Consider the following 124,092-nt stretch of genomic DNA (forward strand, 5'->3'; position numbering starts at 1 on the left):
CGCAGAATACAAAACCTCAGATGTTCTTCAAAAAAGTCTGGACAACGGTTTTAAATTTTTTATTTGAAACATGGATTCTTTTTACCTGTTCGTCTGAAAAAGAATGGGTACAGCTGTTCGCATACCTTTCATCATGCAGCCTAGCTATTAGGCGTGCCTTATCGCCCCATGCATTAGAAGCACATTAAATTTGGAATCACAGCACTCTTCAGGTTAAAATAATGAGCATTTAATTATTGACAGGGGATGAATATTTAACAAAGACACTGGTGGTTCACTTGGATGGCCTCATACGGAGTAGTATTAAGGAGGACATGTGGTCCCCATGACCCAGAAACCCGCCCCCATTCTCAGTGAATTTCCGCCATAGCATGGCAGGGTACTGGTGTAGGTCAATCTGAGCAGAAGTACTGCTGGACGAATGCTCTTGGTGTGCAATGTAATCCTAAAGACCATTATTCAAAACATTATGATAAAATAAATCTTCAGCTCTTCATTAGCTTGCATTTGTTAATCAATGTAAACACTCTTACACAAAATGTCACAATAAAATGGAGGCAGCCCACCAGGCTGGCTACACAGGAAAGGTACTACATCAGTTTATGTAAGATTGCCCAATGGAACTTTTCAATTTATGAGAATTTAAAGTTAATTTAAGGTTTCCATCTTACTGCATATTCACTTTGGTTGAGCTTGCATTGGAGCTGCACTTTACTAACAGTGCAGCCTTCACCTGTACCAGTTCAAATAAGTAAAACTTTTGTCACAAGTCAATCAGTTAAAGTAAAGTCCTGATTGATTTAACAACAGCTGTAGTTACTGGTAGTAACAGCAAATATGGTTTAATACCACAGGCTGTATAAAATAATGGACAGAGCTACTGTGACATCATCAATTTGTTTGTGGACTCCCATTCCTCTAGTTTGGCCATTGCCACCTTGGATTTTGGCCATATTTGGATGAGAGGGTGTCACTTAAAGCAGCCCAGCCCTTAATCATGCGTAACTGTGGGCAGTGATCGAATATATTAAAAAAAAAAAAAAATCCATACCCCCTTTCAATTGTAATGAACAGGCAACAAGCTATAGAGGCCAAAACTACACTTTGTACCAGGCTGTAAATATGTTTATTTCTGCTATGCGGTTGGGCATTTTAACATTGGGGTCTATAGGGATTTACTCTGTTTGGCAGCCAGCCTCTTGTTTCCATTACAGGAAATGCAGTTTTTGGTACCTCGTGTGGCTTTATTTTTTAGCCCCAGATGTTGTTACGCAAGCAGAAAAAACTAATTATTGTCATATCTAATGAAGATGTCAGGAAATAATAAGGCTTTTTTCATCAGTCTGTGCACAACCATGACTTGATTTTACGATAGACACGGCATTAGTCTGTGGACCACAAGGCAAAGTGAAAGTTGCTTCGCTAAGTTGGTGTGCAGCCTGTCACCTGCAGGTCTAACAGCTTATCGTGGATGATGCTGACTGGTAAATTACTCCTTAAAATAGATTTGCAACTAACCCATCCCTAAAAAATGTGAAAAAGACTATTGTCTTGCAGACACATTTTTGAAAAATGATAATGTAAAGTGCTAAGCTCACTGACAAACACACTGCAATTCTTGTGACTGCTTCATAATAAAAGTCAACTAACTGGCTAGAGACAGTTAAATGTTTTTAATTGTAAGCTGCAGTAGTAGGAAATGTTTGATTTGAATTAGCACCATCTTAATACAGCATTTTTTTCTGTGAATGTTACCCTGAACAACCTGATCATAATACTTCAATACTTTAATCATTGGGTCGTAGATTTAATCACCATTGTGTCACCTCATTCAGCAATGGTGACTTAACAGATGTTTAAATGAAAATCATCAAGAATATTTCATTAAACATAATAAACTGTTCAATTTTTAGTGGTTTCAAGGAACTTGCTTTAGGTTCCATACTCAAAAAGTAACCCAGTGTATGATGACAGTTGCAAACATATGCTTACAAACTAGAAAAGTGAATATTTTACTTCATGAAATACTTTGGAGGTATTTAAGAACTACTTGCAAGTCTGTTATGATCTTAAGTACTCAGCAAATATTTGAGTTATGTTTAATATCAGAGGATGTTACTTCCTTTTAAAACTGAAGGAAACATGCTGTTGCTCTATAAGAATGTCCCTCACCATCAGAACAAATTCCACCTAAATCAATGTGGTTTGAAGTTTGATGTTAGTCTGTTTTCCTTGGCTACCACGAGATCTAATGGATGAGTCTTGTGAACTCTGCCTTTTAACTGAAATCCTGCCTGTCAGAGGGAACTGTGGCGGGCCGCTTTTTGCAGGACATTGTGGGATCAGATCCTCTGTACAATCAAAAAGCAGACAGACCAAAACACAGACAGATAGAGAGGAGTGGCGGGAAATGGAAATAACAAGATCTACATCCACCCTCCAGGGAATGAACAATTTAACTGTGTCAGTCACCCTTCCTTTTCTCAGCCCACATCCCATCTCCTTATCCTCCACTCTCCGCAGATGAGTGGTCCTTCAGATCTTATCTGTTGTGAAATACAAAGTGAAACATAAGTCTCAGAAAACAGGGTGATGACATGAGAAACGCCAGACAATTTCTATTTTTATTTTACCAGATTTTATCTTTGTCTTCCTTTATCATTAGCTCATTTTACTTAGAGACACTGTAGACTTAGGTCATATTACAATAATCATTTTTTAATTATTTTAGTGTCAGCAAATTTAGATTCATTTACTTTACTAACTTTGAGATGTACATATCTCTTAATATACTCATCTATTCAGCTTTTTTTTGTCTTTTTTTTTTTACAACAGATAATATGAATACCAACTATAAACCCCGGATATATTGGAAAAAATGATGCTATATGCACAGAATATAAAGTTAATTAATTGAGACATTAGCTACTGCAAATAATAAATCATTGGACTGTCTAAATGAATGTGATATATTCTATTTTTGGGAACAAATAGATTATCTGTTGCATGTCCTCCATTGTATTATACTCATCCTATATTGCCCAGACATCCTTACACATGTGCAAGACATACTGCACTCTAGGGCTGAGCAATTATACCTAAAATCAGTATCACGATTAATTGAACATCTTACATCAATTACGATATATGAATGATTATTTTGCTTTTTGTTGGAGTGTAATAAACATATGATGTATTATTATTTATCAAACTATCGAGTACTACATAAAAATTAAAAGCTCCATCTTAAACAAACTTCAGGTAAATTTAAGTACATTGTGCTGATAATAGGCCAAACTCTCCTGACTGCAGGACTCTGACTTGAACCTCTGCTGTGTGCTATTAATCATTTTACTTTGGACAACTCTCACTGCCACCAGCCTGCCAACATTCTCAGAAAGGTTGAAAATAAGGCAATGTGTCTGTGGCCCTAGGCCCCCAAATCACCACAACTGCCTCTGGTAATAATAATAATGAGAGCTCAGCACGAGCGGCTGGATGATGAGGAGCGATGCATCCTGGTGTTTCTAAATAATTTCATCCAAAGTCTGACTAAACTTGAAACTAAAACAAAGTAATCTATAGAAGTCTAAAGAAGTCACTTTCCATCGCTGAATATTTGTCTGTTGGTTCATTCAGACACTTTGGTGCTGTGAGGAGAAGCTCCACTCTGTTTGTCTCTCTCACTACGCTGCTGTAGGATAATCAGCGGTCTGATCCGCGATAATGAAATGCAGTGGAAGCACATACGACTTGGTTGTCTCAACTGAATTCTAGAGTCTAAGTCATTAACTGCATTACATGATGGTTCAACGCTTCTGCTGTCGCATTGTTTTTGCCGTGAGATTTCCTCTGTGTCATGAGAGCCTGATTCAGAGCCTGAGACAGAGCCTGAGACAGAGCCTGACAGACCCTGACAGACCCTGACAGAGCGTGAGACACACGGCAGATGCGTGGGAGTTGGCAACTCCGGTGGGGAAAGGATTAACTGAATTTAAAAAATAACCAAAATAATCGACATGGGCACGATAACGTCGGTTAGAGGTTTGAAATGTTGGTTTCGGTTACTTTTCGATTAATTGCCCAGCCCTACTGCACACATCAAGTGTCTTGTTGGCACTTGAATAGCACTTAAATCATTACACTGTATTGCTGCTCAGCCACTAATAACCAGGTGATGAGTGGTGACTTAGGGATTTTTGCCGCTCCTTCAGCCCAACATAGCTGCTTACTGTGTGAAAATCAACTGGTATTTAAAATGCCATTGCTTTAACATCAAGGCTATGCGTGTAAATCAGAGCCTGGGACATCTCTCTTCTCTGTGCATGTCCTCACAGATCCAGCTGGGCTCTTTGTAGTGTTACTGTATATCTTCCACTCCAGATTCTGCACTGCAGCTGACCTACGCATACTGACATCTTAATTAAATCTTTAGGATCCCGTTAAAGCCTTTTATTGGAGCAGAGACATATGGGTTTGCTCTGCAGTCAGGAAGGTCATATATGCCCTGTTGTTATAAGCAGCCGAAAGCAAAACTGTATACATTTTTAGCAATCTTTGCTAACTGTGCTTTTGTATAAACATTCAGCTTCAGTCCCTGAATTCTCAACTCTGAGCTTTTTCTCCACCCCTCCTTTATGGTAATGCTGTCTCTATGATGGTATAATGGTTAATTCATCCCAAAGCTCACAAGCAAGCCCCCTGCAATGCTTCTGACAGCTGAGAAATGTCATTACAGGCCATAATGAAGAATGAAATCAGTTATACCATCGCCACACGCCCAAAATTTAATTAGTACCTCTGAAGGTCAACTCAAATGGTTTCCCTCATGATGTTTTCATGTGAGCACAATATTTGGTTGTAAATTTATTTCCACTTTGATTTTGCATGGGGAATATAGCACAACAAAAGACAAGTTGCCCCTGTGAAGAAACATATTGAAAAAAGGAATGTAATTAGTAACTGTGTATCATATGAATGCCCATCAACAAGCAGTGACTTAACAAAGGCGACTGATAAGACATTGAGATTGAAATGAGGTGTGGAGAAAAGCCTTTTTAAAAATAAATGCCATACCTTCACACAATGTACAATTAGAGCTCATACTCTGGAGTGAGACACAGCCCTAAGTGTTGCATCAATTTGCAGATCATTTAGTCTTTTTACATGCATTCGGCCTCTGAGAAAACAGCAGGAATCAAAGCAAGATAAAGATGAAAATAGAGCCTGACAGGAAAAAAGTCATGCAAATGACTTTTGTTATTGCACTGTGATTTTTATTTGAATTGTAAGTGATCATTCTGCCTTTTAGTTACAGCTGTCAGCCCTCATTAATGTGCATTATAAATTGCATCAAAGTGCATAAGGCTGTGTGTGATTAATTTATACAGCTCTTTACGTAGGAGGAAACTGTGCAGGTGGTAAGGAGCCTAATGACTTGGTTTGGGTGGCACAGCTACACAGAGTCGTCGCTGTAAATGCAGTCTGTTGTGTGTCAGCTCTGGCATGTGTCTGTCACTGCTTCATAGGACCTAAGGGTAAAGATTACATGCTCATACCCATCAACTAACACAGTGTCCAAAACAACTCAAATTCCATAATGACAATCAGTTCTGCCCTAATTGAATTCAATGAGTTATTTTAACCTCATGTCATCTCCAATCAACATACTGTATGTATCCACAATATAGAGGATGTATAAAGCTGGAAAATGGTATTTTATTTTGCCATAATTGCACATTTACATTGGCGCTCTTTCACAGCTTTCCAATTAGTCCATTTCCAACCAGTATGTAAATAATGGCATCTGAACAAGGTAAAGAAAATTTATATTTGCCACTGAAGGTTTGTTATGGGTATGGGTTAAAGGTATTTAATTACATTTAAGTTTATCTTACAGTATAGCTGTAATCTGATTACTGATAAAAATGTATTGGGATTAGGGGTTGATCATTGTCTATATTTCTATGATGTCTTTTGACTTAACGCAGAAATTGTGATGTACAGCGTATAATGTAATCTTCGACAACAGCAACAACAATATCACTTAATGAAAAGTCCATATTACAAACCCTTGACACTTTTTAGAATTTTCTACTTTCGAATTTCAATGGATTTGAAACATTGGAGCGAAGCACAGGTGTTACCAATAACATTAACAATGGCTCTGTTCTATTTAATAGCTGAAGTTAGAGTGACAGCAAGCTAGCATACATGATACCAGGACCATTAAATCAGTGCAGCTAAACAGACTCCAGTCATCATTAATTTCATTATTTATAATTGTGTGTTTACTACTTTGACAAGTCAAAACATTTTAGGGAAATGGGCCTATTGGAGCATTGCAACAATATTTTGCACATTACTTCAGTGAAGACCCACTCTCTCGTATTGGCTCATTGAGCTAATAGTGGTCAAAAACTCCAAAGGTTACCTTTAGTCTACAGTTTAAGAGCAAAACAAATGCACCAGCCAATGCAGAGAATTCACAGAGGAAAATTCCTCAAGACCTTCTTGCAATATTGCGCTCACGAATATGAGATGGATGGAAGGTCACAGTGACCTTGACCTCTGACCACCAAAATCGAATCAGTCCAAATGATCATCTGTCAACCAACCAATGGACCAACAGAGAAAAAAAAACAAAAACTTGTTGTCAGCATTGGACTCAAAAGTCCGGTATCAGTTGGGGTATGATAGATACTACTATATATACAACATTTTAAAATGTAAATAGGGATGGGAAATGTCAAGACATGCAATTATCAATTCTACTTTGATTCTTTAGAGATTCTCTCATTATTTGATGAGTCATTTTCTGTGTCAAAAAAAAGCAGACCTTCACAGGTTTTCAGCGTCAGTACATCTGATTTATTATCGCTGAGTCTGAAAAATTGGGGATGCAAGAGACTGTATTTTTACAAATAATTTGGCCGATAAGTGATATCCATAAATATACACTTTTTTTCCCCACCTATGTTTAGTGATCAAGTCTCCTCTGTAGTAAAACTGACAGCATATTATGCATACTCTTATGGTGATGACACACCACAACAGACATGTAATATATAATATTCATACACTGTGAAAAATAAGTTACTAATGATGTGCTGATTCTGATTCTGATTCATTTTAAAGCCAATATCGGCCTATACCAATGATGTGCTGATATTACTGTGCATCCCAAGAACTAAGTGTAGAAACAGAGTAGAAAAAAGGCATGCCTGTGACTCAGGTGTGCAAAAGCTTCACTGGAGTCATTTTTCCCTCCCTGTGCGGCAAGCGTAAAAAGCGTAACTGATGGGTGAGTCAAGCTCTTGCCTGAAAGCTAGCTGTAGCCACAGTCACACCAAGCCATTATTCTACCATTAACATCCCGAATAGACTCTCTTTAAGTTTTAAGTGTTAAATGTTTTCTTGTAGAACATCAAGATGCTAATGACACATACAGTACATCAGACATAGAACAAAATCAATGGGGAAGATTAATTAAAGGGCTTTTAAACACCCTCTGCCATACTCTCCCCTTTCATTCTCTCCTGCCAGCCGCGCCAAATGAGTGCCACTGTATTTAATACAGAGTTTTTGACATTTAGATGTGAAAGACAGGGAGGAGAGCTGGTCCAAACAAAGAGACAATTTGAAACAGGTCTTTGTCTTTTTCAGATGAGAAAAAACGGATTAACTCTGAGATGCTACTTTGAAGCCCTGGAAATGTGTAATGAAAAATTTAAGCTACAAGGGAGCAGGATGGGAAGGATTTTAGGGGGGTTAAGCGCAATGATTCATTTAACTCCACATATATTAGGGTCTGTATTTCAAGGGTTGTGCTGTGTGTTTTTCTAATTTTGGCTTTAATAAATATTTTCCTTTGATAAACTGATTGTCCTGTAGCAGAGCTGCATGGTGGAAGAAGGGCGGGCTAAAAAGAACAAGCAGTCTCCTGGCTCTAATGAGAAGGTCATTGCTCTCTAATTATCATAGGCAGCTCAGCAGCATCCTTCAAAAGACCCAATGAAAGCTCCAGTTTCAGACAATACTCTGAAAAAACTATCTTCAGTCACACATGTAAGCAAACATGGACATGGATAACCATGAATTATACTGTATACAGCTCTGTTCTCACATACAGATACACAAAAATCTCAACACACACACACACACACACACACACACACACACACACACACACACACACAAAAGGGTCACCTCACATCAACAATTCGAAACAAGTCAGGCCTGCATTTTCAATAATGAACTGGTGCATGATCAGACATACACAAAAATGTAAAATGCTGATATCTTATCTGTAAGATAAATTATATATATAAATTGTGCTAAAATGTGTAGCATACAAAGACACAGGCACTGTGCCTTCAGAAATTATCACGATAGATCAAAAAATTACATATTATCAAAAAGTTGCATATCATATTATCAAAAAGTTACAATTTTTTTTCTTTTTCTTCTAACTAAGCAGCAAAACTTTTTAATTAACTTGGTCTTTGGCCTGGATTAAAAAAAAAACTATTTAATCATCTTCAAGTTAACAATTTAAGTATGATTTATGCAAGTCATTTTAGTGACTCTCTCATTGGCTTAATACTACAGTAGCTAGTGTAACTATTAAAGTAGTGCTTTGGTCATGTAAACAAATCGGCATATCTTTTTGTCTTTTATGTGTTTTGATGTGAAGGACTTTGTGCATTTTATTAATAATAATATAATAATAAGAATAATAATAATAAGAATAATAATAATATTATATCTGATCTTCATTGAAGTAGCATTTAATGAAGCTGGAGGACTGGATGAAAAAATAAGCTTCTTTTTTTGTCTAAAGAACTAATACTTTCACTCACATACTTTCCCAAAGAACAAAATCAGTAACATCAAATAATTCTAATTATTTTCAATTGGTTACTCTCACTGCTATAACAAATCTAAACAATGGGCAGAAACATACTCATCTCACTCTTCAGTTAAGCCATAACTTCTTTAAATAAAACTGGACAAAGGCCTTCTGTGGACACTAAATATTACTGTAAAAAAAACTATAATGCAAATCTTGGGGCACAAAGCAACAGAAAACTATCTGTATACAAACTGAATAAGAAGCTGAGGGGACTTATTCAGCGTTTCATGGTCATACTTGTTTTTCAGGTTTCTACTTTAATTTGTTTTACATGCTTTAATCTTCAAAAAACACTTTGTTTTCCTCATACTGTCTGTGCTAGAACAGCTGTATTCACCCTCTGTCTGAAAAGTTCCGTCTTAGCACCTGTCTCTTTAAGCCACCCCCACCCCATCTGCGCTGTCAGTGTCTCTACACCATTAATGCAGCCTGAGGAGCAGCACTTTATATTGTGAAAGGCACCAACAAAAGCTTCTTAACTAAAATCCAAACCAAATAATGTTCCAGCGAGAAAATGATCCAAAATCTGGAAAAAATGAACATTGCTAATCAAGATTACATGTTTTCCTGAGGTTAGCATGTATGTAGGCCTTAAAGAAATCCATCATACACTGATGTTGGCTTGTTGTAAAAGTAGTAAAAAAACATTGGTAATAGAGTATTCAGAATGGTCTAAAGTTGGAGGTTTTTGCTTATACCTTTACCTCATTAATTGAAACTTTGTTTAATAAGAACATCTGACACTGTCACATTATATGACAGGAAATAAGAAAAAGCATAATAGGTCCCCTTTCAATGGAGGCAATATGCTGCATTATGTATATTATGTCTTACTACCATTTTATGTAATTAGAAGTAAATACAACAACTAAACTTTATGAATACCTGTTACATCTTTTTTAAAAATATGAGGCATTGTGCCGGCTTGTCCATTTTTGTGATAGTGAAAGATACTAATTATAATTATAATATAATATCATATAATTCATATATGAAGGAAAACAGGTGTGAAAAATAGAATTCAGGATTGATTAATAACAACATGTTTGACACTTTAAACAAAAAAATATACACTTCATGTGCGCCGGACCTGAAAAGAAAAGAGAAAATGATGCTGCTGTTGTGACTGATTTGACAGAAAGATGTTTTTTCTAACAGTCCCTCATGCAAAAGTATAATAAATGAAAGAAAGAGCAGAAAATAAATAGCATATGGATGGGTTCTCAACTATCCAGTGGCTCCCCACTAAATTGCCTGTGAATTAATCTAATTAAGAAACCCACAGAATGAATCAGTGTGCTGTCACTGAAGCTAACGCATCCTCCACAGTTTGTAGCAGTGTCAAGTCTTGAGAAATAAGATCTGTAAGAAGTTTTGAAATTTTGGAAGACATAGGCGATGAATTGAAAAAGAATGGAAAAAGAGTAAACAAGTTAAATGATGAACAGATTATCAGTAAATTAAGGAAAAACTGCGTATGAGAACAGTATTGCATTATTAAGTGTTAGTTGAAATTAATTTCATTGGTGGGTTTGAAAAGTTATATCACGCTATGACCATTATTGAGGACACTTCACCAAATACAACCTTATTTCACGTATCTTTGTGGACAAGAGAGCTCAAATTTGACATGTTTTGGATCACATAAGAGACTATTTTCAATTTTCCTAACATTTCAGAATAAAAACTTACATGGCTCAAGAGTACAACAATAATGTAAGACATCTCCATCAATTTTCCACTCTACTTCAGTTTGCTTTAACAAGTCCTTAAGGAGAGTACAGTGCAGTCGGGAGATAAAAAGCTTCTTTTCTTCCCCTGCTTCTGCCTCACTTCTCTTCCTGCCTTATCAATCGACCGCCCATCCTGTGTGCTTGCGACCTCTAATGGATTTCACATGACAACAGGGCCTGGTCCAGACAAGAGCACAGGCCCTCGCTAACTTGACAACCATTAGCTTGTGAGGAGGATGAGGAGGGGGGGGGTCGGTCTCTCAGTGTCCTATAACTGATGTGTCGTGCTCTGAGCCATCTCCCCCGGGTCAGGTGGGGATGTATCCACTCTGACAAGCGTCTCGCTCCTTTCTCTGTGTCCCGACGAGCCTATTATCATGAGGTCCTGTGAATGTTGTGCATTCTGGGAAGTGGCACATAAAAGAATGATCAGGCAAAGCTTTCAGACAGAAGTCATTCGCGCAGGCAGGCTCTTTGTTGAACAAAATGGAAACGCAGCAACGAGAGGTGCACCTGTTGAGCGTCCTTGTGGAGACACAAGCACTCACACTTGGCATTATGTGCCTTATTATTTATATGCGGTTGTCAGCTAATAATGCATGGGTCTCTCACTGGAGCACTTTCTGCCATCTTTGAAAGTCATGGCAAGAGGCACCCATGGTTTCGGAGACATCAGGGGTCCTCTCACCAGGGTGTTGTCTGAAAAAGTCATTCCCACTTACACTGATAAAATGCATCTGTGCTGCCGTGTCTCCTTTACCCCCATTCACTGATTTACTTTATCTCTGTCTTCTCCTCTATTCTGCTAAGTGCATCAGCCTGTATGTCACTGTTGAGCTGATGATTATAGGATCTGGGGAATGTTATAAGTATTGCTCTCGCAGCTCACTTCAACATTTTAGATCAGGCATTCTCTAATAAGCACTGGTAAGCAACCACATCGCATACAACAACAACACAAGCTCATCTTGCCCTAACTTTGCAAAAATACAGAAAAACGTCCGTGTGAACCAGTGTTTCAGTATTCCCTTTGCCAATAGCTGTAAGCACTGAGATCACCCTGAAAGGGTTAAGGGCATTGTTCACTTATCATGTGATAGGGACATTTTTTATGCAAGAGCGAGCCCTGATTAGAGGGTGAGTTTTAATGACAACTAATTAGCCAACCTCTTTAGCCTTGGCGTAATGATCAAACGAGCTGTCTTTGGGTACCTGATACAATGATCCTCTCACTCTTGATATGATATTTTATTCCTCTGCAATTATGCAGCCCCCACCGCACCACATGTGTTTATTGCCTCAAGCACACATGTCAAATTAAAGAGCAGCTTATGCACCTGATATTCAATTATTGCCTGCTGCACCACCATGCACAATGGGAAAATGTCAAAGCCAGCAATCTACAGTACTTCAAGCCGCAATCGCTATGCCGCGATCACCGAGCACTCATGCATATACACAGACACACGGGCAGGAATTTGAATATTGAATATGAATGGGAACATTTTCCAGCTTGTCTGTGCTCATTTGGCTTTTTATACTACCCTTTGTCACTGTAAAGAGAATTTGGCGACAGTACTGCTTGCCAGGAGGAAAAAGCTCAAAGCTCAAATGCTTTTTTATATTTAAAAAATAAAATAAAATTACAACAAAACATCTTAAAATAATTAATTATTATGAGATTTTGTGAATGCATTTATTTCAGACAGCTGCTACATTTTCACTGACTTTTAGACTGCTTTCAGAATATTTTTTCAACAAGCATTAATGACAGGTTCATAAAGCAACAAGAATCTAATTTTCCATATCAGAGAAATTAGATGCTGTAGACATTCTTGAAGGACTCTGCTTAAAATGATCTAACAGCCAGAGGTTCTTGATATATCTGTGCTAAAGTAGCTGAAACGTGCAGGAGCTTTCAATTTATCTATGTAAGTTGAGAGCAGAGACATGAACACATTTTGAAAAGAATGCCTGAGCACAGCTCCATGTGTTTATAATGAATGCCGTTGTGGTAAAAATCCAGCTATGAAGACTGCATTTCTACGGATAATTCAATTATTTCACAAACCAAGAAAGTTTAATTATTCTTGAACTAGTCTTTGAGATAATTTCCAGGTCTTTGTCTTCTATGCAATCCCCTGACAAATTTATAGCTGTGCAAAATGTGATTCTGATTATTCTTCTGCAGCTAACCCAGTGTTTACCCCATCTTTTACGAACTGAAATAGCTCCTTTTTAATTGACTTATTCTTCCCATTTATTCAAACGCGATGCTGTGGTCATGCTCTAAGTGTTTAATTCTTTCCGTTTCCTTCCTCTAAAGAGCTGAGTGATGTTCTATTGATGTTAAAATGTGTTGGTCTCCTAATTACACACTTCTTGAAAACAGATTGTCATCTTGGCAGTGTTTCACTTCATACTTTTTGGCTGATTTCATTTTTTGTCTGTGCTTTGTGCTCATCCGGAATCATCTTGTGTGTCTGAGAACCTACAGTGAATGATCAAGCCGCACTGTTAGAAAACAAGAGGGAAATGTTAAGGAACCTCTGGAAATGGATAGGCAGTATACACAATTATTCTAAAAGGCTTTAACTTTAAAATCATTTACAGTTTCCCCTATTTTAAATTTGCTTGCTTAGCAATTAAAATGCTTTATAATGGGAACGCTATAGTTTTATTTAGCTTCGCAAAGACTGTCACTGACATATGTAGAAAGCAAAGCAGGAGTTGACTGTTTCATGGGGGCTGTTGTATGAATTCAGTTGATTAAAATATTAATTGCCAAAGCTCTGATGAATTAGGGGGGTGACATTGCTGGAATGATTGACTTTAACGCCCCCTCATGTGTTCATGTCATATGTAATAAATCAGACACTAACACTGAAAAATGAAATAGGTCCATGTTCAGGTCCAGCCTTGTAAAGTTTGTGATTTACTGCATCAGCCACCAAAACTTCCTTTGTATACACTTGGCTACAGTTGAGTGAGGGTGAGGACGAGGAGAACAGCAGAGAGAAGCCTTTGATTTGGTGAGAAAATCAAAGTGTGTTTTTCTAAACACCTACAGCATTGAGCCAGTCTGGAATAGATAGCCAGGTTCTGTGACAGTTGCCATTCTGCTGCACTATAATGACATGTACATTGAGGGTCTGAGTGGTTGTATGACAGACCAGCACAGCCCTGTAGTGGGAGACATCACTTAGCACAGGAGCACACACCACCCTGACTGGGAGCCCGCTGGCTGCTCTCGCTGGTCCCCTGTGGATGGCGTGTTAACTTACCACCTGCTCTGCTGTATGGTTTGTGACAAATGTTGATAGATGTTACAAGTTTAAAGAGATAATTGATTGTTTAGGCTAGGGAATCCCCATATGTGGGATCATTTACAAACGGCCTGTTATTCATTTGCCAATTTGCTATCATTTATTGTGGCCTTGAGTGGTGTGTGTGTGTGTGTGTGGGTGTGTGTGTGTGTGTGTGTGTGTGTGCGTGTGTACTCTTGGAAGTGTGCACTTGTTTAGGTTTGAGCAATATGGAGAAAATCAGAGACAATAGTTTTTTCCAAAAACCTCTATATCAATACCGCAACAATACTGTAGGGTCGACTAATGGTGCTTTCACAATATATTTACACAAAGAGATTTTTAATAAATAATCATCAATAACAATATAATGATATTCTTGGATGGCTCTGTAGTTTGTAGTGTCTCTTTGTGGGTGTGTTATGATAATGATATGATATGATGATATAATGACTAAGTGGTTAAAGGCAAAACAGTCTGGCAAATTAGAAAATTTCAACACTTCACTGTAATGCAACATTACCTGTTTCAACAAGGATATCTACAATCGGTTAAATGGGGAGATCAGGCCTAGTTTTTGAACTGTTATGCATGTCTGTCTATAGATTAACTTATCTACTACTCTATTGCTCTTCAATTTACTGCAATGCACACCACCCAGGTCTGGTGAGAGCTAGACAGCGGCTCCACTCATTTGGCGATTACCACTAATAATCTTGTCCCGACCCGACAGCGTTGTTGTGGAAACACTATGCGCACACTCTGGTCTCCCCCCAAGGTCGCCCCTTTAGCATGGTTAATGATGTTATCACCGTTATCTCTGTTAGCATTGTTAACAGTGTCAGCTTTGCAAGTGGTGCTACCATGCGTTAATAATGCTGAAAAGGTGGGGTGCCTAGTAGCTTACCTGGTAGAGTGGGCATCCCACCTTTTCAGCAATGTTAACTATTTCAGCACCACTAACCACACAAAGGCCTTATTTTGCCTTTTTCTTTTCAAACCTGCAGCCATTGTGACAAGTACAGAGTACATGGGGCACCAGCTCTACCAGGTAAGCTACTGGGCACCCCTTGCACAAAAGGCTATGTCCTTACCGCTGCGGCTACAGGTTCAATACCAACTTGTGGCCCTTTGCTGCATGTCATCCCTTCTCTCTTTCCCATTCACACTGAAACTGCCCTATCTAATAAAGGCAAAAGCCAAAACATTTACCTTTAAAAAAAAAGTGTGAAAAGGGGTTTAAAGCTCATAATGTAGCTACTTACTCACAGGGGATACCTGGGGGGAACTGGAGGGTGGCTAGCATGTTTCCATGTGAATAAGCTGATAGCTAGCTCCCCGTGCACAGGGCAAAGCAGCCAAGGCTAATGTTAGCTAACCAGTGGAGACTGGACGGTGGGCATATTATTTCTGCGTGTTAACAAAGCTAATCTTCTGTCGACAAAGCCAGCATAAAATGAAATAAAAGGCAAAACATTTATACCACAAAACTTCAATAATGTACCATCTTTGAAAGGACTGCACTTTGAAAAGTGGTGCTAAGGCTAACAATGGAGCATAGGACTATGAGGAAAAGCCTCATTTTGCTTTTCTTTTTTTCCTTTAAAATTAACCCATTAGTTACTAGTTAAAAGAGGCGGGGCTATTGAAAGCAAAAATAACCAGAATGGACATCTGTACTCTAAACAAATCCAATCTGTGTAAAGCAAATGACAGGACCTACTGTCATAAGCATTAGAAGAAAGTGTTATGTTGTATACATACTTTACATACACACATACTAAAGATAAACTGCTCTATTTGGCATTTTAAGAAATAGCCTGAGGTTTTGTTCCTCCAGAGTAAAAGTGTGAGCTGTTATCGTTTCACTGAAAACCTAAGACCATAAAGCGATGACTGTGCTGTTTGTGGCATTCTCTTACACTCTGCAAGTCAGTAATTACTCTTTTACAAACAAGCCCTGTGTATATAAAAGCTTTAACAGAGAGGTACCATGTGGCCGGCCCATAGCCCCTCTGTAGGGAAGCAGTGTTGCAGTGAGCACCTGTTCAGTAGATGCAGGGAAGGAATGTAGACTGGGGGAGTTTCTTTCAGGGTGCCCCAGTTGCCAGTATAACACAGATGTTGTAGTGTTGCTCCAAAACCACAATCACAACATATGGTAATTGCTGCAGAATAATTTTCTGGCCAGGTCTCTAACCAGGGGCTGATAAAATGGAGAAGTCAGCTACCGATGCTCTGCGGAATGAACACCTGCCAAATCTAACTACATGAGATGTCAGTCCTGCGAATGAGGGGCCACCAGGTAAAGCCATTAGGGCTCGTGATGGCCACAGCAATCTGAGAGGCCATGGGTGAATGAATCCACAGATGTTTGTCTCTACATTCTTCACAAAGTTGATTGTTTGTGATCCTTCGTGTGCTTGACCTGAATTTCCACCTGGGCCATTCAGTGCAGTGGGAATTTTTAATACACTGATACAGGAGATAGCACAAATTTACCTGCGAGACAGGGTTATTTTGTCAAAAATAATCTCACAGAATGCAGTTGGACAGTTTTTCTGGATGTCTTGCAGTGGGGAAAAGACTATGATTGACTGACAAATGATACAGCTAGTCAGGTTTGGGTTTTAATTCTATATGGTTTTGCAAGTTAAATAATTTGTACTGTTTGAGATCTTTAATTATACAAAATATAAATATATTTTTGCCAATATCCAATATGCTGATGTATAACAACTCATTTAGACAATAACCAATACTATTATCTATATATCCTCTTTTTCTCCCCACCTAATTTTGGTGATCACCAAGTCTGCAGTGGAATTATCATCATATTATGCTCTTATCATGATGACCCACCAGCAGATGAAGATATTAAATCCAATGCTTTTCAGTGTATGTAATATTCACTTATTGTGCAAAATTAAAAAAAAAAAAAAAACAACTTCAACTTACGGTGATGTTTTGTACATGTTTACTCTGTCAATAAAAATAAATAAATAAATAAAAATATAGTTTTGTAATATCGACAGAAATCAGCACGTTGTACCAATATTTCATTTTAAAGCCAATATCTGCCAACACCGATGACGTGCCAATATTATTGTGCATCCCTACAAAAATATTACTGCAATTCCAATTCATCTCCACACAATTTTCCCTTTGACTCACAATAACAGTATAGGCCCTGCAGATATGATGCTCTTGTTGCAGCCATTTAAATTGCATCCTCGACGTCTCCAACAGTTTTCATTTATTACTTGTTCTTATTTGTAGTTTTGCCAACACAGCTGACTAATTATATGTTTACATAAAAATCCACACACTGCTGTTCTTTTCCCTATATTGCAGGGTAGAGGAAGCTTATTTAAAGGTAAGATTTACTCAGGGATATTTCCCTCTTGACCTCTAAGTGAAAATTTTCAGGTGGGAGACTTAATGTAAAATATATGTCTATTTTATCCCTAGTGGAAGGAGGGTGAGTTTAAGAGGTTTTGCTCCCTCAGCACCTCAATATCTCAACATTTCTTGTGCCTGCCTTGTAGACGACCAAACTGCTCTACACTTAATATGAGCAGAATCTGGAAAATTTTGTAAAACCTTGCTGAGATCCACTTAAATGAGAATAAGCTACAAAATGATGAAGAAGCATGAGCATATACCTTAACTGATTATTGTTCAGATGCTGCCAAGAGCTGACACATAATTAAGTATAATTATTTTTGTAAGATTATAGGAATATACATTTTAAAACATTAAATGTAAAGAATACACAGCATGTCATACATTTCGTCATCTATATAATGGTGCCAATAAATCTGTGATCCCACTCATCAGTCAGTTACCTTCCAGGAATTCGTCTCTGCAATAGTGGCTGAATTTTTAAACCAAGTGTTGCCATCATAGAAATTTTCTTTCTAGACATGCCAATGCCTATACTCCCTAAACTCACTCATTGCAAACAAAATGTTGCTACCCTGTCAAATTGACTCATTTCCCAGTGTTGTTGAGGCACATCTAAAACATAGTTAGGGTTTTGTGAAGCATTCAGCAATATCCAGGAGCAGCGTTTTATCTCACTCCAAGGCGTGACTTACCAGTCACCCGGATATTCAATCACTGAGCTTTCTTAATTGTAAATGTTCAAATGTGGTTGTTTTGCTCTGGCTATTAGCTTTGCAGAGTGTGTGGAATGTGTTTCTGTTTCAGCACAGTTGAATTCAGCCATTATTCATCCATAGCCCCAGAACCAGCCGATGGGGGTGGTTAGAAAATGAGCCCTGTTCTCTGTTTCTCAAGTGAGTGTTTTTAGTCCAGGGTAAACACACATGCACACATGCTTTTAAACACACGTGCACTCACACACACCTACACACACTCACAGACACACACCCACAAAGAGACACTACAAACTACAGAGCCATCCAAGAAACTTGAGGATCGGAACAAATTAGAAATCAGACTTTTTCTCCTCTGAGTTTTTGGCTCCACCATCTGGTCTGCACTGTCACAGTCTCAGTCCAACACTTAGACTAATCATAAAAACATCACAGCTTATACATTAAATACAACTCAAGCAAATTACATTTTGAATATACCACTCCATGTCTTTTGTTCTGATTATATAAACTAAATATGTAACTAATTCGGCTTTCATTTCAATGATTTATAAACTGTTAAATTAAAATCTGGCCTTGTAAAAATGCAAAACAAGATCCTTCTTTTGAGGCCTTAGATGTAATAACCTGAATGACTATTGATCAGAAAATGCCATGAAAATGTTAATTGCGAAATTCAACTTTGCAGCTTAATCAGGAATATTTTGGAATATTGTTTAGACCAGCGTCTAATGAGTCTGGCATAAATAAGAGCCTGATATTATTTATTATTTTGTTTATAATTTCCAATGAGGAGAAGAAAAGGAGCAGAGCCGTGGCTTTGCACGGTTGTCTTCAGAAGACTACGTTTATTGATTGGCGGAAATGAGATTGGTGAAGAGAGGTTTTTTGCTCCACAGGGGGTAGACTGGTAAAGGAAGGAGGGTGTCTCACTTAAAAAGATCTCATGTTATGGCAGCCTTTATTAAGACTCTTCATTTGCTTTTGAAGACAGGCTGGGGGGATCGGTCCTGGCAGGTTACAAACGTGTGGTGTTTCCATTGCTTATTCTCCTACTGACAACATCCTTTGAAAAAGAATCTGCGTTTCTAGCTTTGTGTGTGTGTGTGTGTGTGTGTGTGTGTGTGTGTGTGTGTGTGTGTGTGTGTGTGTGTGTGTTTGATAAACAGGGAGGTGTCTGTGTGATTTTGTCAGTGAAACTACCTCCCATAAAGTCGATTTTTATTAATTAATGCTATAAAGGTTTTAGTTCATAACAGTTACAATTCCTTTGATACCACAGACTTATTTGAACAACAAGTAGGTGCAATATTTTGGTAAATCCTGAGAGAGAATATATTTTTCACACAAAGCAGGGTGAAAATTTTACTTAACAGTTGGCCCTATGTGAAATTTAAATCTCCACATTATATGAATTGTATAAATGTTATTCTCAAAAGAAATTCAACAATTTTCAGTGGTTTATTCAAAGAGTTTAGTCCACTGACTTTTTTCACAAAACATAAAATTAAAAAGTTGGTTTGATGGCTCAAGATCAGGGGTTCAAATTCTGGTAACTCTGCACTGACATCATGTCTGCGGTGTTGCCCTGTTTTTCCTCTGGTACAACACTGGGTTGGAGGCCATCCCTCCATGCCTCTCAGTGGCAGTAGGTGGGTCTAGAAAATATGTCTTCATTTGTCACTTAGCTAAAGGATTTAAACTCCTCTGTAAGGCCATGTCCACACTAACGTGGATACAATGTTTTGTTTCCAATACAACTAACTTCAGGGTGTGCTATAGCTAACTAATTCTTGTCTCATGTATGGTGTGGTAAACAGAAAATTCATCAAATTGATAGCCCCATATCACTATTTTCCAAGTTACTAGTCATATTTTTCAAGACCCATGTGAGTGTGGTTTCTGTGTGAATGGAAGCAATTTAATCTAAAGCAGGTTAGACAATTATAGACACAGACAGGTCTAATGTCAACGTGTCTGTGAGAAAGAGGAGGAAAGAGAGAGAGAGAGAAAGAGGCATAGCTTCTAAAACAGAAAATCATCATGTGTTGGGCAGTTTTGATACTGTGGTGGGCCGCCACAAATAAATTAGTGTACGGAAAATCCATTGAAAACACCCTTTTCCCCACACTGTGGCCTTCTATACAAACAAGGACAACATTTTAACATTTTAGACCTCAATGTTACTTGAAATGCAGTAAAGCATTGTAGTGTGTAGTGTGGACAAAGCCCTGAGGAGAAGCACTGGGCAAAGGCGAATTCTGGAGTAGTGGCCATAGTTTGAACTGCAGATCAATTTACGCATACATAATAACTGTAAAGGAAATGTCTCTGAAAGAACTTTATATAATTTTGGGTGCAACATGCTGTTGTGACTCAAGCCAAAGTCAAATAAAACAAGCCTGTAAAAGCCATATTACTATATCAATATTAAAAGGTAATTTCTCAGGAATTTCCTCAGAAATTCCACATGAATGAATGGATGTTAAATTCACAAAAATGTATGACTAGGAAACTAAAAGTAAGTCCAAAAAAAGCTCCATTAATCTCCATTATTTTTTGTTCTGGCTGATTATGATAATATGGATATAGTCATCATAGACAGCATGACCTTATTGACCTTGTTTAATGTCACACCCGACTGTGATATTTCTGTCTCCATATATATTTCATAAAATTCACATACTTGTGCTGAAGAGGTGCTGAAGAAAATAGTCGGCAGATATTTATTACTCTTTGATTTCAGTCTAAATGAGTCAAAACTGGTTTTACTAAATTTTGTCATTCACAATATCCTATGATAATTTTAGTCCACTGCTGGGTGGAGCTGGACACCGTGTGGATCTGTGCATTAGACATGTCTGACAAATTGGTAAAATACACACTGACTTAACAGTGGATTTATCCCATAGTCCTCCTCCCCCCTTGTACCCTCCACTAATGATGGTATGGCGACCAAGTATTTGCAAAGCTTAAAGTTAGGCTTGTGTGTTTTGAGGAGCATTCAAGCACTTCCCACACAACATATTCTTCCTCTTCCCACACCATGCTGCTGTTACTGCTGCTGAGAACTGGCAGAGTGGGTTGCCTTCCATTAGAGCAGCATTGGGGAACTAACCATGCAGAAAGCAGCAGGCTTAAGGAAAACTTGTTTCTCTTTTAAATGGATAGGCAGTAAACACTCTCCCTGGTGATTGCTTCTTCCTGACAAAAAAATGATATTTGATGCTTATACCAACTGACTAAGCCGAGATGAAGCTCTCAATGCCGGGGTCTCTGCCAAATAAAGCGGTGAGTTTGTTCTTTTGGCAAAGATGAGTGAATGCACAGAATTTTTTTTCACATGAAAACTAACAGTTCAACTGCCCTCAACCCCTTCAAAAAAAAGAAAGAATCCTTTCATATACAATGACTTATTTGATGTAGCTCATTTTGAATTAGCTGGAAATTATTTAAATTGTATTTGCACCTCACCATCGCAGGAGTTTTATTTTTTTGGGCATCATCCTTGAACCTTCTTTATCTGACTGGTACTCTATAAAAGCCACAGAATTTTTCAGAGACAGTTCAGACAGATAGCTAGAGCAGATTTTTCTTGAGCATGTTGAGGGGAGCAGGACAGTTTCCTTCGGTATTCCCTTTCGGGTGGATGAGTTTACATATTTTTGCCTGCCATGCACAAGCTCACCATCCTAGTGCATGGTGTCCGATGCACAATATAAGGTGGAAGGAGACTGCAAATGCATTCTAGCTATTCAAAGAAAATTTGTCTACATGCAAAACAAACTTTGAAACTGTAAGATACTTAATCCATGTATTAGGTACACACCTTATGTACTGAAATAGGTATTTTGAGTTTTTTATCATTAAAATTGTCATAACATAGTTTGGTTTTTCTGACACTATTCAGGATGCTAGAGTGGCAGAGGCTTTTGACCTTATATGCAAATTATAGAAAAAGGTCACTTAATACAAACAAGTAAAAGACATGACACAAAAACACAATGTAGACCTTGATTGCTGAACGCTTACTGAGATGTGCTTAAACAAAAACAGAAAAATAATTTCAGAAGAGATTTTAAAATGTTTTAAGGAGCAAGGGATGCCAAAGGCTGCAGCCTTCAGATTCTTTATCTGAGGCATTAATATCTCATATAATATCTTCTTTTCTGTTAAGAGTTATAGTGTGACATTGATGAAGTACAGCAAATTTTAATTAATATCACATTAGAAACTTAAATCACTAAAAATGTGTTTGAGCATGCTTTTCCATTAATTTCAAATTTCTTTCTCAATGACATCCCCTGCACCAACTGTAGAAGCTTAAACATAAAAGTAATTGGCAATTTGTTAAGCACTTTATATATCATTCTCCTTATTAACTGCACAGTTAAAAGGCTCCTTGGTCTAATTACACTGAAACAAGAGGATTATAATCAGTGCTAAGCTTTGTTGTTGATCTCAGTGATGGTAATGCCACGCCTTTGTGGGATACCAGTGCCTTCACTTAGATGTAAATCCAGGGATGATAATAACAATGTCTTGCAAAATTGCAATACAACAGGGAGTCACACATTCGAAATTGAACCATAGTCATGTGAAAAAAAATGCAAGTTTATCTGCCTTAAAACATTTATAATTCACAGTATCCCAAGAGATTCTCCCCCAAATGAGTAAATAAATACCATTGTAATGCAGCACAGCCCTGCCCCCGATTTGAGGCAAATCCCCTATTAGGAGTATAAATCTGCAAGGCTTTGTGGGTAATTAGCGAACATGCTCGGGAATGTTAGCAGGGCTTGGCAGGTGCGTTTGATCAGTGGCAAGAGGCAAAATCACTGTTGACAGAGAGAGATGGCAGGAGGATGGAGATAGGAGGGCAAGTGGGTGGGGGAGAGAGAAGTGTGAGGGCTGGGGGGCAGGTTTTACTTAACAACGTTTTTTTTTTTTTTTTTTTTAATTTTACCATAGACACACTCTACAAAGACGGGGTGGTACCATTATGAGATTATTTACTAAACGCCTGATAGAAATGAAGGGTTTTTTTGTGTTGAGTCAGATTTCAATGTCATATACTGTAATGATAAACTAACGAGGTGATGACAAAGCCCCATATAATTTAATGATATAAAACATAGGGCTTGGGTAAAATGAGTCTGGCCTAAAATGAACTGGGTTTTACAACACAAAGCAGTAGTCTTTTTCATAATGAGATGTTCTTGAAAGCCCTGGGAAAGCCATTAAAATACCCCCTTTTTAATATTCATGATCACCTCATCATTTGATTTTGTTCTGACCTAAGATTATAGTTTTACTTGACTGTAAAGGCGATGTGTATTAGATTAATACAATGCAAATAAAATACACTCTAACGACTACTCTTAAATACATTTTATGCTGCTGAATTATTAATATTATTGTGTGCGGGTTACCATGGTTTCAATGAGGCCTAATTAGAGGAGATACACTAAAGCTAATTTGCAGATGCCAGAAGCATAGTTTATATATAAGAGCTAATATTTGAAAGTCAAATTTAAGTTGAAAAGGCTTGTAATAACTGTTAATTAACTCTAGTTTTGTTTTTTCTTTTGACAAACTTGAATTGAGTACAATATTCACAGAGCTAGTGCTTCACACTCCTGACCACAAAGATACATTTCAAAGTTTTTAATTATTCGTTTGATGTGAGTATTCTCTGTAGATTAGATATTATTTTAAGATCTCTTTGTTCAAAAATTCATTTTTATTATCGCTGCATGAAATGCATGGCAATTCCCCACATAACTAACCATTGGTGCAATTTACATCTTCGATCGAGTTCATATTCCTGATAATTTATACAGACTATGCACCTCCCCTGTGATCGCTTGCAGGGTTTGACTCTTCCGCAGCTCCCTTGCATTTACAGAATCAGTTTCATACTGATGAAAATGGAAAGTGAAACTTTAATGAACAGGACTTTTAATGAACAGGACTTGACTGTCACAATAATAAAGACTTTGAAACAACACCGAGGCCAGTTCAACAAGCAAGCCGACAGCAGCACCAGTGTAGTGACATCAAACCAATTAAGACTGACGATAAATATTAACAGGAGTGGGTATTAACTGAACATGACTGGGAAGCCAAGCTGTAAACAAGTGCTGGATGGCTGATCATTAAAACTGTGTCACACAAGGCTGCACAGCAATGCAGAGATTAAGGCTAAAATTGATCTTTCTTTAGAGCTGAATGAAGCATTGAGTATAATATCTTAAACTGAGTATAAACTGATCCATACTGTAGGTCACATACATCTATTAAGTTGTGACACAATTTCACAAAACAGGTGCGCATTCACTTGTCTAAATAAATCAGTTTTGAGGGATTTTCACATCTTGGAGAAAGTATTAGTATTTGCATAAATGTCCACAAGAAAACAAAGTCAAAGGTGAACTGTTACAATAAACACGGTTTTAAAATGAATGATAAGGATCTGTCCCAATTATCATGAAATTGTGGCAACATCCCAAAAAACATCAAATAAATATCTGTATATTAAGCTTACAAATGTAGCACATTCTTTATGAACTGTATACACGCACACACGCACACACGCACACACACATACACAAACACACACACATACACCAGATCATGTGATTTCTCAGGCTACTTTAACTGCTGAGCTTGAATGTAGTGCCACTCTACAACTTTACACCACATACAAAAAGGGCTCCTTCACGAACTCATTGTGCGAAGTTACAAAACTGTAAAAATTGTCTAGAAAGGGAAGGCCTAACAGAAGACATTTTTAAGGAACATTATAGAAGATAGGATACACTGAATTTGAACCATACCAGAAAATAATTCACTTATTCCAACAAAATTAACTAACCATACAGGGTTTCTTAAATGTGGGAAATCCCGCTTTAAATAGTTGATACACTCTCTCTTTTGCGTAAATGGGTCTGCATAGCTTCAGTATGCCCTTCTATTTTGTTTTGGGTTTTTTCCTTTCTCTGGTTTTTCACAGTAAATGTCACAGGTGCACCAGAAAACGGGGTAGTAAATAGTAAAAAGCAGCATGGAGGCAAGTGAAAATGTGGTTACTTCTATTTTGTATCTGATACTTATTCAGTCTCTCTTTCAAACTCTGTGCTGAACAATTTTGAACTTTGAACAATGTTCAAACGCTACTTGGATAAAGATAGATGCCATCTTGTGGAGGCATATAATTCCATTGTGCCGCAAAAGGGGCAAAAATTAGCGTATCCGGAGCTGATTAGAGCTGGAGCTGATAAATACCTGTGAGTACTACAGAGTCATTTGTCCCACGAGTGAATGCCTATTGTAACCTTTCCTATTAAATACAAAAGCCAGACAATGGAAGAGGAGCTGGATCAAATTTTAGTTCTTTCTTTTTTGCTGCCATTTTGCTACTATTGCTGCCTATATACCAGATAAGAGTCACAATAACAGAATATGCCTGCATCTGAACCAAAGTTAAGCCTACTACCTTCAACTATACAAAGGCTGAAAATGGGAAACTTTGAGTACTGCTGGATGTCACAGTTGCTAATAAATAGGCAGGATTAACGCATACCTTTTAATATTCGCGCTGCTTAATGGGCTGACAGTGTTGAATTATCTATAGGTCTCAGTGATTCAAAAAGGACCATCAAACCCAAACTTGAGAGCAGTGTCTTGTAATTGAATAATACATTACATGTGGCAATTATTTCTGTTAGAAGCAGACTGAGAAATCAATAACCAAGGGATCAAATCAAGGACTGTGAAGCTCTTGTTTCTATTCCCCTTGTGACCAATTACATCACCACAGTTTAAACACCTGCAGTGTCACTGCTCACTGTGACACTTTCTTGCACACTCTCACACTCTCTGTCTCTCTCTCACTCACACACACACATAAATTGTGTTAGACAGATGCTGAAGACTTTGATAAGAGAAAGGTGCTTATATTAAGATCACATTTAAATATGTACTGATAGACTAATAACCGATTTTAAGAGTCTTGCGTGTTAAAATCTCATCTAGAGGATTATTGCCCTATTGTGTGCTAAATGAGCTGCACATCAAGACATAATTGTAAATATGGCGTGATGGGAGAGTAATGCATCTTTGTTGAGATAATATGCACTCATTGCACAGCCTGACCTGGAGTTATAAATTATGCACCAGTTTTTAGCTCCAGGCAGTATCCTCCCATGACATATGTGGTGCTGATTAAGAGAGAGTGAAATGGGCCTGTTTTAATGAACATATCCCATTACACAAAAGGCATAGTTCCAGTATATCACTTAGAACACACAGGTGACAATGAACCTCTGACCACCTCGTGGTCTGTTGGTATTGGTGAATACAATTTGCCTTTATCTGAAATATTCACAGCTCCTAAAAAGGCTGATATCAGGTCTCATTAAATGTTGATGCTCTGGGTGAGTAAAGAGAATACTGGCTACATCAAAGGCCTTGTTATGTCCAGTGAATACTAACTAATCCTGAGCTTCTCTTCAGGAGCATCTAAAGCCTGTAAGACCAGCAGTGTCTCCTTCGCTGCTGGGATCCTGCCTGGTCCTTACACTTCCATAGGGAGGCTTTTAAAAATCACAAGGAAAACAAGGGAAAAAACGTAGATTGAAAGAAGATTTTTTTTGTAATTATCAGTTCTTGCATGCGCAGCCTTGTGTTTCATCTGCCCTTTGTGATGCTCAGTGTGCTGACATGCTTCCTCTCATCTGAGAATGGATCATCAAAACTGAAACAGTCAATACTGCACAATACACATAGGCTCACCCGAGCAATAATAGCCTGGAGTCAAAGGATACGTGTTCCACAGTTGATTGATTATTAGCCCCATTTGTATTATTTTGTTTGTTTGAGATTGTCTGCATGCAAAAAAATGCTGCCTACAAAGCAAGACATTTTTTAAATTGCCATACCTTTTTCCTACTTTACATAGCTCATCCAAAATTGTCTTTATTATCAAAAAAGGCAGTAAACTTTGCCCAAGGCACACCAGTCAACATAACACAACTGAGACCATCAAAACAATGTGTGGGAAAACAGAACCTGCAAAAACACCCGAGATATTAATAGCTGAATAGCGCTCATTACAGAAAGTTGGTGTCCACAGTCATAACAGAATAGTGAAACGTTATGGTGGGCACTCATAAACCTTGGCAAAGAGAAACACAGCGTTCATGAAATAAAAATCACGGGCAGAACTGCAGATCCACGTTGGTGTGGAGAGGGAGAGTGCAGTGCTGGAGCAAGTTTTACAGAAGGTTAAAACATCCACAGGCTAGTTGAATGAAGACATGCACAACCAAAGGACTTAACATCAAAAGAACCTGTGTTTTCAGCTATTCTCTGTGGTGGGCTTGCTTTGCATATTTCATGGCAGTGGATTGCATATCTATGCCCACCTTTCTATTGATATGTGCAAAGCCCTTTTCTGTCTTTCAATTAAAATTTCTTCTCTTGTTAAATGTAATCGGTTGTTTTGATTTGGAGTTCAGTTTCAATTGTTGTTCTTTGCTGTGGCAGGGAGCCATGCTAACAAGTGGAAGCCTTCACCCCTGTGCAGTTCTTCCCCTAAAGTGAAGAGCAAGAATAAGAACACAACGTTTGTTTTTCAGCACATAAAAGCCTCCAGATGACCTATGGTTCCAGTCAGACCTTTAAAGAAATGGAGGACAATCAAAAGGACAAATGCGACGGGCCTCCTGTGTGAGGTACAAGATGAATGCGAAACAGCGCGTCGGTTCTGTGATGTCTTTGACCTGATAGTTCAAAGCTGCTCCTGGACTCTGGACCCCCGTTCAGTATGTGAGCACCTCAGACAAAGGCTTTGTTCATAATAAAGTAAATCCACCACATTGTTCCTTTGAGCTGAACACAACCAGTTCAACAGGGAGGACACTTCCCAGAGAAAAACATCGATGTGCCTACAAACACATCACACACAGACATAACTCTATAATCTTGAAGAAATTCTCACTTTCATAAATTTCTGTACTATTGTGCCTTATGTTCCCCTTTAGAGTGATACAATTAAACTCTTACAATTCTATTTTTCTGACACACAAACGTATCTTATTTTATATATTCTTCTTAATGATTACACGTGGCAATATTCTACTTAAGAAATCCATTCAAAGCTAAACTGTTGAAGCACACCTTGGTACACAGGTTGCCTATGCTTTTCATACACTGCTCTCAACAAGCGTAGCCTTGTAACATGGCGCATAATGCACCTCTGTTTCACAGGGACAGGTTATGTGGTGGCGAGGCACAAGGCAGTGTGCTGTGGAGCTACAGGACACAACTCCCCCCTCCACCACCCCTGCTCTGGTATCAGGAGGCATGGGGAGGTGCTCCAGCCTGCAGTCATAGTTAACCATGGCAAAGCAGCGAAGACTGGCTGCTGTGGTGCCTCCATTCCTCCTGAGACACAAGGGTGAGCAGGGCTTTGAAGTTAAAAGTGTGGCTGGGAGACAATATGAGCAGCGTGTGAGCATCTATCTGTGGTGTGTGCTGTGTGATAGAAGGGCAAAGGTGGGATGTGTGATGGTGTCCAAACTATACAATAGTTGCAAAAGAAAGAATTCTTCTTTCTATGTAAGATGACCATCAGGTTACAGTTTACAGTGAATTATGAATGCAAGGTTGTTTTTTTTAGTAGTTTAAAAAGGACCACTTATACCTCATTCCCACCATAGTTAATGGGTGCCACAGGTTTTTTAAAAATGAGCAAACCCTTTGAATATCTGTATTCCCACTGCCACTGAACTTATCGCTAGAGAGCAAGTCGCCCCTCTGTCAGCTCACGTATGTGTGTACGTGTATTGTCTTGTTGGTGTTTCTGTGCAATGTCACGGACAGGCAGGTGAACAGGTTAACAGCAGATAGCAGCAGATCTTTGAACACTTTCCAGTGATTTCTTCTCTTTATTTATGTCGTACTTATTAGGTCCCCCTTTCAAACTCTGTGTAGATGTAGATTCCAATCAGGAGACGGACTAGTGACGGACTAGTGACGGACTAGTGACAGCGTGTCATTGCATCTCGCTTGTTAAGAAGCTGAAATTACCGCTTTCACCCAGGTGTTGCACTCCAATCAATGCCGATCGGAGCCGGAGGCGATAAAAACCCGTGTCTACGGCAGAGTCATTTGACCCGGGTGTGAATGCCAATTGTACACATTCCCACTGCATTAAAATGCCAGATGTTAGCGTTTTTTTGGTACAGTGGGAATGAGGCTTTTGAAGAACAAGCCAGTGATTGCAAAAATTTAAATTTAAATTGTTGCAAAATTATTCATCTTTATTTCCTGTTTTTCCCATAGTTTTTTGTGTGTGAGTAAAACATATTAATGGGAGGTCTGTAAGTGTTAAATTGTTCAGGTATCACGATGATAATAGTGTTATTTTAGCAGAAACTTTTTCAAAAAAAAACAGGATGATGAATGAGTTTAAATGCATACTTAATGTGTCCATCACTACCATAGCTTTTTTTTTTAACAAAGTTTGATAAAAAATAAAAAAATAAATATACAAAATGTATGACTGCATGTAATTAATTGCTGGCTTGTTTTATGAATTAAACTGTGAACAGCACGCTACTTACATGTCTGTAAATGATTTTAAATAACACTTTTTTTCTGTTTCCTCAGTCTTAATTCTTCCAAATGTTTGGCAGCCAGTGAAATTCTCCACCTAATTTGATGTATAAAAAGAGTCAATACATTAATACCAGTTTTGAGCAACACCTAGTTGTGCTTAAGATTATGACTGGGGTATCTATATATGCATGTATGATCAGAAGACGCATAAGACAAGATGAATGCCATAGCATAACAGCTTTTCATTATCTCACAAGGTCCCATGAGGCTGCCTTAATGAGAAGTCCAACAATTAGCACTGCATGTTGTATGTGTCTCCTTTAAAGAATATCAGATAGGCATCTTTATCAAACATAGTATTGTATAAATCCCTCTGTCATTTACAATTAAACAGATCAGCAGCAGCAGCAGCAGCATGCATGCATGCATATCTGAATAGAAGGCCTGCTTTACATTTCAGAGTACACACAGGGCATTCCTATGCCTACAAAGAGGGCCTTCAGAGAGAAAGAGAGAGAGAGACGGGGTCTGCAAGGAGCTGAATCTTTGACAGAGCACAACGCAGGCCGTGAAAAGCCTGTTTAATGTTGACTAGAAATATCTACTTCACACAGTAAAAAAAGGGCCAGTGATGACTGAAGTTTTGAAAGTGACCAAAAGGGCTGTGTTGGCTTGTGTGTGGTGTCAAAAAAGCTGCAGTTAAGCAAAGAGCGAAGGCATCTACTCTCAAGTATGATAAGCATGACAGCACTCATGACGATTTTCTTAAACTTAATCAATAGCAGAGCCACAATGCATTAAGTCAATATTAAAAAGGACAGTGAATTGACTTCTTGACATTACTCTGATTTTGCTGTCAAAATTGTAAAAGTAATTAGTGTAATAAAACTAAGGTAGAGTGGTTAACACTATTGACAACCTGACTGCAAATAAGCATCAGTGCATTGCACATGAAGATATTGACATATTCACAGACGTAGACCAGCTCTAGAGTTGTAGGAAAACCTGATCCTTTTGGATGACACAACATACTGCCATTTAGTGTTCAATATGTTCAGCGTAGAGACTGAGATATCATCAAATTATCCTCATCTCATACACAAATTAATTTAGTTATTACCACACTTTTAACCATTCCGTGAATTTTCTCTTGCTGGAATAATTTGTTTGATTAGACAGTTTTACAACTGGAAAGGAGAGGCCTCTGCATTAATTATGTACTGTATAAATCTGGCACAGAAGAAAAGAAAACGGCAAAATAGTTTTTTGAAATAGAAGATAAATAGAAGATTGATTAATTGAAAAGTAGAGTTGTGTGGTTCTTTGCTGCCATCTTGAGGATCTGAAAAGACATTACACCTTTTTTTATTTTTTATTTTTTTTTGAGGTGGGGGGGGGGGGGCCCCTTAATTAGACAGGACAGCTTTCAGATTGAAAGGGGGAGAGAGAGGGGATGCAGCAAAGGGCCACCAGTTGGAATAGCCTTCGTACATGGGGTGCCTGATCTACCACGTGAACATCTGGGTACCCCAAGACATTACACTTCTAAAATAAATGGTTTAGCTGCTTGAAGGAGTTGAAGGAGTCTTGGCATTTAAACCTTTGAAAGGTTGTTGGCTTTTGATTTGCACCTAGGCTGATGGTCAGTAGAATGTATGAAAAGCAGTTACGTTAGAGTATCATTTATATTAGACACTAGTAAGGCTACGAAAATAATAGCACAAGACTATCATAAATCTTGGACATACTCTTGTCACCCTCATTGAAATCCTATTTTTTTAATTTGCAAATTAAAAAAAATCATAAGTCAAAATCTCCCAGCTAAACTTTGATTCATATATCAATCAACTGAGCAACTCAACTTTTAGTTCTGAAATACAATCTCCAGCATTTCTAACATGTAGGTTTTGGAAGAAATGTTGTGTAATAGTCAGTACTATCATTTCCATGCATTTAACCTATTTAATCAACATTAGATATCTTTGTCTGCTATGTTACCAATTGAGTATCTTTAGCACAAAAGCTTCTTTAAGAATGAAATGTTTCACCAATTATTGTAAATACAATTTGTTTACATGAATTATGCTGCCATTTAATATTTTTCTATCCCCCAACCTGCAGATTATTATAGGAATTCATAATTTTAGTAACATATGAATATTAAACATTAAAATGCATAAGTTCACTAAAAGCTTTGAACGACTTTAGATTAAATAAACAAATTTGATACTGGATTCAATTTAATAAAACCCTACAACCCCAACCCCAATATTAAAGCCTAAAAAGAATGAGTAGATGCCATGCTGTCAAAAAAGGCATAAATTCAAGAAGCACAATGCACCCCCCTCCTTTGTTAGCTATCATATATATCTTAGCATGTTTCAAAATTCTTAAGCGATCTCCTTTGCCCTTGTGTCTTGTGCATACTGTATGGTTAATGTTAAATATTTCTTTAAATAATAACTATGCCCTTTTATTTTATAAAAATGTTGGATGCTTCTCAAAATAAATGTGAGCATAGAGCCCTGGTGGTGAGGTTTTTGTCTTTGAATTTAATGCTATGCACAAAGTCCATCTTGAAATCTTAGAGACTTTGTGAAAATCCAAATGGAGGGTATCTAGATCAAATACAAAAGTTTCATTACCACTGGCATATAGGAAGCCAAATTAGGCCCTGAAATTACATTAAATTAAGCCCAGCAGACTTGGTTGCAGTGTTCACCGTAGCGCATTATGAATATAATATGAAAGCGTTGTATTATTGAAAAGGCTTTTCAAGATGGTAGAATGTGTTTGGGGGAGCTGAGAAACCTTATTGGTGTTGAGAGTACATTAGCATAGACAGCCTAACTGAAGGAACACTTTAAATCAGCACGACAGGTCATTAATTACTGTATTGACAGTTAAAAAAAAAGGAAAATATGTGAAAAGGTTCAGAGAACAAGGCTGAAAACAAATTGGTATTAAAGTGGCCTTGATGCAGGTGAAAAAAGCAATAAAGCAGAAATTAACGTGGCAAAAAAAGAATATTGCTATTAGTGTGACTGATATTGTGATTGCAGCACGAGTTACAATTTTTGTGGACTTTTTGTCACTTATGTCACAGTGAAGAGAACATTACGCCCTCAGTCACTGGGCATCATGCCCATCAGTATGTCGGTAACTGTTGTTGTAAATACTGAAACTTTACTTAACATTTTTTTCTTCCTACCTCTGTCATTTGCCACCAGCGGCACATTTTGTGTTTGAATCCAGTTATCTTGACATTTAGGCAATGTCACTGACAACACCATTTATTTTTCTCACCTGGCCTACTCAAATGATCTCCACTCTCTGACCACTATGCGTTCCTCATCCACGTGCAGCACAGCACTTGTTTGCATGCTACCACATGTGTAGCCACAGGATGGCATTGCAGCACAAAAAGAAACAGAAAGTGGGTTTGCATAACTTGCATCTTATTTCAGAACGTGTATGCATGTGGCCACACATTGCCCCTGGGTTTAAATTCAATTCAGTTACAAATGCAGAGACTCTAAATAGATATATTACAAGAAATTACATGAAAATAGTTAAATCGCCGACGTTAGCCATTTCAAAATGTTTAGTAATTAAAAGTGGTAAATGCATTTTGATAGCCTAAGAGGTGCTCTTGAAGAAGGCTCTTAATACCTAACTCCTTCAGTGCTTGGCGAAAACCAGATAAGACTGTTTTACAGTGGGTAGCTAGCCTTCAGGAATAAAATTGGTAATATCATGTGAAACAGAAGATCTTCATATGAATTGTCCATATGGGAGAGGAGGTACGTTACTGAGATGGGTTGTTTGGACATTTTGTAGAAAGTTTAGGATCTGATATCAACATGAAATAGAAGGTTGCTTTTCAACACTTAGAGCCAAGTCTCATGCCATAGGACATGTGATGCCTTTTCTTCAAGTGATGAAAGCTAGAAGTATCATCCAATATGTATAGAAAAGTTTTGTTCCTGAACAACCAGCTGGTACTAACAAAAAGTCCTTGTTCCTGTGGTAAACAAGAAAAGTAAGACATTGCCACTCTAACCGACTCACAGTTTGTCATCCAGATGGTGATGAGGCAAAAGTGACAGATGCTCATCCCCAGACACCCGAGAGAAGTTGCATCTCAAACAGCTCCTCTGAGGCTCTGAACTAACTCTAACACCAGCCAGCCCTCATCTCCTTCATTAGCTCTGTTTGGGAGTTTGCACATGGCTACTCACATCCAAGAGTCACCCCATTCTCATCTGTCTAATCAACTGAGATACGTGTTGTCGGTCAATACTCAGGGGAAAGAGCTGCAAATTTTCAACACGCACTTCTTTTGAACACATTTCAACCAACACAGTTTGTTTTTCAACATTTACATATTAAAAACTGCATGCAAAAAGTATAAAATGTGAAACATTTGGATTATGTGCTCATTTGCTATTGTGCATCACAAATCAATATGTGAATGTGGATAGATGATTTGCTAATTCACTGTTCTGAAGTCAATTTCTTTTATAAACTTCTATTTTGTATAGTACAGCAGACAACTGCAAGGACATTAATCACTGCTAAAAGCTTAGTGTTTACTGAGAGAGTTCGAAATGGCAACCTCAAAAAGAATGGCTGCAAAAATGGCATCAACTGAGCTACCCATCAATACTCAGTAGCTGCCTGACACAGGTCTGCAGTTACATGATACTGACTGGCTAGTTCTGGTTTCATTTGATCACATCAACGCTACTCTGTCATTTTTACTAAATACTCTGCACCATTGTATTGTCTAGCTTTGTGGTTTCCAACCTGTTGGTCCTCTCCCCCTCCAGGGGTCGCCAGAGCTTTACAGGGGGTCGCTAGGCCTCTTGATTTTAAGCACTGTAAGAAAACTTTTTTTTAAAATACAATATGCTTATATCTTAACATTTTATTCATTTCTGTGAAGAAAACTAAATGATTTCAATGTTTTTAAAATTTAGATTACTCAAGATATTTTATATTAAATTTCACAGGATAAGGGCACAGTGAAGACCTAAACACAAGATATATTCACAAAGCCTTCCCTCTCTGCTTCACAGCCTCACCCCACATCAGAATACAACACAGTTGAAACAGCCAAAGAGCTGATAGAGAACAATGGCCAAGAAAAAGAGAGAAGAAAATAAAATTCTAAAAAAAAGAAGTCTTTTAAGAAGCCTTTTAAGTATGTATGAATGTTAAAAATAAAATAAAATAAAATTGAGAGAATCCTATAAAAAGTTCCAACAAATATGCAATATTTACAAGAAATAATCTGCTCAATATTCATTGTAATCACTCATTTTACACACACTGCCTGCAGTTAAGCATTCGAGTTAATTGTGCAGTGTATCAGTTGTTCTGTAATGTTATTGTTATTGAATATAACATGAAATATCCATAAAATATGTCACTTAATAAGTGATAGAAAAGGAGTCCCTAAAGAAAAAAGGTCAGTAAATACTGGTCTTTCTGACACATTTGTAAAGCAGCTACCAGATATCTAAATCCCCAAACTATACGAACACATTAGTAAACATAATGTCCAACACAAAAATGACTACAAATGCGACAATAAAAATGACCCAACTTTAAAGTTTGTTATGAAAAATCCAAATTGGTCCATACCGATTCAACTGCCAACCATACTACTGACACTTTCTGCACCACTCCTAACAAGTCACAGTTTTACTTGTGTGTCCCATCACCTCAATAAGCCATCGTATCATTTCTCCACAGTTTGGTCAGGACCAATCAGAGACTGAGTTTGTACATTGTTACAATAAATAAAACACAGTGTATTTGTGTCATGTTGTAATAATCCCTTGTTGCCGATATTCAAAGTTGTTAAAAAAGCATATTCTCCCTAAAGAGACATTAGAATGGAGGAGTCAAACAACTGCTATAACAAGCATGTCAATTAGGGAGGACTAGCAGCCATGACGCTCATGGTCTGTTACACAGGAACTCTTGAGAAATAGTGACAACACTCAAGGGGGCTGTTAGGCCTATAACACATCGTTTCTGGGGACATCCTTTACTCTGCAGGAAAAGGTCAGAGTAACTGTTGGTATAACAGAACATTTGCAGAAGTGGAGGACCTGATATCAGTCAAATGAGAGAGAGTAAAACTCTCAAGACATTCAGTTTGTTGGTTGTTGATTATATTAACAAGAAATTGAATCAAAGTATTTATACCACACAGTGACCAAATATTCACGTTAAACCAGCTAATCATTTTTTTAATGGTTTCTCAAAAGAAATGTATTTCAGTAACAACTGTGACAAAGTAAGTTGATATTATTGTTTTTAAAAAGTTGAGCTTAGCGCTGCTCTGTATAATGACACTAAAAACAAAAGTTACAGCCACTTGCAGTGTCTCTATATTTGTAAGCTATACAGCAGGGATACTCAACTTTTTTGGGGGGGGGGGCTTCTGCAAAATGACAGGGAGCAGTTAATAAAACAATAATAATATTTGAGAGTATAAAACAATAATTGCCTGTTTTTGACATTCAAATTGTGATGGTCTCACTTCTAATTGTCAAGAGGCAAATTCTGTTGCAGCAGCCCTGCACAGGTCAGGAGCACTCAAGGGTATTTAGGATTTGAGGACATTCAGGGCTTAGCCTGGACTGTTGTCAGGGGTCCAGGCCATCCTCCCCAGCCACTTTTTTAAATAATGTATGTTGAATACAAAGAGATTAATGAGTGGCAAATATGTTGATGGACAAGTCATCTAGCAAAATCTAATACCACTCCATGGAGAACTATCTAATTGGTTCAGGTAATGTGACAATGCAAGATTTCACTTATTAAACATAATTTACTTACTGTCTTATTACCTTAACTAACATCTCTGCATGCTGTGGTGTATCAAGTAATAATACTTTGTTACAGTGCTTAAGTGTTTTTGGAGGTACCTGCACTTCACTTGAGTTTTTAATATTTCTATCAGCTTTCACTTTTACTCTATAACATTTCAAAAATAAAATGTATACTTTCACTCCACTACATTTCCCCTAAAGATTTTAGATACTTACAACAAAATAGTGATGGGAGGGAGGAAGACCAAAGAGAACAGAAGAAAAAATAAAGGAATGGGAGGGAGGGAAAAACTGGATTTTGTTCTTTAGATCCTTTAAGTTGTATAAAAGACCGTGTTTTTATTCAAGTGCAGGTCTGGAAATTAGCACAGGCAAGATACTTAAAGACTTTTACTCAAGTTACATTCTATGTTTACATTCTGTAAACATATTTTCACTTTTACTCAAGTATGACTTTACCTTATCCACCACTGTTTGTATGGAAATGATCAATTACGACAGCAGGGCACAATGTGAACATGTATCAAGTGAAACTGTTAGAATTGCAACATTAGAGAAAGTACTGTGGACGCCAGTTGAAGGAGGAAAGCAGTGCTTTCAAAATCTGGGAGGCCCAGGTAAACAAGATGCTCTGATGACACTGCACAGTCAGCCACAGGCCTCCTGAGCCAGACACCATGAACCACACCTATAATGTCTAGCCTATCTATCAATATCAATAAACCATGCCAAGATGTTTACAAATACCACAAACAGCGCCGAGCAAACACACCAGCGAGAACAAAACAACAATTCTAAGCACTGCAACGTGTAAAAAAAACAAATAAATACACACATAAATAAAAAGAGTTATATTACTTACAGAAAGTTGAAACACCACTCCCTCGGGTCAGGTGAAGTCTTGAGCTCTGGTGCACCTTTCCTGGCGTCTTTTCGGTATCCTCTCCACACCGCGATCTTTAACAGTCCACTATAAAGCACATTATAACTACAAGGTTAGGTAACCTTTTTGTCCACAACTGCCAGGTTTGGAAATCCAGCAGGGCTCTTTTTTTCTTGTCCAAGAAAATCCTGTTTCTCTGCTGCCAAAATTGCCAATTTCGCTAGCCGTTAGCTTAATGATGGTAGCTAGCTTATCTGTCGGTCGATAGCAGCATGCTAACGTCCTCGCCGGCTGTCGGCGTCAGGTGGCGGATGTAGCGATGTTTGTTCGTTATCCACGTCGATTTGTTGAGCATTTCAACAACATTTCTAAGCCGGGCAATTTTTAACATACCACTAAAGTTAAAGACGTTTGGGCGAGGCCACGTATTCACCGATAACGCTGTTTTCCTGGCACTAACTCTACCTGAGCGTAACGCTAACATCGGTAATTGGGGCAACAGCGAGCTGACGTCATGCCCTCCATCCAATCAGGGCTCGGTCACTGTTAAAGGAGAGCTCCGCTGTTTTTACACATCCACACCTGTTAACAGGTAATGTTATCGGGTATTCGGTTATATTGCATGGTCTATGTGTGGAGAAAAAGGTGTCATAAAGCTTTTTGTAACTTCAGAGCACAGATTAGATGGATAACATTACGGTTCCCCCACAGCAGGGCTGGGCAATATAAAGATCTGGTCTTGGATATTGGATATTATTATATCATGATATGGAATAAATTTTGTTTTTTTCCCCGATTTTAAAGGTTGTATTACAGTAAAGTGATGTAATTTTCTGAAGTTATCAGACCATTCTATTTGTTTTAATACTTGCCTTTACACACGTAGTCATTGTATCTGTATTACTGATGATTATTGATCAAAAATGGTATTGTGTTAATATTTTTAAGTACCAATAGTCATTTCTGAAATATTGTCACACCACAGATGGAATTTGTTAAAAATAAAGTGAAAGAAAAATAATGTTTAATTCTTTCTCCTTGTTCTGATATTATTTGTGAAATAATACCCAGCCTTTTTACCAGTATGTGAGTGTGAAGCTCTAGAGAAAACACTGAAGCCTTTTTTTAACAACATGAAAACATTTAGTGATGTGAAGAGAAACTAAACTTACACCCTATTTATTAAGTCACTTGTTCTTGGCCGAGGCTCTGCATCCAATGGAAATGCAGTTACTTATTGTAACCACTGGAGGGCAAACTGAGCCAGGTACAGAGGGCTAAAACATAAATGTTCAAATGTCTGTGATACGCTTATATCATAGTTTCTTACAACAAAAGAATATTAAATAACTAAATAAAAAAGCTGAAATATTCTTTAAGGAAGTTTGTAGGTCTAATTATTTATGTTGTGAAGTCAATGTTTCCTCTCCATTCACGTAAAAATAGATGTGAATGTCATGTTTAACATGGTTTGATTTTATATCTTGTTGTTTAAACCATGTGAATATCATCCACTCATACCTCAAATCAAGCTGAAGCACAATAAGACATGAAAGCCTAATGTAGCTAAAATACAATTTATTCCTGCTTTGAATTCACAATTATCACAGTATTTATAACCATAAGTACATTTTACATTTTTCACACTTGCATTGTGCACTACAATGAAATCTAAGACATGTTTTACATCAAAGCACAAGACAGCCACAGTTGTAGAAGGTTTTGTCGGTAGTGCAGACGTTCAGTTAGACTTCCAGTTCAACACACTGTACACTGGTGATACAGGTCAGAAGACCAGTTGAGCCACATACAAAGAAAGTGAAAAAATACTTTCTCAACCCTCTTAGTAAAAGAAAATCTCTTCCTTTTTGTGATAACGATGACACCAATGCTAGATAAATCTCTGGTTTAAGCACAGACTAACAATGAATACTGACAACTTTCTGACAGCAAGAGATCAGTCCATGTTTGTGAAGAATACTGTATGCTCTTGTTTCCAGGTGTTTGCAGGTAGATGATGATGTTGTTTTGTCACTCAAATGAGGCACTTAGTCCTAAAGAGACAACGAGAGGACAGAAAACAACAATACTGCTCAACTGGCTTTATTTCATAGATTGAAGGTAAAGAGCAACAAAAAATCTGAGTAGTAAGAGATATAAGATCAAAATTCCTTATTTAGATGATATGGGCCAGTGGGATGGCTTGTAATAAATACTGTTTTGTAGAACTCAGTAACAGTGAGGCTGCCTAACAAAAACTCAAGAAAGAGTCAGTTACAAAAAGTTACTGAATCTTTCTTGAGTTTTTTAAGTTAATTTTGTTACTATATAAATGACCACATTAAAGGAATGTTGATGTGTATAGTGTTGTAGTGTATCTTTTATGTTTGTCTATTATGTATTCTGCAGCTGCACTCAGCACTTTTCCCCAAGACAAATTTCCCTAAGAACAAAAGGGAATTTCCTACCATTTGCAAATCAGTTAGTCATGCCGTGTTACCTTGAATTTATAAAGTTATATACATGCCTATACAGAAAAAGGCTTACATATTAATTTATTAATTGATTAGGGGGCATATTTTATCACAGTAAAACTTTATCAAAACATCCATTTACAAACTCTCACACATTGTGAGATGTACATTATCCGCAGTATAAGCTTTAATGAGTGCTAACATACCATGTATCTGCTCTTGTGCTCACACAGGGCCACGCCGCTTCCGTCTGCCAAACGCCTGGGCACCCACGTTGGTGGGAACGAAGTTGCTGTGTCCTAGTCCTCCTGACCGGCTGAGGAAGTCAGCCAAGCGGTGGGTTACACAAGTTGCTGTGTTGCATGCCCGCTTCTGTGCTGTTGTGTTACTTGTAAGAATAGAAATAGTGAGCACAGTTTATAATTATACTCAAGATTAGATCAGACATTTACATTACACATGTTTATCAATATTACTTAGCTTCATCAACAACATATTAAACACAATGGAAATACATAGAGGAAAATATTCCAACATTTGTGTGTGTATCACCGTGCTTACCCGTTTTCCCCCCATTTTTTAATATGTTGAGTAATAGATTTTAAAATCTTGAGTGAATTAAGCCAAACCCTAGTTACTATAAAGAGAAAATAACATCAGAGAGGTTTTGGTTTTGTCTGTATTTTTATTTTATTGTACAGAACTGTCTAAATCACAACATTTTGTAGCTAATTCTAAGTTTTCAAGTCTCTGGTAAAATCTAATGTCTGCCAAGGGGGAAATTAAAGCGGGGACATTTCTGTGACATTAGTCACACAGATAGGATCCACATGCATCAGCAGTCCTGTGAGTGGAGTTGGATGAATAAGAGAAATTAACTCTGACAGACAGAGGATAGATTATACAGGGAGAGTTTCAATTGTATGAGTTGCCGTAGTTTTTATATTGCTCAGATAGACTTCGCTTCTTGCCAGGTGTCCCTGCTCCCACGTCGGTGCGGGGATAGGTCTGTAGTTTGTGAATATCTTGGGAGAGTTTTCCCAGCACACATGTGCTTAAGCCGGTGCAACGCTTAGACACAGGTCTATCCAAGCTGTTAGAGATGGAGACAGACATGCAGAAACAGACTTACAGTAACTGTGGCATGCAGATAAATGTTAACAATCACATGCAGAGGTGTTTTTCTAATATGTCATGCTTTATATTAATGTTTTAGTTGCATGCTAACAGATCCAACAGGCATATGAAGATATCGTTGTTGAGTTGTCATGCTATTGTTAAGTGTCATTTTTTGTAAAAATGCAATCATGCATGTTCTCTCATTTTCATGATATCATGTGCTCTTCAGTTTTCTGACAAAAGATGCTGTCTTGCAGGCATATGATTTAATATTAAATAAATGAGTGGATAAATGAATTTAATAACTGCAGTCCATGCATAAAGAGAGTATGACAGAGAGCAGATTTTACATGAATTTCACTAAATACCTTGATAATTAATAAACACCAACAAGTCAGAGCTGATGGGCTCATAAAAAAGTGTGTTATATTTTGCTGAACAGGTGGTAGTTTAGAAACAGTAGATAGATTATTTATTTATTATAATCAGGATTAACTATACTATGATGACACCCAAAAAAAATTAAAAGCCATACCTGTTTCCATCATCTGTTTGGTGGTCTTGCTCATCTGCAGTTATCTGCATGAACTCCTTGATAGCTCTGAGTAACGTATGGGCGTCATCATTGGAAAGTGTGACTCCATCTAACAGAGACTCCTTACTAGTTCTGAAAAAACACATTTGATTAGACTGATGTTTTTGGCTCTGGTTCTGCAACAGCATTGGTTTAAAAACAGTGTTACTTTTTCATAAAAAGGCATACAATGCAGACTTTATGTAATCTGATTCAATTGTTCTTTTTAAAACAGGAAGTTGAATTGTATTTTCTAATCTTTAAGCATGTAAACTGCTCTTTAAGAGCTTAAGGAGATATAAGTTTATAGATTGAAAATCTATTTAATTAGTAATGGTTGACAAGGAAGATGTTGAAGAAATAATCTTAAACATGTCAAAAATGTCTGACACAAAATAACAATGTTTTTATAAGGTAAATATATTTTGTGCTCTACAAATAATGCCACAATTCTCACCTGGAAGGAGCTGCCTGTGACATGTACATCTGACAAATGATCAGTGAATAGGCAAGGAGGAGAGTCCAGAGTTTCAGCATTATCATGATGCTCTGTGGAAAATACACACAATACCAAACAATGAAAATTGTTGTAAGGAAAAGTTTTTGAAAGGATTTTGTGCGTCCACAATATTTTATGCCATTAAACATTTTGAGGAGACTTTCTCATCTACTGCATGCATTCATAGCAATATGAATGCTCTCTGTCTCTCTCTTACACCCCCTCACTGTTAGAGCAGCTGCAGAGCCAGATAGACGAGTTATTGGTGATATACTGACACTGGAAGCTTTGCCAGCAGCTCTTTCCATTAGTGGAATTAGTTGCAGTCTACCACAGATAGTATAATGTCATGAAACCAACACAGCTGCATCTCCCTTCTAATAGCAACCAGTATCTACTAGTATAAGTGGGTATCCAGTCCACTCAGTCCTCAACTTCTCCAAAAAAACATATTATCACATTAAATGTTTAACATCAACAGCATAATTTTCTAAATCAATTTAATAAATCGGTTAAAAAAAAAATTTATACTCACCGAATGATAATAGTTCTTCTGATGATGAAGAATTGAATGATAGGCTCACTTGTGTATCTGCTGAGCACTCCCCACACTGCAGGGTTTTTATATATGTTCCCCGTAGGTTTCTGTATTAAGTGAGTGAGTACTTGATCATAGTCTATTGGCTAGTCAAGTATTTTACCTCAAACTGTGAGCCAATCAGAAGTCTGACATCACTTACAGTGAGCCAATAAAAGAGCTTCTACGCAAATGACATCAATATATGGTCATCAGTGTGTTTAATTCACAAAAAGCTGCCAGGTATTTGAATCAGTCAGAAGCATCATTCTTTAAAGAGAATGAATGAGAAAGAAAAATCTCACTGTCATTATCCGTATTTCATATTACTGAGAACTATACACGCATGTGGACCCGCCGACTATAAATCCCCTGATTAAAAAGCGTGTATAATTATTATGGTCAGGGCATTTAAACATAGTTCACCAGTGCCTCTGTTGCTAAAATATTTCATTAAGTTTTCTAATGTGGCACCATATTATCTGTTGGTGCTTAGATGTGCAGTACCTACCTTAACTTACAAATAGAGTGGACAAAAAAATGGAAATACCATGAGTTTTCATCACATATAAGAAAGGCAGTGAAGTTCAGAAGTGAGTCAAAAACAATTTGTGACAGCCTTTGTTGCAGTCACACAAGTTGCATTTATAGTGTGGTAAGGACAACAGTCAAAGGCCAAGCAAAAAAGTTTATCGTGGAAAATAAAACTACCCCGAGAGACACTTCACAGAAAGTTACCAAATAATACAAAACCACAGCCTCAAATGATATAGACCGGAATTTGACCCCTTTACCTCCCACCTGAAACCCCCCTCAAAATATGAAAAGTAATTTCTTACTATATTATATCATTTATCATAAGCAAGGGCAGTTATACAGTATACTGCACAGCTATGCAGTAAATAATAGCTACTACATTATACATAAATTACACATACAGCGCAGCATACATGATTGTCTTCTGACACTTCCCACAGGCTATCTGACAAATACAACGTACTAAAGACATTAACATTAGTTGAATATGTGCATGAGCTGTGTTCTGCTGGGGTACAGCAACACCATTGGACAAACCAAACGCACAGCTACAATACACTATGATACTATAATTGGTAGTAATAAAATTGGCAATATGGTAAGTATTCTTATGAATAAAATATAGTTGCGAACAGTTATTTTTGGACAGTTGGGCATGGTTACCAGTTGTAGAACAGCAAATTTTATTTTGCTATTCAACAACTGGCACTGCTGGACAATTTAGTGTCATAAATATCAAAGTAAGAAAATATGTCTCCAACTTGTCATTAGATTGACAGCGGGAATTCCCGAAGCACAGATTACAAAGTAGTAGATGTAACTTCCTCTGTCTGTGTAACTAATTATTTTCATATTATGAACCAGTTTTGATCCCACTTCATAATTTATACATGGTGAGATAAATTAATGCCTTCCTTGTGTGGGAATAGCCTCACAGGGAGCTCTGTATGGATAAACTCAACCTTCCCAGAGAATTCAGAGGCGTCCATCCGGCTTCTCTCAGCTAATTACTGTCCCGTTGGTCTCTGGCCATCTTGTAATTCCCCTTATGAAACAATATTGGATGATGTGTCATAAAGCACCCAGCTTCCCAGTTAGTTTTGCGTCACAGGGAAACTCATTAGCGTGGATGAGCCTTTTAGTACTATTGAGCGGACCGGCAGGATCTGTACCAGCAGCACTAAATTAGTCTCCAACAGCTTCATGATGCCAGACACTGCACATGGAGGACAGAAGACTTTAGAGAAAGAGAATACAACTACACACACACTATTATTGTCTTGATGTTTTCTTCTCTCATGAAATGTGCCACTTATATTTGTTTAAGTAAACACTCTCCACAGTTTGGCAGTTGAGCTGCTCCCAGGCTTTCATTCACCACTGCCTGCTCTGACCCGAGGAATTGATGCAGAGAAATTAAATTCCAAGGGGAAAATTTTATTGTCAAGAATGCAATTATCTCACACTGTTCACATTCCCTAATGTTATCCATGAATTGGCCTGGAAAATTAATTGCAACACAGGAGAGCATTCATGACAGAGAGGGCAGCATTGTGCTCAGTGCAGCGCTCATCAGTGACAACCTCAGCTGAGTCAGTGTGAGTGTGTCTTTTCCCAAAGAAGAGCAGCATCATTGTTGGCTCAGAATAAAAGGGTAATTTCCTTCAGAGTTCTCTCATATTGAGAGAACATCTTGCATTACTGGAATAGGCAGCGAGACGCGGAAATCAACTGCAGATTCGACAGTTATTTATTAAATATATAAGTTAACATGGATTGTGGAAATTTGATCGTATAAAAGGATCATTGCGAGGTGAAGTGTACATCTTTTGTGTACATCAAACAAAAGTATACATCTTTTGCCAAGTTTTCCCCCCTCTGAGCCTCCAGGCTTTTGTTGAATCTAAACAGGAACGCTGACTAAACAGAGGCCATTGGCACCTGCAGAGGGGACCTTGAATAAGTCTTAACATTATAAACAATGTCCAGATCAGCTGAAAAATAAAAATAAAAAAGATCTGTGACAATGTAGAGCAAAAGAGGAGCCCAGAAAATTTGAATTTAAAATTGAATTCCTCTTTTATTTTGTGAAACTTGTTGTGTGAGTACCAAAATAATAGTGTGCTACCTTAGCTTCATGATTACCTTCACATGACCACCACCTCAGCACAACAGATTTATTTAGAGCCACAAAACAGATGGAAATGGCCATGTGACTCCATCTGTAAAACATATTAGATTATTCGTTAGGCTGTAAGTCAGAATTGCAGGGTTTTTTTTTTCTTTTTCTTACAAAAAGGGATAGCTGTTTTGGGGATGACCATTACTGTCCAGTCCTAAAGGGGCAAGCTTTTAGGTGTTTTTAAGGAGCACTGTTAAGGATTTAGTGGCATCTAGTGGTGATGGTAGGAGATTGCAACCTGCTGAAACTTGAAAATGTTCTATACCCTGAGCCAAATTATCAACAGAGGTCTCTTCCTCTCCAAAACAAATGGACCAGGTGATTAAAACTAGTAAAAACACTGCATAAAGCAGATTGACATTATAAATCAGCGTGCCTCTGAGGCTGTCTGGCTCCACACAAACCACTAGGCCACTTGCCCAAAACTTACTAATGTGTGCTCACCTTTTTCATCTGATGATTTCAGATCCTGGAGTTCAAGAGGTTTTTAGTGGGAGATGGATTATCCTCAGATGCCTCTTACTCTCCATAACAAATGGACCTAGTGATATACAGCCAGTGTCTGGTTTGTCCATTCTGGGCTACTGTTGATACATGATGGTGTATCATGGTGGACTCTGTGGACGAGGACCCACTCCCTGTGTAGATATAAACAGCTCATTCTAAGGTAACAAAATACAACAATTCATTTTTTTTAGGAAATTATGCACTAAAGATAAAATACTTTTTTGAAAAAACATCAAAAAGGCAGGCTATGGTCTTACATGAGGGGACTTACGAGCAAGGAATATCAGTACGAGGCGTCACTGGAACACACAGCGAACTGGCAACATGAAGGAGGACGCACAGGGATTATATACACAGACAATCAGGGTTAACAAGACACAGGTAAGGTGAATTGGGGCGGATTGAGACACAATCTAGAGGGCAGTAGCTGTGTTCGAAACCGTCCCTATCACAGAAATTGTGCACTATATTGTGTGTTCGCCATTTTGTAGTAGGGTTCAAATTCTCAGTGGTTAATTTTATCCACTATATAGTGCACTATAAAATACCCACAATGCACAGCAAATTTTAGTGTACATGCGATGTACTGCTAAGTAGCTCGTGAACTAAATAGATCAGTGGCTATTACAGCTCACAATCAGGGCACAGGAATATAATTGACAAAACCACACTTCAACATGATCGGAATTTCAACAATTTATTTGGGATTTTACAGAAAACACATCCAAATGATGTTCAAAAATTCCAGCGTAGTGTCCGAAATCTTTTTCTGTTATTCCCTATATAGTACACTACATAGTGAATGAGTGAGTGAACGATTTCGAACACAGCTAAGGAGCATGATGAGCATGACCTATTTGACTTGGTGGACCATGTCAGATGTTGTTGTTGGCTGGATGACCTCTGATTTAACACTGGAGTTGGTTAAAGAATCAAGCACAGAACTGACAAATTAATTAGCAAATGAGGAACTTTATTGTCCAAGATGTGGAAAATTATCTTTGACTTCACCACAAAGCATGTTACAATACAACGCATTGATGAGAACAAACTGCAACTGTGAAAATCTCTAATGGACATGAAGTGCCTGAAACCAGTTTACACATCAGTTTCTGCAACCTTAAAAAAGAACATAAAACTACCATTGAGGCTCAGTGAATTATGAACATGAAGTGAAGTACCCATTAGCAAAGGGGTGTACACCCGCTGCTCTCCTTTAGAAAGCTGACCAAACAATCCAAACATTTGAACACCTGGCCAGTGGTTGCAGAGGGATTACAAGACCTCTTGATCTTCCTGCTGCTGCCATTATGTTGTTGGAAAAAAAGAGGTTCTGGACAGCGTTAGCATAGCAGGGAAATTAGATTTTCCAATGCACTTGATAATTCCAGTCGTCCGGATGGTAAATAATTAACTGTAGAGCTGCAGAAGTCCAGGGACTCACCCAACTGAACATGCCACACATGACCCATAGTATAGCAAACAGGAAGGACGCTCTTCAAATGCACTTATAATGTAAAGACTGATGCTTTTCTACCACAAATACGGTAACTAAATTAAATCCCATACACTGATCAGGACAAAAAATGAACACAGGATGCTGCAGGGTTGTGATATAACAATACGTATACTGTACACTGTAAGACAGTATATATTTGTCTGATATTTTTCCATACCATGTATATGGCAATAGATACTGTTTTAGCATCTTTGGCATAGGGCATTCATACAAAACAAATCTGATTATTGCATTAGTGTGATGAAATACCTTAATTTTCAGGTATATATTTTGCTTGCAAGTGACATTAAAAAAATGAGTGGTAAAAACCAATGCAGCCAATCACTATCCTACTGCCTACCTCTACCCGAGGGCATAAAAACATATTGATTATTTGACGATATAGATAGAAAAAATGTTTCCTTTCTTGTTCGTTTGTTTGTTTTTCCGGATTAGATACTTTGTTTGGGTCAAGAAGTAAAAATTATGTCGCACTAGACCTAACCTGATAACATTTTTGTTAGAGAAAATATATCATGTTTATATAATTATAGGACTGTTAGCATGTGGCTAAAGCTTCTAAATTAAACTGGACATGTTCCCGTCTGAAAATAATCTTATACTGGGGAGAAATTTGGCAACCAAGATTACATATTTCCCAGTCGTCAGCATGTAGCCACATATAGCATTGTATGCTATGTAATGTAAACACTTGCAGTTGATTTGCAGTTATTTGAAACTTTGTTTAATATGAACATCTGACACAGACTACATTTACATTATAAAATTATCATTTGTTTTCCTATTTTAAAACAGACAACATTCCTGCTAAGCTGTGTACATGGCTAATTAAAATTAATATTACACCAATGTTCACGTTTACACGCAGTCATGCATAAGTGTAAAATGCACCCAAGATGTTGGCGCAATAGTTAGTATTGCAATATTTGGGTATATCCAAAAGATTTTCATAATGTTTAAAGTAGGTTTGTTTCTCCCTGCTACCAGGAATGTTGTTTTTTCTTTTGGGCATGTATTTCTGCCCCGATAACTAACATACACAGGCAAGAAACTGTGTGTCACGAACTGCAGTAAAAAAAAAACGCCTGTTAAGACTCATATTCTAAGTGTACCGTAAACATTTCCGAACAATGCTCCTAAAACCTAAATAATATTGGCATATTTCACCACTTAATATGGAAATGCTATATTGCAAATAAAGTAAATGATCATATTCGTAATTAGGATAGAGTCAAATATGTATGCATGTAAACTTACATCGTCATTGTTACATTATACATATATTTATGACAAAAAATAAAGAAAAGCAGAAAAGGTCCCTGTTAATCCAGCCAGTAACAAGATAATGTAACAGTGAGAAGATGTTTATTTGATTAAATTTGACAGATGTGTTTAATGCTTCCATCATAGCTTTTGAATCTATGGAGCTGGCAGGAAGCATTGAAGTAATTTGCAAGAATGTGCTCATTAGGTAGCCCTAACAAATCTGAATGATTGGGAGAGGTCTGTAGAGGCCATTTGAGGCATCTCAGAAAAAAAAAAGCTTACCAGCTGCCTCAGCAGGAAGGAACGGCTGGATAAACAACTTCATCTCTAATGAGAAGCAAGTCATGATGACATGATCACACAGCAAAGTGGAGAGCATGGTTTTACAAAAGCAGTTTATAGTTTTAAACCTCTTTAATAAAATCATATTTACCTGAGTTAACCCTTGCATCCTTTCCATTCTCCACTGAGCATTTACAAAAAATCTGTTGGGAAAACGTGAATAGATAAATAAAAGAGTAAAAGGAGTGAGTAAAAGGAAAATATTGGCAAAATTCTATTTCAAGATTCAGATTTATTTGGCTAGAAACCCAATTGGTCCTACAATCTTATGTAAGTGTTAAAAATCTTTACTCATTTTAAAAACATCAATGCACAGTCCTGCAGTGAGTTCAGTTTTAGACACTAAGCCTAAAAAATCTCACACAACTATGTGTGGAATGTGTTCCCTGCCTTAACCTTTAACCTTTGAACGTAGTGCACAACCTAACCTTTAACGTGTTTAGCTGAAGGAAACTGCAGCAGCTCACTGGGGCAAACTTTATTTGCTCCAAAACAAAACAGAGTTATACAAAAAAACATGCTGACTCTTTAGTTACCTCAAAGAATGGATTGGATTTTTCAAATCAGTATGACACATCCCTTTTCAGTCTAAAAAACTATTAGGATTTTTTTGAATATAATATTGTAGTTGATGTGGGATTGGTGACAAAGTGTGTTTGTTTTACTAAGAATCCACATTTTGTTAAAAAAGAAAGTTCATACGATTGGAAGCTTGGCATGATTGGCAACAGCCTGTTTGTAAAAGGAATGAAAACTGATGTCAAGTTATAATGGAATAAAACTTTTGTATAAGAAAAGAAGGGAAGCAAACAAACACATTTAATATGCTGGTGTATTCTTTAAACTATGAAAGTTCTCCTGTATCATGGTACGTATTGTATTGCCAGATTGTTGCCAATACACAGCTCTGTGCAAAATTTTCCATTGTGCCTTGATCATTTCATTTTTCAGTGTTGCTGGGTCACTTAGAAGTTGTCAGTTAATTTAGAATTACAGTAATTACATCCGCAACAACACTGCAGTTGCTGTAATTGCTGGTATTGGTTTCTCCTTGTGTGTGTGTGTGATCATGGCAAAATGTGGTCCTGGTGACACAATTCTTGCGGAAATTACCACAGAAGCCATTTTTTTGGCAGTTATTTATCTGTCTGTCTGTGGACAGATTTTCTCAACCCAATAACATCACAACTGTGCAAGACACAGGCATGAAACTTTACAGTTTTGTAGTTGAGATCAAAATAAAGGCCAAGTTTGAAGATGGGTGAGGTCTGAACAAAGGGCCTGAAACAGGGGGTAGGAAGTGGAGAAGGGGCTGTCCTTTAACGATTGGTCCCCTTACATTATGCTCCTGGGCCATTTTTTTTTTAAGTAGATCACATCTGGAGTGATCACATCTCAAGATAGACCCTTGTTCAATTTTGTGCTGCTAAAACGATATCTGAAAAACCTTTGAGAATACTGGTAGCCTATACAGCAAGATATGATGATATATCCAAGTATATGTAGCCTTCATACGGTACTTTGTGACAGCCGTCTGTGTAGGCTTCTCTCGCCTCTGCTTGCAGAAGCATGGTGGGTGGAGTTGGGTTATCAGGGAGGCTGTGTTTACCTGGGCAGTGACCCCAGATGACTCCTGCCTTGACTGCCAGTGACTTTATCTACAATCTGTCTACCTCTATAGACAGGCTTCCAGTCTCGGTTAGTTTGCTCATGTGGTTTGTCTTTAGCTCACCGGTTTTGAAAGTCAGACAATTTTTCCAAAAAGATGACCTGACCTGTAGCTGCTGAGTTTACCTAAAGTCACTTTAACCAACACACAGATGGAATACAGTCAGGACAAATAATAACTGCATTTTTCACTGTATTTTATGTATTTTAATGTAAATCTTTTAAGATTTAAGTAAGATAATTAGCTATACCACTGACCTTCCAAAACAGCATTGTTTTTTTCTTTTCCCTTTTTTTCTGTATGCTTCAATCTGTGCTCTTTACTTCATTCAAGACTTGGATCTGAATTGATTTAGTCAGTGACATAATGCTTGACTCCACCTCCCAGAAATACTTCTACCTCAAACTTTAACACTGTTTATGCAACAAACTGAACCCTGTAGATAAAGTGACTTGTACACCCATGATCTATAGGTGCTTAAATGAGCAAAACCTGGAGCAACGTCACTTTTCTAGTGCTGCTTTCAGATTTCTATCACAAGAATTTAAACCTTTGCACCCTGAGCAAATTGTCATTGGCAAAAAAGACAAAAAGCAAGGGGGAAAACTATATTTGTAATTATCAATGTTACATTTTTAAAATTAGGTTAAAATTTATTATAATTTTAAGCACTTTCCTCACTTTCCATTTCCGTTTTTTCTTTATATATATATATATATATATATATATATATATTTTACAAATTCTAGGTAATTTTCTTGTAAATTTTACTACTGTCTTGCAAATTTTGGGGGGTTATTTCTGCTTTCGTTGCCTCCTTTCCATGTTTTTGACAAATCAAGCCAATTTGCTCAGGTTTCACAGGTTTAATTGATACAAGGAATCTGAACTGTTGTGCATAAAATCTGCTCCATGTTGATCCCATCCATTAAAAAATCACCAAACAGCCTTGATAGCTCACTAAAAATATTATGTATTTTGATTGAGCATTTACAGTATATATTAATTGTAACTGCATGTGTTTTTGCTTTGCTTAAACAGATTATTTCCCATGAGGTAGTTCTTTAGCATAATTACCTTATCTTCTTTAATTTAATTTAAACAATTCTAATTTTGTTCACCTTTGATTGTTTAAGAAACAGGGTTGTTTTTAGGGCCCAAGAATAAAATTTCACTCAAAATTCTCAAAACCTGTTTCTGAGCTGTTCCAGTATGTTCCCAGCACCTCCCTACTGGGAAAGCTGCTTCCAGACTGTGGGTGTATTTTTTTGTCTCTATTTTCTTTGAAACAATGGGCGGCTCTGTACCCATCTGTTTAATCCACCCCCACTTTCTTCTGCTGTAAAATAATATATTTAGATCATACTTGGGCCTATATAATGTTCTGATGTCAATTAGGCTACTGCTTGTGCATTTAAGCATCAAAGCGCTGCTCTGGACGTTTGTTTGAGCTCACCGGTTCACAACTTTCATGTCTCAGCGTTTTTACAGCTTTAATAATGGGTTTTGATTAAGTGTAGTGAGACTTCTGTGAGTTTGGTGTGTTGGCTCTTCTGTACGTTCATTAAAAGCAGCCCAAAACTCCACCTAATAACCACAAAAAAAAAAAAAATGATCCGGGTTATTGATCAAGAGCAGACCAAAGTTCACCAGCAGTAGACTTTTTTTCTGGCCAATCTTAGCCTTAGAGGCGGGGGATAGAAAGTGTGCAAGATGATACATATGTGCTTCAGTTCCTCTGAGGAGAAGCCGAAGTCAGCACAAGTGGGCTAGCAGTGGGAGAGAGTTTTTGAAAAGATGGTTTCAATTAAATCTCCGTCTCTGGTGCCGGTGTCCTGCGCGCAGGCTCTGCTCGCTGTGGGCTGCTTGACTGTCGCTCTCCTCGCCTTCCTGTTGGTTCGCCAGCTCGGCAAGCAGAGAAGACCCCCGGGCTTTCCTCCTGGTCCATCTCCCATCCCTGTGATAGGAAACATCATGTCTCTGGCCAACGAGCCGCACGTCTTCCTCAAGAAGCAGAGTGAAGTTCATGGACAGGTAAATGACTCGGACTCAGCCGTCAGCGCATTTTAAGACCGCAGTGCCTTCTTAACGGAGTGCGCTGCAAACTGTGCGGTGCATGACCTTATACAAGACGTTTCAGACTTTCATGAAACACACATGCACATGCACATGCACACACACACACACACACACACACGCACACGCGAGGAACCAGTTATGAAACGAACAAAAGAGACTCGCCCTAATGTTTGGCGGTCTGCAGCATTAGGGCTCCCAGAAATTTAATCCTCCTGCCAGAGAAAAATATATGAAGACACTTTTAGTGGCACATTGTGCTTTTCAAAGTTGAACATAATTTGAATGCAGATCTGGATATCTCTTTAAATTGAGGGGTAACCTTAAAAATGAGGTCTGTTTCATTCTTTTAATCTCCTGTTAGGCAGCAGTAATGTCATTTTCTGGTTCATAGAAAAACCAGTTTTGAGACGTGCCAGTACTAGCATGTTCAACATGCCTACAACTGTGGTATAAATCATTGCCATTAACTCTTTGAAATCTAAGCAAATTGGCTTGTTTTTTTTTAAAAAAAACATAAGGCATTGAGCAAAAAAAAGAAGAAATGACCGAACATCTGCAAGAAATTTGTAAAAAGTGCAAGACCTGAAAATTGTTTTTATTTATTTATTTCATTAAAACAATCAAAAATGGAAATTGCGTGCTAAAAGTGCTTAAGAATTAAAAAATAATTAGGCAACATAATTTTATACGTAATTATGATATTAGCAATAAATATAGTTTTTCTCTGGCGTTTTTCATTTCTCCTCTCCTTTTCTAAATCTACTAATTTGTGGAACATTTCTTAACAAGTTTCTGATTTCCTTTTTGAAATAAATTGCATCAATTTGTTCAAGGTACAAAGGTTTAAATACTTGTGAAAGGCGTCTAATAGCAGCACAAGAAAAGTGATGTTACTCCAGGTTTCAAAGGGTAAATATGTATGCAAAAAAACCTCACGTTGTTATGTGTACCGTTCAGATCTTCAGTCTTGACCTGGGAGGCATCTTGACGGTGGTATTAAATGGATATGACTCTGTCAGGGAATGCCTTTACCATCAGAGCGAGGTTTTCGCTGATCGTCCATCACTGCCTTTATTCAAGAAAATGACCAAAATGGGTGGTAAGATGATGCTATTACAAGATTGAAAAGCAATTTCTTGTGCAACAGTATCTTTATAATTAGCATGATAAATGATGAAACTCCTCTGTTTTCCAAAGGGCTCCTAAACTGTAAGTATGGCAAAGGCTGGATTGAACACCGTAAACTGGCTTGCAACTCTTTCCGGTACTTCGGCAGCGGCCAGAGACTGTTTGAGAGGAAGATCTCGGAGGAGTGCATGTTCTTTGTCGATGCCATCGATGAACACAAGGGAAAGCCCTTCAATCCCAAACACCTAGTGACCAACGCTGTGTCCAACATCACCAACCTGATCATCTTTGGACAGCGTTTTACCTACGACGACCGCAACTTCCAGCACATGATCGAGATATTCAGTGAGAACGTGGAGCTAGCAGTGAGCGGCTGGGCCCTCCTCTACAACGCCTTCCCCTGGATTGAGTATGTGCCCTTTGGAAAACACCAGAAGCTGTTCCGCAATGCCTCTGAAGTGTATGACTTCCTGCTGCAGGTGATAACGGGTTTTTCACAGGGCAGGGTGCCACACGCACCTCGCCATTATGTTGATGCCTATTTGGATGAGTTGGAGCAGAACGCGGGAGAACCCACCTCCTCTTTTTCCTATGAGAACCTCATCTATTCAGTGGGTGAGCTCATTATTGCTGGCACAGAGACTACAACCAACACCTTGCGCTGGGCCATGCTGTACATGGCTCTCTACCCCAACATACAAGGTCAGTCACAGCATCATTAATGTTTTTCACGTCTTATATGAAATTTGATGCACATCTGTTCTGCAAGAATAAATGCATGATGGTGTCTGCTTTTCCCTGCAAAGAGAGGGTGCACAAGGAGATTGACAGCATTCTGGCCACTGGGAGGGCACCCACTTTAGAGGATAAGCAGAAGATGCCGTTTGTGGAGGCCGTTCTGCACGAGGTCCTTCGCTTCTGCAACATTGTCCCGCTTGGTATTTTCCGTGCCACCTCCCAGGATGCAAAAGTCAACGGTTACACAATTCCCAAGGGCACCATGGTGATCACAAATCTCTACTCGGTGCACTTTGATGAGAAGTACTGGAACGATCCCGGGGTTTTCTCACCGCAGAGGTTCCTGGACAGCAAGGGCAACTTTGTGAGGCGTGAGGCTTTCTTGCCATTCTCCATGGGTTAGTGCCTTTATATTTAACATACTTTACAAAAGTAGTTGTAGCTATATTCATTAACAAAACATAAAAAAAACATTTTAAAGATCTTGAGAATTTCACTGACTAAAAATTCATATATTAGTGAAACTTGCAGGTAATTATAGTATGTCCCCAGAATCAGATGCTGCCAACCCCTAAACAAAAACAGAAAAACTCACCAACAAACATCAGTGTGTTATATACACTGAATACTATATACATTTTTAAAAAATTAAATCTACAAATTCCATTAAATCCATTAATGTAAAAATAAAGCTACATATATCATGTATAACAACAAGTTATTAGTATTATTATTATTATTATAAAACAAATGTCCTTGTTGTTGGGAGCAGAACAATAACATTTCAACATTTAATTTTTCCATATGGTCCATTTTGATCACAGTTTATTGACCTCATCAGTGATAGCAGCCATACAATCCTTAAAGGGGAACTTCACCCATTTTCAAATTTCCTACATATTATACCTCTGATCTAAGACAGTTAAAAAAAAGTCAGTAAAAATGGACAACTCCCTCCCAAATCCAAAAACTACTGTGCTAAAACTCAAATGTGTGATGTCATAGAGTATAAGGTCTGGAGCTGCTTTACAGACAATGAAAGGGAAAAGACGTTCTAAATGACACTGAGATCAGCCAGGGAAAATGTTCTGGGTATATGGGAACATTTTCTGTTTCAATATTGAGAACACGCAAAACAAAAAAACTCCCTTGAGTTTGAAAAAGAAAACAAATCAGTCTCCCTCCCATGCATTGTTTACGGAACAGCTTCAGACTTTATATTTGAAGACATCACAAATTTGAGACTTCTCTGGTTTCTGGCTTTGAGAGAGAGCAGCTGATGTTTAAAAATAATGATATGCACTTTGAAACCTGGGCAAATTGGTTTGATTTCTGTAAAGAAAAAATGGGGAGAATGAAAGCAACAAGTAACATAGCATGTTATATGGCCCAAAAATTAGCAAAAAAATGTAAAAGGTCACAGGAAAATTACCTGAAAAAAGTGGGAGGGAAATATATTTTATATTTTTTTTTCTGTAACATAATTTTAAATATAAAATTCTTATAATTATAAACACAGTCTAGAATTTTTTCCCCTTTTATAAAAAATAATTTCTAATAATTTTCCCCTCTCTTTAAAGCCAGCTTTTAGGTAATTTTCTTGTCACCCTTTACTAATTTCTTGCAATTTGTGGGACATTTCTTGCTAAGTTGGTCATGGCCTTTTTCCCCCCATGTTTTTGAAAGAAATTAAACCAATTTTCTCAGGTTTCAAGGAGTCTGAACACAGCACAAGAAAACTGATGTTGATCCAGGTTCCAAAGGGTTAAACCCTCCTTGGCCATGGAAATAACATATCGGAAATCTTAATTTGTGGGCGTTCCCCCTTAAATTCTGAACAAATGTATGTGTATAAATGAAATTATTAATAAGTGTGCTTCAGCTATAGCATTTGATTTTCACATGATGTTTTTCACAGATTTTGCAGAAGAGTATCCAGAATCCTCAGTTAAACCCTTTTCTTCACATCTGTCCCTCATGTTTCTGAGGACTTGAATTAACTAGCCAGGTGTTGTGCCTGTGTGTGTGTGTCAGACAGAGAGTCTAAATTAAAGAATTTCCTCTTTTTTTTAGGGAGGCGTTGCTGCCTGGGCGAGCAGCTGGCCAGGATGGAGATGTTCCTCTTTTTCACCACATTGCTGCAGAGGTTTCATCTTCAGTTCCCTCCAGGAACCGTCCCCACTGTCACTCCCAAACTGGGCATGACCTTACAGCCCAAACCTTACTCCATCTGTGCTGTCCGCAGGCAGCAGAAAAGTCCCTGCTCTGCAGACACTCCTTATAAGGAGTAGGCAAGCAAGAATTTATAACAGCTTGTTCATCTGTTCAAGCCAGGATTTTACTGTTTTGCACAGCAATGCAACCATATGATACATCACTCGTGATTGTGGCGTACAGGTTTGGTGTGTCACAGTTTTTCCAAAGGACTTCCAAGGACAAAAAAAAGCTCTCTACATATGGGCACGTGATTCAGTGAATTCAGTTAGCGAATTCTTTTACTGAGCAATATGCACGTTTGCACAATACTTTGAAGCAACAAGGTAGGCGTCATAGACTTGGTGCTGAAAGGACATTCTGGGAACACTCGGAAGCTATTGATTTGGTTCTCAGTAGCTCAGAGCTGCTCTGAGCCCAGAAAAAAAAAATGTCTATGAACCTCTGTGCAGTAGCAATGGGTTAGGTATATGTCAATGATTGATAGTAAGTACACCTATGATGGTTCATAGCCCTGCCTACTCAGGACAGCTTCAGGTCAGACAAATGACACCACTGATTTGTACGTGTGGGGCGAAATGGGGCTTTCCAAGAAGGTTCTGAACATTGTGTGTTGGAGCTTGACGTGGGCCAAGATTTACATCATCTGGACTGACTCTGACCCCGTCTCCAGGGATCTGTGGAAAATGTGTCTCTCAAAGGCAAATGCAGCCTTGGTGGATTTCTAGAAATTGACTATGCAACACTGATTTCTGCTAAATGGTGCTTATCAGTACTAACAAAGTACTGCATTTACATGTAAGGTTAACTTTTGCTTGTTCTTCTTTTTTTGCAATACTTGTTGTATGAGTTTTTTGTGTATTCATAAAGTCTTTCTTAAGATATTCAAAATTTGCCTTGTCATCTTTCAGCTACTGCTACATTGCTTGAGCCCAACTCTCACATGTACAAAGATGTCATATTTATTACTTATCCATATATTAAGACACTACATTTTCTCATTCAACCACTGCAGAATAATTTCAATAAGATACATCTGAAGTTAAGACAGTAAGTTTTGGCATCAAAAAATAAACTTTGTCATGGATAAAGGAAGCATTTGCACTGAAAATACAAAACAGACACCGATTTCTTTTATGTAATTTGATGTGTTTTTCAGAGACAGTCTTCTGATTTTTTCTGTCATGTCACTCTTGAACTGTAGTTTAAGAAAAGCCGTTCTCTCCTTAGTATGCAGGTTCTGTGTAAATCAAATCCCAGATCGAGCTGTTGTACTGGATGGACAGGCCTTGTTCAGAGCCGACTAGACACAAGACTGATACAAATTTAAAAAAGGCACTGCAGGAACTGTATGATGCCACCAGCAACAACATGCCTGAGCAACCAGATGGAATTCTTTATGTAGCTGATTTTAATAAAAGTCATCCTTCAACTCCAAAGATGTAGCAGGATCAAGGACAAATGCAATTTCATCTTTTAAACAAATCTACCTTCTACCTTCTTCTACCTTGTACCTTTTCTTTGCCCCCTCCCCTCAGACTTTTGCCTTTCACGCCAAAACTGTGATTGAAAACTTAATCAGAAAAAAGAGTGAAAAAACTGTCAGTATAAAAAAAAACTGACACCAGAAAAAAGTAAAAAAAAGAAAAAATGAAAAGAGCATCACTGAAAAACACATCAGTATGCAAAAACTGTTGTTTCCTTTTGTCAATATCAAATTTTATTTTCAATGCCAAAACTTACTGAAATGTTATAGCTCCATAGCCACAGCCTACTGATTCTATGTCCCAAGTCCTGGGACAGCAATATATTTATCTGTCATTGCATTTGGAAATGCATTAGGAAAGATTTCCATGCCCACTTGAGGGCAGACTAATAAGCTAGGAGCACACCAACAAAGACTAACCTTGAGTAGGCCAATGTGTTAACAAATGTTGGCCTGTTCACAACTTGAGCAGACACAGAAAACATCAGCATTGGTTTGGAGTCGTGCTTCAGGTGAAACAGGTAAATGAAAGATTGACATTCACTATCATTTTAGCTCAGTTTATCTCTGCACCTCAGGGGAATATCTGGCTCTTTAGCAGCTAAATGCTCAACTATGTTCATATGTAGTTGTCAACTTTGAACTTTGAATCCAAAGAGCACCTGTTTTTGAGACCTACACGGGTTTACTAGCACTCCTTGGCCAGACTTTTTTTATAAAACAGGTTTCTGCTTCAGATGCTGATTGGTGCAGTATGACCAAAGCAAAACAGACGCATTGTGGAAAGATGCTCCCTGAAAGATGCTGTGTGTTAGTGTGAAGGGGAATTGAAGTGAGGAGTTAATTGTTTGTGGTTTTGCCATCACAAGCAGTTTCACATGTAATGATCTGATCCATTTTAATGTTAAAGTTTTTAACCTAGCAGCTTTTAAAGGCTCTGCACACACACACTCACAGGTGTTTTCACTTACTGTTGCTGATTAGACCTCTGTGCTGTAGGGTGTCGTGCCCCTGTATACTGTTCCATCCTATCAAATGCTACCAAACTGTCATTCGAGCACAGTTTGTGCACACCCACAGTCTCGAGACAGCAGGAGTAATTAAACTTGTAAGAGTAAACACCTGTGTGGAGACCTGTGTGTTTAGAGCAGTGACACCCAACTTGAGGCCCTGAGGTGCCAAACCTTAACCAATTCACAAAAAATAATAAACAGATTCACATTGGGAATTTGAATTGTATAGTGTATTAAAAAACAATCAAAATGGAGTTTGTTTATAAAGAAAACAGTTCCAGGGGACCACTTCTGCAGAAAGACAAGAAGCCAGAGGCCAACTGACCCTTAAAAACCTGAGTGAATTTGCTGGATTTCTTTAAAAAAACAAAACAAACAAACAAACAAACAAAAAAAACATGGGAAGAAGAACAAGAGCAACTTCAGAAGAAAAAAACTGACCAAAAAATTGGCAAGAAAACTAGAAAAAAAGGAAAAAAGAAAAAGTAAGGAAAGTAAAAAAAAAAGGAATGAAAATGTGCTCAAAACTTATGATAATTCTGTGACATAAATTTAAATATGCAATTATCCAAATTGTAACTTTCTGATCTTGCTAATTGTTGTAAGTAAGTAACTAAATGTTGCGCAGTAAGCTCTTAACAGAAATGTTTCCTGATTGTTTGTGTTGTTGTTTACTGGCGCACAGTGAATTTGCTGTTTTTTCAACATTGCATTGTGTTATTAAAGTGCTAACTGGTTAACTGGCCTCATAGCAGTCTTCTGGTTTCCCTTTCTAAATGGCGATTACAGACGACCGTCTGCTGGCATGGGGGGCATTTCCTCTCATGCATGTGCAGAACATGAGTGCTGGTTGGTCATTGGTTTTTGTCTCTGCAGTCTGTTCATGTGCAACAGTCGGCTGTCGTTGCAGCTGGTTCTTGGATGCCAGTTTGGTGACTCAGGACCCTCAGGCTATTCTTTGTTTATTTGGGGGATGCTTGCACACAAAAAGAAGCCAGTGTTTTATATAGTATGTTGCCAGTTCACACAGACACAATAAAAATCAATGAGAACTTGTGATACTTTAGGGATGGTGTTTTATGACAGCTATAAATAACAACAAAAATCAGTTGCCCCCAGAATGTAGATAAGGGTGAATGGTTACATTAGACAAACGTATGTATATTGATGCTACATAAGGGTAACAACCATTCATAGATGTATTTATGGCACAATCATCAGAGGACACTGTGGTTTGAAAGACTGCACAGTGAGAGGCCAACAAACTCTTACAAGTTAATGAGCCACAACACGTCAGGTCAGGGGCTACCGAGGCTTTATGATCCAGCATGGGTTCATGTGAAAAAACAAAAACAACCAAAAAAAAAACTGACGAAAGAGTTGTCAGAATGTATATGGCTCTGACCTGAGTCCAACTCTGACTCTTGCCACCGTCACTGCCACTTTGAGCCGGGTGGAACATTTGACTCGAGGTGTTAGTCTTGCATGAACAGTACTGGAGCCCAGAGAGAGATTGTGCCAATCAGCGAATCACAGCCCACAAAACTACCGTCTGCAGGTACAGTTTGGCACTAGTTGGGTCGACTGAGAGGACAGTGATAGAGAGAGATCATGAAGAATACAAGAGTGGTTATGATACAGAACAGGGAGAAACCAGGTGAAAAATATCAAAACACCAAACCCCACAGTTCCACACCTGTAAATAGAAGTAGATAAAACTCTGAAAACACAAATGGTTATTACAGGATCTCAATGTACAATATGTCAGCTGCGTGTAGAAAACAGATGCATTCATTTGATTATTTAAAAAATATATATTTATATGCACATACTCTTTTGTACAGCGGCTAAACACTTGTTTGGTATTAAAATGTGCACACCTGTATCTATTTTTTTTGTCTTTAAATATTAATATCTTGATTTACACTGCTTACTTAACATTTTCTCCAGAGATTATGATTTAATAAGGTGATAAAGGAGCTATAGGCAACAATTCTGCCTTCCCTTTCATAAAACGTCTTTTTTCTAGTGGAATGCCAAGAGTTCTTAGAGACAAAAATAGAGAACTAGTAGTTTTTTTTAAACCTGCCTCGTGGCACGCCATAAACAAAAACAAAAGTAAAATGAACCCTGGATCCCTTCTTTACACACTGGCCGAGTTATGGGTTTGGCAAAAACAAAAAAAAAAGGGGGGGGAAAGAGTCGGGTGAGCATCCAATTTGTCTAAACATCTGTGTTTGCCTGCTGACTGAAACGCAGATGATAAGACATTGTACTGTTTGTTTAAAGACTGAACATTGGATTAAAAAAAAGAAATTACCTAATACGCTGTTACAGAACTGCAAAATTGTGTTGCTGCAGGAGAGACATTTGCAGTCTGCTGACAATCAAGATAAGCTTTTTCTCCAGTGAGGTCGTAAAAAGGTTATGCAAACAGTGTACGAACGGCCGAGAGGCGGCACAAACTGAATGCTCCTCTGTCGTAGAGGATTTCAATTGCTTGAATTTGTTTGTAGTAAAGTTGTTCATTGAGAGATATAAACTACTTCAGTCACCCAGATTTGTGTGTTTCATATTAATGACATAAATTCTTGCAAAATAATTATTCAACTTTTCCGTGAATCCTGAGTAACCTTTAAAAAAATACTTAAAATAAAGGAAAACGAAGAATCCATTCATTGAAACAGCACTCCTGATCTCAAAGTTAAAACACCAGAGGACATTTCACTGATTAGAAACCAGCCATTATTGAAAGGACACACAAACATACACACAAATTACATACTAAAATAATTAAAAATGTGCTCTCTTTCTCCCTACTCATTCTCTCTATCACATTCCCGCCAAAAAATATTCACACACTCAAAATGAAGCGAGGAGAGTTAAAGAAAAGTCGGGTGGTACACATGAGTAAAAGCATCAAACATGATGCAGATATAATGCTATTAATCAGTCAACATTTCAATAATGTCTCTGTGACTGAGTCTGATACAGTGTTTCGTGTCGCCAGCAAGGAGAGAACTACACAAACCGAGGCTCTGGGCCAATATGGACTCAGTAAAGGTTCAGACAGGCACATTTGATATATATATGTGTATATATAATTCAAAAATATACCTGACGTTGAGGCTGAAACAGTCTCAGTCTCTTGTCATTCCGTGTTTGAACTGTTCACTTTGGTAAAGGGTTTTAATCGATCGCTTCGTGATGTCGCCTCCTTCATTATTTTTTTCCTCTACCTTTTACATTTTTTTAAATAGACAGGAACTGTTTTGTACCTAAGGGAGGTGTAAGCGCTTTTGCATTCAAGGCAGCATCACAGCCAGGTCACCATGGAGGGCAAGGTTAATGGACCCCCGTCCGCACTCTTCTTCTGCACCTTTTTTAAAACCAAGTCTGGGTGCACTCGACTCTCCATGGGGTGAAAGTGCATAGGAGTTGGGCTCCCACCGTTGCAGCAAGGATCCGCTCACAGTAGTAAGGCCTTTTTGTTTCTCCAAAAACAATGTGACTGCTTAAGCATCTGAGTGTCTGCACAGTGAATCTTTCAATGTGTGTGTGTGTGTGTGTGTGTGTGTGTGTGTCAGAGAGAGAGAGGGAGCAAAGTGTGTATTATGTGCAACTGTCTGTTTTTCTAATGTCTGTTTACGTTGGAAAGGCAGGTGGTTGAGGGACTCGTGTCCTTGTACTGCCTCTCCTCTTTGTTTTCACGCGTCTCTGCTCTTTCCTTCGTCCTTCTGCTACTGACGCTCCTCTCCCTCCTCCTCCTCCTGGATGACCTGGATGTCATCCGACGGGGAGGTGGGCAGGCTGGCTGGCAGGCTGGGGAGGAGGCCGTCGGGCTGCTGCTGTTTGCCGAGCTCTTTGCTCTTCTCCTCCTCCTCGATGGTCTTCTTCCACACCTTGTGGTTCTCCGTCAGGTGCTGCATGATGCTGCAGAACAACCTGCGGCGTCTCTTCCTTCTTTCTGCAATGAACAAAACACAAAGAAACGTTTCAGGATATCTCGGTTGGCTAACTGCAATCTGGTTTTGCGGAGTAAACCCTGAGGAGCAGTTGGTCTCTTACTTGGTGCCAGCTCATCCTCAAGCTCATCATCCTCATCTTCATCCGAGTCCGAGTCCACCTGTCCCTCCTCGTTGTCTTCATCTGATCCCTCTTCATTAATCCAGTGGCCAGGAAGCAGGCCAGCAGCATCGTAGGAGTTACAAAGTGGTCCTACAATATGAGTGATGAAGGACTCCTGCAGCTTCGCCAGCTGTGGAGAGGAGCGGTCCATGAAGGGGCTGATGGGTAATCCCAACCTCGCCTCCTCATCACCCTACAGATTAAAAACAAAGACTGTTCAGGGACACAGATCGTAAGTGATGAACCTTCATACAATCACAAATGAGCAGACCACTATTAACCCTTTGAAACCTGGATCGACATCAGTTTTCTTGTGCTGCCTTCAAACGCTTTTCACAAGCTATTTAACCCTTTGATACCTGAGCAAATTGGTTTGATTTCTCTCTGAAATATGGGAAAAGGGCAATAAGCAACTTGCAAGAAATGCAAAGAAATGTGACAGGAAAATTACCAAATATATAGTTTTAAAAAGAGGGTAGAATTATTCAAAAATATCCAAAAAAAAGGCCACAGAACTATATTTACACTTCTAATAATTTTATAAATTGTTTAATTGTTTAATTGTTTTTTTATTTAAAAATATTAAAATATATAAAACAAATATATTTTATCTCATTTTCTTGTTTGTTTTTTATTTGTACTTTAAACATTTTTTAAAATGTACTTATTCATTTTTCCTATTTTCAGGTAATTTCATTTTAACCTTTTTACAAATTTCCTGTTTTTTTTTGGGGGGGGGGCATGTCTCTTTAAGTTCCCTGCTGCCTCCTCTTCCCCGTGTTTATTTATTTATTTTTTAACTTTAACTTATTTGCTCAAGTTTCAAAGGGTTAATGTTATACTTTCTTACTGATATTTCATTTTTATTTATTTCTTTAAATCATTTTTTAATTGTGTTGGTTTATTTATCATGCAAAAAGCTGCTTTTCCTGCACTGAACTCAACTGTCCTCTAATTTAAAAGGGGCTTTAATGTTTTTCCAATCGAGTTTGTATCGATTTAGAGGTTTATAAATGTCACCGATGTCATTGATCTTTTTTGTTGTCCCTTTTCCTTTCTCTTATGGTTTTCATCCCTCTTTTTCATGTTTGTTCTTGTTTATTGTATTTGTAGCCTCAATGTTTATTTCATGGTGGGGTTTGATATAAATACGTTATGTGTTCTCTCTGAAGGTTTTTCTGGTGGGAACAGAATTGCTTTGGTATAAAAAAAAACAATAGAACTTTTTTAAATGTGTTACTTTCTACCAAAGTAAAAAGAAGATAGACTGAAACTGTTTATTGAATACACTCTGCAGCATTAGTATGCAGTCTGTACCTGCTCATAAAACTCATTGACGATGCCTTCTGTCCACTTGAGGTGCAGGTCACGGACTTTGGCCGGCCCGTTGATATCTGCCAGCTTGATACACACTTGGCACACCAGCAGTCTGTCGTTCTCATTGGTCCAATCAATTCCTGGACTGTTCACATCATTCACCTGTTAACAAACAAAGACAGGTGACTTATTACAACAAGTGAAATCCTTTACTTCAGTAAAGTACTGATACCACTGAAAAAAACATCTGTTTCAAGTAAAGGTCCTGAATTAAAATTGTTACTTAAATAAAAGTGAGTAAGTATAATCAGGGACATTTACTTTAAGTATTAGAAGTAAAAGTACCCATCCAGAAACACTTAAAAAAAAACATTTAAAAGTTGATAAAATAAATTGGAAAATGTCTCAAATGTTTATAAAAAATAGTTGCCGATTAATTTTCCATCCAACAGCCAACAATCCAACAATTTGATTAATTGACTAAAAGTTTCAGCTGTACGTGTATTATCTGTTGGTTACTTTAATTCATAACAAATATTCTTTTTAAACTTTTGTTTTAATTTTTTTATGCAAAAATCATAATTTGTAAAGTATCTAGAAACCAAAGCTTTGGGATAAGCACAATGCAGTATAATATTTACTTCAAATTCATACCCGAGTACACTACCTGAGTAAATGTCACACTTTCTTCTGCTCAACTTAACTTTAATGTATCATCCTTTTTATGTTTCAATCAATATTTTGCCAGAAATTGGAGGATTAATCCAAAGAATAGATAAGGATCTATTCTGGTCATAAAACTCATCTCAGACCTTGGCATTGAACTCAGCCAGGAAGTCAAAGTGCTTCTTGAGGTCTGTGGCCAGTATAGCCTCGATGACGAGGAAGCGAAAACGCTTAAACTCCACGTGATCCAGGTTGACCAGGAAGTTGAACTCGGGCTGGGACAGGTAGAGGCTCCAGGCAGACGCAGCGTGGTGGTTCTCCAGCACCGACCTGTCGTTGTACAGCACCGCCTGCACCGCACAGGAAGGAAAAGCAGAAGTGGTGAGAGGGGGAGAAAAAAACAGAACACGCTAAGAAGATTCCTACAATTTCCTCCAAAATGTCAGAAATGCATTTGCTTACACAACACGTCTGCATATGTGTTACACAATTTGTAATGGCTTTATAAATAGCAAGCACTCAATAAATGAGATAAAAAGGGCATGGGGGTATTTGGTTGAGAGTAGAAATGTAACAGGCTCAAGTGCACGTCTAGCTGAGGGCAGAGGCAGGTTAAAAGCAGTTACAGAGACATTAGATACCACGAAAGGCTTAAACGATTCTTCCAACAGACAACTGTCAACATTATTAGCAATCGATAGGTTCAGGGTTTCCTCTCTTTTCCTTTAACCTAATTTCCTGGGACTTTTACAAAACCCACACAGCGTGACAGCTCTATCACTGGTCATGATGAGAAAATACAATATTTAAACTGGGGCACGCAGTTAACCTTTTCACCTCTCATTTACTCAGCTGACCACAGTGAGAGAGCACAATGGGATTAACTGCCATGTGGTGCAGAGTTTATTTCACATATCATTTTCACTTAAGACACAGTTTGTAGAGATAATTTAAATTTGTGTCAATGTATGGAAATCAAATAATGGTCATCCTGTCTTGCATATTTGTGTCAATCATGCAAAAACCTTGCATTGATTATTCTATGTATAGCAATGCGCTGCATCATGAAGTATGTGTGGAAATGGCATCTGTTGAAAATGTTGACTTTCAAGTTAAAGATTAACCGGAAAAATGGAAACATACGGTTTCTGTAAGATACCCATAATATATGAGGATCACTGACCAGTTCAAGTGAAATCTTTCTAATTCCAAAAATACTACTTGAGGCAAAGTGATGCAGGATGTAAAGATGATTCACAGAAAAAGCACAGGATATGAAGGCACTTTGGCTTTGTGCATGTTTGTGTCGATCACTCGTGACTATATGTGTTGAGTGGCAGTTTTTCTGCAGAAATGTAGCATCCACCAGGAACCGCTTGGACAGACTTTGTCTCTGCTAATGAGAGACAGCCATGTGATTTTGTCTTTGTACGCAGGACTTGTCTAAGGGACAAGACGTCAATGGTGATATTTGCTTTCAAGTTGCAAACGTGTTGCAAACAATGTCCTTCACAGTGAAGCGGCAAGTGCAGATAAAGGGATAAATTGTGACGTTGCAGCAAATACGGCATCCAAAGCGTTGTATTATATTGTACTTGTCGATGGAAATATTGTGTATTTCTATGTGAAGCTGCAGTGATGGTGCACATGCATATAGGGTTGCAACGGTATGAGATTTTTACAGTACGATAACCATCTCAGATAATATTGCAGTTTCACGTTATCACAGTATTGCAGAATTATTACTTTTATCAGTCAGAATGACCCTTAAAGACATGAGAACAGAAAGGTTATTTTAAACAAATGTTTTATCACTATAATTTAGACTTTAAAGCATTTTTTAATAGAAGTATGTGTAAAAGGTCTCCCTTTTGAAATTAAGTAAAAAGAAGCTGAGATTCTCCTTCCCGTTGCATTTTTTTCAATATCGTAGAAAAGCAAATGTTCTCAATAAGATAACTGTCAAATTTCATTTCACAGTAAAAAAATCGATATATCACTGCATCCATACATGCTCACGTATGTAATGTGCAGGTTTACGTTTAAAAAGCACAGTTCTGTGGTGCATACAAGGATAACCCAGCAAATTTGTCACCAAGTTTGAGATTTGTAAATGGAAGAAGTAAAACCTTATGTAGTTTAGCATGACGATAGCCAGCTTGATAAAGCAATTTTGACATCAAACACTGTGATATATTTAGACTAGGATCGCCCCAATATACAGAGTGTACATAACCAGACTTACTGGGATGTATGCTGACTGGCAGGGGTCTTGAAACAGGTTAATCTCAATCCTTCAATTACTTGTGTAAATGCTCTGCCTTCTGACACAACAGCTGTCGTGAAGTGTCATTTTGTAAAAACCCATATTTTGAGCACTTGTGTTTATGTGTTCCACTGAGCTTAAATAATTTGTAACTCTATCTACAACACTTTTAAGTACCAATAAAGGCAGCGGGACGGGTGTACCTGAGATGCATTAGTGGCTACTAGAAAGGCATTTGTGCGACCGGGATGGTCATAGTCGTGCATTGCAGCTGCTACATAAAGGGCCATGAGCTCCAGGGCAGGTATGTTCCAGGCAAGGCAGCCGTAGCTGTCATCTGAAATGGTGGAGCTTTTGGAGGTGGCGTAGGGTATCCTGCCTGGAGAGATCCCGCTATCTGAATCTGGAACATGACAACAAATAAGATGCATGTCAATGAAGTGAATCATATCATGTACGATAATACAGGAGCAATTTCAATAATGTGCAATCAGTGGTGTCGTTTGGCCCGGGCATCAGCAATGAAAAAAGTACAAAGTAAATCTGGTCAGCAGCTCCTCTGGAGCCATTTTTGTTTGGTTTGATGTATATCTGAAGGCGAACTGTTACTTTTAGGCTGGCATAAAACTATGACTTTTTTTTTTTTTTTTTGCAATTCCATATTCTTGGAATTAATAATAAAAAAATCATAGTATTTTTGTCATATCCTCAAGAATATCGTTATCGCACACAACACCCTGAAATATTGCAATATTATTTTACGGCCATATTGCCCATCCCTATGTCTCAGTGTACATCTGCACTGCAATTGTTATAGCAGGTTGGAAATGTGGCTATTCCACAATGAAGTAGAAACCTTACAAAAAAAACTCACAGCTCTTCCTCACATCACTGACATTTTCTAATCCCCTTCTCTCTGCCCGCTCTTATCAAATGACAGCTGTCCTGGCAGCCTCGGTGTCAGACGTCAGTGGATAAGCCTCAGGTAATTTCTAATGGAGCTAAAATATCATTAGCAGAGGCGAGCCTGGGAATCTCTGTGCTTTAGACCAAACCATCTGTGTTCTGTAAAGTGAAGGCCACATCCCATAACAGAAAAAAACAAAATTTAAAAGCCGCAAACAAAATCAGTCAGAATTACTGTATTTCTGAGGGTGACCAAATAATTATCTGTCCAAGATTCCTTAAAGAAGTAGTGCTGTCAGTGGGAGATGATGAAGAATCTGCACGCTCTTTCTCTGTTGCTGGTGACCTCATCAAAAAATGTCTTTGTAAGATTTTTTTGTGGAAATGGCTCAAACTGAGACACCAATGTACCACACATATACAGTGTGTATGCGGTGTAAGTGATAACTACAGACTAAAAGATGTTATTAAGCCCACACCAAGTAAATTCACATGTTCACAATATATCAGGAAAAAAAAAAGTGATAACTAGGATAAAAATATGACAAAAACACATATCAGATCAAATAAAAATAAAATAACATAAAATCTATATACACTATAGATACAGGTTTTACTTCTAGAAATATAAAATATTGCAAAGTAAGTGGTAAAAAAATTGCACTGTAGGAAATATCACACACAGTATAAATATAGGATATGTGTAAAAAAATATGTATAAATATATGCATACAGGCCGATATAATTATGTATATGATGTAGTATAATTATCTAGTGATAGATATAAGAATAATTACACAAGCAGTTTTCTGTACTGTTTAATTGTGCAGATGTAATTCCAAAGAATAATCTGACTTCTTCCTCAAGATGTTCATCAACACTGATGGGCGACTTAAAGACTTTATTTTCCATGCCATGCACATGTAGAAGGGTTTTATAGAATGAAGAAGGCACTGGGAATGTAAAAACACCTTCATATTTATATTTTTTAAAATTTTATTCATGAGATCAGAGAAGACGTTATTGCGTGCAGACTCATGCAAAACGTGAGCAGAGACAGATTGATGAAAACCCCTCAGATGACTCAACACTGGCTACCACCTGTACTACACATCGGAGATTACGTAATACGATCATGCACACAGCCTGATGTGATTGTTGTGCGTCCGTGTGTCCTGATTATAACCTGTGTTCCACAAACTGTTACAACGATTTATGTCCGAGGAGTTAATGTGCTCACCTGTGTCACTTCCTGTCACATGCTCACTGTGAATCTGCTGGAACCCAGGGATTGGTTGAGTGGTCAGGTACCAGACAGCATGGAGCACATCAGTAGCATGGACCCTGTTGTGATCTGTAAGCATAATAGTTTCAATTAGTTTATTTTACCATGTTCACTACCACTCACATTTCTTCTCTTTTCATTGTCTTGTATTTTCGGTTTTATTTTGATACTCTCTTCTTGAATTGTTTCACCTCTCCTGTGCGTTTACCTGCCCCGCTCTAATGTTTCACACCCGCGTCTCAGTGTCCTTCCTCCCTTTCAATATTTAGTCTAACCACAGTGTGGTAAGGACATTCATGTTCCCTTCAGACTTCAATTGGAGACATTTTGGTGATCCTTAGACTTTTTATGTTTACACCTTTAATGTTAAATAATGATGTGTAATTGTGATTTCAATAAAAATGAGTAGCTGTGCTGTGCTGCTGTTGGATTTTTTTTAAGAGGAACATATTGCCAGTAATTTCTCATTTCTCTGCAGAAATTTTGATGTAAGTTATGTACTGTCAGCATGTTGAAAATGAATGAAACTAAGTGTAAACTGAACAACAACAACAAAAACCCATAAATACTAATACTAACTCAAAAAGTAGAAGTACTGTAAAATGAAAACACAGTAACGATACTGTCAATGAAAATACAGTAATGAAACTGAAATAATAAATAATAAAACTGTCAACACTTGTACAATAATTTACTGGCATCAAGCTGTCAGAATGTTACTGCAAAAGTTATAGGAAACCATTTTACTGTGTTAGTCTCACATTAGCAACTTCATTCACCCGATAATACACATGAACATCCTCGGATTACACATAAAAAACCAATTATGAACTTCCTGAACACTGCACAGTGTAATACTCACAGGGAATGTCCCTGTAGCCGCTTTCCAGAGCACAGAAGTATGTCATGAACTCTCTCACAGGGATCTTAAAAATTTCAAACAGACACGTGTCCTGGAAAAGAGTGTATGTCACCTGGGGAAACACGAGACAGTGTTACTGAGACACACACGACAACCAGCACCCTCAACATCAAAGTTCAGTGCAACATTAAGATTTCATAATTATGCATAGACGAGAAGTTCACTGTCTACTAAAATTTCAAGATAATGGGCGACATTGCTTGAAATTGTTGAAATCTGGTCTACTAACAACCTATTTTTCCAGTTCAGACCCTTTTCAGGTTGCACACATCTGCAACAGTATTGGAATTATACTAAAATAATAAAATGTGGTTGGACGCCAAAATTTTCAGGAAAACAGAGCCCTTAAATTCTTCACAGAACCAAACTTGGGTATGTACATTTAGGCTGGGACAGGGTTCCTACAGTTTGAGGCAAATTTAATGTAATGCTTTTTAAGACTTTTTAATGGCAATCGGGATGAAATCTGAGGCCAATTTTACAATCACCAAAACTGGCAAAAAAAAAAAAAACATCAGCCATGAACTATCATTTTGTATATAGATTAAAGAGGAATTTTGCCAAAATGTTTGTTTTAAAAAAAAAAAAAACAAACATCTGTGATCCATCATGAAGAGGTTAAAAAAAGAGGATTTTGGTAAATTAAAAAAAAAGAAAAAAGAAGTTACCAATTACTTTGTTATCTTGAGATTTTACTAAGAAATGTCAGAAAAAAAGTAATTAATAAAATCCTACTACCAATGTCTGAGCATTTTTTTAGACTTTTAAATTTTAATACCAATTAAAGACTTATTTTTAGATTGATGAGTTCAGTGCCTTTTAAGACTTTTTAAGGATCTGCAGAAACCCTGCTGAGAGGCTAAAAGTACAACTGGCAGGTCCTACAGGCTACAAAGATCATTTTACCCCGTGTGAAAAAGCTTTTTCCTCTTCTTAATATATTTGTCAGGAGTGGACAGACCGACCACTTAAAACACATACTGCTACTACAGCGTGAGGACATGATTGGTTCTGTGCTTGCTGTTCTCACATAGCTGAGTATCCTCCCGTTCTTCCCTCCTGTTCTGTCCACCAGGTCAAAGATCTGGAAGTTCCAGGTGTTCATCTTCTCCATGAGAGCCTCATGGTCCTCCAGCATAGGATCTATTCTGAACTCCTGCTCACCCTGCAGACAAGCAGAAAACACTGTCGAGATCAGCACGAGTATTGTTTCCTTTGGCAAATAAAAATATAAGCTAGCTGTCTGAGTTGCAACTATGGCTGATGCAGTTAGTTATTTGAGAAAAATATATAAATGACATGACAAATGGTGAAAATGTTCCATCGGCTGAGCTGCAAAAAATAACCACATAGTTACGAAAGGTCCTGTGATGGAGCACACCTCTGATTCCTGAGTCTGCTGGTCTGTGCTCGAGCTCTTCTCCTTCTCCTCCTCTACCTGCCCCTGGCTCCCTGCAACGTCTGGCCTCCCGTCTCCAGACACGTCCACCTCCACACTCTCCTCCCTGATCAGAGGCTCTCCTCCGCACTCCAGCCCTTCACCTGCTGCACACACAGGGCACAGTGAATGGAGAGTCATCAGTATACAGACAGACACACACACACACACACACACACACACACACCTGTGTCTAAACATTTTTTTTTTACTTTGCATCATTGCGTCATGTCAGGGTTAAATTGAATTTGAATGAATATACTGATGAGTTTAAAAGTATTCAGATGGGCTTTAACCCTTTGAAACCCGGAGTGACATCACTTCTTCTTGTATTTGTATTTAAACCTGAGTTTACTGGTGAGATTTCTTTCGAAAACATGGCAAAAAAGGCAATGAGCAACAGCAAATTTTCCAAAAAATGCAAGAAATTAGTGGATTTGAAAAATGATTTCAAAACAGCTAGGGGGAAAAAAACTATATTTACAACTATCACAATCACATGTTACAGAATTATTATAATTTTTAAAGCATTTTTCCTTTCAACTGTTTTTTTCTTTTTTTCTTTTCTTAATTCTTCTTTTTATTTATTTATTTTACAGATCTTTAGGTTATTTTCTCTTACTTTTTGCTAATTTGGGGGTCATTTCATAAACTGTTGTAAACTAGCCACTGTATCTCCTGGTTAACAGTAGGTACCATTTTTAGAGGCTAGCTTTATTCATCCTGCTCAATTGTGATTGTAGATAAACACTGAGAAAACAAAGCTCATTTTCGTATATAAATCTTGGTGTTTAACAAAATTTCACAAATTTTCCCAACTTAACAAATATAACCCCTACTGACACAAAAATGTGAAAACAAGGCAAAATATTAATTATTTCTCCTCTGTTTGTGTGCATCTACTTGCATTACATTTGGAGTCCAGCAGAGGGCAGCACTGACCCCCTAAACTGCTGACAGAAGTATTTCTCTTGTTTTCCTTTTGATATTTTAACAAAATATTTCTCATGGTACACTGAGACATACACTTGTATGTGTACAAGATATATGTACACATACACATATATCTTTGATCTTCATTTTTAGGAGTCCAAACAGTTTGCTTGTTCACATGTTATTGTTGATGTGTCATGCACTTGTCTGGTGTCAGTCTTCATCATTGACATTATTGTTATTTAAAAAACATCTTAAAAGAACTCTAATTTGCAAAGACTCATAGCACTTAAATAATTTGTAATCCATTTCACTTTGTAAAAACAAACTTTTTGTCATTTATATATCTTCATCAACTTTGTATTACTTGTTATTTAAAAGGGAGGTACTTCCATAAGCCATTTTTGGATTTTAACCTCTCCTGCCCAGTGTTTACACTTTTAAAACTTTCTTTTTCTGTCTTTTATTTACATGTGTATGTGCAAATACACAAATAAATAAATGTACCTGAGCGGCTGCGTTGAGCCTCACTTGTAAATGGTTGATAGGATTCCCCTGCATCGCTGCTGGAGACTCCCTTGAGCATCTGACGACCACAGCTACAACGGACAGACGCGTCAGTCACAGATACGAGGAACTGCAGTGTAGCTTTTGCTGTAACATCACATTAAGATGCCACCTCAGTGCTGCAGGTCTCACCTGGTGCAGACAGGCAAGGTGGAGCTACGGAAGGCCTGCTGGAAATCAGGCGAGCTGAGGGCGTAGCTCAAGGGCTTGTGCAGGTTCAGATTGACACTCGGCTTTGTTAGGAAGTCAGCCGTGTCTGGGAACTCCACAGGCGATCGAGTGACAAGGGACGATGTAGAACCTGAAACTACAGAGACAGGACTGTGGCATGGTGAGGTGACTGGGCTCAGGCTCGGAGACGCACCTGGAGAGGACGAAGGGAGAACAGGAAGAGAGAAGGTGTGAGATTCAGTCGAAACTGGAGCTTTTGATCCACAAGTGGTGTAGGGGTGTGCCAGCTAGGGGGTATCAAATCGTCCACCACAATAGTAGTATTATTTTTTAAATAATGCGAAACAAAATTGCGATAATGGCAACATTTCACCTTGTTGACATAATGATGTCAGGACGTTACATACAGAAGCAACAAGCATGGCTGAAAGAGAAACTGCTACTGGCCAGGAGCAACTTCAGTAATGTGGCGTCGTTCAGCCTGAGCGTCCTGAATGTCGTATAAAAGACCCGCACGTTTCAGACTCTTTTACAAACGTGCCACTCAGAGTTAATTCTTCAGCATTTTATCATGAGCTTGTTGAAATGTAAACCTACGGGATTTCCCGTACCTACTGTTGATTTCCAATGTATACACTATTTAATGACTCGGGGGTGTATTGTTTTGTATTTGGCAACTGTTACAATGTGTAATTTGTGGATGATTTTACTATTGTTATACTATTTGTTACATTATTTATATATTATACAGAAACTAAAGAATTGAGGGATCATTTTTGGTCAGATTTACTGAATGTTTGAAAGCGAACTGTATTAATTTTGTTGCAGTTGTGTGTTCTTGAAATGAACAATAAAATATTCTCAGTGTTTTTTTTTTACGTCATACAGTCAAGAATATCATCACAAAAAATGCCCTGAAATATGGAGACATAATTTTAGGCCATGTGGCTCACCCCCTGATATGGCGTCATTTCGAGGTTTAATGGTGAGGCCTCACCTGTTCTCCTGGGCCCTGCATGGTAGGTGAGGGTAACAGAGGAAGACCTCTGCTTGGGAATGGTGAGCAGGTTTGGATTGGGACCATTAGACAGACCTGAGCTGAAGCACAAAACACACATATTCAACACTGGCTCTAAAGCATATATTTTAACTCTAAATCAATCAAATTATTTTAGTTTATTTATACAGCACATTTAAAAAACAACCGCAGTTGCACCAAAGTGCTGTAAAAATGAAAACAAACGGCACACAGACAGATCACATTTAAACAAGCACAATAACAACAACAAAATGGTAGCAGAAATTACATTAATTATATTATATGTACAAAAATATGTACAAAAATATAAAACAAAATAAGACTGGTAAGATCCCTTACATACATTAAAGGATTATACTATTTTAAAAACCACTATGACTAACCAAAAGCCATTGAACTCATGTACATCTTGAGATTAATCTTTTTTATATGCACAACATTTTTTAGCACATTTAAGATTTATTTGTACAAAAAAGAACAGAAAACAGAAAAAAACATTAAAAGAAGAAAAGGTGGTTGGATTGAGAAAACTGTGGGGTCTCATGAGGAATCCCACCTCAAATAGGAAACATAGGAAACAGCGTCAATAAGCACACAAAAAGTAAGCAACATAAACCACAGTAGTTTACCAAAAATACAATAATGAAGTGTGAGTGTATGTTTGTGTATGAGTGAGCGTGTGTATGTGTGTGTGAGAAAGAGTGTGTAAAAGCATGTGCAAAAGCATACTTATTTTCAGACAAGCCCTTCTGATGAGAGAGAGAGAGGGATCAGTTAACGTCTTATATTATGAGTTGGAGTAGTTTGGTTCATAAGACAGGACCTAAACGTAAATGTGATGTTATATTATATGATATTTCGCTTCATCTCATGCACTACAGTACTCGGCTGCACTATCCTCTGTCAAGTCAGTCTTCTAACCCGTCTGTAACAATCATAGCTGGCCTCTACTGCCATCCTGTGGAGACACACAGACACTACGTGCCACCGTCCACAGCAAGTTTACAGTTTGAGTGAACTCAATACTGTGCAATGGATTTGTTTACAGTCACTAAAGGAGCCTGATTTTCTGTTGATACATGTAAACAGTAGGTGCCATTATCATAGTCCTCTTAAACTCATTCCCTGATTGCATAAAATGCAAATCCGTTTCTTCGTTTTTACTCAGGGGACGAGAGGACGTGATGAGTTACAAACTCCTGCTTTTGGCTTCTCTGTTCAGACTCACACAGGGCTAACAGGTGAACGCTGATGTCGGCAAAAACACTTTGAAAGGATGTGATGAAACGCAATTTCTCCCAGTTTCTTGTTTGTGGGTGGCAGAGTGCTATAAAACAAACTCAGGTTTGACATTTGACACAATTTTCATTTGACCGACATGTTTCCATTTTCTGTCTTTTATGATCACATGACCATGCATGTATATTTCCTTTGTTTCTAAGCGGATGGTAGCAGGGCCCGCTCTGTCCCATGATGCAGTGGGTTTACAAGCTAACTTGACGTCTCTTACACAAACAGTTTCAAACCACAACAAAGGCAGCACACCAAACCTGCAAACCAGCTGTATTTTGTTTGTTGTTTTGTTTGTAGTTTGCAGTATGAACAGTGATGACATGTACTAATGTTAACAGTGGCATGTTTACAAAAGGCTTGAATACGTTTGTGATAGATTCTTGCAACAAAGCCTTTTTATAACACCTTTGGCCAAGGAATTACAGGTGAAAAACAGCCTTTTGGCTAATTCTGGCATCTTTATAACAAGTGTATCTTTGAAACCTTGTGCTGCTTTCAGACACATTTCGCAAGTATTTAAACCTTTGAATCTGGTGCAAATTTTATTGATTTCTTTCAGATTTATGGAGTAAAAAGACAAAGAGCAACTTGGCAAGAAATGTCCCACAAATTGCAAGAAATTAGTAGATTTAGATTTTTTTTTTTAAAGTTTGGGGAAAATGTCTGTAAAAATGTCTGGAGAAATGAGAGAAAAGGTAGGGGAAACAAAAAAATTATTAGAATTACCATAATTACAGAATTATTTTAGTCACTTTTTGCCAAGTCGTGTTTGTCTTCTTTGTTTGTGTGGGTTTTTTAAACTAATTTTCAGGGATTTTTCCTTGTACTTTTTACTAATTTCTTATTAATACTTGGGTAATTTCCTGTTTTGTTGCTCATTACTGTCTTCCCATGTTTTTGAAAGAATTCATGCCACTTTGCTCAAGCTTCAAAAGCTCAATTTGCAATGTCCCTTCATAAATAAACTAAACTGAAATGGAATCAGACATAAATTAAATGATTGTGGTACAACCAATAATCTGCTCTAGCAATGAAAGTAACGCCTGAGCACAATGAACACGAGGTAACTTGAGTGGAAAATTTTTGACTCGGTGATGTAACGATGTAGCTGCGATGTACTGTGGCATGACGTGGACGTGTAGTGAGACGGGGGCGATGTAAAAGAACTTGGGAAAAACATTTTTAGAGTTTTAACTGTCAAGTCTGGCTTCTGTGTTCAAAACCAAATGTGATCTACATTTCTCACGTGGTCCTCTCAGTACACATGTATAATGCACAGCTGACCCGGTTTCCTGTGAAGTGCACTAGTTCTGTTTTTATGAGGATGATTTCTTGCTTATCTAGAAGTCACTGAGGCCCATTCAGAACTTTTTTCAGGATGGCCCAAAAATAAAAATACCCTTGATTTCACTGTGCACAGGTGCTGCTGAGCTACCTGAGGAGGATTACAGCTGGAATGCAGTCACATTATTCAGATCTTGTAAGAGTAGCCATTAATCTGCTAAAAAAAAAAAAAACAACGGGCAGATTCAGGGTACAGCCCAGACGATGTGTAATTCTGAAGTCTGTGTGTGTTTCTGGAAGGTGGTAACGTGTTTGTGTCTGTACCTGGTCAGGTTGAGGTCAGGGTGGGGTCTCTTGCCGTTGTTGCGTTCCCAGCGTAAAGAGGCAGAGTCAAGAGAAGGGAGTGCAGAGCACGAGGAGGAGGTGGAGCTCCGCCTGGGCTGAGGGGTGGGAAGGCTGTTTCTGCTGCTCAAACCCTGATGGGGAGAGGAAGTCTCCGCTATAGAAACATGTTTTATACACAAACTGAAGATGCTGGTCATGTTACATAAACATTATCACACCAAAAGGCTTCCAGCGTTTTTGAACTTAGGCCATGTTCAGACGCAAGCAATGAAGCTAACAGAAACGGCTTCTGCAAAAAAGACAGTCATGTGGGCAATATGTTTAACTCTTTAAAACCTGGAGCAACATCCGTTCTCTTGTGCAACGTTCAGGCGCCTTTTACAAGCTGTTTAACCCTTTGAAACCTGAGCCAATTGGTGTGACCTCCTCTGAAAACATGGGGGGAAAGGCAGTAAGCAATTTGGTAAGAAATTTTCCACAGATTGCGAGAAATGAGTAACAGGTGACAAGAAAATCATTTATTATTTTAAATTAAAAAGGGGGGAAATTTAAGACAAAATTTAAAAAACCCAAACAATTTTCAACACTTTTTGAGGCATTTGGTCTGTTTTACTTCCTTTGTTTTTATTTCCAAGTAATTTTCTTGTAATTTTTTACTTATTTTCTTGTAATGTTAGGACCAGGTTTTGTGAAGCTGCTCAATGCCTGTTTCTGCAAGAAATCAAACTGATTTGCTCATGTTTTAAAGGGTTAAACTGGCTCTATTTTTGCCATGCAGCAGCACATTATCTGGCCAATCAAGCATGTGAATGGCGTAATTCTATTATCTAACTTGTGATCATCAAGATAAAATTACTGTTGCTCTAACAACTTTCCACAGATGTAAAATTCTTTCTCACAGAATTTGAAACTGCTTGAAACTGGAACTTTTAGTGTCTGAGATAAAGTTTAGATACCAGGACACCTTCAGCACCAGGACGTTTTGAGTGAAATGGCCTTGCACCCACCTTAATGGTTTTCCTTTCATTCCTCTCTACTGAGTCCTCCACCTCATCGCAAGGGTAGAAACCTGGGAAGGGGGTGAAGGGGTTAACTCTGGGGCGGCACGAGCCTGAAAATGTCCCCATGAGGCTTGAGATGCTGCGCAGGGATGAGATGGTGTGCGGCGACAGAGACGAGTCCATCAGCAGGTCTGACACCAGGTTTCTGGCCTCGTTGATGACTGAAAGATCCACGCCGTTGCCGCTCACCGCGCCCTGTCACACGCACGCACACACATCACACAGATTAGGGAACAGGGCAGCAAATACACAGTCAGTTGTCTGTTTTCAAAATGTTTGGGGAAAAGTTTTGTTAAAATGTGAAAACAGATCCTAAATTTTAGATTATGGCTTGAGACAGTGATGCTGTGTAGCCTCCTGCTGAAGTGTACTGTAATGTGTGGTGTTTTCAGACCAAACAGTTCTGGGGGCTCACTGAGAGGAACGGCCCGCTGGAGAGCTTCCCTGAGAAAGACATATCCTCAGGGGCTTTTTTTGGTTTGCATTTGCACCACCAATAGGAACGCTTAAGAGTCGAGCCGGCCCGGGCTTAGTATAACAACGTCACCTCTGCACAGCATACAGCGTCACTTCTGTGCAAAACAGGACTCAAAATCGTGTCGTATTTCCTCCGTTCCATATGTGCTCACTAAAGCCTGGACTTCACTGTCAGTCCATTTGCCTGTTTTCTGCCATTTCTTTTGTTACAAGCTCTTGTTTTTTTTATGTTGTCTGTTGCTTACATGGTTTTCAAAATGCTGTTTGCCGGTGCTTGCACTGGAGCATATCTTTGACTTTTCAATCTACACTATGTCTGGACAAGGAAAAAATATATATCTTTTATATTTTCCTTGTGCCTGGACTAATTAACTTATCCTTATGTCACAAAAGGTTCCTCTTATGCTGGGAGAGCACCTAGTCTGAGCTAAAAAAAGGGCCTTCAAAAAGTCGTTCTCAAAACGGTGAGTGTTCATAGTTCTTGACACAACAAAAAGACAGGTTCTTAGAACTATAAAAAAATACCCTCCAATCTGAAAAACCCCTATGAACAACTGAAAATGTCTCATTTATGCCACAAACGAAGAGGGATGTCTGGCTCATCAGTGTTGGGGAAGGAACGGCATTTAGAACAGCTACAGGATTTTTGCAAAAAGAACGTCCAGCGGGCCAATGACAGAGACACCATGTGCATCCCCCAAACATGACTTGAAATGCATCATATTTTAATTATTTGTTGTCCACTTCAATATTGTCAGGTTAGGAACAATAACCTGAGACACCAGACTATTCAAATAAGGAAGAGAAGAGGGAGAAGTGGTGCAAGGAAATATGTCAGCCCTTAGCTTTTAATACATGTTTTAATGTAAAAAAAACCAAAACAAAACAAAAAAAAATATATATATAATTCTGGCTTTTAATCAGTGCAGACTGCAATCATATACCGGCTTGGGATGGGCCCCTATGAACCTAAAATAATATGATATTTCAGGGTATTTTCACGATAAAGATATTCTTGATGATATGACTAATACTGAAAAATATTAAAAATATTTTATAATTAATCACAAGAACATACAATTGCAACAAAATAAGAGTTACAGTTTTATATTTAAGCATAAACATAAGTTTGCCTTCAGATATTCAGTAAAAACTAAACAAAAATCATCTGTCATTTCTTTAGTATGTAAACAGTAGCTGGTAGCAAATTTGCTCTGAGACATGTTTGTTGTTGCCATGGGTAACGATGTGACATTATTATGTGAACAAGTTGGAAAACTGCCATTAGCAATTTTTTAACCAAATTAAAAATCATATTGGTATTATCATGAATGATATGACATGGCAAACCCCAAATGCCAGATCCCTAAATTGGCATAAAGTCATCAAAACTTTGAGTGCCCTTAACTACAGTGTATATAACTACAGCCCAGATGAGAAGTGTAGAAACTGTAAGAGTATTGTAGTACAAAATAGGTTGCGTAGCACCTGAGGGCAGTTTTAATAGAAAACAGGGAAAATGTCCTGGCTGGTTCAGCCCCGAACAGGAACAAATAATGATTTTTGTTCTTTGGGAGCTAAATTCTTTTACAGATTACACAAATTGTTCAAACAAGACAAAGAATGTTTGAGTAAGATAAAAATGTGGCAAGACAATAATGCCATGGTCATTGTATGCATGGTTTTATACAATGTGTATATTGCCTGAACCAAAAAATGTCAGGGAAAGTCTGAAAGAATATACTAACCTGGATGAACCATGCACATATCCATGCATGTAGCTTTAAACTCCTCATATAAACAGAATACTGACCTGATACTGTGGCTTGTACCAGTGTTTCAGATCCCAGTCCCACAAGATCATCTGAAAAACACAAGTGAGACACAAAAACTGTCAGTCAAATGTCATCATTGCAAATGTGTTTGTGCACAACAGAAAATATGAAATGCATGTACACAGAAAGAGCAGAGGCTTTGTCCTACACTCTACTTCTACCCTTTGACTTTTCAGTGAGGGCACTGGCAGGTCAGCAACAGAGCGACAGAGCTCCTGCGACTCTATTCTGCCTGTTATCTAAACACACAGTGGAGTAACAGTTTACATTAAGGATTTCCTGCACCGCATGATGCACTTTCTACTACAGGTATGCTAATGCACACTGCCTGCGCGACAGCAAACGGATGCCTTTCACTGAAAGCAAAAGAAGAAAAGCAAACCACTAAAACCACCGTGGTGCGTCTACAATGGAGCTGTGAGATCTTATCTGGCTCCAACTACGTCAATCGGCAGCATTTCCACGCTATCTGTCGGTAACCAAACAGTAGCTCTCACACGTTACAACGGTGTACAGGCAAAGTTGCTGCAGGTTGTGTAACACTAAATATCTGGACCTGAAATAACCTAATCCCTGAGCTTAAGCATAAATACTGAACATTTTAGTTAAAATGGAAATTAATTTGATTTTTTAACACAGTCAAATTGTACTTTTGAACATTCACTTTGTTTTTTTTCCATGTGAAAGCACTGAAATCTATTACTTTTTAGGTCCATCTTCATGTTTTAATCGGTGGAAATATAGCTGTTTGCTGTGTGGAAATCCATGCAGCATGCATTTCTTTTAAAAAGCCAGTGTGCAGTCTCACCCCCACACCACAAGGGGGAGGACAGAGAGGATTAAGCCTCCTTCTGAGGAGCATCTCAACAACAACCTCAGCCTAAAATGTAAACACCTTTCTCCTTCTTTTTAACATCTCAGCCAGTCATCACATTGACAGGAATAATCATCTTATAATAATAAAAATGTGAAAAAATGTAACATCGGATTAATCATTTGGGCATATTCGGCGATGTCAAGAACTTTAATAAGTCATACTATTACCTAATTACAACAGTAAATACACTTTTATTTAGGAAATAGCTTGCATTTGATTTCAAGTTCATTTTAAAATGTACTCTTTCACTACTATTCTACATTGTATATGCTAGTTTTCAAAAGCTTCAAGGCTATGATTTTAATATAATAAGAGTATACATTTAGACTATGTGAATCCTGTAATATTATTGATTTCACACAGATATGTTTTACTTTCCTGCATATGAAACATACAGAGCATGAAAAGCTATAACTAACGTTGTTAAATAGATCAGCGGCTCCATCCCATCTCCTCTAATCAGCGACTGTTTCATTGATCAGAGTGGGATGTTGGGTGTTTGTCATCAGCATCTGTACAATGCTGCCAAACATTTAATATGGCAAATAAGCCCTGCCATGGCAACCTGACATAGAGGCAAGCAAACAATGCTCCATACACCATGGCAACGGGATGGCGGGAGACGGCCGAAGGACAGAGTTGTTGGCCTTCTGCTTGTTTACGGAGAGACGCAGAAGGGATGAAGCAGACAGAAAGATGGGTTAAAGCTGAAGGAGAGGATGCCATTAAGGAGGGGATGCAGAATAAAGGACAAAAAAAGAGAGACAGACACAACCAGATACACCGTATGATTGGCCTTAATTTAACTCAACCTAAATATAATATTAGTTCCATTTTCTACTCTCGATCACACGCGCAGTGACACTCAAAAGTCTTCAGTGTGTCGCACATTACAGCGTAGTATGTGTACAATCTGTCTCACCATGACAGTATGCCTTTACATAATCTGTGCACGATGCACAAACACATGGATGTCATGTCCGCCTCTCACACAGCACAGAAACAGGAAAAGCTGGCTGAATAGGTGCTACAACCACCATCACCACCATTGCAGCATGTGCCAAGCAACAACTTATTTACAGTGAGGGCCTTCTGCGAGCGACGAGATTAAAATCTTTCAATGAACAGGAGACATTTTCTTCAGTGATGTTATGAAAACATGACATGAGGGCAGACGCGGAGACGGAGACACACAACTCAGCTGCTGACACTTGAGACACCTGAACACAGCCAGACGCACGCACACACAGAGACACACGGGGACACTGCAAAACACATTATAATATGTCCCACCTGTAAAACATTGAGGTGAAATAGACATTGTAGAATTTTTTTCTCTTCTCCTTAAACTTCAACTCAACTATATTTAAAAAAAAAAAAGATATATTATGATTTCTGCTTGTATATAACTGACTACACTCATTTATTTAACTAATTAACTAACTAATTATTGAGCATGTGTCTGCAACAACGTCAGACAAATGTTTATGCTGCACATATATTTCACTACTTTTGAACAGACATAGCTTGTAAGACTCGTACAACTGGCCATATCCAGTGTTGCTGTCATTCTGTATAACACAACAACATGCTTATTTATGGTGCAGGTATTTCCAAAAGGGAAATAACTGCACTATATTTATGCACACTTGCACGAATATACAAATACTGAGCAAAAAGGGAGAGACCCACATGGAGAAAACAGACAAGAACACACACAATCAAACATGCACTCTGATGCACAGGGGAAATACAGTACACATCAAAATAACACTTCACACACGCACAGTTATTTAACATGAGACAAGCCGTAAATATTTCCTAACAGGAGTCAATAAACCTGTGTGAGCTATTAGACGGCCGGTTTGTTACACCTGCGTGTCATATTAGCTCGGCTCTGTGGTGTGAGAGGTGCTAGAACTGATAAAAACACGCTAATAAGAGTGTGGGGGGGCAGAGAAAAGGTATCAATGGCAGGCAGGCATTTGTATGGATAGAAGCAGGGCACTGCTGACGTCAGTCTGCGGCGACACACACAGCGTCAGCAGCCCTCCGCACATGCACACGCTGATAATGAGGACTGGGCTGTGGCTGTCAAGACACGCACGGGAAGAAAAGATGATACGGAGAGAGGAAAAGAAAGCACAGGCTGGCTTGATTGTTTTAAGCCTGTTCAGGAAAGAGAGCTAACCAGATGAGAGGTCTGCAGAGTGTGCGTGTATGTGTGTGTGTGTGTGTGTGTACGTGCGCGTGCATGTGTCCTATTGCTCGGACATAGCTTGAACTGCCAGGATATGGCTGGGCCTGTAGCACAGTGCCAAAGCTCTGGCAGGTTAGCTGACAGTGGGCCAGCAGCTGAGGCGACTGAAGGAAGGAGCAGACTGGGATTAAAAAAACAGTCTCTGAACTTTTGACCCAGACTGACTCACTACAAATATGTTTCCTACACTCAAACACACACACATAAAACTTGACTCATAAAAGAATAGAATAAAAAGCATACCGCAGATGCAACGTTTTCTTTTATCTATAAAAGCATTTTGTGTAAAAATAAAACATTGAATTCAACAGCGACAGTAAAGCCTTTCAATAATACATAGAATATAACGGAAATCAATAAAGGTTGCACAAATGTTTTTGATAAACTCTTCCTTCTAGAAGCACATTTGAGAACTTCCTGCTGGCAGTGGAATTATCACTATAAAAATAAACTGTTTTAGATATGGCTCTCAATCTGTGGTTTTCATAATCCAGTTAATCCGACAACATTTTCCTCACAGATAATGAAAACACAAAATGGAAACAAGAAAGAAAACAAACGCAAGAGTGAACTTAAATTAACCCCAAACCAAAGATAAGGAAGTTACTAACAAAAAAGGTTTAACAACCTCTAATAACTGGAAGTGGGGTTAAAATATCTTTAAAATGACAAGAAAGCTTTGACAAAATGTACCAAGTGCAAATGAGGATAAAAAGCACATGTGAAAGGTACTTTACTAATGAATGGTCAGGGTGTGTGTTTGTGCCAATACATGTGTTTAACCCTTTGAAACCTGGATTGACATCAGTTTTCTTGTGGCACGAACAGACGCCTTTCACAAGCATTTAACCCTTTGAAACCTCACCAAGTTAGTTAATTTCTCTCTGAAACATGGCTAAAAAGGCAACGAGCAATAGATGTCCTGCAAATTGCAAGAAATTAGGAAAAGCTAAGAGAAAATTAACTGAAAATAAGTTTTAAAAAAAAATTAACAGAGAGAGATAGAGGGAGAGAGGAATTCTTAGAGAATATTTTTTTAAAGGGGAAAATGTCCAGGAAACAGCTAACTATAAATATATATTTATAATTATTTAGATTTACAACCATTTCTTCAGTTAATTTCCTTGGTTGTTTAATTGTTTTTTCTTGAACATTTTTTTTTCTATTTTTGTTAATTTTCAAATAATTTTCTTGTAACTTTTTATCTCAGTTCTTGCTAATTTTGGGCATCTGACTCATTGCCTTGCTCTCGTGTTTTTCAAAGAAATGAAGCCAATTTGCTGAGGTTTAAAGGGGTTAATCAAGCAGTGTCCCACATGCTAATCTCTGACTATCAGCGGCATTACTCTAGCTCAACCTACACAACAGGCAATTATGTCCTGAGTTTATTACCCAGGACATTACCCTTTATACTAAATTAAAGCTTAATTTGCCACAAGGACATGGGACATCTTAATTTTTAGCCACATGATATCTCTGAGCAAAGAGGACAGTACAAACCATAGACAGTATATAAGGATGGACGGCATGACAGCTTCCCAAAAGTGCTGGCTGCAGTACAGGTCATAAGATGCTTACGGGGCAATGGTTCATGAGGCAAGCTAAAAAAAAAAAAAATAAGTAAAATTTAAAAATTAATCAAAATTAATCAAATAAAATTTTCCTAAAGATGGTTTTTGTCATTTTGATAGATCTTATCACTAAGCTGTATGTTCAAGTGGTTTTAATTAATTATTAAATTCTATAAAAAAGGCTGTTTTGACGTCATAACTGACAGCTGTGACTGACTCATGACCGAATCGGACAGGAGGGGCGTATGGGCGGGACCTTGGCTCCAAATTATGTCACAAGGGCAAGATGGCAGCTTTTAGGAGTCAATGTAAAAGCCATGTTGATACTATTAGCATTTATCTCTGCTAATATATATATTATCATAAGATTAAATATACAGAATCTCTCAAGTTCATGTTCATTTTTGTAGGATTTAAATAGTATTTAAAAAACAACATAAGAAGTTTAAGAAATGGTATATTTGTATTAATAATAATCATCATCATCTTTGTTCAAATGTCGCAGCCTTTTGGACAGATTTTTTGGAACTTTTGTTTCACTAAAATATAGCAGAGAAATACCTAAAATGTTTTAAGCATGATGGCAACATTGCATTAGGTATGCTATCATGCAGATAGATTTTCTTATCCATACACCATTAATTGCTCTATGTGTGACAAAAAAAATAAAAAATTCAATCCATGTCCCCTCACACACACACATTTTTGGTCAACGACTGCATGATATCGGCCACTACACAGCTGTGCATGAAAGGTTTGGAGAGATCAAGTGCTTTCTCTCAGTGTAACCAGCCAGACAATCTACAGGACCAAAGACTTGTAAAAATCTTTCTGCATCTGTGCTGCTTGGCTCACCACCAGCCTACAGGTCAACAGGGCCAACGGGAAAACTCACGGTACTCCAGGTGGCTAGTCCGCCTATGGCTGTCACCAGTGTTGTCAGGGCAACCTGGCAGGACCATGGAAAATTCTTTGACTAGGGAAAGGAGCTCGTGCAAAATGTCATCCCTCTCTTTCACACTCATCTACCACTTCACTGGACTGGTGTTGTTCAGCGTCTGCGGTGCAAAAGCCTGAGTCTATGGGAGTCACATGGAGTATTTTGAAGTACTTTTAAATATGACAAGAGGTTGTCCCATCTGGCAACAATCAAGTGAATTAAGAAACAATAACTAATGAAAAGTCTTCAGAGATAGTTAAAAAATTCCAATAATCCAAAGCATGAACAAGTTAACAGTTAGACGTCTTGTGTCTTGTTAGTCAGAGATGAACAGCTAAGGAACATTTTAAAAGTCACTGTATGCTACTTTCATAACTGTTAAAGGTTTTCATTATTATCTCACATTAGCTGTCACAATATTTTTTCACGTGTTGCCAAAACAGCACAAAAAACCCTCACAATGTCCACAGACTGAACAACCGCATTGAGGTTTAAATTTCTTATCTCAATCCTAGAGGGGTGTAGCTATAGAAACTAAACCACAAAGCATATGACGTGTTTATTTCACCCAGCAAAGTAGCATTCTTTAAATGGCACCCAAGATTTTTACTGTGGAAAACTTAACAGGTATTTATAGAAGCCAGAGTGCGCTCAGTGGGGAGACACCCAGCCTAACAAAGAGCATGAAATAAGCTTTGGAGTCCACGTCACGTCACACAGCATTTTGGGCACCTCAGGGGCTCATCTGCCACACTTGTAAATATCCTCTGCTGTATATGTAAACAAAAACAAATGGCCAAAGTTGTTTTGGGCATGTCTCCTGAGAATTTTCACTAAAAAACGCACAGTGAACAATCAAAAGGGGACATAGCATGCTGGGATGGAAAACAAAAGATGAGATTTATTTTTTTTTTTTTTTTTAGAAAGCAAGTGAAGTGAAACAGTGAAGAATGGTAGCATAGAGCCGGAACCAAAAGCTGTCTGACAAAGGCACATGTTAGGTTTATTATTAAAGTGAGCAGCGATACCATATATGTTACCTATAAAGCCGAATTTTATTCAGCTAAAACACAGTTATCAAGTGAAACTGAACTTGTTAGGCTTTGAAGGTCCCAAATTTTTCAAATTTTTAGGTTCATACTTGTATTTTGGGTTTCAGCTAGAGCATGTTTACATGCTTTAATGTTCAAAAACACTTTCACACTGTCTGCCTGAATACACCTATAATCACCCTCAGTCTGAAACGCTCTGTTTTTAGCACCTGTCCTTTAAAGATCCATTTTGAAGATCGACCAATGCGAGCTATCATCGTAAAATCACCGGCTGCACGTATCACATGTCATGTGACACTATAAGATAAACTGATCTACAGCACGTTGTAATGCAGGTTACTAGCCTGGCAACAACCCAACAAGTGTGCAGTGTCTGTGTGGCATTAGGTTACGTGACACCATGTTCCCATGTGCCACAGGAGGACAACAAGGTAGCAACACTGAATCGATGGCACATGATCCAGCACAGAGGGAACAATGGTATTAACCCCCAAACATGTTTGGCTCCAAGAACTTTGTGTATATTTTGGATTACAATTTAGAAACTTCCACCTGACAAAAGTGTTGACGCTAAAACAAACAGGAGAAAAGACGAACCTGAATTTCAATACTTAATGCTTAATTTAGTGTCACAGCTGATAATGTGGCACACAAATTTGCCATTATAAATGTTTTATTAAATGTGATGGTATATTACAGGACTGCTCCGAGCCAACTAATGTATGACTGTTATGTTTTAATATAGAAAGCGTTGAAAACTGTACATTTACATACGTTCATCCACAAAGAAGGCACACCCGACTCGAGGTCATAGGCCCGGCCTTTGTCACAATACGAGATACAGTGAAACAACTTTCCTAATCCTCCCTAGCCTTTGTCTCTCTCCACACAGCCACAGTTGCTGTTCTCTGAGGATTACGCTACATTAATTCCACTTTCCGTCTTGAGTTACAGATGCCTTTTTATATCCACCCACTGGCCTGACGTTTAGAAAGTGAGCGAAACTTGAGTATTCACAAGTTTGTGTGCAACTGCGTTTTGTCTGGGACATCTTTGATGTATCACCTACTCAAGATATCATCAGTTTGTGATGTTTAGTGAAGTCCGAGAAGTATTTTGTGGTCTAGTATGGTGAATAACTTTATGTGTTAAGATTCTGTGCTGTGTAGATGTAGACAGCAGTTTCTCAGTAGTTGAAAAAGAATTTGAACTTTAAGTAGAGAAGTGCAAACATATCAGAAGAGCGCAGATCAGCTGCAATGCCGCTGGCGAAGCCGATTGCGGCCAATCTAGAAAAATACACGCGGCACAGCTGTAACCAGTGGAATTGTCCCAACGAGCCGAAATTCAAGATGGCAGCAAAGTTAACAAAAAATCCGATTTGTTTATCTGCTGTCGTACCTAACTTTAGTGGATCATGACATAATATGTATGTAATTAACCTGTAGATGCTTCAGTTCAAAGTGCAACCAAACTTCTTTGGAGTTTTGGAGCCACAATGAGGGAAAAAATGATGCTTGGCACAGACGGAAAACTGTCTGCCCCTACTGGCCAGTAAAGAGGAGCAAGAAGTCAACGATCAATGATGGTAGAAAACAGTCAACAAAACAAGTTCTTCAATAATTGTGAATCAGAAAGGTCATTAAGCATACAGTCATAAATAAGCACACAAAATATTAGCCTGTTCGACCCAGTGATATGCGGACACACAGATACACTCATGCGTATGCACACATACACACACACACACACGATCAAATGCATGGTCCTGTCCAGGCTTAAGCCTGGCAGAGATAACCAACTAGTCCTCAGTTTTGCATTAAGTTCCCAATGTGATGTGACCAAATTTACCTATTTATATAGATTAATACATTAAAAGTGTTTGGCATAAAATCAAAAGCAAGACAGAGCAGTATAATGAGACCTTTAGTGAGATTTGTCTCAGATATGCAATCAGAACATGCTAATGTTAATGAAGCTGCCTCAATTTCACAAAAACAAGCAGAAATAATCGACTAAGGACTAAAACTGAACCTCAGAAATGCTGAAAATACAACACTAGAGCTGGCCAAAGGATTTTGGACACCAAACAATTTTGGACACTAAATGATTAATCAGCTAAAACTTTCTACATCTCAGCCTGACTGGTTTACGTCAGCAAAGGTCAGAGTTTGTAGCAGCAGAATGAGTAGCCTACACAGCTCTTTCATCTTCGGTCTCAGGGGCAAAGCGTGTTCACTATGGCGTTTTGTTTACTTGAGTCAGGAGACGTACAGCACACGGCCTATGGACACACCCACTGACTCCTTTGAAGCAGGGAAGACAGCAGTTGTGGTCTACTTCCTGGCTGTTCTGAATTTATCAGCTATCTGTGTCCCCAGAAAAAAGCACATGGGCCAGAATGAGACTGACAAAAAACACGGAGACAACGAGTTGCAACTAAGCACCAAGAGCCATTTGGGAAGTAGCAGCAAAATTCTTTGTCCTGCACCAAGTTGGATGGTGCTTCTTACCAAAACTGTTATTTGTCAAGGCCTCGGGACTGGACAAGTCCACAGGACATGGAGCGGATGTGGCTTTATCAGACATACAGCATGGCCGTCATGGTTGGTGTCCACAAGGCTATTAAATGAAGGCTGGGACACGATTTTTGTCCCCATGGGGGCTATGGGATAAGGCATATGCGTAATGCAACTGGAGCTGTCATGTTGGAGGGTTACAGAAGACGGCGCTAGAAATAACGCCACAATGCCCACACAGGTGCAGTTTGGGTGGACTCGCGGACTTCAGCTATACGTTCTGTGACGTGTGGACAGGCCTCCAGTCTGTCTCACTTGTTGCTGAGGAAACTGTCATTCTACGGTGTCCATGGTGATCACTGCTGTCAATTCTGTCTGCTCGTCTGTCCCAGCAGAAAACAAGATAAAAATCCCATGTATCGTTTTTTTTTGTGACTAAATAAAATGATATTTACACTTTTCTATACAACATATAAGCTAGACATATTTTTTATGACGTGGTTAAATATTATAAAGTAACTTTACAATATAGTAATTTATCATGAATTCTTATGTGCGCTATGTCCATATTGCTATGAATTGTGGGTAATGAAACCCATGAAATTCCTTAAGTTTGCAGCCCAGTTTAACTCTCTGGAAGTCTGCAGAAGGTCTGCTTGAGGACCCTTGTGAACTGGATGAATTTTGGATTTGGAGAACCGTCAGCACCCACAGACTTTCTGTGATCACAACAAAACCTGCGAGTCTGCAAGTGTTGTGAACTCCAGAAGATTTTGATTTAACCATAGAAAGCATTTGTTCATGGTCTGTTATTAAAGATCTTTGCAGTAACTGCAGAATTGTAATTCTCACCCATAGTTTTTTTTTATATATATATAAAATATATTTCGACACATGGCTGACTGTGGATGCCTCAGTCAATTCAAGTCAAGTCAATTTTATTTATGAAGCCCATTATCACAAATCACAATTTGCCTCAGAGGACTTTACAGCGTAAAAATGGTAGGAACATCAGGAAGAGTGAGCGAGGAGGGATCCCTCTTCCAGGACAGTAAGACGTGAAACAAATCCATCATCCCCATAGTCTACAAGTGTTCCAGTCTTTGTAAGCCTTTTGGCAGGTGCAGACCAGATTTTACTGCACATATGTTGTACCCCAATGATATGACATGATACAACAGTGTCCCAGCCTTCATTTAATAACCTTGGGCGTCCATCATGGTGGAGACTCATTAAGGACGGAAACGGCAAAAAGGCATAAAGGCTGCATAGGCCATAGTTGCAGAAGTGAAAGTAAAGGTGTGGGATGAGTTTGAGGACACTACGGTGAAAACACATGGAGGCTCAGGAAGGGACGGCAAGACTAGACATCCCTCAGGCTTCTGTGAGGCTGCAGGTGTGTCCTCGTTTCAAGAGAAAGCCTCGGGAGATACTTAAGGGTCCCAGCAGACCTTCCACATTGGTGGATTAACTGCATCTCTCGTCGGCTCTTGGATCGATTTAGCATCTTCCAGCACGGGGTGCCGAAAGGACAAGAATATAGATAGATGAATACCTTCGTAAGGGCTATATTACTTGACAAAGGATTATTAAATAATGATTAAGTTTTTTAGATTTAACTTCTAAAATGTTTTATTCTTTATTTTTTCACCTTTCAAAGCTTCTCAGCTGTTTCATTGTAAATCAAAATGGCAAATTTCCCGAGAAATGGATTTGCATCACTTTTTTGCACTCTATAGAGTCAGATTGTGTACTTCTATATTTACATTAAGTCCAAAGGAAAGTTTTGTGCTGGCAGTAACACAGATCTTGACATTTCCCAACATATTTAGCCAGTGTGACGCACAAGAAATGAGCCATTTACGCTCATCTATTCTTTTTACTTTACCTATTGTTTTCACTTGATGTTCTAAGCATGAACAGACTGTTACCATAATACAGTGTTTTATCTTCTTTTGGGTGCATTGTGTTACAGAAAGTGCTTTAAAAGATCATCACGTGGAACAAGCAACAGCATTGAGCAATAAGACTGTCAGCACCTTCTCTTGCAGCTGTTAAAAAGGAAACCATTGTTAAAGAAAAAAAAAACTGCCACAACAAAAGTTTGGGACGTCATGTGCTGCAAGATGTTTATCAACGCAGATGATGACAAAAAGGATTTTGAGCCCATCCTGGACTGACTTGGATGTCTGTCACCAATGCACTCTTAGTACCAGTGAGTTTTCAGACACATATTTTGGAGAACAATGTATCGCCATAGCATTTTAAAAAAACATTTTCAGCAGCAAATCAGTTCAGGTATGTTGGTGGTAGGTGAAGGTGACACAGGGCTGGCCAGTACCTACATGTGTGAGTTAAAGACAGTGAAACTTTTGAAAGAGGAAAAAGCCCATAAGGTCCCTCACAAATAAAAAGTCAAAATCAGAACAGGATTCCTAAAGCTTAAGTAAAATTAGATTTAGGACTTTTTTAAAGCTACTTGGAATTGAATTTAAGATTAATTTTATAATAACCAAAACTGAAGGAAAAAAAAAATGAACTGACACCAATGACTTAAGTTTAGGGACAACTGTGTCCAAATTCAACATCAAATGTCAAATGTCACTTGGCTACAGTGGCCATTTCATCAAATAATTTAAATATTCATAGAAAATAAAATCATTGTTTAGAGAAGAAAAAACTACTTGAGGAGAAGTTCTCAGATCCGATCACAGAGGAGTCACAGCACACTGCCAGCTTTGTTGATGCCAGATCTAAGATATGCATTGCTTCACACCCTGTTTCAACCATGAAGTGAAGAGTGAAAACAGAAATGGAATCAGCCCCTGGCCCCAAAAAATCTACAGCAGAGAGCGCAGAGCCTTGTACATGTACACCAGTGGGAGGAAAGCCAAAGAGGTCATGATAGAGCCTTTTTTAAGGAAATGGGACAGTAGCTGCTTGCTGTCTGACATGCTTCATGTTGAAGAGAAGCCACAAAAATGGCAGATAAAATGTCAAACGCATATACGGGAAAACAAAAAAAACATGCTGCATAGACACGTTCATTTGACGTTAAGAGATTAACTGAAGATACCAAGAGTTTAATTATTTTCATTTAATAATGCATTTTTAACCTTGGCTTTTACTGTAAATTAATTAAAGACGTCCTGGTCTGAGGCTGAAATATGTATCTCTCCACAGTTTCCTCTTAAGCTAACACTAACCGTCCTAACGCACACTGTTCTTTCATCAGTTAGCCTAGCACTAGTCTTACATAGACCTGACTCCACCACGGATGTATACAGAGAACTGGATACAGGATTTGAGGCTGTGTCCCGTTAATTCCTATGAAAGTTGCTAAGTGGTGCACAAAGCCAGAAAAGTTCGACATCCTGGATGTTCAGTTACCCTGATCCTCTGCTTCTTTGGGGATAAAATGACTTTATCATAGTACCCAAATCTTCCGCATAATGGGGCCCATTGAGCGTATGCACTTGCAACTTCCTATCCATCCATCTACAAATGTCTCAATGTAAGTCAATGGAAAAAAGTCTTTCTGGGCCCCACGGCATCATGTGACGGACCCTGAACGGTGTAATTTCGATTTTGGCCACTATATAACATTAGTATCAAAGCCTGGTGCTGTTCCTAGGGGCTTGGTCAGCCGCCCCCCCCCCCCCAGGAATGCTGCTCCCCCTTGCAGCACATTTTTCCCAAATTTTCTGTAAATTTTTGCAGTGAAAAAAATCCCCCGCTGCCCAGATAGCATTTTCCCACCACTATTGTAAAAGAGACGTCTGTAAAACTGTTTACAGCACACCTCGAACTTTAAACAAGATTAATTATGTATGTTTCTATTCTGCATTTTTGAGCCATGGAGGTTATGTATTGGTAAAACTTCCATGGAGCTGAGAAAAGCGCTTTAAAAATGTTTGAAGGCATTATAATGTTAAGTCTATGAACTGAGCGGGAACACTACTGCACACTGCAGAAGTAAACCCAGAAACTGAAACAAAATTTCGGCATTTGCATCAGGCAAGAAACTCCATAGGTGCCATCTTTAGTTTGGTGTTTAGGAAATTATCAAAGTCTCTGGTTTTAGTGCTGTGTCAGCGTTAAGGAGAACAGACAGCAAACGAGACAGAGATGGTGGGCGGGGCATGAGGCCAGGTCCAGCATTTCTTAATGAGGGAGACAATGTAGATGTCTTCCATCCTCTTTTCAGAGTTTTCTTTTTGTTTTCACTTTTTATGTGGGGTAAAACAAAATAATCATCATGGCAAAGTATTATTACATAATTTAAAAATGCCCAAAGGGGAACTTTATATATGTCAAGTTATTGTGATCATGTTTGACAAAACAACAACAAAATGACTGATCTGCTATTACACTCCAGGAGACCTTAAAGAGGGGAATGACAAGGTGTATTGTAGTAACAAGAAATGTATATCTTAACACAAGACAAAAATCTAAGTTAAACTGTCAGCGTTGACTCACACAGACATAGTCTGAGTGAGCGCCAGTGCCACAATCTGAGTAAGGTCAACCCGCCTACGTCAATGATGAACTTTTTCCCACAATGGTGTGTTTCATGCTCAAACGACCCATAACTTTTTGATTGTACTCAACACCCAAACTCAGTAAGCAGCTACCAATGCTGGCAAAATAAAGTCTGCACACCATTTGCAGTGTTTTTGAGACCTAGAAAAACCATAAAAAGACAAACAGATGAAATTCTATTTTAATCTGAGCAACAACATGCGTCTTTTTCTCTTTCATCTAATCCCGCTGCATGCTTTTTATAGTTGTAAATCAGAAATGAAATACATAATGTTAAACCTGCTAGGGATAGTTACTGAGAATTTGTTTGGACATGGTTATCTAATCGGCTTTTAATTTGATGGTCAAATATACTGTAGGTTTCGACTGTTCCTTAAAGACACCACACAGTCTACACTGCACACAAATCTATAAAATGTGTATTCATTAACAGAGTTAGGCATTTTAAAAGTGATTTTGAGCATTTAATTGCAATTCATTTCAAGCTGAACTTCAAATCAATTAAAATAAGAAGCAAATTTACACATAAAACATATTCCATGTAGAAGGGCTTCCTCTATGCATGACTTTAGCCCCACATTTACTGGAAACCATTCAGTAAATCATGCCCCTATAAATAGTTGCAGCAGGCCGTCTGCAGCACAGGCTGTGTATGCAGGTTACAATTTATCTGAGCTTAAATTTTCTGTTGACCTGGAACGCAGCAATTCATCGCTATCACAAGAGATTGGCAAGAATATAGGTATGTATGACCTTTGGAGAGCGGTGGCAGATAGCCCGAGTGTAAATACTCTGAATAGTACTTCTCAAAGTCCTTTCTGCTGACATTGATTTGCTGATCTGCAGGTTCATATAAATATATCAGGTTCACCTGGTGTTAACACAAGTAATTATCAAAAGGACTGTTGACCTTGTGACGCACAGTGTATAGTCCAAGCCTGATGAGGGCTTAATATGTCATCAATAAACATTTAGCAGCTGTTTATTACGGCACAAGAAGTAACCGTGTTTGACTGGTCTGTCTGTTTTGTCTCCCTGTATTTCCCTCTATGTCATATAGATCTGTATCAGTGTAAAGTTTGGTTTACAACAAGCTGTTCGAAGTGAGTATTATCAAAGTTAGGGGACAAAGGTGACCTCAGTGCCAATGTTTTCTTTTGAAACTGCGCACGGTGCCCAGGCGGCTTTGGACCAGGCAGTTTTACTGCTCAAAACATCCTGCACAAATGGAGATGTTACATAAAGGGGTTTTTTTTTGTTTTCCAAACATTTTTAGTATGTTTCTTTACAACTAATCAACATAGAAGAATGAAACAAAGATTTTTTTTGGGCCCACTAGAGTTGTAGAGGGATGAAATGTATTTCTCAGGTACTCACTTGGTTTGACAGTAACAAGGGATGTTTCAGTGATCAGCAGGTTTTATTTGAAACTCTTAAAACTTTTACAGCAATGCAAAATGACATCACACAGCAACACACTAAACTGGCAAATCAAATATGTGCAAGTGCACATTCCAGGTAGATTACTTTGTGATGTGAACAGCATAGTTTGGGCATGTACGTCAGCATCGTCAAAACTCGATGAGATTAAATGATGCCACTGTGATAACTTTCCAGCGTTGTAAAATTGGTTCTCATGGTATTAAAACCTCATGTCTAGTGTTTTGTTATCAGATAGGCCTTCAGTATGTTAACATGGCTCACATCTGATAACACAGTGACACATCATGTCCATCATTCTTGGAAACTTTTGTATGCTTTTTTTATGTCAGTCTGCACACCCTCAGTTTGGAGAAGCAGACTGAAGTCCAAAACAGAAGCTAAGCAATGTATTGCTGTGGATCAGGGTTAGCAACAAAATGTATTTTAGCCTAAGAGTCCTACCTAAAAAATTCAACATCAGTAATAATGTACCCTATATTGAGAGTATTTTTACCACTTCACCTTTCCACCACACAGACCATTTCAACGGGAAGTCGTTAACAGCTTCAGTTTTTCATCTATGCCCTCGACAAAGCCACCAGCCGCTATTTAGAAAAAGAATAATTTTAGCTCGCTGTGTACGGGAGCTGCTGGTCTACTGCTGCTTCAATCAGTTAGTTTGTGATATTGTGTGATTTTGGTGATTCTAAATGAACCCTTTAAACACCAAAGTCACACAATCACACAAACTAAGTAACTGATCAGGAAGCAGTAGACCAGCAGCTCCTGCGTTCAGGGATGTTGAATCACTGTTTTGCTCAATCGAGTCTGGCCTTGAAAAGAGTGATAAAACATTGTAAATCATTGGCTAACCATAATTTAAAGCAGTAAAAAACACCCTCAATATAGCCTACACTTAAATTGATTTTGAGTTTTAAAGGTGGGACCTATTTAGGTGAAAAAAAAACCAAAAACATTTTGCCTGCTTCTCCAAACTGAAATCTACTGTATCCAATATGCTGTCTGTGGAGTACCTCTGACAACCCCACTTCCAAAAAGTTAACTATCCCTTTAACTGGTCACGGCAGACCAGCAACACACATTTTTTTGTTCTGAGCCTTCGTTTAAAAAGACATTTTGGACATGCTGACAGACTACACAGGAAGCTGTTCATTTATAATTAAGTGCTGAAGTGATTAGTGGATTTAACAGTAAATTAATGGGCAACAATTTTGAAAATTGCTTGATTAGTTAAGTCATTAATCAGCCGTACATGCTGTAACTCAGACTTTTTAAGTGTGAGAATAAGCTACATTTTCCTTTTTTAATATCAATGTAAATTAAAAAATACACTATGTCACAGAAAACTACACAAACTGTACTGCTATTGTTAAGGTGTTCATGTTAATTTTGCATATTTTAGTTGGTAATTTCTTGTAATAGTTTTTATTCTGATTTCTAATTTAAGATTGTTCCTCTCTATCAAAGTGCAACCATGTCACGCATGTCCTTCACATGCAACCTTTTTTGACCACTGTGGAGCCCGAGACCCAGCTCTAGTTTGGCGTCTGGGAGGCCTGAGTGCAACAGGAAGGTTATACCTGATATGGACATGAGAGTTAGATGAGGGAGGCTCGAAGCCTTGTAAGGGAACATCTGGTTTTATCATGGAATCAGTGCAGGCTCCTCTCATAAACACAACCTAACGCCTGAGCCCTGGAGCTCTGGCCAATAACAAGCATGTGAACACAAACGCCATCCATCAGAGCTGAGCGGTGGGAGGAGGAGTTAACAGGGAAGTAGAGAGAGTGAGACAGACACAGAGAGGAGAGAGAAGAGACGCCACAACAGAAATTGCGTGTGAAGTAAATCATTTACAAGCAAGTGATCGACGCTGGCTGTAGGAAGCTTCTTATTTCTACTTTAAGTATCACATTCACAAAGCTGTCGTTAAAGCTGAGTTGATGGTGGGGGTGAATTTAAAAAAAAGAAAAGCTTAAGAAGCTTACAGTTGTACACTTGTCAAGTTAAAGGTCAAAATCAATACGGAACAGGCCGCTCTGGATCGACTCAACATCTGTCAGTCTACTTGTTGTTAAGTTATTTGAGAACATGCTCATATAACTCATGCAGAGTGAGGGCCATTTAACCAAATCCAATACACTGTTCTAGGCAAATTCATAGTTAGTGAGTGTGTGTGTGTGTGTGTGTGTGTGTGTGTGTGTGTGTGTGTGTGTGTGTGCACGCTCCTTAGCAACAAAGGGCATGTTGCAGCCTGTCCTTTCCTGCTCTCCTGACGGTGGTGTGAAGGCCTGGGTTGGATCACAGAGGTAAAGGTCAGCATCATACGGGGGTCCTGCATGTACTTTTCAAAATGCCTCACAGCTACAAATGTTTTTTGTCTGGCTATTGTAGCTGGATACTGTTTTTACAAGGTGTGATAGCCTACAGAAACTAAGTAATATAAGATCATAAATAAGTAGCTGTAAATCAATACGCTCACATAGAAGCCAGGAGAGAATTATTACTTAACTCTGCAACTCAATGGAGCCTTTCAGCCTCTTTTAAGACAATATTTTGTTTTTTTTGGGGATATTTTCTGCCCTCCAGTGGTCAGAAATCCAAAAATGCAGCTTTAAGGTCTGTGTTTAAAAAAAAACAAAAAACCACTGTCAGGTTTCTATTTAAATCCTTTCAAAAACAAACATTTCATAGATTTCTGGATGTTTCTCAATGATAAGATTTCAAAGACACATATGTTTCAGGCAATACACCTTTCGTCAGTGTTAGGCAATTACCCACAAGTGTGCGACAATCCACTTCCCTTAGTATCGCCAGACAACGAACAACCGAATACTCTCTACTACAATGTGCGCGCACACAGCAACCCTATGCTGATCATTTGCAACACTATAACACGTCAGGGACTTGATGCTACAGTAATGTGAGAGGCAGAAATGTGTTTGTATGAGAATAACTCACTCTGGCTTGGTACAGAGGTGGGGCAATGTAATAGTAGGAGAAACACGAATGAAAAAGTAAATCGACCCCCAACCCCTTCATCTATGTGTATGTCAAGAAATACGACTTTGTAAGATTTAAGTTGGACTAACATGTTTACATGCATTTTAAGAGTCAATAACACAATAATTTGACTTTTTCTGACATCATGTAAATGTACTGACAAATAAAGAGATTTTATGAATCAAAGGAGCAAAGTAAGAGAGACCAGTAGAGTTCAAGAAGTACTGACAAAAAAATATGTCCAGTGAATTCCATAAAGTTATGCTTTAAACACTGTCTTTAACATAAAATCATGGAAAACACATACACAAAGAAAACACACTTTACTTCCTGCTTTAAAAAAAAATCTATAAATCAACAATATTTGAATTTAACAGATATTTCTGACAAGTAGTGCAGAAGCTTTCCAGCGAGGCTATTCGGGGGTGACCTTCATCACAGGACGCAACAATCACATGACTCCAATTTCAACAACTGAGCACAGGATATCTAATTCATTTGTAGATGCTTATCTTCTGCTATTGATTCACTCAACAAAGAGCAATCCCAGAGGCAGCACTGCCCATTAAACTAAGTGAACAAAATGCATCCTAAAATGACTGTTAAAATTACTTCAACAAATGAAGGCAGAAAGAAATAATTTTTACAGATATGTAAATGCATTCTTTTTAAGTGACAAGCGTACACTTTCTAACAAATGCATTGTGCAGTTTACAGTTCAAACACCAGGCAGGAGAGGCTGCTTTCAGAGTGACTGGGGTCTTCAGTTACTCTCCCCCTCAATATCCCATCTTAGGAACAAGCAGACTCAGCAGGCGGTGCTGACAGAGTGCGGGTCAGAACGTAATGCTGGAACCACCAGAGATCAGCATTTTACATCTGTAAGTATAAACTCAGAGCACCGCGAGCTCTGCCTACATCACCTGAGACAGATGCCACATGGCATAAATACTGGAACACTGGCTGACTGTCAGATGAGTCAGAGTCACACAAACAAACCCTGAGGTAGATTTACTAAACAGAGTTAAAGAGAGCAAAGGTGAGGCCTACATGTTCTCAGTTTACCAAGATTTGTGTAGTATACAATCCCTTTTGGACAAAACTTTAAATTTCTACGTATAAGACATTGTGGCATTGCTAAAAAAAAAAGAGCGCTTCTGTTCATGAAGGAAGCAAATAAAGTTTCAAAAAGGGCAAGACTTATGTCAGAATATTAGCAATAGTGCAAAACAGTAATTGTCAAGTGGAAGATCAAAGTGAAGTGAGATCTACAAATGTGAATTCCACAGTGACAGATCCTCAAGACACATATCTTACAATTTCCACTTAGTAAAATAATTATACGTCTATAAACATCTGCGTGATCCGTTTTAAATTCTATAATTTACTTTTTTATTGCCTTTTGTTTTTGGAAATGAGAATTGTGACTATTTACATTGCTTATTGTCATAAAGCATCTGACACACCGGACGGACAAATGAGTTATTTACAGTCTAATAATATAAGACATCAACAGAACATTTCATTGCGGCTTGTTTTTTGAGAGCAGTGTTGCCTGAATGTGACCTTTAGCTTGAATCTCTCTCTGCTCTATTGCTCCATGACATGCAAACAGTGAAGTTAGTGCATTATCTGCTTGGGCAGCCTATTAATGTGTCCAAAACATGATAAATGATATGCACTGTATACATAGCTCAACAGACTACCTCTATGATATTTTTAGCCTTAGGTAGGGCTGCACAGATAGTTTGTTTTTTTTTTTTGCTTCAGCAAGGAATTCAAGGTGAATCATTACCATATTGATGCTTCACCCCATGCCTGGTGCATGAGATCAAGCACTTCTTATTAAATGGTGAAATGTAGGATGATTATGAGTGTGTCTTCAAGCATACAGATTATTTGGTCTCTGTTCCCTCGTGTGGCTGTGCAAGCAGGCAAGAGCATTTGTTACTGCATGTAGGCTGCACAAGTAATGAAAATATTATAAAAATCGCAATATGGAAGGGGTGCCCGGTGGCTCAGTGGATAGAGGGGGCGCCCCATGTACAGAGGCTGTGTCCTCGCCAAAGCGGCCGTAGAGGATAAATCAATCTTACTTGCTGCATGCTAATTGGTGTCATTATTTCCAAGGATTATGGCTTTACTGTATCGATATTCTTTCTGATCACTGAGTTAAGTGAATACAGCATACAACCATGTATTTCATTTTGACAAGAGAGCAAAAAATAATAATAATGTAATAAATTACCTAAATACTGGGCAGAAAGATGGTGATTTAGCTAGCTTTTGGTGCATTTTTTGGAGTCTCACTTTGTGAAAATGTCATAAAGGAAAGGAGGAAACTGCTAACCAACTAGCTCTCTTAGAAAAAATGTTGAATGCATTTGCATCTTTTATTTTTAATTTGCTTTCTGTTACTTGCCCAGGCAAGCAACCAAATGTGTCTGCATTTTGAATCACTAAGAAACAGTAACAAAAATGTTCTATATGACCACTATGGCTGATTAGTTCACTTTTTGACGCAAACGCTGCATCTTTAATCCACGCCTAGCCCACAGCCGCCTACTGCTGAGTGCAGCCAAGCACCCGGTGCCTAATGGCCCCGTGTCTGTGGTGCCATGCCAGGGTGCCTGCTGGTGATATGTGGCATCAGGTCCACTGTTGATCCAGTTGATCCTTTGATGCAGAGTCGGGACAGATAAGGACAAAGGAGGGTCAAACAGCAGCAGTCTATCCAGTGCACTGCAGAATGTACTGGTAAAAGAGACAACTTTAAGTTTTTATAGTGTATAAATACACAAAGAGAGTGTCTCTTTATTGAGTGGAGAAAGAAATCTTGGGTCACTCAGCAGCACCAGGTGTGCTCATGAAGCTGAGGGGGATTCAGTGTCTTGATAAATAACACTTTTTAAAGTTTGATCAGTGTTGGGCTGTACTGAATGTCATTTTTTTTAACATTTGAACATTGTTTGTCATATTTAAAAAAATAAATAAAACAAAAATAAATCTTGGTCCACATCCATCAACTTTTTTCTAATTACTTAATTAATTTACTATAAAAGTGTTAAATCAAAAAATGTTGAATTATTGTGGCTATACATTTATAATTTATGGTACATTTAGATTTCTGCTAAACCTCCGTGTTTATAAAGGTGAGTCCCTCCCTTTGTGTTTAGCAAGCGGGAGAGCAAACTGTTTTTTTTTTTTTGCATGAAAATGTTTTGAAAGCCAAATGTGGACAGCAGAATATTTCATTAGATAAAACATTTTGAGAATTTTTGAAATGATTCCATCTATCTTTTTTCAATAAATTTTGACTTTTGGACTTAACAAAGCCTGGGAGTTGCTGGAAATGTTTGGATCACACGAGCTGGAAGCAATCCTATGCAACCACCAGGGGAATCTAATTCTACAAAACATATAATACTAATGATATAAGCGTGGCCTTTATCTGCAACTTAGTGTAAGATTTAAACAGAATTAATAGAAACGCAAACACAAAAAGTGAGTAAAGCTTAGAAGCTTCAAGCAGATCTTCTACTTGAACAAAAGTCTCTTTGGCCACTAAAGCACTGCCTGTCAGGCCATGATCTCTGAATATCACTCCTCAAAAATTCTTATGAGCACATCATGTCGAGACCTTCCCAGGGAGCAATAACAGTTTGGGGCGGGCCACAGCTCTGACTGTATCTGAACAGCACAGTGTGTTTTAGCTGCAGAGGGGGTGTGCGATTAAAAAACCCTGTGCCCTCCGCTCACTCGCTCTGCCAACAGTAAGCCCCGTATGACTGCTGCAAGCACCTATCTCTACCCATAGACCCCCCAGTCTCTGCTGGTGTTGCTTTATCTCCAGCAGCAGCCTGCATCAGCCATAATAACATACATCACAGTCGTCAGGGCCGAGATACAGCAGACATTACCGTCTTCTACTGTAAATATACGCAGAAACTACTGCGTCATAGCTCTCTAACTTTTGTCAATAAAAAACCAAGGATACTATCTCATGCGTGTCTAGCAGTATTGGAGCTCTGACGAGGACAAAACAAATCTGACGCTGCAAAAAGACGTACTAAATTCTTGTCTGAGTCGTGACTAAAAGTTTAACAGAGGATGCACACTATAAGTCTAAACCAAAATGTAGATGAGCTTTTTGTTTGGTCCCCTAACAGGTCACACTTTGTGTACTGTCAAAGGAGAGAGCGGAGGGAGGGGGGGTCAAAGAGAGGGGGGTGTAGCAGTGTGGAGAGAGAGGATGATACAGGGCCCTGGGAATTGATTACACTGAACAATGGTGAGCAGATCAAGAGCAACCCTGGCCGGATGGGGGAGATATCACACTGAAGCTCGGAGTCTGAGACTTTCGTCAGACACAAAATCTGTCTACAAAATCTCACTTACATTATGTGTGGGGAAGGGGAGGGGGGGTCTGGCATTTGAGGCTGTGTGTGTGCTTGCGTGTTGGGGGAGGGGTGGACGGGGGTTAAAGTGAGAAAGAAAAGGAGACAGCGACAGACTAAAGAAAAAGTGAAGAAAAGGGGGTGGGGATTGGCCAGGAGCAGTTTCTCCAATTTTTTTTTTTTTTTTTTGTCTAAACCTCACCATTCCACTTTGAAAGATTTACTTTCACCGTAAGTCACTCCAAATAAATTGTGCACACTTATTGGAAATGGCGATCTTGTTGGTTGAAGTTAGGGTTTATTGCAGTGACTAATAGTGCTTCTCAGTTTTGCCCTTTTCAGTGGGATCTGCCCTCAGCTGCTAAACACACACAAGCCCTCCTCTGTAGCTGCGGCTGACGTCAACCGTCACTTAGCAACAGCCTTTTGGTGTAAAAGCAGCAGTGCTGACACCGTTTTCAAAAGAGGCGCACAGAGAAAGACAGAAAGAAATTCAGAGAGAATGAGATAGAGAGAATAAAATGAGCGAGAGAGAGAAAAGTGGAGGGAGAAAGTGAACGCAATTCTGGTGAGATCGCTGTGTAACGTTTAGATATGAATGCAATGCAAAAATGAGAATTGTGAACATTTTCGGTGCCACAAAAAGCTGGAATCACTCTTGTCTGACCATCAAATAAAGCTTGAAGAATATTTAATGAAAACATGATGCTATCTCAGTGAAGTCGTCTGGAGGCTATTAACAGTTAGTAAAACCTATGGTATGTACTCACTTAAATAAAACTTCAATTTACAACATCCCTCGCCTCGTGCTTAAATTCCCACAGCAACAATTTACACTCGAACCATCTAGTCAGTCTAATTTAACCAAACCTATCCGAGCTCTCTCTGCCTCTACTCTCACCCCGTCACCGACTGGACTGAACAAACAGTCAACACATGCAAGGTTCAACAACCTCATCCTGAACTTAAAAGCTCAGCCACCTGAAATGTTTGCATTGTTGGGAACCTCATGGTGTAATCAAAATCCTTCAATGAGCTGTGCAGAAAAACTTCACCGTCTCCTCAACTCCAAAACTACAGAGCTTGATTGTGCTGCAAATAACCAGCGGCATGGGGGAAACATTTTATTATCACTTATCTATATTTTTAAAAGTGGAAACTACAAAAAAAGTCTAATTAGCCCAAACTTAGTGGATGGCAGTGGCTCGGCATCCCCCTCTCTAATCCAGCATTCTGGGCCTCGATAATACACAAACTCAGCCACGGATAAGCTTTGTGCAGACAATAATACATGCAGATAGACGAGGTCAGGACATCACATCAAGGCTCATTAGAGAAAAATAAGAAAGAGGGGGCATGCTGCGCAGCTCTTTACGCAGTTCAAAACAGAGCATCAAACAAGCCATAACCCTAACTATGTCCTAAAATAATAATAATCATTTCAAAGAAAAGAAACAAAATAAAAACAGTCCATGAATATTCTGCAAGCCCTCTTTTGATGGTGACTCTTCAGACACGGGAGTCATTAGGCTAAGCTCTGGTAGGCCTATCGTGAAAACTAAAGAGCTGCAAGCTAATTGCTGGTGATCATGACGCAAACCGTTTCCAGGGTAACCCGAGTTTTGGAGTACCCGCTCCAGCATTTCCTCATCTGTTTGCACTCACACCAGCAGGCTGACAATGCAGCCGCTGCATCCTGTTTCACTCTGCAGTCAGCCAAACACACAGCAACTCGCTCAGTTTAACCCTTTCGACCGGTCCTGCCGCTGCCGGTGAAAAATCAAAAGCAGAGATGCAAAGTAGACATTAAACAAAGCAGGATAAAAATATATTTCACATCAGTCCATAAGGATTTAATAACAGAGCAAATGTTAACCCCCACAACCCAAAATAAGCTCCATTGCACATTTGAGCAACATTTATAAATGCTGATTCAGCTCTTGATTTGGCATTCATTAAATGTTGACATACTATCAAAGCTACCTGTGGCATCGATGAGGAGTTGCTAAGCAATGAATTAGGACATCTTGGCCTTGATATAGCAACTGTTACACAAGCTCCTAAACACGGAGGTTAACTTGACACGTCACTCGCCTTCAGTCAAACAACAGCTCAGCTTTGCATTTCATCAAATAGAATTAATTCCTAATAATCAGCTCAACCAAAATTAATAAAGATGAATAAAGAGTCATAAAGATGACCATATTTCTTCATTTGTATAATACCTGAATTTAAATAATGCCACATAATACCAAGTGCTTTCAAGCTGTTTTTCTTGGTCTGAGAGAAAGAGTTCACAACACTGATAATATCAAGATTAAAGTTGCCTTACAATGAAAAAAAAACACATGCATAACTTTTAACTGCAGATTACATTTAATGGCCTTTTTATTTTTAAGGCAATGCATTTTTTCTCTGTCAGCACAGTCCTCCACTGAATTTATATAAATTGTATAAAAAGAACAAACTAAAAATTTGGTGAAGCTCAAACGGTTGTCTAAATTCATATTGATAATTGTATATATTTTTAAAATAAGTGTACAAATGAGCAACAATGCAAAATTGAATTAAAAGTGAATGACACTTTCTTAGCACGGAGGAGATCCAGGGTGGCCCAGCACGTCCCACATCATTTATTTTGATTATTCTTCACATGTTTAATTGTTTAAAGCAAAATGGACTTATTGAATATACCATAACCAGCATGTGAAGGATTTACTGTGAAATAAAACTTCTCTTTTCAGCACACACAACTCATCTTGAGTCTTTTAACACACTCTGTTCAGGCAGTGTTTTAGTTTGGATAATAGTAAAGCAAAGGAGCTAGCAGACAGTTTCACTAAACACAGAGCCTCTAATCTACACTGACAATACAAATAAAGAGGCTGAGGATGCAAACAGTATAAACAGTACGTTGGATACAATATAATTTTGCTATGATTTTATCTCATTAGGCCACTGAGAAAAAAAACAACTGCATATCTACTTATCAGATTTGACAGCAATTGCTTTATATCTCTATAATACAGATGAAGGGGGATTTCTTCAATCAAAGTAAACATTATGTAACTAGTTCAATACACTTACACCATTGTGCTGATAGTCGCAGCCATAAATTATGATATACATAGAGCAAAAAAATGTAGAATTATTCAAAAAAAGCACAATATATTATTTTGAAATAATAAATAAGAAAAAGCTTTGTAGTATTTCTGGATGAATGAGCTGAGTGGTTTCTCCGTAGCGTCTTCATCCTCTTAAAGACTCTTTGTATTGCACACCGTCTGAAGACGGACAATTTCTCCCTTTCTCATCACTGCTGGAGGCAGACACTATATTCTACAGGGCGATTAATAAGACTTGGCATTTTTTTCTTCTTTGCAATCACCCTGTGGTACGTCACTGGGTTGTGACGTCAATGTTATATCATTCCACATGGCTTTACAGCAAGCGAACGTGACAGCTGAGAGCTGCTCTGCGTTTTCACTGCTCTCCCTTGCAACCTTTCTCTCTGCAGCCTGCTTCTCTGTTCTTGTGTGGATGGGGGGTTAGTTAAGTGTATTATTTACCCCTGCCTGCCCCCGTGGAGCGGTAACCACACAAAAAGAGGGCCTTCTCGCTGAATTGTACATTGCTCTGCCAGCACTGCCTCAACAGTCTTACTCATGAAGTAGAGCTTTTAGATTTCTGCCATGAAAACCCAAACACAATTAATCCTACTTAAAAAAATATTATCTCCACTTTATCTACTTCATCTATTAAAAAAAAAAAAAAAGACACACATGCTGACATGAATTTGGGGAAGAACATTCATCCATTCCATTCATCAAGTCCAAAACGAAATGATCATCCATTCAAGATGGATGATCATTTCGTTTTGGACTTTGGATTTAAAAATAGGACCCACTACCAAATATGCAGCAGGCAACATTTCTCACAAACTGTCTCACGGTGCAAGACACAATTACGGGGTTCAATGACTTATTTAGGTCTCCTACTGTCGAGAAATTTAACAAAATAGAGGGACACCCTTAATGCAGTAAATCTAGGATTCAGTGAGCCTAACCCCTGGCACATGCAGTCAATCCATAAAGTTGTGGTTATGCAAGAGGTTTTTAAGTTAGCCAAAACACAAAGCTGAAACCTGAAATTATCAGAGGAAAAATGAATATTAATTGAAACTGGAGCAGGCTAAATGAGACAAATCTATTTCCAACCCCGCATACAAGATTGTCTTTAAAGTGCTTGTGATAATAATGTTTGCAACTTTAAAAACCAGAAACCTCTGTCATATTTCATGGTTTCTAAATGAGCAGTCTTAACCCTGTTTCAGTACAGTGTGTATAATAGTGAAGACTCTTAAGATGACAGCAACCATGAAGGGTTTTCCAGTCTGACACATTAGGATCTCACCTCCAGTATAAAGATGTGCTCAGCCACAGAGACCGTTACCAAACTCAAACACAACACTGTGTGCGAAAACTGAAACATTGACCTTTAAGAAAAATAGATCAGTCTTTTGACTCATTGTGTGGCATAACATGACATGAAAGGAAATATGTTAGGAAATCTCAGCACTTATTCTCATTGTTATTTGTTTTTTGCCTTTTTGTAACAAATGTAGTTCGAATACACAAATGACAAAATAATAATCAAAGTTGATAAAAAAAATAATAACTCTATAAGCTTGTCCTCATAAAACAGTATTTGAAAAAATGACTTATTTGGTATGTGTCATACTTAAATAATCTTGGTGTTAAAAAATAAAAAAGGACGACAGAAGAGGCAGACATCAACGTGCAGAAGCTGATCAGTATCTGGTGAAATTTGTGCCATGAGACGGCTGAATTGGATTCAGATGATCGATGAAGCTGTACAGTGTTATTGGTTTACCATGCAGCATTCACTCATGCAACAACTTAGCCCTTTCAAAATTAAACTCTTGAAAAGTTTGTGCCATTATACAGGTTATAAAAAAACGGCAGTCAGCAAACTGCTAAATCAAATTTGCTGGGCTGAAGGAAAAACTTCTTGATCCAAATATGTGCTTGTCAGTGCTAGTGCATGCTAGTTTTAGAACTCTGACATCTTACGTGTGTGTGTATATATATATGTATACATATATATATGTTTACTCTTCTATACAAACGGTAGGACATTTTTACAGTTAGATCAGAAAATATCGTGGTTTCAGGGAATCAGGTATTACCGAATTGTCATTATCATGAATCAGGTCGACCCCCTAAAGGAATGAAAACAGAAGGGTTTGTTTTGGTTGAACAACTTTCTCACTTTTGTAAATTACCAAAATAAAGGTGAGATTCTCCATCCAGTTGCATTGTTTTTATAATATTGTTGATAAGTAAATGTACATGGTACGATAATCTTCAACTTTCAAATTACAGGATACCTTAAAACAGGTATATCGCTGCAACCCTATTTACAGACAAATATTTGGATGCATTTTCCTTCCTTATAAGTTTCAGTAAACGCCATGTTTATGATAGCCTAACATTTATGCTTGCTGTCTTGTTCTGCTAATTTATTCGCACATTTCTGCCTTTTAGGACACATTACCACTTCCAATTTTAATACAGTACTGATAATAATATAATCCAGGACTCAATAATAGGAATTGCCCCGGGCAAGTAAAATGCCACATCAGGCTTGAAAATCGAACAACTTACTTGCCTGATCGAGCAAGTGGTAAAAAAGAATTACAACGTATTTTCACAGAGCTGATGGTGGAAATATCTACAGAGTGAGCCATCTCGCTTCCTACTCATCTTTGTTTAGAGTTGCACATGTGCTATACCAAGCAGACACTTGCCAGAAAATGGTAAAGAGAAAATTTATGAGCTGAAGTGCAAGTGAGACTTAAAATGAACTTGGAAACAGGAGTTAAGTTGGGTGGTGTCAGAGGTTGTTGGCAAAATAAAGATTTAACATGGCAATTAAAATTAGTCTTTGTTCTTATTTGATAACTGCTAATACATCAAATCAAAAAAAAAAATATTTGTACAGGTGAAAGGGAAAATTGACTTTGGGCAAGTTGATTTCTGATCCATAAAGGCCTTTTTTTTAACTTTCATTTTAAAGGCCTGGCTAGAGAAGTAAACATATTTTTTATGAGAATTTGACATACAGGCAATACTAGCAACATAATGTTCTTAAATTTCTTAAATATTAAATTAAAATTAAAAGCAGGAGCTAAATTTGCCTAACAGATACATTTTTTGCACAAATGTCTAGCCTCATGTGCATGCTGTTAAAACAGAAGAAACAATACAAAAACCAGCTCATCAAAGTGTCGCTCTACAGCACCACAGGTGGCCAAATCTCCTGTACCTTTAACAAAACCAAATGCACAGCCTTTTCAAAACATAAGAGACGCTGCTATGCTGTGTTTTATTTTATCGCTTTGTCTTTGTGGTGCACTCTGTAGTAACACACAATTAACAACTGTTAATTCACTTCTGATGTTGTAAGACTAAATAATACCTTTAGGTGGCCCTTTAAAGTTTTCTGTGAGCAATGGTGGGTGAAGAATAGTGACAAAACATCAGAAACCTTGACTGTTTTATGCAAGAAAACTTAAAACCATGTCCTAAATTTGGACTCACAAAACATATTTACAAAAGGAGAAAAAAGGACAGACTACAAACTATTCTGATATTCTTGTCTTTCTAGGTGAAAGTATATCAGGTACCATAGCTTCTTATAAGCACCATTGCAGATCTTTCTTCATGTATGTGACAAATGACAAGCAGAACATAAACAACCTCAGGTGTCTAGTGGCACAACTCTCATCCTTCTGTCTCTCAAACACATCGTCCAAAGCAGCATTTCTAGTTAAAATATTCATGATGGTGTCAACATGCAAAAAAGTTGGCATCTAAATGAACGAGTGTTTGTGAAGAACAAATGAGATGGTTCAAAAATGAATATGAATTGTTAAAAGGTTTCTCATGATGGATAAAAGATTTATTATTTTAAAAACTGTGTCTTTCTAATTTTGTTACAGCACCTGATCAAGCCAACAAACAACACAGTAACGTAACAGTAAAGTGATAGAAAAATAGCTATGGATGGGTGACATAGTCATTATGTTAAATGTCTTCAAATGTGTAAGTGATCATACACAAGAGGTGTCATTATCAGTCTTGGGTGTACAATGTAACTGCAATCCCACTACTTTAGGTGGGAAATATAAACATGTTACAAAATACTTTATCAAATAAATAATGCAATTACAATAACTGAAACTTAATTTAACCGATTGTGCGGATTATTTAACCTTGTCGATCTAATGTCACCCATTGTGAGGCTTAAATCAGGTAAGCAACTTTTAGACCCTCTGTCTTGAGTGTGTGAGTGTTTAAAAGAGAGAGAGAGAGAACAAGAGTGAGGGAGAGAGAGAGAGAGACATACATGTAGATAGGACAAGAGAAGGTGGAAGGTGGACTATTGCACAACATTTTTTTGTAGGTTATTGATAATTTATTGCTATTCAAAATGCTGCAGGACCCCTCCCCAGTGGACCAGTGCATTAACGGGCCATCGCTCAATCTTACAGTGACACAAGAAATGGTATCAATCAATCAATAAGTCAATCAACAGTCAGCATTATACTGTCAGTTCAAGCGATTTGAGCTTTCTTTCCTGGAAAAATGGACATTAGTTTTCCCTCCTATGGATCAAGGACCAATTACGCCTATGAGTTGTAGTCTATGTGCAGGATTTAGATTACTGTTAATGCTAGACCTCAGTATGTTTATGTTTTTGTAAATAACTTTTTAACACTTTCATTTCACAAGGCCTGTTGTGATAAGAAATTACTGTAAAAAATTTGAGAAACAGTTTTGATTTCACTTAATCTGCTAAGAGTATCAAAAACTTACTTGTGTTGCTTCATTTGAAGGCCTGTCCAGGCTACATTCAATTGGTCTATCAAAACATTTCTACTGTGTTTTACTGTTTCACTACTTACTTATTGTCATGGTGGTAATGGGTTATATATGAAATTAAAAGAAGAATTTGAGGCAAAGAACCACGACACCTCAGAGAGTACCGCCACGGTCATTTAGCACAGAAAAAAGGAAAGCAGAGACACATTTAACTTGGTTTTACTTGCACAGAGAATTACAAGGCAGCAGACTTGGTCAAATTTCATGTTGCATCCAGCTCTAGACAAAACTCTAATGAGTGTCTTCATGGAAAACACTATTTTCTAACAAGCGTTGCACCTGTTGGATTTCTGTCATTTATAACTGGAATTGCAACATTGCCGTTGTAGTAATACTGTAATCAGCACAGTGCTTAGGGAGAGGCGCTGCCAAAACTGCCAAAGAGGAAGAAAAGAGCCAGCAAATTGGGGGCCAACCCTTTAAACCCGAAAGTCTGTCACTGAATGATGGAGTGAGTGACGAAATGACACCACTGACTGGTAGAGTATTGGTGTTTCCCCACTGGTCATTGCACTTTCAAAATGAACATGCACCACAGTGTAAATTCACAATAGCTACAATGTTCATGCATTCACACAACTTCACAAACATGACTGCTCCCTATGACAACATGTGTTACTAAAGGGAATGCAGAGTTAAACTTGCATCCATCTGTTTTATTGCACATTTTTAATTTGTGCATTAAGAAAAACTGAGATAAAAGAATATTTGTACAAAAAAAATCAAAGTATTTGTCAACTGTTTCAATAAAATTGCCAGCGGAATCAAATTGTTTTACAAAATATCCATTACATCAATATTTGTTGTCATATACTCAGTCTCAAACTTTCCATGTGATATGCTACATTAGGTAATACAGTTTAAGAACAAATATTACTGAGACAACTACAGAAAACTGCAGATGAACATTTAATATTCAGGAATTCACATTATAGATAACACTGACTATCTCTGTAACAATTTGGCCACAATTTAGCGCATTGACCATAAAACGTCCAGCAATAGGTTTTAACCTGTCTTGTTTCACTACAATAGGGATGTGACAGGCAGCGCCCTTACATCTTCTTGCTGTTCAAACAGGTGCATATTGTTTCTTTTGCATCCAAGCATGTTCAATTTCTGAAAAAGGTTTCCTATATTAACATCACATTCCATCAGTGTATTTCTTGCAGCTTTGCAGACATAGCTCGTGGAAAGAGCGATTTCTTTGAAAGGCAAGGTCTCAGGGAAGAGAATCATGAGGGAAGGTGAAATAAGACAGACATTATTTGATTATTACAGACAGTTAAAAGGTAATAATTCATGTCCCTGACGAGATGCGGTTCAACCACAAGAACGGGCCACTATTTTTAATAAAACATGCATTAATGTGATAACTGTCATTTTCTTCAAAAAGTATTTGCTTTGGCCTGTTGAAAACATTGTATAAATTCACGTGTGTGCGCATGATCAGGAAGGTAACACCTCCACCGCAGTTTAAGCCAGAAAAAAAGTTCCTTTTCACCAGTTATTGCTTAGTTATACAGCGTCGAGCTTGAGTACTGTATTTAACTGCAATTTAATATATATTCCATATTAATTAAGGACGTTATTATTTGTTGTGGGTTTCCTGATTTTTGACATTTTTCATCCATAACATGGTAATTATCAAAAAGCTGAAGATTTAAAAAGTGTGACAATGACTTTAAGTTTTGTTTAAACTGTTTTAAACACAAAACTGTCTTAAAGCAGCAGTGTGTCATTTTTTGTCATCTAGCGGTAAGGACTGCAGATTGCAACCAGCTGTGACTTCTTCAGTGTTTATTGTTTAGGAGGTTTTTACTGGGAGCAGAATTATTCAGAGAGGTCTCTTCCTCTCCAAAACAAACGTACCATTTGATTAAAACCAGTAAAAACACTGAGTAAAGCAGATTCTCATTTAAAAACTTGTGTTTTTCCGATGCTGCTTGTCGCACACAGCTGTTTACTACAGTGCCTGATGCGAAAGGTCCCATACAGAGCCAGTGTTTGCTGAAACACGGCAGTACAACATGGCGATCTCTATATATACGAGGACCTGCTCCCCATGTAGTGTGTGCGTAAATGGCAGATTCTAGGGTAAGGAAAAGATGACGCTTCTTACTTTCAGGTGATTATATATTCAATTTCTGCCATAAATCCCCCTAAATCCTACATACTGGACCTTTAATATCTTTAATCAGTTTCACATTTGTCTGTTATGTGCACCAAATCATCTTCACTCTCATCTACGTGATGTAGAAACCCTGTGCAACCATTTTTTCAAGGTGATGATTAACTTGCTATATGTAAAAGCACGTGCTCCTGCTGACACCCCCTCCCCCTTGCAACTAAAAGGAAGAAAACCAGTACCTCAGAAAAGTAAGTGAGTGCAAAATGTGTGTAAAGATGAAGAACATGTGTGACATCACCAGTGAACCCTGAGTGACTCCTTTCGAAGTCTGCCGCTGCGCCTCTTTTTGCCTGCCTCTGACGCAGAAACTGTCTCACTGATACATAGAGGAGTTAGCCTATATCACAAAAGATGATTTCTAATGCTCAGTTTAAACTTCCTCTTCACTGACTATATTACAGAAAAGGAAACACTTGGTGCCAATAGTAGCTAAAATCCAAAACATACCCAACATCTTATAACACACAAAACATATTTTTTAAAGATTAAATGACATCAAAAACACCTCTGCCCTACACCACAGGCTACACTGCTGATATTGTAGGCCACCATACTATCCCAGTGAGTAAGATCACCTCAGACAGGTTGCCAGTAAGCTGCATCATAGGGCTAACACCTACAGATAGAGAGGCACACTCACCCCAACATTCACACCTGACATCAAATTTCACTGGCAGAGAGGCTGCCAAATCCGTTTTTAAAGCAGTATGGTGATGATGACGCAGGTGGTAATATATGCCTGCAGTTTTTCCTCAGTATGGATTGCGATGCATGTCAGATATTCAGCTAATTGTCTGACGCAACTACACACAATCCATAACCAAGTTTTTGTTGTTTTCACACATTGTCCAAATTTCTGTCTGCAATTCATCTTTATGCAATGTTCTAAAGAGGTTTAACATGTGTTTGGGGGTGTGTTGCAGACAAATAACAAGAGTGACCGAATCAGATGATCACTGCAGCAGTCAAAAAGGATTACTGCATAAAAATAAATGGTTTGCTTAATAAAAAACAAAAACAATGTCCTTTTCAGTTTCCCAACTCAGTAATGCAGAACTTTTAGTGTAGCACGTGCTGATCAGTTTTACTGAAAACAACAGTCAGTTTCAAGGTTTGGTGATCCAGTCCATAAATATGCCAGCACTGATGTACTCCAACTGATGTCCACTGAGTCAAATATTTAAGTCTAATATATATGTGAAATGGAAATATATATGGAATGGTAATGCTAATATACATTTTTTTAGTTCTTTATATTTTATATTTCTACTTCTACATATACATATTTGGGTTTCAACAATACCTCATCATAGGTTCAAACCAGTATCTTTCTCATCCAAATGAAAATGTTGTCAAATGTTGGAGCTTTTGTCAAAAGTATTGATTCATCATTACATAACGACTCTGAATATTGAAACGCTTTCAATGCCGATAGTGCCAACTGCGCTTTATCGCTCTCTTATTGTTAATGTTTACTACAGTAATTCTGCTGCTCTCTGCTACTAACCAAGAGAAGAAAACTCATCGCTGTCATGTTATAGCCTTATTTTAATAATCTTTCAATAAAAATGTTTAATTTTAAGTCCTAAATGTCTATTTTCGCTATGATATTGTAAATGGTATTATTATCCAGTATTGTGACAAGACTAGGTTGAGTTGACCCCCCCCAAAAAAAGAGCTTTAAACAACAAAATATTAAAGCCATTACACTATTCTTATACTTTTTACTACATCTCAGTAGAATAAAGTGCACTCTGGGACCTGTGTCTGTATCTCATAGGATAAAGCATTGGCTAAATGGTGTATGGTGTCCTGAATGATCCAACCTGTTCTTCTGTTTTAGTTTTCGTGTATTCTTTAGGGCCTAACTCAATGTGACTGCTAATCTGCTAATAGCCCAAAACACAATGAAGTGGAAAAACAACTGCTGGAAATAGCACAACTGAGACGAACTGGATATACATTTTTAGTTCTCTTATCATTTCTGACAAAGCTTGAAGGACACAATAACAATGCTCGTGAGCTAATGACTTGGAGCCACTGAACAACTGCATGTTTTGTTTGTAAAATACACAGTTTAAAAAAAAATACCCACATTAATACTGGCATTTGTCTAGACACAAATTAGGGCAACAGCTTGCATCAGCTGTTTTGTCCACAACATACTGTATGCAACTTGATAGTCGTCAAATGAAACGGCTATAACTCCATATACTGTGGGTGCAATTGTTTACAGAAATAATGCAAAATAGAAAGGAGTATCCCTTTGCAGTGTAACTGTTAGCTACTGTATGTGAATACACTGGATTTATGCAGCTTGTGCAGACTTGTGTATACAAATAAACAAAAAGAAGGAGAAACACACGCTGAATGTGGACTGTAGACACTGAATAATCCCTGCTGCGTGTGCTCGCCATCATTTTGTTTTGTTGACTGCTACAGTCAGATGGGACTGAGAACTTGTTTTGCAGAGGCTTATGTTGTTATCTTACAGCATGATGGAGATAACACTCACATGTCATTGATTATTTTAACTTTCTTATTCTCCCAGGCTTATGGTTAATTAGCGTGGGTCTGTGTGGGTGTATGTGCTCATTTTATCATGCTTGACTGGTGATTTTTCTGTGTTGTCTATGGTATTATGAGATAAATAATGCTCATATTGTGTTCTTATATATGTTTATGTGATTGTTTTCTCGTGTTTTCTTACGTTGTGTTTCAATGTGAAGCCCTTTGAGCTGATGTAATGAAGTAGGAATCACGCCCCCACAATATCATCTCGATACTTAGGTCACAATGAAATATTATTGTGATTTTAAATGTTGTAAAACATTCTGATAACATATATTGCATTGCCTTTTATGACTTTTTTAACAGAAAATCTAGAAACAATTCTGTCAACATCTTGGTTTTTTTTCAGAAGAAAATTTTTGGTATTTTCATCTCGCTTCATTCATTTTTATTACAGTACCATGTGAACTGAAAAACACAACTGATTTTGAATTGTAATTGCAATATTAATTGTCTATATAATAAAGGGTCACTACTTGGCGTCTGTGTATCAATACAATAATGCTACACAAAATATTGCGATACTATGCTGTACCCATTTTGGCCTCCATCCTACTTTATAAATAAAATTGACATTACCTTTACCTGGTATATGGACTTTTAAATGTATATATTTCCAAAACAATGTAGATACACATTATATTGATGTCAAGAAGTGTTATAGGCAAGTTGATGGCACATAATAGCATGCTGAATGTTATTTATTATTAAGTATTTGAAGGGTATAAAACAAACTTTTTAAAAAAAAAAGTAATTGACTAAAATTAGGATTGCAACGGTAGGAGATTTTCACAGTACAATACCTATCTTGGAAAATATTGTGGTTTCACGGTATTACAGAATTATTGTTATCATCAGTAACCCTTAATAGAATGAAAACAGAAGGGTTAGTTTTAGTTGAACAAATGTTTTATCTCTATAACTGAAACTTGAAATCATTTTTAATGGAACTCTTTATAAAAAGTTTCCCTTTTGAAAATAACTAAAATAAAGATGAGATTCTCTGTACAGTTGCATTTTTTTCATTATCATAGATAAGCAAATGTACACTGTAAACTCACAACCTGGTTTTATTTTCATTAATCTAGGAAACAAATTGCCTCGACAACGGTATGTCAATATAGCTATTAGTTTTAATTTATGTTTATTTCATACCTTATTGTTAAGTTAACTTAAATTTGAGTTGTTTTTACTTACATTGTAAAGTTGTTGCATCTAAAAAATGAGGAGTGAATTGATTTGTTCTTTGGTAGTGATACCAACTAGCAAGTTTTTAAGTAAACCAAGTTCATCAGTTTTTTGTCTTCTGCAAGGTGGCTGAAGCTTGAATGAGTAATGAGTACAGATATTTGTCACTGATTTTTGGCATGACATGGAGTCCTGTTGACATCTTAAGTAAAGTCAAAGAGAAAGATTTAATCTGAATATTTCTTTTTAAAACTTTATTTTATGAGGCTTAAAAGCGGATTTGTTTTTATTGGTCCTGTCTTAAGATGTTCGGAAATACATTTTGTTGAAATGAAAATATCCTACGACCTAATTATTCTTTGTCGTGTTTACTTTATTTATCAAACGCAGTCACTTTCCTAAATACTACAGAGAAAACACAACTGTTCAGTTAAGATGCCACCACTTAGACATTCTGATGTTTTAATCATTTTTTTCTGTAAAGCTGCAGTTTGAATTGTTTTGTAGACTGTAAGAACAGCTATATTTGCTTATCTTTTTCAAGGCAATCAGTTTCCAAGATTTTTTATAGTAAGATCAACCTGTCAGATTTTACAGTGTACATGTTATGATAATCGCTTCCACATCACGGTATACCTTAAAACCGGTATACTGCTGCAACCTTAGCTGAAGTGCTCACAATTTAATTTTTAAGTAGATATGGACAAAGCTTTTCCTTGATGTTTACAACACATGAGGGCCTGCATAAAAAAAATAATAATGATGTCTGTTATTTTTTGCTTTTACTTGTTGCATAAATAATGTTAGTCTGATAATTTTTGGGGGGAGCAATTTAACTGCATGCTAAAATGCTAACAATTTAATTTTGCAGTACATTTGGAGAAGGCTTTTCCTTGATGTTTATAAGACACGTAGGCCTTAATAACACTGCAAAAAATAAAATAAAGTAATCACAATACAGTGGGGGTTTTTTTGTTGTTGTTTTTGCCTGAAAACTTTTGCATTCACTTATTGCATATAATGCTAAGCGGATTTATTTCTGTAGATCTGTGGTTTGATTTGTTTTGTAGGCTTTAGTGTGTCCCCCCTCTGATGCACATGTGTACTGGCTGTGGATAATCAGTGGGCCTACTTTTGAACAATAACAACAGACAGACATGGTCCTGCAGGGGGAAAGACCTACCTGTTCTCTGGATATGCAGGGCAACGAGGGTCTGCGAGGCATTTTACAGCTGCCATAATAGCTGGTCGACGTTTCTCCCAGTGAAACACAGCTGGACCTTCTCCTAGGTCTGATCACGGGGACCTTTTCCTCCGCGGTGGAAATCCCACTCGGTGCTTCCCTCGACGGGTAGTAACGGTCAAAACAGAGCCCCAACAGGGAGCCCGAGACCCCGGCGAAGCAGGCGAAGAGCGGTCTGAGCAGAGCAGGCAGACCGCTCAAACTTGTGAAAGAAACCAGCCACACAACGCTGGCAAAAACCAGTATGAGAACACTGTGTTTGAGTTTGAGAGTGGGGATCAGGGTGAGCAGACCCACACATCCCAACACGAATAACAACCTGCCCACCATTTGCATCTGGTGTTGGTCCTCTCCCCATTGCAAAAACCGCAAAACCAAAAAATCCCCGAGGTAACACGATGCTGGCAGTGACACAAGCCAACATTTGCTGCTCTCCTTCTTTTTCCTCCGCAGGTAAAACGTTAGAAAGAAGAAAGCACATCCTATGCTGAATAAAGGACTGATGGACTGGGAGAAGCCCGACAAAAAAGTCCGCAAATCCCACAGCGAGTCACTTTGCAAGCTCCTGGAAATGAGGAAAGAAACCGCGAAGATTACAAACGCGCCGACGTAGAGGGCAGACACCTTCAGCAACTTTGAATTGAGAATGTCTTCGTTGCAAAACCTGCACACGTTAAACAAAAATCCCCTCTGATGGTCCTGTTTGAGAGGGGTGACGCAGCTCTTCACATAGCCGTTCCTGAAGCCCTCTGAGCTGTTTACACTTCCAGCTCCGTCGTGGTGCCTTATTTTACTGTGCAAAATCTCTCCTTCCTCCCGTGCAGCCATGGCTCGACTGTGGCTCCTCGTATCCACGCGAAAACAGTCCCCCCTCTTCTGATATTCACGCCGTATTAACGCTCAACTACATGACAGCAAATGCACTCCATGGTCACTCAAACGTGCTCCAGCACTTGGACTAAAGAAAGAAGGTGAGATGTTGTTTTTACAGAAAAGGGGCTCTCTGTCGCCGCCTACAGGACACAACTCAAAACCTCAGGGCTTTGTAATGTGGAGCGCTGAACCAATCCTGAGCTGCACCACCAATATAATGCAATCAGCACACTCGAGGTTACAGTTAATGACTAAACTTTAAGTTCCCATTTGAAAAATGACGAAAACTGACTGTTACATCTCCGTATTTTTTTTAATTTATTTTTACACACTTTACACACTCAGCACATTATACATATTTCTAATTTTAAATATTCACATACAGTGGGCCTACTCGTGCCAATTGTCTCTTTTTATTACTGTATTTCATTTTTACATACCTTATACACTCAGCACATTATACATGATCTAATTTCTACATATTCAAATACTAGTGCTAATCATTATATTATTATGATTGTTGTTGTTGTTGTTGTTGTCACTGTATTTTTATTTGATTTTTTATATACTTTGTGCATGTACTTATTTCTACTTTCTATAATTCTCTGTTATAATAATAATAACAATAATAATAATAGTTATTATTACTATTATTGTTGTTATTATTATTATTAACAATACCAACAAACACTAATAATAATAACAACAATAAAATAATGTTATCATTAGTATTTTTGTTGTTATTATTATGATTATCATCACTGTATTTATATTTCATATTTTTACATACTTTGTGCTTGTACTTATTTCTACTTTCTATAATTCTCTATTCCTGATAACAGAGCATCTATAACGAACCACAGTTTCCTCCAATCAATTTAGTATTTTGGATTCTGATTCTGATAACAAATTAATTTTCCTACCCCGTAAGTCTAATTGTTCAATTATATTCCTTATTTGCAGTGTTGGGAAGGTTACTTTTGAAACGTAATAGGTTACAGATTACTAGTTACCAGTTGAAAATATAATAAGTTATGTAACCTTTTTAATTACTTCACCAAATGAATGTAACAAATGACATTTGATTACTTTCCAGTTACTAAATGTTTCCAACTGGACAATAAAGTTAAAAGTCTTAAATGCATAAGTGCATAAATGCTGCACTCAGATTTGTCTCAGTGCCTTTGTTGACCTGCATTGTCTGAAAATATGGCAAAAGAAAGCATTCCTGCATGGCAAAAAAACGACAACAAAATGAATGTTTTATTCTACATATAAATCTTTTCACAAAAAGACTAAATTTATATGCCACCCTTTTGCATTCACCAACACTTTGTAAGTAAGTAACTAATTTAATACAATATTTTTTCTAAGTAACTGTAATTGATTACAATTATTTATTTTGTAATTAATCTATGTAACTGTTACTATACCAGTTTGTAATTATTTACTTGATGTATCACCCATGTGTTTTTAGACCTGATTTCAACTGTACAAAATCTGAATATCACTTTATTTAATGTGGGGATAAATCAAACTAATCATTTCAAACTTCGTCACAATTTTGAATACTTCTCATGACTCAACTTCCTACCTAAGCATATGTAAGACGTAGTTTGACCAAAATCAGATTAAGCGGTTGCCTGATAACAGAAGTGCCAACTCGTTGCACTTCATTTCCATCCTCAGAATCAGTCAGCTTGAGCTCAGTTGAGGTCTCAAGCAAAGTAAGAGGTGGAATGTGACTAAATTCATTTCTCAAGTACTGTAGGCCTATTTGAGAAATATTTAAAATACTTGTACTTTACTTGAGCATTTCATTTTAAACTACTTTATGCCTCCACTCCACAACATCTCAGAGGTAAATGTTGTACTTTTTATCATCAGCGCTACATTTGCCTGACTGCTTTAGTTACTTACCAAATCATAACTTTTCATACCTTCCCTTTATTTAACCGCATATAAAATGAATGGGGGAAACTGATGTTGCTGAACTGTCGTATGCTGTGAAGACCTCTGAGACATATTGTGAATTGTAATATTGGGCTTTATGGATAAAATTGAAATTGAACTGAAATTATCATTGGTCCAGCTATTTGAAGCATGCTTTGTGATTGGGCTGTTTTGACATGACCCAACGAATTGGTAAAACACTTTGGTTTACCTTTGGATAAAAAAAAATTGCTACATAGCATATTGCCTTGCCTTGATGTATTTTGGAAAAATTATAATTCCTAAAATAAATTAATAATTAAAACCCCTCTTGGATTAGCTGGAGAATGTCACAAAGCTGCAAACAGGGCTTTTTTTCCAGAGCTCATGAAAAGTTACATTTTTAGGCATCAGAGGTTCTCACATTACAGTGTGGTAACATAATGTTCTTATAGAGTATGATGCATTGATTTAGATTAAATTACCCAGCAGAAGGCTATATAAAGTTGTTCAAATTTGCACAACCTTATGCTTAGGCTAAAATACAACAATAAATGCATGCAGCAGTAATCCAACTGCATCGTACACTTTTTTTGAATGATGAAAGACTATCTTTGCTGACTTATACTTTTACTTCAGTAAGGTTTTGAAATGAGAATGTTTACTTAATGTGTGATACAGCCGAGTACTTTTACTCAAGAAAGGGATGTGAATATTTCTTCCAAGATGTGGGGAAGAGGCAACAACACATGGCTCCAAAAATAGAGATCAGAAATTAGTAAAAGTTTCCAAAAAAATTACCCCAAACCCTAAAAAAAATAAATAAATAAATAAAAAACAGAAAAATTATTGCGTATATATATATATATATATATATATATATATATATATATATATATATATATATATATATATATATATATATATATTACAGTTTTCCTGTAACATATCTGTAGCTAACTATATAACAGAATAGTCATAAATATAGGCTAGGTTTCTGGACGTTTCCCCTTAATTGTCCACCATTTTTTAAATACAAATTTTCAGGTCATTTTCTTGTCACCTTTTTCTAATCTGTTGCAATTTGTGGGACATTTTTGCCAAGTTGCTCATTGCCTTTTCTTTTTTTCTTTTTTTTAAACAAATCAAACCAATTTTCTCAGGTTTAAAGGGTTAAATAGCTTGTGGGAGGCTTCGGAACGCAGCACAGGAAAACCGACGTCGAACGAGGTTTTAAGCGGTTAACTGTATCATTAATTTTGCCATCTTTATTATTATTTATTTATTTTTGTGACAGTGTCGCCAGTCTTTGCTGCGCCACTGCGTGCCGCTGCATCATGATGCTCTGGGATCGTTTGCTTCTCCTGCCTTGAGCTTGGTGGGACGATGGTCGATTAAACTGATCTGAGCAACATTGAAAACAACTGTAAATGCATGTAAATGTATTGGCCAGATATCTTCTTCTTCAACATCTTTAGCGAGATAAATCATTGTCAATCAGAGCCATTGTTCTTGGCTGGCACAAAAAAAAAGCCTCATTGGATTTTGGCTAAATACATAGAGTATATATGTAATATAGAGTAAAATTCTGTTAACATGACTGACAAACAAGACAAAATTTAACCATTTGAAACCTATGCAAATTGGGGAAAACATAGAGGGGAAAAGGCAATGAGCAACATGGCAAGAAATATCCCACAACTTGCAAGAAATTTAAAAAAAAAAAAAAAAAAAGTGACAAATAACATCACCTGAAAATTTTTTTTTTTCCATAGAATTATATTTGTGATTATTATGATTATATATATTTACAGTTAGATTACAAGAAAAAATACTTTCTTTTTTCTTTCATTTTTCCTTTTTTTTCCAGGTCATTTTCGGGTTTGTTTATGTCTTACTTTTTTCTTCTTTTTTTCCAGCAAGTTTCTTGTAACCTTCTTTCTAATATCTTGCTATTATTTTGGTCCATGTGTTGTTGTGTTGCTTATTGCCTCTATGCCCATGTTCTAAAAGAGATCAAATCATTTTACTCAACTTCCAAAGGCTAAGATAACAAATTTGGATCTGTGAGAGCTGCAAAGAACAAGTTCTTAACCTAAAACGAAAATCCCTCCCTCAGTTGATGTCCTGTTATTTTTATATTGTCCAGTCATATCAGCTTCAACAGGTTTGACCCTTTGAAACTTGTCTCTGCTGCCTGATACGTATTGGTTCAGGAAGAGGGCCCAAATGCAAAAC

The 124,092-nt window shown here is 38.0% G+C and overlaps 3 protein-coding genes across 5 annotated transcripts; 1 reads left to right on the forward strand and 2 right to left on the reverse strand.

Annotated features, from left to right (window-relative positions):
* Positions 1-38,996: 38,996 nt before the first annotated feature.
* calca (calcitonin/calcitonin-related polypeptide, alpha) lies at positions 38,997-42,733 on the reverse strand. 2 transcript variants are annotated; one of them, XM_042489781.2, is made up of 5 exons: positions 42,631-42,733; positions 42,054-42,145; positions 41,558-41,689; positions 40,110-40,291; positions 38,997-39,483 (listed from the first exon to the last, which is right to left on the reverse strand). In XM_042489781.2, the coding sequence occupies exons 2-4, from the start codon at positions 42,137-42,139 to the stop codon at positions 40,129-40,131; spliced, it is 381 nt and encodes a 126-aa protein (XP_042345715.1). In that variant the 5' UTR covers positions 42,140-42,145; positions 42,631-42,733; the 3' UTR covers positions 38,997-39,483; positions 40,110-40,128. The 2 variants fall into 2 exon arrangements, with proteins under 2 accessions (XP_042345715.1, XP_087938137.1); XM_088082011.1 differs by lacking the exons at positions 38,997-39,483; positions 40,110-40,291 and adding an exon at positions 40,299-40,996.
* A 9,388-nt stretch (positions 42,734-52,121) lies between these two features.
* On the forward strand, positions 52,122-57,744 carry cyp2r1 (cytochrome P450, family 2, subfamily R, polypeptide 1). The gene is made up of 5 exons (XM_042488870.2): positions 52,122-52,728; positions 53,731-53,872; positions 53,971-54,603; positions 54,708-55,037; positions 56,713-57,744. Exons 1-5 carry the CDS (start codon positions 52,492-52,494, stop codon positions 56,928-56,930), a joined length of 1,560 nt encoding a protein of 519 aa, XP_042344804.1. The 5' UTR covers positions 52,122-52,491; the 3' UTR covers positions 56,931-57,744.
* Positions 57,745-60,411: 2,667 nt separating this feature from the next.
* On the reverse strand, positions 60,412-120,052 carry pde3b (phosphodiesterase 3B). Of its 2 annotated transcripts, none has more exons than XM_042484438.2 (16): positions 118,990-120,052; positions 81,264-81,314; positions 78,920-79,168; positions 77,892-78,043; positions 74,949-75,049; positions 73,913-74,144; positions 73,721-73,812; positions 72,224-72,384; positions 71,873-72,007; positions 70,783-70,894; positions 69,876-69,989; positions 67,933-68,132; positions 65,610-65,813; positions 64,798-64,959; positions 63,421-63,673; positions 60,412-63,319 (listed from the first exon to the last, which is right to left on the reverse strand). In XM_042484438.2, exons 1-16 carry the CDS (start codon positions 119,875-119,877, stop codon positions 63,093-63,095), a joined length of 3,333 nt encoding a protein of 1,110 aa, XP_042340372.1. In that variant the 5' UTR covers positions 119,878-120,052; the 3' UTR covers positions 60,412-63,092. The 2 variants fall into 2 exon arrangements, with proteins under 2 accessions (XP_042340372.1, XP_042340302.1); XM_042484368.2 differs by having other exon boundaries at positions 72,224-72,387; positions 118,990-120,051.
* Positions 120,053-124,092: the final 4,040 nt, after the last annotated feature.

Source organism: Plectropomus leopardus, chromosome 1, assembly GCF_026936395.1.
Source record: "Plectropomus leopardus strain MGB_pleo_1.0 chromosome 1, ASM2693639v1, whole genome shotgun sequence".
Lineage (NCBI taxonomy): Eukaryota > Metazoa > Chordata > Actinopteri > Perciformes > Serranidae > Plectropomus > Plectropomus leopardus.

Bases quoted from the DNA above. Each gene is read 5' to 3' on its own strand.
- calca (XM_088082011.1), bottom strand. From the start codon at position 42,139: ATGATAATGCTGAAACTCTGGACTCTCCTCCTTGCCTATTCACTGATC. The intron at 41,690-42,053 runs GTGAGAATTGTG...GTGTTTTTTCAG, and splicing joins TCACAGGCAGCTCCTTCCAG to AACTAGTAAGGAGTCTCTGT. The intron at 40,997-41,557 runs GTATGGCTTTTA...CATCTCTAACAG, and splicing joins CAAACAGATGATGGAAACAG to CTTGGATAGACCTGTGTCTA.
- cyp2r1 (XM_042488870.2), top strand. From the start codon at position 52,492: ATGGTTTCAATTAAATCTCCGTCTCTGGTGCCGGTGTCCTGCGCGCAG. The intron at 52,729-53,730 runs GTAAATGACTCG...TGTACCGTTCAG, and splicing joins AGAGTGAAGTTCATGGACAG to ATCTTCAGTCTTGACCTGGG. The intron at 53,873-53,970 runs GTAAGATGATGC...TGTTTTCCAAAG, and splicing joins GAAAATGACCAAAATGGGTG to GGCTCCTAAACTGTAAGTAT.
- pde3b (XM_042484368.2), bottom strand. From the start codon at position 119,877: ATGGCTGCACGGGAGGAAGGAGAGATTTTGCACAGTAAAATAAGGCAC. The intron at 72,008-72,223 runs GTGTGCTCCATC...GCTTGTCTGCAG, and splicing joins AGCAGACTCAGGAATCAGAG to GGTGAGCAGGAGTTCAGAAT. The intron at 65,814-67,932 runs GTACACCCGTCC...TGTGCGGTGCAG, and splicing joins TAGCCACTAATGCATCTCAG to GCGGTGCTGTACAACGACAG.